Below are 127,500 nucleotides of genomic sequence, written 5' to 3'. Positions count from 1 at the left end.
CCAAACAGTACTGAAAAAAACATATGTACAATTAAAGGAGTGCACCATTTTACTATAATACTATAATATTTTATATGGGTAGGGCTACTTAAGCCAGTGAAGATATCACTGAAGATATCAATATTGCTTGCATTTTTTTTATTCAACTTCTCTCTGCAGATGATGTTCACTCTTGTATGGAAATATACATATAAAGGCCATGAAAGACAGAGGTTTATGACATTTTGAATGCTCTGTGTCATTTTGCTGGAAATTTGTTGCATTTTGTATGTGCAATTTTGTGAGTAGACGTTTGAAATATAGACACAGCGTTGTGTTGAAAATGTGTGTAGCCGGTTGTAAAAAAAAATAATTTTGAGTCAGTCACGTTATCGTGTTGGTACATGAGGATGAATCCAATCCTTTGAATGCACAAACTATGATGAAAGAGTGATTTATCCAGCGCCTAGCAATCAACTAAAGAAAACTTGATTTTAACTGTATAGCAGAAATCATATTGAACTACATTCTTCCTGTAGGTCATGCTTACGGATGAGTAATTGATGGGTTAATAATGTCTGTGAACGTGTAAACATTTTACTGTAAATATGAAGTACTTACTATATAGCCAGACCACTGCAGTGTGCAGTACAGTTTGTGACAATAATTTGTGACTAAAAATAAACTTGAGTAGACTCCAATCTGGTCTAATTGTGATATGAATAAATCCAGGTGGACATCGATAACTTTGTGCTAAGATCATTAGTGGATGATTTGTTTCATCCGGGTTTATCTTTACCATCATATACAGGCCTCCGTAGTATAACAACTGCTTGTGAACTCTGACCTCTGTCATAAAAGAAGACTTGGTTCAGTTCCCATGGAGGGGTGTGAACCTGGCTACTGTCCTAGTGTAAATTTGAACACTCAGCCACAGTCAGAAAATCAACACCCACATTCGGGAAAAAAGAACAAAAAAATAATGCGGTACATCATACTCATTGCCATCATTGTCAAATCTGGAGCTGAAATTAGTTTAAATGAATTCCAAATAATAACAATAATGAAATGACAATTGCCTTAAATGACAGGCAAAGTGTAAACTCAGGCAAAATGCAAAATGACTCCTGCATCAACTAATGCTATCATAAGGCATGTAAGTAAGTAAGTAAGTAAGAAGTAAGTACATTTATTTATTTCTAAAAAATCGAACAAAAACAAGATGCTGGTTGGAGCGGCGTTACTCGCCTGCATACCCGTAACCTAGCGACCTAGGCATGTGGGATACCCCATAAAGGAGGGGTCATCACAGCATCTGCACTCCAGAAAAAAAGGCCAGTGATGTGGTCTTTTCTGTGGCAAAAATAAAAACACTATTGTCCAGCATGCTGTTACTGAGGCATTATGACTGATCTTGTAACTTAAATGTTGACTGTGTAATGCTGTGTAATGCTGCCAATTGTACGCATATTGCACCTCTATGAGGGCTATTGAACATGCTGCTTTTACATTCTACCACTTCAACAAGTGGGCTGCAGAACTGTACATAGCTCTGATGGGCTATAGGTTATACCACACTCTAGTGGACAATAGCTGCATAGCATCCTTTGATCGCATTGTGTGTGTGTGTGTGTGTGTGTGTGTGTGTGTGTGTGTGTGTGTGTGTGTGTGTGTGTGTGTGTGTGTGTGTGTGTGTGTGTGTGTGTGTGTGCGTTTGCGTGCGTGTGCGTGTGCGTGTGCGTGTGCGTGTGCGTGTGTGTGCGTGGTGACATGGTGACATTTTGGATAAAGCATCAGCCACCAGCTGGGAATTTCTCTGTTCAAGTGCTACCTGGGTCCCAAGTCCCAACCTCATAACTAGGATAATTTCAAAAATATTCCTGCATAGGCTACTGTTAGTTTCCAAACATGTTACAATGATATTATACTGTAGGTTATAATGACCTTAGACATGTTTTATTCTATGATCAAGGTGTTTCTGTCCACCTGAATCTGCATGTACTGTGAAAAGACAAATAGGCCCACGTAAACAATCTTGGGGATTGGTCATACAGAGTAAACAGAGAGAAATTGTTATTTTTATAGATTTATTTGTTTTATCCCAAGATGGACAATTTACTCATAATCTAAATATCTTAACATATAAATAGTGATATACTTTGAAAAAGTGTTACAAAAATAAAGGTGTTGATAAGCATTAGTTAAATTAGTTATATTTACAATGTTTACAGCGAAATAAATTACAAAATATATTAGGATCCATCTTAAATTCCATTCATAAATATCTAGTTCATTTCTTTCTCGTCTTCCTCGTCACTGTCCTCCTCGTCGCTGGAGTCTGCGTAAAGACAGACGGTCGCCTGGACGGGATAGTTCCGGAGCAGCGCCTCGGCGTCCTGATACAGATAATCATAGCAGCGCGATCGAGGCCAGAATAATCTACAAAGGAAACAAGGTTTGTGTTAGAAACCATAGAAATCCAAAACAATATGATACGTTACGTATGATGAAAACAGAAACTCTGCCAAAGTGATATGATTGAGAGATGAGACTCACTTTACAGGATGTACAAAGCTGTTGGGCTTCTTCGAATCTGATAATTCAACCAGGGATTTGCCGGAAAACTGAAAAAGAAAGGCAAGAAAAAGAAAATAAGTGGGATGAAGGAGAACATGAGAAACAGTTCGCTTTTTATAACATTACAGTTTTTGTTCCGTCATTCTGTCCAGTTTAAGTGATTCAATAGTCTTTATTAATAATGTAGGCTATCTGTCGTATAGTCCATGTTTTAGGCTATGGTTCCTGTAAACTCACCCCATGAGAGTAGGTTCTTTGTTCCAACTCTGGTGTCCACGGTCTCCAAAACAGAGCACGTTCGTGTGTTGGTTCCTGAGTTGTGCTTTCATTATTATATCCGGTGTGTCCAAGGCGAGAATTCATGGTTATCTCCATTGGCCGAGTCTGACAGGTAGCACTCCACACGATTATTCCTGAGTGTTCGATGCAAGTCCTCAGTCTTTCGAGTACGGTAAGTATGTCTTCAAGTCTGAGCGAGGTATCCGTTTATAAAGGAGACGCAACTCGTGCCAAATTGTGGTTTGACACCTTCATGCTGGCAGGCGACGCGTGCTACCGAGGTGCGTAAAGATGCGCCAGAAGCTGGAATGTGTTGAGGCGACAACACTGCGCAAATGGTCGTAAACAATGCTTGCAACAAGGAGAAAAACATTCTAAATGAATGTGGAAATGTTGATAGCGCCACAACCAGTAATAATCACCAATCAAATCATATCATGCAATCCACCGCTGCACCACCAGACAATAGCAGGAACTATAATGGTAGTCTTAAACATTTGAGTGCTTCAGAACTTTTCCATGTGGTGTAAAAAGACCGAATTGTACCTTCAACTGTGTTAAAATAGTCTCTGATAATAACTCATAATGCCAGTCTGACAGCAACTAATTCTGTCCTCAGATGTTAGTGTGTCTGTTCACTTCAGTGTACTAGTGATTCTTTAATACAGTTGTATTACTGTTTATGTTCATACATTTACATTATGAATTCCTTTTGCTGGATCATGTGAGCTATATTACAGGCTATTCAAGGACTCGCAGATGGAGTCAAATCATATCAGACAATTGCAAGAACTATAATGACAGTCTTAAACATGGGTGCTGTGCTAGATTCTTCAATACAATACAATTGTTTACTTATGTTCATGTATTTTCATTACGTATGTTCACAAACTCACCACAGACATAATTCCTTTTGCTGGATCATGTGAGCTATATTACAGGCTATTCAAGGACTCGCAGATGGAACTCTGAGAGCGGTCAGAGTTCAAGACACAGGTCACTAGTGTGTGAACATGAGAACCAGCAGCCACACACCTCAGCCTGGCCAGCCAAGCACCATTAATCGTGTCAAAATCCCCACCATCTATTAGCACGTCTCTCTGTTAGGCTTGGGAAAACATACACAAACACAGAATAGGGACTGACAACTACAGTAAGAAGAAGATTCCACCAAGACTTTTCAGTTCCATTTATATTTGATGAGAGATATTATATTGCAAATGAGGCAAAGTAACTAATAACACACCTGAGAGTAGAATGTTTCTTTGCCATGTATCATCTCCCTACTCCAATGACATTTCCAGTGGGGGCGAAAACTTACATACAAGGCATGCATAAAGCGTGAGGCTGAAATATTAATTAATTAATCAATTCATTCATTCTTTCATTCATTCATTCATTCATTCATTCATTCATTTATGCTGGTTGTAAGTCAGGGTTTAAGTGCCTTGCTCAGAGGTACACTGACATGAAGGAATTGAATCCAAGCCTTTCTAGCTTCTACTTCAATGCCCAGTTCCTCATCCACAATAAATCATCACCTCTCATCTTATCGAGCCCAGCCCCTACCAAATCAACATATCAAAACAAACACACACTCCAGATTGTAAGAACCTAACCTCTCCGACTCTCAGAAAGGTTAGAGTTCAGGACAAGGGTCACAAGTGTGTGAACATGAGAACCAAGAGCCACACACACCTCTGTGTCTCGCTGCTCACTTCTTTCAGTGTGCCAAAATCCTCACTCTCTATTAGCATGTCTCACACATACACACACACACACACACACACAGTGTCTGTCTTTCTGTCTGTTTGTTTGTTTGCTTACAAGATACAGTAACTCAAAAAGTTATGGATGGATTTCGATTTTGGCAGAGGTTTGCGCTCTCTAAGTGCTTAATTTTATTGATGAATTAATTCATTAATTTTCTACTAGCTTCCACTTCAAAGCCCAGTTCCCCAACCACAAAAAGGCATTGCCAGCTTATGAAGACATCACCAGCCCTATCATATCAACATATTAAAACAAAAAGTCAATCAAAAAGTCTGCACTCTCAGAAAGGTTAGAGTTCAGGACAAGGGTCACAAGTGTGTGAACATGAGAACCAAGAGCCACACACACCTCTGTGTCTCGCTGCTCACTTCTTTCAGTGTGTCAAAATCCTCACTCTCTGTTAGCATGTCTCACACACACACACACACACACACACACACACACACACACACACACACACACACACACACACACACACACACACACACACACACACAGTGGACACAAGGATGAATGATCCCATGCCAAATAATGGATCCAGCTGACATTACTGTATCACAGATGCTGTATATCAACTGGCCCTCATTTTGTAAGCCCACTCTTCTGTGGATGAAGTGGTGTGGTATTACCTGCGCACATGGTCGTAAACATCGCTTGCAACATGGAGAAAATAATTCTAAATGAATGTCGAAATGTTGATGACTTGAACCACAACCAGTCAAATCATATCAAACAATTGCAAGAACTATAATGACAGTCTTAAACATGGGTGCTGTGCTAGATTCTTCAATACAGTTGTTTTACTGTTTATGTTCATGTATTTTCATTACGTATGTTCACAAACTCACCACAGACATAATTCCTTTTGCTGGATCATGTGAGCTATATTACAGGCTATTCAAGGACTCGCAGATGGAACTCAGAGAGCGGTCAGAGTTCAAGACACAGGTCACTAGTGTGTGAACATGAGAACCAGCAGCCACACGCCTCAGCCTGGCCAGCCAACCACCATTAATTGTGTCAAAATCCCCACTATCTATTAACACGCCTCTATCTCTCTCTCTCTCTCTCTCTCTCTCTCTCTCTCTCTCTCTCTCTCTCTCTCTCTCTCTCTCTCTCTCACACACACACACACACACACACACACACACACACACACACACACACACACACTGCATGTAGGGATGATGCTTTTACAGTATGTTAACAAAAGCATCCAAAATAGCATTAAAAAAAAAGCATGTAAACCACCTCCGGGTACCTCCACCAAGGAGGTCATGTTTTCATTGGGGTTTGTTGGTTTGTTTGTCTGTCTGTCTTTCTGTCTGTTTGTTTGTTTGCTTACAAGATAACTGAAAAAGTTATGGATGGATTTCGATTTTGGCAGAGGTTTATGCTCTCTGAGTGCTTAATTTTATTGATGAATTAATTAATGAAAGTTCTACTAGCTTCCACTTCAAAGCCCAGTTCCTCAACCACAAAAAGGCATTGCCAGCTTATCAATTAAGACATCGCCAGCCCTATCATATCAACATATTAAAACAAAAAGTCAATCAAAAAGTCTGCACTCTCAGAAAGGTTAGAGTTCAGGACAAGGGTCACAAGTGTGTGAACATGAGAACCAAGAGCCACACACACCTCTGTGTCTCGCCGCTCACTTCTTTCAGTGTGTCTATATCCTCACTCTCTATTAGCATGGCGCACACACACACACACACACACACACACTCTCTTTCTCTCTCTCCTTCTCTCTCTCTCTCTCTCTCTCTCTCTCTCTCTCTCTCTCTCTCACACACACACACACACACACACACACAGACATACAATGTGTTTATCTAGGTTAGGGGCAACCAAGGATGAATTATCCCATGGCAAATAATGGCTTAAGCTGAAACTCACAGATACTGTATTTTACGGTAAATGGCCCTTCCCAGTCATGTCTATTTAAGTCTATTTCTGGTGATTTTCTGATAGTTTGACAGTCTGACAGTTTTCTGGTTTTCCAGTGTTGGCAAATGCTAGATTTATGCTTTTTGAATCTTTGGACTGTTTAAGTTTTGCTAGGTCTCTGAGTTCTGGCTTTTTGCGCTGTACCAACTATACTGTTTCTGCTAATAATAATAATAATAATAATAATAACAATAATAATAATACAATTATTTATAAGTGCCGTTCAAGTCACCCAAAGACACTGCACAATTAAAAGGTTCATGGGTGTTCAACGTCATACGTTTTGACATCAGGCTGGGGTGTTATACATAACATGCTGACAGAAATTACAAACACAGAGGACATGTTGATAGCTAGTAGTTCTACTTCTGTGGAATATTCAGCTCCAGCATATCTGTTTATCTTAGATGTGTATCACAACATCGTCTTATGTGTGGTGACTCATCTTGACCACCCCCCAATTCTTTCTTCAGCCAAAAACTCCATTCTATGATTGTGTGTATGTGTGTAGCCTGGGTGTTCCCATGCTGCCTTGCGCATGATTTGATTCACTCTGCTAAGGCAGCCTGGAAACTACCGCCATCATTTTTGCCTCAGATAGGGGACCAATCACAGAACAGGGGGGAAACAAGACGATGATGAGCTATGCACAGACCTATTTGATAGACATCCATGGCGCCCAATGAACAGATCTGGGCATTTTTTCAAATACGAGAAAATTAACATTTGGTTGACAGACCACGTCTCATTGAGAAGTGGTGGCGCTAGCCAGGCTAGTATGTGTGTGTAATATACACAAAAGTGCTATTGGTCACATACATTTTGTGACCTTTTGGATAAAGCATCAAGCACCAGAGCTGGGAGTTTTGTGTTCAAGTGAAACCTGGGTTCCAAGCCCCAACCTCATAACTAGGATAATTTAAAAAATATTCAGCATACTGCTGTTGCCAAACAATTTACAATGATATTATATGTTAGAATGACCCCCGAATATGTTTGATTCTTTGATCAAGGTGTCTTTGTCCCCCTGAATAACAGCATAGTACTGTGAAAAGACACTTTGGCTAAACAAACTTGGGGATTGGGTAAACAGTAAACAGAGAGAAATGGTTATTTTTAGAGATTTATTTTTTATCCCAAGGTGGACAATTTAGTCATAATTTAAATATCTTAAAATATAAATAGTGATACTTAGAAAGAGTCTTACAAAATAAAGGTGTTGATCAGCATTAATTAAATAAATGATATGTACAATGTTTACACCGAAATAAATTACAAAATATATTAATATCCATCTTTCCAAAATCCAAATTCCATTCATAAATGTCTAGTTCATTTCTTTCTCGACTTCCTCGTCACTGTCCTCCTCGTCGCTGGAGTCTGCGTAAAGACAGACGGTCGCCTGGACGGGATAGTTCCGGAGCAGCGCCTCGGCGTCCTGATACAGATAATCATAGCAGCGTGATCGAGGCCAGAATAACCTACAGAGGAAACAAGAATTGCGTTAGAAACCATAGAAATCCAAAACAATATGATACGTTACATATGATGAAAACAGAACAGAAACTCTGCCAAAGTGATGTGATTGAGAGATGAGACTCACTTTACAGGATGTACAAAGCTGTTGGGCTTCTTTGGATCTGATATTTCAACCAGGGATTTGCCGTACACCTGAAAAACAAAGGAAATAAAAAGAAAATAAGTGTGATGAAGGAAACAGAGAGAGATGATTCGCTTTTTGTAACATTACAGTTATTGTTCAGTCGTTCTGTCCAGTTGACTTGATTCAATAGCTTTTACTAATCCGTTAATTCTGTCATATGGTCCATGTTTTAGGCTATGGTTCCTATAAACTCACCCCATGAGAGTCCGATCTTTGTTCCAATTCTTCTTGTGTCCACGGTCTCCAAAACAGAGCACGTTCCTGTGTTGGTTCGTGAGTTGTGCTTTCATTATTATATCCGGTTTGTCCAAGGAAAGAATTCATGGTTATCTCCATTGACCTAGTCTGATTATTCCTGAGTGTTTGATGCCAGTCTTCCGTTCAGTCCTTCGAGTAAGTATGTCTTCAAATCTGAGCGAGGTATCCGTTTATAAAGGAGAAGCAACTCGTGCCAAATTGTGGTTTGACACCTTCATGTTCATGCTGGCAGGCGACGCGTGCTACCGAGGTGCGTAAACGTGCGCCAGAAGGGGTGTGTTGAGGCGACAACACTGCGCAAATGGTCGTAAACAATGCTTGAAACAAGGAGAAAAACATTCTAAATGAATGTAGAAATGTTGATAGCGCCACAACCAGTAATAATCACCAATCAAATCATATCATGCAATCCACCGCTGCATCACCAGACAATAGCAGGAACTATAGTCAGTCTTAAACATTTGAGTGCTTCAGCTGAACTTTTCCATGTGCATGGTGTAAAAAATAAAGACCTGAACTGTATCTTCAACGGTGTTACAGTAAAATAATCTCTGATAACAACTGATAACGCAAGTCGGACAGAGCAACTAATTCTGTCCTCAGATGATACTGTTTCTGTTCACTTCACTGTACTAGTGATTCTTTAATACAGTCGTTTTACTGTTTATGTTCATTTACATTAAGTGTGTTCATAGACTCACCAGACATAATTCCTTTTGCTGGATCATGTGAGCTACTGTATATTACAGGCTACTCAAGGACTCGATGGAACTCTGAGAGCGGTCAGAGTTCAAGACACAGGTCACTAGTGTGTGAACATGAGAACCAGCAGCCACACACCTCAGCCTGGCCAGCCAAGCACCATTAATCGTGTCAAAATCCCCACTATCTATTAACACGTCTCTCTGTTAGGCTTGGGAAAACATACACAAACACAGAATAGGGACTGACAACTACAGTAAGAAGAAGATTCCGCCAAGACTTTTCATTTCCATTTATTTTCAATGAGAGACATTATATTGCAAATGAGGCAAAGTAACTAATAACACACCTGAGAGTAGAAATGTTTCTTTGCCATGTATCATCTCCCTTCTCCAATGACATTTCCAGTGGGGGGGCGAAAACTTAAGACATACAAGGCATGTATAAAGCGTGAGGCTGAAATATTAATCAATCAATCAATCAATCAATTCATTCATGCATTCATTCATTCATGCATTCATTCATTCATTCATTCATTCATTCATTCATTCATTTATGCTGGTTGTAAGTCAGGGTTTAAGTGCCTTGCTCACTGGTACAACACTGGCATGAAGGAATTGAATCTAAGCCTTTCTACTGTAGCTTCCACTTCAATGCCCAGTTCCTCATCCACAATAAATCACCACCCCTCATCTTATCGAGACATCACCAGCCCCTATCAAATCAACATATCAAAACAAACACACACAGGGTTCTCCAGATTGTAAGAACCTAACCTCTCCGACTCTCAGAAAGGTTAGAGTTCAGGACAAGGGTCACAAGTGTGTGAACATGAGAACCAAGAGCCACACACACCTCTGTGTCTCGCCGCTCACTTCTTTCAGTGTGTCAAAATCCTCACTCTCTGTTAGCATGTCACACACACACACACACACAGGGATGAATGATCCCATGCCAAATAATGGCTCCAACTGACATTATCACAGACACTGTATATCGACTGGCCCTCATTTTGTAAGCCCACTCTTCTGTGGATGAAGTGGTGTGGTATTACCTGTGCAAATGGTCGTAAACATCGCTTGCAACGTGGAGAAAAGAATTCTAAGTGAATGTCGAAATGTCGATAACTTGAACCACAACCAGTCAAATCATATCAGACTATTGCAAGAACTATATGACAGTCTTAAAGAGACCCTATGCAACAAGGGTCACAAGTGTGTGAACATGAGAACCAAAAGCCACACACACTGTGTCTCGCCACTCACTTCTTTCAGTGTGTCAAAATCCTCACTCTCTTTTAGCATGGCGCACACACACACACACACACACACACACTCTCTTTCTCTCTCTCACACACACACACACACACACACACAGACATACAATGTGCTTATCTAGGATAGGGGCAACCAAGGATGAATTATCCCATGGCAAATAATGGCTTAAGCTGAAACTCACAGATACTGTATTTTACGGTAAATGGCCCTTCCAAGTCATGTCTATTTAAGTCTATTTCTGGTGATTTTCTGATAGTTTGACAGTCTGACAGTTTTCTGGTTTTCCAGTGTTGGCAAATGCTAGATTTATGCTTTTTGAATCTGTGGACTGTTTAAGTTTTGTTAGGTCTCTGAGTTCTGGCTTTTTGCGCTGTACCAACTATACTGTTTCTGCTAATAATAATAATAATAATAATAATAACAATAATAATAATACAATTATTTATAAGTGCCGTTCAAGTCACCCAAAGACACTGCACAATTAAAAGGTTCATGGGTGTTCAACGTCATACGTTTTGAGATCAGGCTGGGGTGTTATACATAACATGCTGACAGAAATTACAAACACAGAGGACATGTTGATAGCTAGTAGTTCTACTTCTGTGGAATATTCAGCTCCAGCATATCTGTTTATCTTAGATGTGTATCACAACATCGTCTTATGTGTGGTGACTCATCTTGACCACCCCCCAATTCTTTCTTCAGCCAAAAACTCCATTCTATGATTGTGTGTATGTGTGTAGCCTGGGTGTTCCCATGCTGCCTTGCGCATGATTTGATTCACTCTGCTAAGGCAGCCTGGAAACTACCGCCCTAATTTTTGCCTCAGATAGGGGACCAATCACAGAACAGGGGGGAAACAAGACGATGATGAGCTATGCACAGACCTATTTGATAGACATCCATGGCGCCCAATGAACAGATCTGGGCATTTTTTCAAATACGAGAAAATTAACATTTGGTTGACAGACCACGTCTCATTGAGAAGTGGTGGCGCTAGCCAGGCTAGTATGTGTGTGTAATATACACAAAAGTGCTATTGGTCACATACATTTTGTGACCTTTTGGATAAAGCATCAAGCACCAGAGCTGGGAGTTTTGTGTTCAAGTGAAACCTGGGTTCCAAGCCCCAACCTCATAACTAGGATAATTTAAAAAATATTCAGCATACTGCTGTTGCCAAACAATTTACAATGATATTATATGTTAGAATGACCCCCGAATATGTTTGATTCTTTGATCAAGGTGTCTTTGTCCCCCTGAATAACAGCATAGTACTGTGAAAAGACACTTTGGCTAAACAAACGTGGGGATTGGGTAAACAGTAAACAGAGAGAAATGGTTATTTTTAGAGATTTATTTTTTATCCCAAGGTGGACAATTTAGTCATAATTTAAATATCTTAAAATATAAATAGTGATACTTAGAAAGAGTCTTACAAAATAAAGGTGTTGATCAGCATTAATTAAATAAATTATATGTACAATGTTTACAAAAACAATAAATTACAAAATATATTAATATCCATCTTTCCAAAATCCAAATTCCATTCATAAATGTCTAGTTCATTTCTTTCTCAACTTCCTCGTCACTGTCCTCCTCGTCGCTGGAGTCTGCGTAAAGACAGACGGTCGCCTGGAAGGGATAGTTCCGGAGCAGCGCCTCGGCGTCCTGATACAGATAATCATAGCAGCGTGATCGAGGCCAGAATAACCTACAGAGGAAACAAGAATTGCGTTAGAAACCATAGAAATCCAAAACAATATGATACGTTACATATGATGAAAACAGAACAGAAACTCTGCCAAAGTGATGTGATTGAGAGATGAGACTCACTTTACAGGATGTACAAAGCTGTTGGGCTTCTTTGGATCTGATAATTCAACCAGGGATTTGCCGTACACCTGAAAAACAAAGGAAATAAAAAGAAAATAAGTGTGATGAAGGAAACAGAGAGAGATGATTCGCTTTTTGTAACATTACAGTTATTGTTCAGTCGTTCTGTCCAGTTGATTCAATAATCCGTTAATTCTGTCATATGGTCCATGTTTTAGGCTATGGTTCCTGTAAACTCACCCCATGAGAGTCCGATCTTTGTTCCAATTCTTTTTGTGTCCACGGTCTCCAAAACAGAGCACGTTCCTGTGTTGGTTCGTGAGTTGTGCTTTCATTATTATATCCGGTTTGTCCAAGGAAAGAATTCATGGTTATCTCCATTGACCTAGTCTGACAGGTAGCACTCCGCACGATTATTCCTGAGTGTTCGATGCAAGTCTTGCGTTCAGTCCTTCGAGTAAGTATGTCTTCAAGTCTGAGCGAGGTATCCGTTTATAAAGGAGAAGCAACTCGTGCCAAATTGTGGTTTGACACCTTCATGCTGGCAGGCGACGCGTGCTACCGAGGTGCGTAAACATGCGCCAGAAGCTGGAATGTGTTGAGGCGACAACACTGCGCAAATGGTCGTAAACAATGCTTGCAACAAGGAGAAAAACATTCTAAATGAATGTGGAAATGTTGATAGCGCCACAACCAGTAATAATCACCAATCAAATCATATCATGCAATCCACCGCTGCACCACCAGACAATAGCAGGAACTATAATGACAGTCTTAAACATTTGAGTGCTTCAGAACTTTTCCGTGTGCATGGTGTAAAAACTAAAGACCTGAACTGTATGGTGTTAAAATAATCTCTGATAACAACTGATAACGCAAGTCTGACAGAGCAACTAATTCTGTCCTCAGATGATACTGTTTCTGTTCACTTCACTGTACTAGTGATTCTTTAATACAGTTGTTTTACTGTTTATGTTCATTTACATTAGCCTACATGTGTTCATAGACTCACCAGACATAATTCATAGATCATGTGAGCTACATTACAGGCTAATCAGGGACTCACAGATGGAACTCTGAGAGCGGTCAGAGTTCAAGACACAGGTCACTAGTGTGTGAACATGAGAACCAGCAGCCACACACCTCAGCCTGGCCAGCCAAGCACCATTAATCGTGTCAAAATCCCCACTATCTATTAACACGTCTCTCTGTTAGGCTTGGGAAAACATACACAAACACAGAATAGGGACTGACAACTACAGTAAGAAGTAAGACTTTTCAGTTCCATTTATTTTTGATGAGAGATATTATATTGCAAATGAGGCAAAATACCTATTACACACCTGAGAGTGGATGTTATCTCACTCACACAGACACACACACACACACACACATATGCACACGCACACACACACACACACACACACTGCAAGTAGACAGATTCTTTCACAACAAAAGCATACACAATTTAAAAAAACAAGACTGTAAGAGAATTAATTAATTCATTACATTTAAGCTGAACAGATGAGTCTTCAGAAATCCAATCAAAATCAGTAGAATCACCAGGTGGGAACGACATGCAAAGTTGAATATTATCGACATAGCATGCCAAAATACAATCTGAACAGTAATCAGCAGGTGGAAAAGACATATTGTCTGTGTAGCATGCCACAATACAATCTGAACACAAACAGTAAATCATCTGGTGAGAGAGACAGGTAAAGTTGAGTATCATCCGCCACAACAGGCAAATCCATGAGAGTGTATGACCTAGAGGTGGTGTGCATAGAGAAGCGAAGGGGCCATAATGCAAGCGGTCAGAGTTCAAGACACAGGTCACTCACTAGTGTGTGAACATGAGAACCAGCAGCCACACACCTCAGCCTGGCCAGCCAAGCACCATTCATCGTGTCAAAATCCCCACTACCTATTAGCGCTCTCTCTCTCTCTTACACACACACACACACACACACACACACACACACACACACACACACACACACTGTAGACAGGGTTTTTTTCATATTAACAAAAGCATACAAAAAACATGCAAACCATGACTGCAAGAGAATTAATGTAAGCTGAACAGATGAGTCTTGAAAGTTACATGTGTCGTCTTTGGCTGATTACAGTAAAGACCAGACGAGCTGCAGCATTCTGAACCATCTGTAATGGTCTCTTTACACAAGCAGGCAGGCCAGCTAAGAATGCTTGTACAAGAAATCGTGTGCCATATTGTGTCAGATCAGGTCTGATCTTCCAAAAGTTCTAAGGGATACTGACATGATTTTGCAGTCGAGGCTACGTGCTCAGAGAAAGTTAGTCCATCATCAGTGGTGATGTCCAGGTTATGTGCTAATTTAGTTGGGGTCAGTGAAGATGTGGAAGGCTGGATACTAATCCGCTGGGGAGAAGCCTTATTAGCTGGAAACAGCAAAACATCACTTATGGATAGATTAAGCTGGAGGTACCAATTTTCATCCAGACCAGACCAGAAATATCCCTGAGGCATGCAGAAAACAGATCAAAAGCAGCAGAATCATCAGGTGAGTTAAATCAGGTGAGAGGTAAAGTTTAGTATCATCCGCAATAATAACAGGTTTGGTCTCGCCTAAGGAAGTGGTGTGCATAGAGAAAAGAAGGGGCCATAATACTGATCCCTCAGGTACACCTGTGGTGAGGCCATGAGAATTATAGTAAATACACATTGAGCAAGATGCTTACATGAACAGCAGTTACAAATATCACTTACTCATAGGCTTGGGAAAACACACACAAACACAGAAAAGGGACTGACAAGAGGAAGATTCCGCCAAGACTTTTCACAACCTTACAGTGTCAGAGTAAACAAGTAAGAAAGGTTCCGTTTATTTTTAATAAGATATATTATATCGCAAATGAGGCAGAGTAACTGGTACAGTAGCACGCCTGAGAATAGAAATGTTTCTTTGCCATTTATCATCTCCCTACTCCAATGACATTTTCAGTGGGGACGGAAACTTACAGTAAGCTTCATAAGACATACAAGACATGTATAAAGTGTGAGGCTGTTAGAGATAATTAAAGATTAATAAACAAAATCATTCATTCATTTATGCTGGTAGTAAGTCAGGGTTTAAGTGCCTTGCTCAGAGGTACAACACTGGTAGGAAGGAATTATCATATCAACATACTGTATCAAAACAAATACACATAGGGTCCTCTAGATTGTAGAACCTAACCTCTCTGACTCTCAGAAAGGTTAGAGTTCAGGACAAGGGTCACAAGTGTGTGAACATGAGAACCAAAAGCCACACACACCTCTGTGTATCGCCACTCTCTTCTTTCAGTGTGTCAAAATCATCACTCTCTATTAGCATGTCACACACAGACACAAACAGTGTGTGAATGTAAATTAGGGTCAACCAAGGATGAATTATCCCATGCCAAATAATACTGTATATCAAGTGACCTTATTTTATAAGCCTAATCTTCTATGGATGAAGTGATGTGGTATTACCTTGTCAGTCATGTCTATTCAAGTCTATCTCCGGTTCTTTTCTGATTTGTTTGTTTTCTAAACTTTGGACAGTTTCTTGTTGTTTTTTTCAGTGTCTGTATGTTTTTTTGAAACTATGGTCTGTCTGAAGGCATTATACATTACATGTGATGCTGTGTATTATATACATTATACATATTAATATTATACATATTATTATACATTACATGTGATACATGTGATTACATGTGATGATGGCAGCCGTGGTGTACTGGTTAGCGCATCGGGCTCGTAACCGGAGGGTTGCCGGTTCGATCCCCGACCAGTCCACCACAGCTGAAGTGCCCTTGAGCAAGGCACCTAACCCCTCACTGCTCCCCGAGCGCCGCTGGTTGGGCAGGCAGCTCACTGCTCTGGGTTGTGTGATTCACCTCACTGTGTGTTCACTGTGTGCTGTGTGTTCACTAATTCGGTTAAATTGGGTCAAATGCAGAGAACTGAATTTCCCTCACGGGATCAAAAAAGTATACATTCTATTCTATTCTATTCTATTCTATTCATAAGCGTTACACATTACAGACAGACAGAAATGACAAACACAGAGAACATTTTGATAGCCAGGTTTTCTATTTCTGTGGAATATTCAGCTCCAGCGTATTTGCTTACACATGGTGAAGAGATATGGGCCAATAATGCTCTCTCTCTCTGTGTGTGTGTGTGTGTGTGTGTGTGTGTGTGTGTGTGTGTGTGTGTGTGTGTGTGTGAGAGAGAGAGAGAGAGAGAGAGACATGCTTATAGAGTGAGGATTTTGACACACTGGAAGAGGTGATCAGTGGGAAACACAGAGGTGTGTTTGGTTCTTGGTTCTCATGTTCACAGGTCCCAGCGTGTCCCCACTTTGCCCTGACCTCAATGTGAACATCTCTTCATGTTATGGCACCACATGCAAATGTTTTTATGTCCAAATTGTTGCAATGGATTGCGTCTCTAGTATATGAATATCACCAGTAACTCTTGAAAACTAAATCTATGTTGTTTCTGAATAAAGAAAAAGAAAAAACAAATACAAAAATAGTTTAACTTGTATTTAGTTCAAAAGAACATAGCCTAAGAAAGTAGATGACTACAGGCTGTGGAAGCATGGATGATTTTTCAGTAGATCCCTTATTTTATGTGGCCGGACACTCATTGAAGGCTTGGGATCAATGCACAACGAGTATATCTTATAACGAGTATAACGTGGCTCAGAGCTAACTCCTGTTAAAAAACGGATTCCAACTATATGAGCAGTGGCAACAATATCCCCAACCGCTAGATCTAGATCAGGCAAATGCGTATACCTTTCCTGAGTGTGTTCAAGATGGAATGCCATGCCATTTGCACAACATACGCAGCTGACACTTCAACACACCTGCTTGATGTCGCACCTTCGGAGCACGCGTCGCCTGCCGCTCTGAGGTGTCAAGACACAATTTGGCACGAGCGGGTTTTCCTGTATAAAATAGCGAGCTGCTCCGGGGCAGCTAGACACACTCCGCAGACTCTGAGGACTTAAACACGCACGAACAGCTCACAGAAACTATGGATAATTTTACCTGCCACTTCGGAACTAAGGAGATAAGCGACTTCCACTCAGGACGTACTGGATATACCGATGAAAACGCCTCTCTGTGGAGACCATGGACACAAGATCATTGTGGTCGAGGGACGGGCTCAGTTACGGTAAGAGACTTCAAAACTTGAAAAGAGAAGAAAAAAGGTTGTCCTGACATTTGCTGACTTTTGCATTGATTTTAGCCTGTCTGTTCGTCAAAAGCTTACATTTTCCGATTATATTTCAGGCTCGCATCAACACCAGCTCTTACGCATTACCAGATGCCACAAAGAAACCCAGAGAGGTCGTCCACCCTGTGAAGTAAGTGTTCTTGAAAATCATGATTTACAGTTAGGCCTATATGATTAAACAATACAGAACATACATGTATGTCTTTAGGCACTCTAAGACGCTATCTCCCATGTGACTGCTTTTGGCTAGCCATGCCCATTAAGGCTAGTAATTGTATTATGGTCCATGCCGATGTGATGTCTTACCCGTGTTTCTTTCTTTCTTCTTTTTTTTGGTAGGTTGTTCTGGCCAAAATCGCAATGCTTTGATTATTTGTACCAGGATGCAGAGATGCTGCTCCAAAACTACCCCGTCCAGGCGACCATCTGCCCTTATGCCGAATCCAGCGGTGACGAAGATGAGGAGGACAGTGACGAGGAGGACGAGAAAGAAATGAACTGAAGCGTACTTGTGATCTAAGAGTTTATAAAACCAGTCTAGTCTAATATATTCTCTAATTTATATGTGTACAAAGTGTAGATATGAATAGAAACATGTTTATTTTCATAATACTTTTTATATTTTATTTATTGTTATTAATTATGTCAATAAATTATTTTTCCAGTCACTTATTTCTGTATTTGCTCTTGTTTCTGTGATCTAAAATTGGCCTATTGGCCTTTCAAACACACATACACACGCACTCGCATGTGCACACACCCACACACACTGTGTATACTATATATACAGTAACTTAGGCTAGCCCAGTGTTTAAAATATAGGGCCTAACTATGGCAAGTTTGGAATTTTATACGATAAGTTGACTGTTAAATAGCGTGCTGTGGTCGCAGCCCAAAAACAATAGGTACAACTTGCCCACCTCCATCACATCTGGAGATGGATATTCTGCACCTTCCACACAAATGGATGTTCTGCACCCTCCACATAAATGGATAATCTGTGCCAATGATCGAAGCCAAGACCACTGGCACCACATCCTTTTTCAGTTTCTTATGACATTGGCCGGGTTTCCCAGATTCGTTAAGAAGCTCTTAAGTGCTAAGAACTTCTTAGAAACGTTCTTAGAACGTTCTTACAGCGCTCCAAAGAAGTTCTTAGCACTTAAGAGCTTCTTAACGAATTTGGGAAACCCGGCCATTTTAATTGAGGAGCCAGTTTAAGTGCTTAATGTTTGCTAATCTTTTCAGATTAGGCTGTCTCCTTTATGATAATTATGTGTGTAGTTTGTAAAAGATCAGATTCCAATTATAACTTTGTCAGTTCCTACACATAAATCTGGTGCACCCATTTTTGCAGAGGTCAGGTAAGGAGGAAATGAAGCTCAATTTGTCAATTTGGCAGGGGAGAGGAGGCACCAAACAGCTACTTAAACAAACAAAGTGGGGGCAGCCGGTCCCCCAAACAAACACAAAACCCTGTGTGGACTTCCTCTCGGAATGCTAAAGGGAGGTGTGTGTGTGTGTGTGTGTGTGTGTGTGTGTGTGTGTGTGTGTGTGCACAGAGCGGAAACCAGACCCACACCTTTGTGCACACACCTTTGTGTGTGCACAGAGCGGAAACCAGACCCAATTGTTTGGAATTAAATATCTTGTATGCATAAATCTAAATGAATCCATAATTGATTCCCAGAGTCACACATAGGCTACTGTTGTTTACCTTACACGTGTGTGTGTGTGTGTGTGTGTGTGTGTGTGTGTGTGTGTGTGTGTGTGTGTGTGTGAGTGAGTGAGTGAGTGTGAGTGTGGCGTGTTAATAGCTAGTGAGGATTTTCACACAATAAAAGGTGCTTGGCTGGCCAAGCTGAGACATGCTGGTTCTCATGTTCACACACTAGTGACCTGTGTCTTGAGCTCTGACCGCTGCATAGACTTCTATCACCCTGAGTCCTTGTATGGCCATATGCAATAACTCTGACCTGAGCCCTTTATGGGACAAATAACCATATGTAGTCACTTCCGCACACACTGAATATTCCCTCCCCCTGCCTCCATTTGGAGTTGTAGAGTCATGTGGTTTTCTCTCAGCCAATTAGGGAAGATCAAGCTATCTTACAAATATTGACATCATAGCATCTGACCAATCAGCAGTGGACTACAGCACCTCAAACACAACCATCTGGCAGAAATCACATATTTTAGGTTTTTGAACCTGGCTCATCCCACAACTATCATAATAGCATCAAAACTAAACATTGTAAGTTGATGTAACTCACACATTATTTGGTTGAATAGTTGTGTTAAAGATTGAGATTGTTGTTATTTGCATAGCATTTTTAAAAATGAGCTTATTGTTTGGCTAAAAAAACGAAATGCACTATATTTGATCATAGGCCCTATTCACATAAGTGGCACAAGTGTCCATTTTTACACATATGCCTGATATGTATCTTTTTAAAATATAATTAAATGGCACACAGGTGCTTATTGTTAGTGTGAGACCTAGTACTGTGTGCATTTATTTTAATGACTCAATACTGGTTAGTGATAAAACACAATTATGAGCAAATATAAGTGGTAATTTAGTGATTATAGTTGTATTTCGGTTTTTATACACTGATAGGAGTATGGCATTCATAGTACTAGGCACCTGTGTATGCCATTCATGCCATTTAATCATGTTAAAAAGATACATGGTACACGAGTCCATGTACCAAGTTTGGTTTTGATACATGCAGGGGTTGCTGAGTTATAAGCTCACTTTCTGTCTGGCGGCTTCGCAAAATTGGCAAAAATGGGCATAATTGGCTGTTACGGGCGAACGGTAAAAGTTCCGAAGAAAAAACTGAAATGGGTTTGGTGAGGCATCAGCTGAGGATGCTCTGTGTCAAGTATGGTGTTGATTGGAGATTTTTTTTTCAAATTCACCCTCTGTTTTTTTTTCCCACCAGACGGGCAAGGACATATAGGCTATATGGTAACTTCATTGACCATGATTTGCTATGCCAAGATGAAAAATAATGATCTTTTTTTTTTTTTTTTTAATGTCCTGAAACATCCCCCATTAACTTTCTGAGGTTAAAATTTAGAATTTCCAAAGATTTCAATGAGTGCCCTATAAAGGGTTAAGTTGAATATATACTGGTTTACTTAATCATTTATAAAAGTAAAACATCTATTATGTGAGGGCATTCTGGACAAAACAAGGCATTTGAGGATAGAAACACTGATTGGAGGCTTTTCTCCATTTCCTGTCATTATACTGATTCAAACAAATAAAGTCAAACAGATCAGTGGAGTATGACATAATCAATGGACTATGGAAATACATGTCGGTTACAAACAAAGCATGCTCAGACCCTGGTAAGCCACACACACACACACACACACACACACACACACACACACACACTTTCTGTGGAAAGAACACACCTCCACGATGCTCTAGAGTTTTTATTTATGCTTTGTAAATCCAGCAGTGCAGGATGGGATAGATAGGGATAGGATGGGATGGAGTGAGATGAGGAAGTGGAGGAAGAGAGGGAGGGGAGAAAGTGGGAGAGGCTATTTCATGCTCTGGCCTGATAGAAAAATGTAAACTTTTGGAAGGTTTTAAAAGTGCTCCATTAAGTAGTTAGGGACATCATCTGGGAACTTAGATTTTTTTACTCATTTTCTTTGTGTTATCCCGGTCCCGCAAAACGTATCTGAAATTATAACATACATGAATGAGCTTGGTGTGGATAGTCAGGAGTATCTTAAATAACTTTAAATACACAGTATATAAACTTTCTGTACTGTCTGTACAGTTACATAGAAAACATCTGTCTAATTCTCTAATTCTGTACTTACACTTGGACCTTGGATAAAGCCTGAGTTCATCCTCAAGATGAAACTGAGTATGCTTGGCTCCTTTCGGTTCAGTTGGATATCTACACAATCGAAAGATCTTCCTAGTTACATACTCCTAGAAAAAGACAAGACACTTCTAAAAAGTATTTACATGACAAATGGATGATTTTAAACTCGTATGATCATCGGCTACCACTGTGTTTCCTTCTTTAGCTAGTCAAAGTAACGTAGACTGACAGTTTATTCTATGTGCACTAGGGTAAGGGTACACATACTCATTCCGAACCGTTGAGGTGAGGTTCAATACAGATGTGAACCGAATGTACCAGATGCAGTCTTTAAACAGAAATCAACAGGATGCTTTTTGCTTGCTGACCATGTTTCAAATGCGAGTTCCCGCACTGACATTAAGTAGCGGACCGTGTCAGGTTAGTCAATTAACATCAAAAAACCTTTTTGAAAATACTATTTCGGTAGTGCATCAAAAATATTGTCAGTGAATTTTAGGTTAGCAGTACCTACAGGCTTTCTGTACCAAAAACAAACCGAACTGGACTTCAAAAGCAAGCTACACAATGAACTGTGATGTTTGTGTACCTTTACACTCCTAATATGCACAGATGTTTATGAAATGTGAGGATTTCCTTTGTGGTGTAAGCAATGCTGATTATGCTGAAAAGTATAAATATGAGCCATTTCTGATTTTTACCTTGCTCGTGGAGAGGTCAATGGCGGAATTTATTGACTGAACAGCGTCCTCAGGTCGTGGCTTATACCATCCTGAATCATTTGCTTTAGTAAACAGGCCCAAAAGGATCTCCCAGCAGAGTTCAAATATATGCTTCACACACAGGACAAAAAAATAGTGTCAATCTTATTTTGTAAAATAAGACACTTGTCTCTTGGCTGTGGCTTACGTCTAGTTTAAGATCAACCAAAGTCTAATTTGTTCCATGAGTATATTTCCATTCCTTTGATACAGTGCATCCCATCACCTAACCTTGCAGTAATTGTTCTTCACAGCCATCTTCATATTAGGTGCACAAGTTAGGTTCCGCAGGAATTCTTCAGAGGGCTGTGGCTTGGCCATTTTAAATACAGCCGTTCTGCTCACACATCCGAGGTCGTACATGTCCCATATCTCCGTAACCACAGTGTGCACCAGCTTTTCCACCTCAACCTGAGGCATCGATACACTCTTCACAGGCTCTTCTTCCTGTTGCTCTTCATTCTGAGGCACCTTTTGTGGCTTTGGCACTGCAGAACACTGCACCTTTTGTGGCTTTGGCACTGTAGAATGAGGCATGTTTGCCAGCATTGGCTCCTTAAGATGAGGCACATTGCGCTGGCTTGGCACTGTAGAATGAGGCATGTTTGCCTGCATTGGCCCCTTAAAATGTGGCACGTTTTGATTGCTTGGCACTGCAAAATGAGGCATGTTTGCCTGCACTGACTCTTTAAGATGAGGCAAGTTTTGATGGCTTGGCACTGCAGGATGTGGCACTATCACAGCCTCTTCATGTCTTCGCTGTTTCTGTCGTTTGTTCTGCTCTGCCAGTGGCTGTCCAGTTTGTCCTTGGACATCCTCATGTGTACCAGTGATCTGAGACGGGTTGTGATCAAAGTCTTAGTTATTCAGATGTACAATGTAGGCAAATGTCTTCATCATAACCAAAGCATTGTAACAAATTAAAATATAAACTGATAATCAAGTCAGCCATTTAGTAACTCTCACCTGAGGTCTATTGGAGTTATCAACCAATTGAGGTTTATTGTGTCTTTCCAAACTCTCATTCTCATTCACCATTTCATAGTATTGTTCATGGACCTGCATGGGGAACAATACAATAATTAAACTACAGCTTAATAGTTTAAAATCAAATTAATGCAAATGACCCTTCATATTTACTATACTGGTCCGTAGTCACATCATGTCACTCTATCCTACCACTTTTGATCCACACCAGTTTACCCAAAGGGCTAATAGATCTACTGAGGATGCCGTGGCCACAGCCCTCCATGCTGCACTGTCCCACATGGAGCAGCATCTTAAAGTAGCTATGCACGGCTGCTCGTCATAGACTTTAGCTCTGTTTTTAACACCATCCTCCCCCACAGATTGGTGTCCAAACTGACCAGCATTGGAATACCACACACTCCACCAGCCTCTGGATAAAGGGCTTTCTGACAGACCACATTGAGAGTGTAATAGTGGGGCCCCATACATCTATGGCCCTCAGCCTCAGCACTCGCTCCCCACAGGGCTGCATGCTGAGTCCTCCATACCTTCTACACCCACGATTGCAACCCTGCTCACCAAAGCAACACCTTCGTCAAATTCACTGAAGACACCACGGCCCAAATTAACTATTTTCATATCTTATGCTCAATGTACTGAGTGTACAGAGACCAGACTTTTAAGCCATTGTGCCTCAATTATGCATTGTGCCATTTTGCCACTGGGACAGCATTCCTACCGGTACAGCTGATGGATGCCAAGAATCAGGTAACAAGCCTTCCTCCATCATGTCACATTTGCTATCAGGTGTAGCAATCTTGAACTCCTTGAGACGATCCTCAAATTCCTGCTGGCTTAAATGCTTTTTTTGATGACACAGTTTGAGGTTCTCTTGGTTATACTGCAGTCCTGAGGCTCTGTGTAGGAATTGGCTGAGATATGCCCATGACAGGATAGGAGTTTTCATCTCTGCATCTGTTTCTCTGCCTGAATGTGTAGCCTGATGAAAAGAGAGTGAACAATAATAATGTACAAACATACTCAAGTAAAGTATTTGACATTTGATATTGTATGTAGACTAGAGGACCTTTTCTTTCACACTAGGGGTGCTTTCACACCAACATCGTTTGGTGCGCACCAAACGGTCCATTCGTACCAAAACCTCTTAGTTTGGTTCGTTTTCGTTGGTGTGAAAGCATTAATCGCACTCGGGTGCGCACCAAAACAAGCGGACCGAGACCTCCAAAAAGAGGAGGTCTCGGTCCGCTTGACTCCGCACCAAAAGTAGACCTCTGGTGCGGTCCCTCTGGTGAGAACGCGAACTGGGGTCCAAACCATAGACTGTAGGTCAAAATAGTGAGTCAAAATTGGCGCCGATTTCTACCGGAAGATAAACATTGAGAAAAAAATCAATCAGACTAATTTTGGTTCGTTTTCTGGTGTGAAAGCGGACCTCACTGGAGTCTATATGCTACATAATAACAATTTCACTGCCCGAAGCGGACCAATTAATCGAATTAGTGGTGTGAAAGCGCCCTAGGTCCCCTGGACCAGACCCGGGTTAGTTTAGACCGATGGTTCAGTTGTTTTTGATAATGTGAACGTAACTGTACCGAACTCGGGTGCCTGAAAGAGGTGGTCTCATAGACATACTGTATATACATAGACACCGCATTGGACTCTAGAACGTACGGCAAGAGCGCCGCCATATTGCTAGGGGCAATATCGGCCGATAGATCAATGGAAGCCTATGGAGAAACAGGTGTCTCTGAGTGGAAATGATCGGAGTACAGACCCTGTGGGCTTTGTACAAATCGTAGCGCCTTCTAAACATATGGGAAAGGCCTTGTACATGTAAAATTGCACGTTTATGTTTCCTGTTGTTGTTGACAGTCCTATAAAGGCTTGTAGAGAACAAGTTTTGAGTTGGCTGATAGTACTGACTATGTGGCAAGGCTAATTTCACGTCAGTTAATTATGGTTTCGTTGTGAATTGAAGGCAAATTAATTCTGAAACGTAACATTACTCATGTAGTCACTTTATTATAATAGTATTCATACAGTCTTAACCTGTCTAATTTTATGAAAGTAAGTTAGCCTACCTGTTAGCTCGTTGCTGCCATAGCATAACGTAACGTAAGCAGCCCGGGCAGGATAACTTCAGAAAAGTGTCTATTTCTTTGCCCAATTGAATTGTTAAACCTTAGATTTTCTGGGGTCATGTAAAGGCAAACGTTTCCACTTGTCAAACGATATCCGTATGAGCTGTATCCTGTTACTGTTGTCAGATGCCGTCATTTGAATGTTGGTTGTCAGACAGCTTACAGTAGTAGTGAAATGGTAACGTTCGAAGTGGCAGAACTGACGGCATCTCAGCCTCTCCTATTTTAAACCATCAAAACGGCCAAAAGTCATAGTTTTTTTATGAAACGATTATATGTCAAATATTTAAATAAATCCGACAATATATTTTAATGAGTTTGGATGTGTTTTGATTTGATCTCATCAAAATGTTTATTTTTTCTCCACGTAAATAGTGTTATTTTTTTGTTTTCTTAACTTAGTTTAGCTACTTGTAACCATGACATATAATTTATGCCCATCGATTGAAATATTTATGAGTTTTGAGGACTTTATAGCCCAAAACTCCTTCAGCTCACCATAGGTCTCCATTCATTTACGGGGGAATGTTGCCCCTACCAATATGGCGGCCGTATTCCACGTTCGTTCTAATAGAACTCAACAGACAATGCGGTATCTACCTATATACAAAGATCCTTAATTATTGACAAGATAGAGCAACGTAATGCATCTCTATGGAAGCAAAATTCAAACAGTTCCGGTCTGCTTAAAGGGGCGTGTTGCACAGACGTCATAGTGGGATATCGATCTGTCAGATCGGCAAGCAGTTCAGTTCGAATGTTAGAAGGTCTGCTTAAAGGGGGATTTAGCCCCCCTCCCCCTTGTAAAGACAGAACGCGGAAATGATCGAACGTTTGCGCCTCTCGCTCCGCTTTAACCCTCTCTGCTATATACAGTATATCTCACACCTTACCTTACCTATCTCACTGTGTCTCAAACCGCGCACTTCTGCACTTAAAATACTTAATTTGAGGGCGTGAGGGCGTTCACACTGAAATTTCGAACGATACGAAGGGCACTGCAAGTCCCCGGATGGTGCACTCATAACGGTCAAAAAGTTGAGTGTGGAACGCTGGACACTTCTCGCCCTCAACGGACGCCATGTTGGCTAACTAACGGAAGGGGAGGGAGTATTTTCAAACTCGTAGAAATCGCGGTAGAGAAATCTGAAGCAGCAGCGGTGGAAAACACACTTTACAGAGGTACAAGCAAGTTACAACATAAACTGTTCATGTTTTGACACAGTACGACCATGTCACGGTGGAATTGAGGACACCAATAAAAACATATTTAAACGTTACGATCGTCATTTCCGTGAAGTGCACGGAGGTTAGCGTTTGATATGAGACGACACTATTCTGTTAAAATGTGCACACTATGCCAGTAAGCACACAGGGCACATAGGGTGCTGCACGAAAGTGTACTCACGGAAGTAGTCGGTTTGAGACAGACTATCTATCTGGGGTCCGGTTCATAGAATGCTGGAGCAGGTTGCTAAGCAAACATTCTAAACAGTCTAAAGAATCTTTACCTTTGTCTTCTGCTGTGTTGCTAAGTGATATTTGCAAACAGAACCCCCATATTCTAAAGGTTCGTGTAGCATGGTGCAAATGAAACTTGTAGATCTAATGTGAACGGAGACCAACTACAGTAGGGGTCAGGGGGAGTAACCACACTCGAATCCGGTCCAGTTAAACGGACCCAGTGTGAAAGCAACCTCAGGCAGACCTGGGTCCGGTCCCGGGTCCGCACCCGAGATCGATACAGTTGCGTTCACATTATCAAAAACAACTGAACCATCGGACTAAACGATCCCGGGTCCGGTCCAGGGGACCTAGTGTGAATGCACCCTCAGTGCCAAGTGGCAGTTGTCATTCTGAATCAGTATTCAATAATGTGTTTATTCCCTATTCTTCCTCCTCACTCACACACACACACACCTGACTGCCCTCCTACACCACCTTAACCTACAGTAACCCACATACTCAGCACACTCACACACACACACACTCTGCCCCTTACCAGCATCTTATTAAGCCACATACATACAACTCTGCCCCCCCTACTCTGAATCATCAGTATGCCACTGCCCCACACACACTGCACACTGCTCCCCCCCAACTCACACTGCCCCCTTACCAGCATCTTTAAGCCACATACATACAACACACCACTCCACCCAAGACATCACACATGCATGCCCTTAGGATTCCCTTGCCCTCACACACTCACACACTCACACACACTTACATGCTCCCTCTACAAGCACGACCCCAGGCAGATGGGTTGGCCCCTTGAGCCGAGGATCTGCCCAAGGTTTCTTCCTGAACAAGGGAGTTTTTGCTTGCCCCTATTGCTCCTGGGTGTCCCTTGGTGCTCCCCAACCCCTCTTTTTGTATAGTATCTATTTATTTATTTTATTTTATTTCTGTAGTTGAATGTACACTTGAGCACAAGGAATTTCATCATTATTTTTTATGAGTACATGACAATAAACTTGGACTTGAACTTGAACTTAAAGAACCAAACAAATATCAGTTGCGTAACTTGTGATTAGGGCTGTTCGATTTTTTTTTCTCAAAATCCGATTTTCGATTACGATTATTTTTGAAATGACAAAAGGCAAGAATTTGTTTGAAATATGCTGTTTTTTATTGAACATTTTGCAAATAATTTCCCCATTGGGATTTAAGTGCAAATCTTGCTCTTATTAAACAATATGAATTATTTATAATTGAATTGATATTAAGAAACTTTTTAAAGAATTTTTGCCCCAAAATTCAACACTTGCAAACATAAGTACCGTTATTGCCCTAGTTAAAGTGAAAAATCGATTTTTACGATTTCACATTAGATTACGATTTAAAATAATAATCTCGATTACGATTAAAAATCGATTAATTGCACAGCCCTACTTGTGATATAGAAATACTATTACTTCATATCTTTTTAGTGCTATGCAATCTGCTTTCATTGTTCTTACCTTTTGGTTCAGGCCCAGGGTAGCCCCATCTCCAACGCTTCCCCATAACGGTGGCTTTAATGGAAGTTTGCCAGGTGGCTCACCTGAGGGCACAATTTGCCTTAAACACAACTTCATAACACATGCAGATATGGAATAATGGGTAACAGCAGCAACATTTTGAGTTTCAATTTCATGTTTAAATTATTATTATTATTATTTAAGTAGTATATATTCAACCTACTTCCAGCCAGTAATGGATCCATCCTGAGTGAAAGACACTCTGAAAGTTGGTATGGTCAATGACAATTGAAAAGTTAAAATTAAAACTACCTCTGAAAATGAAAGGAGTTGGCTGAACGGCAGTTTGCCACAGAAGTAACCTTTCTAACCAAAGATTCTAGTTCTAGAGCGCTGAGAGAGTGATGAAGCAATGGCAAGTATTCTATCACTACCTAGGTAACCATTTAACGATGTCATTTGACTCTAGAGTTCTATGTAGCATATTATGGAGGTAGATTTATTCAATCATAAAAAAGTGTGCTTCAATCAAAAAATATCTTCAATCAAAAAAACAATCTCTTTTGTCAAAGAAAACACATTCATTCAAAGAAAAAAAGTAAAAAAAAATCAAAAAAGTATTTGAATGCAAAAAAAAAATGGAGACTTTTCTTTGATTGAAAATGTTTTTTTGTGATAGAAGTGAAAGTTTTTTTGTTTAAACCAGCTTTTTTGATTGAAGTAATGTTTTTTTTTTGTTTGGGCTATGTGATAATGTGTCCGTGCAGATGTAGAGACTCAGGTCGAGAGATGCCAAGTAGAAGAAAACTTCCTTTTTTTATTAAGCTACCGGTAGGTTTAAGACATGAGACTTAAACAAAAAAAAAACACTGATCAAAACGAAAAACACAAACATGGGACAATGCCCAATAGCTAGGCCCTTACGTACCCATACTCTGACTGAGACAATGTGCCCTCTCACGGCAGAGGCCCATCTCTCGAATGAAGCGCCCAATACTGCTTTATCCTATTGGCGCGAACCAAACACAGCACACAATCAATTAGCGCAACTACATATCCTCTAGGCTAGATACTATAGGAGCGCAACACATTACTTGACCACATTCCTGTGCAATTAGAACTACTTCGCTACAGTCCCCCAAAATAACAAATAAAACAAAACTACTGAAACACCCCTGTCTCCATGAGTGCGTCCCTTATGGGAGCGCGCCCCGTCCCTTTAACTGGGTCTCACCTCCGACACTCTTGTCGCACCCCGGAAGACAGGTAGACCTCAGGTAAGATGAACAATACACAATACAAAACACACAATACACAGACAAACATTGGCACAGTCGCAACGGTTTCATTCAAGATGTCAATTGTGCGCACACGAAACCCGCCCCAACTGCCCCGACATTATGCCTTGCATCAGCCGCTCATGCCATGTTTAGCGCACGGCCTAACCAATATTCCTTCGCATTGTACCACGACATAATACATAGTTATCCCATATTTTCCTACATATGCATTACATCATTTATTTAATTTCTCCTGTATGTGTATACTAATGTCTGCGTTCAAGTGCAAACTCCGTTCTCATTGTTCTTACTGGCGGGAATGCGGCCGCTTGCGTGACAGACGCAGTGCGCTCTGTCACAGGCTATAATATGGGTAGGACATTTGTGTCTTTATTATTCAATAGAACAAGATGTTGCTTCAAAGGAAAAAAACCCAACTTCAATAGAACTGAAAAAAAAAACTATTTCAGTCATTGAAAAAAGTTTTTGAATGCCAAAACTATTTGAGACCCGAAGAATTGCATTTGAACCCTTTTTTTCTTTGAATGAAAATGTTTTCCTTTTGGAGGTGAAAAAAAGTTTTTAAGTGTTTTTTCTTTTGATTGCATCATTTTGAGACAAACGTACCGCAGAGGGCGGATGCTTTCTTATTGGCAGACATATTTGACTGACATGTGTCCATAACTACTATAACATAGAATACGCTGTGGCTCTACAACAATAGTCAAAAATGATCTAGCTTGCTGGCACTCTGGGACATAGCTTCCAAAAAACAGTGCGGCATTCAAAGAGTTAATGGGCTTACTCTTGTCAACTTGTTGTTTAACAGCTTCTGTAGGCATGTTGGTGGACAGGTTTTTGTTCATGGGTAGGGTTGCTCACATTTATTGAAACCGTCAACAACCGTGAACAAATGCAATCGTAGGCTAGGCGGGATGAAAGCGTCACACACACACACACACACACACACACACACACACACACACACACACACACACACACTCACACACAAGCACCATCAGCAGAGATTGCAACAAGTGCATGTGACAAGTTACTGGCTATCTGAAGGTCTGTGAAGTCTAACCATCGAGGGTGCAGGTGAGGGATTGGGAGATGAGCGGTCCTCAATCGCCTCCAGTCGGTCTGGTAGATAGGCCTACGTCTCGAGCTCACTTGGCATGACTTTGACTTGACAACTCGATCTGTATAATTTATAGCCTATCTCTACAACTGGCCAGAGGCGCCACCCGTACATCCCTAGGCGCGTTTGGTTCAGTCCAACCACAGTGCAGAAATGGAAAATTGGAAAATGGACTCAATTTCAAATTCATTATTTACCGTTTCAAAAATCACAGTCGAAAGTTAAAAATAGCATCAATTGCCCATTTGCTGAGAAGTCTGACAAATGGATAATGACAGTTTTGAACCCATTTTCCATTTTTTCATGTGAAATCTGCAAAATAGAACAAAGCACTGCAAAGCATTACACGGACCTCTACTGTACTGCTGAAGAGATTTGTCTTTTTGTCCTTCCCCCTTTAGTATGAGTGTGATGTTCTGTTTCCATGATGGCACTGGCACTGGATCCAAACAAATGACCAAAATGGCTGAAAAAGTAGACATGTGCCGTCGTTTCTAATTAATAAATTGTTATGGGGGTGACAGTTTCCTTACGGAAACTAAAGTTTGTAGGCTGATAATCATCCAGAGGCCCAGACAATGGCAGAGGTGCTATTTGTCATGTTATGAGGTGATGTGCCATCAAAATGATTTGGAATTGTTAAGGTCAAAACACTGTTTAGGGTTCCTGTTAAGAATGTAGCCTCAGTTGCAAAATCATGTCGGTTTGTCCTGACAAGATTCCACACAAGACCTCCCAACTGGACAATTGCTAATTTACCTACTGCACCTGCTACAAGATTGTTACAACTGAATGCTACAGCACACCTGGCCTTCAGTCAGCCAAAGAGGACACATATACTCTAACTCTTCTCCTAGCTACTCTCCACTGCCTCCCTATAGTGGCCAGAATTATATTTCAATCTCTCACTTTGGCCTACTGGATCTACTCCCTGCTATCATAATTCTATGATCAAGCTGTACATCCCCAACCACCCACAACAGTCTTCTGGTGAGCATCTGTTGTGTCGACCATCCTTAAACGCTATGGGTCAAATTCAAGACTCCTTTCCTCAGTAGTTCTGTGTTGGTGGAATGAGTTGCCCACAGTGTTCTACGTTTCTGTGATGGCTTTGGGTCTTTCAAGAGGGGTCTAAAGGCATAACTGTTCAGCATGCCTTAATAAAGCATGTCGAGTTATGATACAGTACATACACATAAACACACACATGCATGCACACCCAAACACTCACTCAAAATGACATTTTTGGTAGAATTCTTTCCTGATTAAAAATATGGATTTTTGGGTGAATCTTATGGACCCCCTATCTGATCAGAGATTTAGAATTAAGTATAAGTGAGAATCCACAAGACTGTAAGGAGATAGATACAGCAACAAATCTAATAGGCCTACAACTAATGCAGTGAGAATAGAAGGAACCTGTTAATAGCAAGAATGTAACATAATGTGAAGAATCAGGCTACAAGACAAAAGTGAGCCTTGATTTCTTTGATGTGAGTCTTGACTTGAGATAGCCCTTACAAAAAAGAGCTATAGTAATCATATAGTATTTTGGGACAAAATATTTCATAGGAATACTACAGTACAATAGGAATCTTATAGTGCTTTCCTTTACCCTTTCACCACTAGATGTCACTACTATACTCTCATTCTAACCTCAATACCTGAATTAAGGAAAGCAAATATTGATGATAAACATTTCATTTCCTACTAAATTTGACCTCATCAGAAACATGCAACCAACTTGACCTTCAACTTTATCCTGCAGTGCTGAATATTCTGACTTTATGTAACAGGATATTTGATGTGTTCATTATGATCTGTCATACAGTGCCGAGTGCCATCCACCTCATATTGCCACCCCTGGTAAAGTTGACTGCGCAGGGTAGGGAAGATCTTTAATGAAATCAAAAACAATGAGGAAAAACGGTCCGGACCAAAAACCTTAAAGGTACACACATTTGTTCTGAAAAAAAAAAAAAAAACACCATAAAGAAGAACATGTCCAAATTATTGCCACCCATAAAATATTACAGGAACAAAATGTAACTAAATGTTTTCCATATTCAACTTTTTTAAGTTAGCAAGTTTCCCTGAACTGCCTTTATTGCATGCTATATGAAGTAATGGATTTTAAAAAAAGTTGCAAGACACATTTCAGTATATTACTTTAGGGCAACATGCAACAGCAGATTTTATGCCATTTTTTCCCCAGTTAGCCTATTAGCCTGTTTGATGCTCATTGCAAATCAAACAGGCTAATAGGCTAACTGGAAAAAGCGCCATGCCAATCTCTAGGTATGGTGAAGGGTATGTGATGATGTGGGGCTATTTTAATTCCAAAGGCCAAGGGAACTTTATCAGGATGCATAGTATCCTGGATCCATGAAATAGCTGGCCTTTAAAAAAAAACACACACACACACACACACACACACACACACATATATATATATATATATATACATACATACATACATACATACATACATACATACATACATACATACATACATACACACACACACACACACACACACACACACACACACACACACACACACACACACACACACACACACACACACACACACACACACACATATATATATATATACAGTGCCTATAGAAAGTCATCATACCCTTTTGAAATAGTTACTTTTTTTGGCTTACAGCCTGAAATCAAAACCCATTTTTAAAAAAATCTTTTCCAGTTTTATTAACAAATTTAGCTGTACAACATCAAAATAATGAAAAAAAAGTAAACAGTTCTGAAAATTAATAAAAAATGAAAAACTAGAATAACAGGGTTGGAAAAGTCATCATACCCCTGACTTAATACTTTGTAAAGCTTCCTTTTGCTTTCATTACAGCCATCAATCTGTTTGGATATGTCTCTATTATAGCTTTGCACACCTAGATAGGGGAATATTTGCCCAATTTTCCGTACAGAAATGTTAAAATTTAGTCAAATTCTGTAGGGAATGGCGATGGACTGCTCTCTTCAAGTCAATCCACATATTTTCTATAGTATTTAAGTCAGGGCTCTGACTTTGCCACTCAAGGATATTCACCATCCTATCCTTAAGCCACTGCTTTGTTCTTTTGGCAGTATGTTTAGGATTATTGTCGTGTTGGAAGGCGAATGACCTCCCCATCCTCAGCTGTCTAGGAGAGGGACGCAGGTTTTCCTTAAGAATGTGGGTGTATTTGGCAGCATCCATTTTCCCTTCTATCCTGACCAATTGCCCAGTTCCCGCTGAAAAGAAACATCCCCACAACATAATGTTGCCCCAACCATGCTTCACACTAGGTATGGTGTGTTTTGGGTGGTGTACTGTGTTGGTTTTCGCCAAACATTGCGCTTGGAGTTCAGTGCAAAAACACATCTGGAATATTCTGCTACCATGTGGAAAAAGCTTATATGGTCAGATGAGACTAAGATCGAACTTTTTGGAGACTAAGATTGAAGTTTTTGGACTGAGCTCCAGGCGCTAACCAAACACAGTATACACACCCAAACACACCCAAAACACACCATACCTACTTTGAAGCATGGTGGGGGCAACATTATGTTTTGGGGATGTTTCTCTTCAGCGGGGACTGGGCAATTGGTCAGGATAGAAGGGAAAATGGATGCTGTCAAGTACACCAAAATTCTTGAGGAAAACCTGCGTCCCTCTCCTAAACAGCTGAGGATGGGGAGGTCATTCGCCTTCCAACACGACAAAAATCCTAAACATACTGCCAAAAGAACAAAGCAGTGGCTTAAGGATAGGATGGTGAATATCCTTGAGTGGCAAAGTCAGAGCCCTGACTTAAATCCTATAGAAAATATGTGGATTGACTTGAAGAGAGCAGTCCATCGCCATTCCCTACAGAATTTGACTAAATTTTAACATTTCTGCACGGAAAATTGGGCAAATATTCCCCTATCTAGGTGTGCAAAGCTATAATAGAGACATATCCAAACAGATTGATGGCTGTAATGAAAGCAAAAGGAAGTTTTACAAAGTATTAAGTCAGGGGTATGATGACTTTTCCAACCCTGTTATTCTAGTTTTTAATTTTTTATTAATTTTCAGAACTGTTGACTTTTTTTTCATTATTTTGATGTTGTACAGCTACGTTTGTAAATAAAACTGGAAAAGATTTTTTTTAAAATGGGTTTTGATTTCAGGCTGTAAGACAAAAAAAGTAACTATTTCAAAAGGGTATGATAACTTTCTATAGGCACTGTATATACACATGATATAGATATACTGTATATATTAAAAAAATACTCCTGCTCCTATGGGAATTCAACATAGAATTTACTTTTGCCCCCTGTATTTAAGGAGGAACATTTATTTATTTACGATACATTCTTCAATCACATAGAAAATTGGTGTCCTTAGCGGTTGGATTTTTACTTTTTTAAAAAAAAAAATAATAAAGGCATTAAGATCAATTGTCAAAAGACGATTTTATATTCCTCTTTTGAGTAAATTTTAGCATGGGTTCAAATACTTATTCTCCCCACTGTATGGATTATGTAAGTAACTTTGGTACGGTGTAAGCGTCTTCTAAATTAATACGTAAATGCATTACAAACAAACCAGGCACACTTCGCTCTCTCTCTTCTCCTTCCCTTGATTTAACTTTGCTTTAACTTTTATCCTATTCTATGCAAAAAGTACTTATTGCTGCATTAACATGTCCTAGTCACAATGTACCTTGACTTTTCATAGTCCCTTTGCAGTTTTTTTTTTTGCAATGGACACCTTAGTAAAACTTGTCCTTCCTGTATGGTAGTAAAATGACCAGTTTGACTGCTCCAACAGGGCCTGTGAGGAGCCGATTTGGGCCCAAACATGTGTACACACACACACATAGACACACACACACACACACACAGGAGCGTGCGCGCGCACACACATTAACAAAGTTAAATCAATTATAATATAATAAAATATTGCTATTTTTGAGTTTATTCTCAAAATAAGGTATATTGTGAAAATTAGAATAATATTTGGCGATTCCCTGACATGTTTAGCCTACAGTACAACCAAGCATGAAACATAGAATCCAGTCCACTGTTGCAGGTTGTTGTTTTGAGGCAAAATGGCAAAATAAATATTAGAGGGAAACATTAAAAAAAGATAATAATGAGTGCATTACTCATCCAAGAGTGAAATAAATATTTAGGATAGTCCCATTTTAGAATGAATGAAAACTAATTTGGAAATTAAGTCATGTGGTCAAATACTGTATAAGCTTGCTGTTGATTTCCTTTACTTCTTACTATAACTACTATCACTATACATCAATTAAATTCACAGCCTGTAAAGTTGTGGGTTCAATTCCCTTCTTCCACCATTATGCCCTTGAGCAAGGCACTTAACCTCGAGTTGCTCAATGGACAGTGGCCCTTGTAATATACGTGTATGTTGTGTATATGCATGTATTATGTAAGTCACTTTGTAGATGTGTTGTGTATACTGTATATGCATTATGTAAGTCACTTTGGATATAAGCGTCTGCTAAATTAGAGAATAAAATTGGATGCTTTTATCATTTTTTGTGCTTAAGAGCCCCACTATAGTCATTCTTCAACAAGGCAAAGAAGCGAGACAACACAATTAAATTGGATAGTATAGCAACCTCTGTAAGTCAGGGACCAGCACTTGAAATGCCCATAAGTACAGTTAGAATAATAACCAGGAAGTTTCAATCAACTGGAACAGTGATAAACATGTGTCCTTATCCTGGCAAGCTTATCTTGCCCCATGCACAGTGAAGAGGATGGTACTGTATACGATATGAGAATCCATTAGATACATAACTGTAGCATCTTGGGGTCACCAAAAAAGACAAACCTCAATGTTAATATTATCGTGTCATTTAATTACAGATGTAAATATAAATAATTTGCCAAAAATCAAATCACCATATACTGACAGTATTTTCAGAAAGAAGGCCCTCACCATCCTCGATACATTTCAGTTATGTCTCTTTCGTTTAACTCCTTGATTGTGTGATAAACATGTGTCCTTATCCTGGCAAGCTTATCTTGCCCCCATAAACAGTGAAGAGGATGGTACTGTATATGATATGAGAATCCATTAGATACATAACTGTAGCATCTTGGGGTCACCAAAACAGACAAACCACAGAAGTGACCTCGATGTTAATATTATCGTGTCATTTAATTACAGATGTAAATATGAATAATTTGCCAAAAATCAAATCACCATAGATTGACAATATTTTCAGAAAGAAGGCCCTCACCATCCTCGATACATTTCAATTATGTCTCTTTCGTTTAACTCCTTGATTGTGTTATACTCAAAACCGCCCCCATGATGGCCAGTTTTAAAACGTTTCGATGTTCTTTCAAAGTAGTGATCCCAGCGCCCATTCCTGTCTGCTCCAAAACCAAACACTCTGACCTGAAAAGAGAGGATCTTTCATTTATATGTATACATCTGACTCTATCGAAAATAAACTCCACATGATATGACTTTACATTCATTTATTAGGTCTACCATTTTCATTGTGGCTGTGGCTGAGAAACAAGTAGTTTGTAACACATGCTGATCAACCATCTGCTTTCACTACGGAATAAAGTTCCATTGCAAGAAGTGACCAGACTACTTGGGGATGGATATGAAAAACCCCATTTTCCTTGACAGCGGTCTGTTAGCAACGGTCTGTTATCGAGAAATATTAGACCTCCGAGTGTTGGGAAGACCCGTGAAATAAAAGGTTATAACGTTTCTATTTCCACCCATAATACAATATATATCAATACATTTAGATCACAACCAACTACTGGTTGCTTATTAAGGATTTACCCAAAATTAATCAGCTAGAATAAGAATCGGTGGTTAATGGTTAATTAATGGTTCTATAAAATAGAACCGTTACCACTGGGGACAATCTCAGTACCGTACACAGATGCATTTGCCTTTTTAGGTGCAATTCTGTAGTAGTAATGAGCTTATGATAATCATAAGTGGATAATGAGGGGCAATACATAGATTTCTTCTATGCAACGTCACGACAACGTGCGCCAACCAAGAGGCAGCATAAAGCATAAACAGCATAAAGTAGCTGCTCTCCGTGAAAAGATTCAAATGAATTTTGGTGCCGAAAACAGCACCATTTGAAAAGACGATGGTTAGAGAATGTTCAGGAATGTAAAGGAATGCATTTCTTTGCCAAAAAAACACCACAACAACGATGTTATATTAATAATAAAAACAAACAACAAACTCTGAAATAAACTCTGAAATGAGATGTTATTATCATTTAGACAACAGTGGCATACAAGAAATGCCGATTGTAGCTTACAGCAGCTGGTTATTAGGTTAACTTTATAACGTTGTGACCGGCGCATCTAGTTTTGTTGGTAAACTGTGTACAGGCTCAGACTCCTCAGCTTGTATGGCAGCATAGGCATATACAATGATCAAATGTCTCACCTGGTCACAGACATGCAGAGCCAGAACAACAGTCATAAATCCGGTGGATGGATACTTGCCATGTTTTTTCAGCCAAACATGGTGGACATATTTCATAAAAGTGGGATTAACAACCATCGCCTGAGGAAAGGCAAAAGAAACAATTTGAGGCAAAAAGGGATTGAGGAGCACACACTAGATAGCTTGCCTTTGCATACTGACTCCAGCCTTCAGTCCATGATGTGCATAACTATTCAAAAGTGTTTTTCAAAGATTTTTTTTTCGTTGATTTTTTAAAAAAATACAATACATAAAAAGTGATTTGTTTAGTAAATACAATTTCCTGTGCATTAGCCACATTGCATTTATATTTCTCTTTCAGTCCCTTCCATCATTGTATCATGTACGCTAATATATCAAATACTGTATATGGCTATGGCTATGGCTATGGCTATGGCTATGGCTATGGTTATTTAGCAGACGCCTTTGTCCAAAGCGACATACAAATAAATAGCAATACAAATTAAATAACAGTGAACAATTACAAAAAAGGGAGAATAGCAATATTATCAATACAACAATCATTTAAGCACTAATCTAATGAGAAATAAAACAATGAAATGACAAAAGCAATCAAATAAGTCACTCAGTTAATTATCTAATAACAATAACTATAGCAAGGTATGGCTAAATTTAAGGACAATAGCAGAATAAATGTAAAATTTTAACAATGGACAAATTATAACAAAACAAAACTATTATACAAACCATAACACATAACAAACACTCAAAAGACTAAGTGCATATTAAACAAATATGCCTTAAGACCCCTCTTAAAAGATCCAAAACTGTTGCTTGAACGGAGAGCACTGGGCAACTCATTCCACCAACACGGAACCACTGAAGAATAGGATCTACAGATTGACCTAGCATGTATGGTTTGTCGACATAACAGACGCTCCTCAGAAGATCGCAATGGGCGGTTGGGAATGTACATCTTCATCAAAGAACTGAAGTAGCTAGGAGCAGATCCAGTCAGTGTCCTATAGGCCAGAGTGAGAGATTTAAATTTAATTCTGGCTACTATAGGGAGCCAGTGGAGAGTAACTAGGAGAGGGGTTACATGTGTCCTCTTTGGCTGATTGAAGACCAGTCGTGCTGCAGCATTCTGAATCAACTGTAGTGGTCTTAATACGCAAGCAGGTAGGCCAGCTAACAGGGAATTACAGTAGTCCAGCTTGGAGATAACCATTGCCTGTACAAGAAGCTGAGTGGAATCTTGTGTCAGATAAGGTCTGATCTTCCTAATGTTGTACAGGGTATACCGACATGACTTTGCAATTGAGGCAACATGTTCAGAGAAAGTAAGTTGGTCATCAATTATGACACCCAAGTTACGTGCCGATCTAGTTGGAGTCAATGAGGATGAATCAAGCTGGATGTTCATCTGTTGGGGAATGGCTGTTTTTGCTGGAAACACCAAGAGCTCAGTTTTGGAAAGATTAAGCTGAAGGTGCTGATCCTTCATCCAGATTGAAATATCCTTCAGGCATGCAGAGATCCGATGGGAAACACTAGAGTCCTCAGGTGGGAAGGATAGGAAAAGTTGAGTGTCGTCCGCATAGCAATGATATTCAAATCCATGAGAGCGAATAATCCCACCTAAAGAAGTGGTGTAAATAGAGAAGAGGAGGGGCCCTAATACTGATCCTTGAGGGACTCCTGTAGTGAGGTCATGAGACTTTGATATCTGTCCCTGCCAAGACACGCTAAAAGAACGCCCTTTAAGGTAAGATTTGAACCAGTCAAGAGCTTTCCCAGAAATTCCCAGTTCATATAGTGTAGAAAGGAGAATGTCATGGTTAACCGTATCAAAGGCTGCAGATAAATCTAACAGAATTAACACTGATGACTGAGCAGAGGACTTAGCTACTCTCAATGCTTCAGTCACAGATAGAAGAGCAGTTTCAGTAGAATGACCACTCTTGAAACCAGACTGCATAGGGTCTAGTAGGTTATTCTGATAGAGGAAGTCACACATTTGCTTGAAGACCACTTTCTCCAAAACCTTTGACAAGAAAGGAAGAAGGGAGACAGGTCTGTAGTTCTTCACATCAGTTGAATTAAGTGTACTTTTCTTCAGCAAAGGTGTAATTCTTGCCTGTTTAAAAGAAGAAGGAACTATTCCAGAACTGAGTGAAGTATTAAATACATGTGTGACTGCCGGTATAATAGCGGGTGCTATAGACTGCAGGAGAGTAGACGGGACAGGATCCAAAGGGCATGTGGTTGGACGGCTTCGCTGAAGCAGTTGAGAGACCGCTTCCTCATCAAGAGGAGAGAAAAAGTCCAATGATGGCATCATGCTAACACCAGGCAGAGTCCTTCTTACAGGGTCATCAAACTGAGCACTTATCTTAGCAACTTTCTCAGTGAAAAATGTTGCAAAGTCATCTGCTGACAGTGAAGAAGCTGCTGGCGGTGGTGGAGGATTGAGAAGAGACTTGAATGTAGAAAAAAGTTTTCTGCTGTCAGTGGCGTTCTCAATCTTACTCTGATAGTATGTTCTTTTTGCAAGTGTGACAGTGGATGAAAAAGATGAAAGCATAGACTGGTATTTACTAAGATCATTTCTATCTCCAGATTTATGCCATTTCCTTTCAACAGCTCTAAGTTCCTTGCGAACTGAGCGTATACTGTTTGTCAGCCATGGATGGCGAGGTTTAGAACGAGTGGGTCTTGTGGAAAGAGGACATGCTACATTCAGACAGGATGCCAGTGTAGAGCAAAGAGTCTCTGTAGCGTCATTAACCTCAAGTGATGAGAATGAACTCGGAATAGGTAGAGCAGAAGTTACTAATGTTGCAAAATGTTCACTTGAGAGGCTTCTGAGGTTCCGTATATCAAAAGCCATCTTAACGTGACTCACCAAATTTACATCTGCTTTTAATGTTGACATCACACGCATGCGCGTCCTAGGGAACAGGACAGGATGAAATTATCAGTCATGTACTCTGATCAATTATTGACAAATCAGTCAAGCAGATGTATACCCTTCATTTCTCTATACATTCAATAACCCCCACTGTTAGCCTAGCTTAGAAAAAATCTCTGGAAGTGGGGTACACCAGCAGTTAGCCTGTAGTTTTTAAAGTGATGAAATAGGCATTCTAACTCCAAAATGCTCTTGTTTACATGTTGTGATTTTACAATGTGTTGAAATGACAATGTAAAATGAGACACAGGAATTGCCTATGCACAGATAAAACTCATGCTATCTGGGGCCAGTTCACTACGACTTGTCATCATTTTGCATCAGGGTTGTATAGCTACAGTTGCTGCACTGCAGTGAGGACAACACACTCTCAATTTGTTCACTTCTTTATCCTGCCTGTGTTCTGCCGTCGACAGTTTTTCTCCTGTGTGTTTCTTGTTCTATTTTTGAAGTCGCTCAGGACTGTGGAGGCTCTATTTTGGACTGATAACAAAATCTCCTCTTTTGAGCCAATTCTGGGTGTGTCTTATCTAAACCGGAGTCCTTCCTGTGTAGGGTTGGGCATCGAAAACCGGTTCCTATCTTGGAACCGGTTTCAATTCCATCGACATCGTATGTCATTTTTGTTATCGATTCCCTTAAAGATTCCCTCAGCCTGCATGACGTCGGACATTTTCCGGTTTTCCTGAAATTTTGTGTCGCGGTACATTTACGTCACGCCCTCTGCGAAGACTCATACCAGAGAGGGTGAAAGCCATAGACCTAAAAGAAATGGACAAACAGACTCCTTTGTTCTCAATGGAAGGGGGCTGAAACAAAATTCCGTTTACTTTCCGTCGTACTGCGCAGACTCGTACTCACTTCGTGATGTTAGCCATCCTGCACATTGCTGTAACTCGTCTGATAGATCGAAAACCTCTGAAATTGTTAACGTTCGTTTTTAATATTATTATTATGTTTACTTGCCTCTAGGTAATGCTTTACCCTATCAAACAGTAGGCTACCGTAGGCTACACGCATTTTCACTGATCTTGCAATGACTTTCCGTCATGGTTTTTTTCGTGCAGGCTCACACAGCTTCTTATCCAAACATTACGTGAAATCTCCCCTCGAACGTTAGCTTCCCTACAACCGACATGCTAACTATACTTCTTTAAGAGAAACCAACGTTATATATGAGGAAGAAGTGAATTAGTTTTGCCTTCGATACCCTATATAGAATTCACAGAAGCTATAAGGGCGACACAGGGCACATGTTACATGAAGTTATGGGATCGCAAAAAAATCTGCAATCTATGGCCGTCCATGGGAGTTAGCAGAGCGTTGATCACCAGCTCATTTCGTGTTTCTACTTCCGGGAATATGCCTGCCCACTTGGTTAAAGCGGAGCGAGAGGGCCCAACGCTCGACCATTTCCGCGTTCTGTTATTACAAGGGGGCTGGGAGGGATATCCGATAGTAAGTGATATTGAAACCACCTCCGTATGTGGTGCGAATCAGCATTGGAAAAATCGCATTTCATGTGGTTTTGTGCCGTTCAGACTACCCAAAATTCAAGCTAGATACAATCCAGATAAGCAAAAAATCGGATTTCGACTGCCAGTGTTAACTAAGCCTATAGTTTCCTGATGTGTCTGGATGGGTCAACAGGTGAGAGACTGCAGTGTTTGAAGCAAATGCCTGTTTGACTAAGGCTGCGTTCAGACTGCCAGCCAAAATCCGATTTTTAGCCCATTCAGATTTGTATCGGATGTCACTTTTGAAGTCTGAACAGTGACCGGTCACATGAAATCCGATTTTTGCGAAACGGTTGCAAACCACATATAGGAGGTGGTTTCATATCGCATTTGTATCGGATATGGACAGATGCGTCTCAGTCTGAACAACTCCCAACACTCAGGGGTGCGTTTCTAGAAAGCGTCGTTTGCTAACTTGCGTCGCAATCTTGAGAGTTCGCTCCGTCGTTCTTGAATTTGGTGTTTCTAGAAAAGGTAGTTCAAACTCTCAATCGCAAACAAGGACGCAAAGTTTGGTCGTTTGAACTACTGCCCCTGGGCAGTCGCACCTGTGTCGTACCTTGGGAGTTCCAGTTGGTGATGTCGTCAGTGCAAGATCGCCTGACCAAAAATCACAAGCGCCCAACCAAAAATCACTAAGTTGTTGTTTTCTCGTGACTCAACGATTGCGCTATACTGTAGGCTAATATAAATTAAAATACCGTTGGGCTCATTCTTGCTACGTGTGTTACCTTGCGTTCATTTGCGTGTTGGTTTGCGTTTTGGTAGGCTGTTATGTTAGGTTACAAACCCTCGGGTCAAGCACACCGTTCACTAGTATAGTGGTTAAGGCAGGTGGCTTATCATCACAACATCGTAGGTTCTTTTCCCGTATGCATCACACGTGCTTTTGTTTCTGACTAGTGAAACGTGGAAATAACCCTAATAAGTAATGTCGTGGAACTATTAAACTGATGTCGTGTTCCTGGCCACTCGATGTAAAGCAATTAAAAATATTTAGGGTCTAACCTATTGTTGTGTGTGGTATGCCTGCTCTTACTCAAAAGTGACATGGAGAGGTAAGATGCGAACTTGGGCCGCGCGCGTACTGACATGCATGCAACAGCTGAACCACCAGACACCGATATAGTATTGTGATAATTTGTAATAAGTCTAGGCCATATATATTTTGTACAGATATTTTTTAGACATTTCACACAAATAAGTACATATATTGGACAGCTTAAGCAAACTGTTTCATGTGCTTGCATAGGTTTACGTTTTTTCCTGATAGCAATGATAATGCCAGCATGAATCACTTTGGGTTTAAATTAGACACGTCGACACATAGTGGGTGCCTCTCAACATCCCTCCTCGATCCTCGGTCCTCTATCCCATTGTTGCCGCCCCATCATTCAGTGAGGACGAGGATCGAGGAAGGAAAGGAGGATCTATAAAAGACAAGTGATAGGCATCCAGTGACAGAGAATTTCTAGTGGCTGGGGTATTATACGTTGACACTTTTTCCACCAATGAAATATGCCGCTGCGTCCTCAACAACGTTGTTGGAACAACGGTGTTCGAACACCGGAGGTAGCGAATTGCGACACAAGTACGATGCTTTCTGGAAACAGGTGTAACACTGTCGTTGTTTGATCGTAAGTTGCGTCGCACCACGGTGGTTTAACAACGCCGTTGCTAACTCTTCTAGAAACGCACCCCAGATCGGATTTGACTGTCCGTGACGTGACTTTACGTGCGTGACCGCCCACCTATTTCGAGTTGTAGAGCAACGTTACGGCTACGTTATGTCTTTTGACCATGTTATATTAAACGTGACTTAACAATACTCAATGCTAAATAGAGCATTATACAGTCTCTGCTCTGTTTCTATTGAAGTTGCAAGAATCCACATTGTTCTAAATGGCGTTAAATAATTAAATAGCCTTCCAACAGTTTGAAGCGGAGCTTGCCACTGATTAGTTTCGGTTTCTGTCGCGCAAATGCGCACACGTATGCATGTTTAATCACACCAAATTAGCAAGTATTTCCTCCTGATGGCAGAAATGTTTGTTTTCGTTGCTACAGCAACCTGTCAGAACTGTTACTAATGTGACCCAGTCTGAACAGAGCCATATCCGATTTGGACACTTGCTAAAGGCAGTGTGAACAGTCAGCCCTAAAAATCGGATATGAGAAGGAATCAGATTTGAATCAGATTCGTCTGCAGTCTGAACGCGGCGCGGCCTTAGGCTTAGTTCACACTGGCAGTCGAAATCCGATTTTTTGCTTATCTGGATTGTATCTAGCTTGAATTTTGGGTAGTCTGAACGGCACAAAACCGCATGAAATGCGATTTTTCCAATGCTGATTCGCACCACATACGGAGGTGGTTTCAATATCACTTACTATCGGATATGACTCAATCTGAACAGTCGAACCACTTAAATAGGATTTCAACATACCCCTTTTGTCATTTGCACTGCGACAAACAATTGCAATGTAATTCTGAGTGACGGAAGTGATTGATTGATTGATTCAGCGCGTGTGCCAGGGCTACCAGCAAAACAAAAACCAACGTCAGACTCAATTCATCATTTTATGATGAAACATGGAAAACTGTAACGTTAAGAGTGATGAGGTATTTGCGCCGCGGCTACGCATAATAAGTTGGAAAATATAAAAAATAAATCCACTTTCATCCATGACGACTTGGTTGTGTACAACTCTACCTAATGAATCCAGGTGTGTGTAATTTATATCGGATCTGAGCATTGCACGCCAAGATCGGATGTGATCACTTGCAATATGCAATGAGAACAGTCAGTCAGAAAGATCAGGTTCTGATCGGATATGCAAGACATCCGATTTCGACTGCCAGTGTGAACTAAGCATTATAGACTGACTGGAGTGTGACTAATGTAGAAGGCAGGGAGGTTGTGATGTGATCTTTGAGCTATTACACATACAGAAAAGAGAATGGTATGTTTCTGTTGATCTAACTCTGGGATAGATAGCACATAGGCTAACTTCCCAAAAGGCTGGTGTTAATCAGGAGCACACACATACTAGGATCAAACACTCACACTGGGAGCAATGGGCAACCAATCCAGCACCCAATTAATAGCTGGGTTCTTGCACGAGGGCAACTCATTGGTGGATGTGGGAGAGTTCCGTTCAATCACTCCTCCAACCCTTATTTTTTCCTACCAGTCAGGGATAGAACTGGTCACGCTTCCAAGTTTCATTAACCAGTAGAATACAGATGACAGGTGTTCCTTTCAGAGATCCTGTGTCTAATGAAAGCACCATCTATTCAAAAACTAAAAAACTGCACGGAAAGAATATGTTCAGGTTTAGGTTTACTTGTGATATACGGTGTGCCAATACCTAGCTTACTAAGCATACATGGCTTACAGTACTAAGCATACTAACAGTCTTTGCTAGCATTTCCTACCTTGTGATGTTGTGTGTGGTGAAGGCACTCATCAACCATTCCAGGTCCAGTGTCTTGAAGGGAAACAGGACCAGATGAGTCGAGTTGGTGACAACAGCATCAACAGCACTTTCAGGGTATATAATGCGATGAGTAGTTTTTGATCCTACATCCTCTTCGAAACCTTCGGTAGGTCCTTTATTCATCCTGCTTGTATAATGGTCATACATGAAGAGATCAAGAGAGAATGAAATCTGCTTGTACAAATAAACACATCTATGATACAAACTCTTGTTGAAAGGCAGTTTATGGTGTGGCAGTGCAATAGAAATATTGCATCATCGCTTTAGTCACGACCCCTAGCCTGGCAAGCCAAACTACACAGAAATGTATAGTCTGGGGTCGGACCATTCACAGAGTTGAAGCCTGTGGGTGGGATGAACAGTTGTCTTTCAAACTGCCTCTGCACGTAATAGGCCAGCATTTGTGACCAATCGTAGCCGGTCGGCAAAACGGCAAATACATCCTTCTTTAAAACGAATGACTTAAGTGCTTCTTTCTGCTCAAACTTCAGAGAAAAGCCCAAGTCTAACTCTTCCAAAGCCGATTCAAACGAGCGCGCTTCGTTAGCCTCATCCATCTTTTGTTTTTGGCGACATTTTTTTTGACTGTCACACTCAAAGTGTGAACTTATCAAGAAAGAGGCAAATAAATGTTACACAGCTCTGCAACAGGTATAGGACAATGATAGACTTAGCAGCCTTAACGTTAACTTGGAAAATCAAGGAGAAACAGCAAATCAACAGTGAACAAAAACTAGCAGGTAGAACGTTTAAAATCTAATTGTCGGAGTCGGCGCTGTTGTGTTTGAAAGACAAGTTAGAGCCGCCAAGACCCGCCTTACGTTGCTTCTGATTTGTTTATATTGCGTGATGCCTTCTATGGTTGGTGAGATTTAGGCACAAAGGACTGATGGATTGGTTATTGCTGTAAGCTGGTAATTTTCCATCTCTAAAGTTCAGAACGGGGAGACAACCTCATAGCTAGACTCCTTTGTGTCCAGGTGATCTATTTGCATTTGAACTGTCCCCATTGTGTGTGTGACCGGCCATTTGTTAAGAGGCCCTCGGACACACCTCCAGTTTTCCCCTGGAAAACTCATGCTGAAAACTAAAATGTATCTGTTTCATGACAAATGATAATACATCCATGTTTGGTCTTGAATTAATACTTGTAATGTGGGCAACAGCCTGATCACGCTTTCATTGCAATCTAATGTATGTATACATAATTGTAGAGTAAGAACTGCACGGGAGAACTTCAGGTGGTGGACCCACCCACAGGGTTGGGGGGTGACCTGCATGATCATTTAAGGTTGAGAATTTCTCACCTCTGGTCTCTTCTCTCTATCTCAGCTCTGGGCAAGGAGGTCACTCTGATCTCTGGTCCCCCTCTCTCGCCCTCTCTCTGCCTTCTCCTCTCTCTCTCTCTCTATCTTTTGATTTCTTTATGGGGTTTGTTATTTTCATTATTTGATATATTGTTTTATCTGGTGTATGTAGCATTGTAACTTGGTAACTTGTTAAGGTTTAAGTCCAAGTTTATTGTTTGTTTTGAGGTTAAGTTCATTTTCTCCTTTGTTCCTTTGTTCAAGGACAATTACTGATACTTTTACTCTTACCTACGGCTCAAGGCCTAATAAATGGTTAATTCTCCTCGCTCAGTTTGCATATCTCTAAAAGTTTAGTGTGCCATTCCATTCTCTGTCATAGTTAAACAAACTAGTTATTTGGTAATTTATTAGAGGTACAATATGTCTTATGGAGTCAGATTAACTTGGTAAATTCCTAATACAATTGCCATCTAACTTCTCAGATATTTTTACAGTCCAATTCAACCTCATCGAAGCGCCGGACGTAGACAGAATACGTATCAAGTGGGAAAATATATTGTCGTATATTTGGCCTACTTACATTGCTGTCAGTCAATCAGAGCTCGAACTACGGCAAGGCAATGACCAAAGTTGATCATCATGAAAAAAAATATATAGTGCACTGAATGGGGAAATATTTTGCATGAGAAATGACTTGGCAGCCCTGGTTGTGCGATACGGTCTCAAACCCAACTCGTCGAACGAGGACGCATGGTCCAGCCAGTGTTGGGAAAGTTCACTTTCTACATGAACTAGTTCAGTTCATCGTTCACAAATTTTAAAATGAACTAGTTCAGTTCATAGTTCATCATTCCAAATTATGAACGAAGTTCACAGCTCCAAAAAATGAACTAGTTCAGTTTATTTTTTCAATATGTTGCGAACCATAGCCTACTCTTTCAAAATTGTTGCCACATGAAATAGCCATTTTCAGACCTGGTTTTACGCACATTCTGCTATAATTGCTTCCCATTTCTGACGGGAGCGGAAATTCAGACATAAACCATGCGAAATGTATACGGCCTCCGTTTGTTCACATCTAATGTAGAATTTCCATGAATTGGCCTTTGGTTCGCTGGGCAGAAATGCGGCCGCACTGTCATAGGAGTGTAGTTTTTACACCGGGAGAGGAGGATACTTGCTGTATTAGCTGCAGCCGCAGCGTGAGAGATGGAACTGTCCACTGACATAGGGCTCTTTAAAAGGCTACACGTAATACTTCACTTGATCATCAAGTGCGATTTTCTTCCGCGATTGCATGCATGGGCCGTAGCAGCAACATTATGGAAACATAGGTCGGCAGCAGGAAAAAATCCGGTAGTAGCCTATACGGAAATATGAATTCAGATATAGAATCTGACATAGGCTAGACAAAGGAGCACACGCAACAGTTGGGCAACACTTTTACGGTGTGTTTTTTGCCTGAACCTAACGAAATTAAAAAAGAGTGAACGTGACGTTCACAGACACCAGAATGAACGCGTTCACGGTATCGTTCATCAGGCAGAAATACAGTTCGTTCACGTTCACCAAAATTATGAACGAGTTCATGAACTTTCGTTCAATGAACGCGTTCAGGCACAACACTGGGTCCAGCCCCCTGGCGTCTTATCGGAAGCCGAAGGTGAGGGCTCAAGGACTCCGTACACAGATAGAGCGTTCTGATTGGCTCGGCTGAACTCGATCCTGGCGCAGGCTTGTCCTCAACGGTGCGACCCTAGACCATCCCGCCAGGCAAAAATATTTTTGGCCGCTAGGGTGCGTCTAGATTTCTAGGCTACACGACCCCAGCATTCGCACCAAACCTGGTCAAGCAACTGCCCTTGTGACCCTTTCATCATTTGATGATGAGTGCTTTCCTCTTGAGACAATCAAGAGAGGGCAACACCTAAAGGCTGGCTTACATTGTACGATTTTGGTCTGTTTTAACAGTCGGCGACTACATTTCCAAAATCGGACGGAAATCATGTAATGGGAGTTGTAATGGAATCGCGGTGCACTCCCGTCAACGAAATCGTTTAGTGTAAGGTGCCAATCTGAGCGGTTTTAAGTCCGTCGGAGTCTTTTTCTAGTTTTGCCGTTACGACAATATCAAACATGTTTGATATTATCGGAAGTCTTTTCAGTCGCGGCTCATGCAAATAGTGACGTGAACATTAAAAACCAATAATGACCTCGCTCCAACACGAAACAGGAAGGGGCAAAATAGGCAACAGCTGTAGCTTATATGATTATTTGTTATTTCATTTCTTATAAATTATTAGTCTAATTGTTCTAGGTGACAGAACAGCTCTATATCTGTTAGGGATGTCACACATGAAACAATGCGAAAATAAAGACTTTGATATGAGTAGGCTATCATATGAGTTCCTGTAGATGATGACGACGTGTAGCCTAGTGCACGATGGAAATAATTTGAAGGAATCTAGTAGCAGTCTTGTCTCTAGCGGACAGCCTGTGACTAGACTGTGACTAGAAACTCAATGAATTGTCTTTAGATGTGAGAGGGTCTGAGACTGTAGTCTTTCAAAAATCTTTTTCAAATCTTTGCAAAGTCTGTCAATGTAAGGTAGGCTTTAAATGCAGAGAGAAGACGCAGCATGGGAGACTTGGCAGAGTTGGCCATTGCTCTAAGCGGTGAGCTATGCTAGGTCTCCTATGTGGGAAGAAGGCTCCAAGCTGGCACTGTGCAGGATGGTTGGCTTTTAGGTAAGTGTGATTTCTGTCGCAAAAATGCTTTTAATGGTTTGCAGTTAGAGAGAGGATTGACATCCCCTTACAAAACAACACATAGACATGTACATTGGGGTAAACCAAATGGGACAGACATTGACATACAGTATGACTTGGATAACCACAAACACATACAGTACACACAATACATATACTGTATGTCGTTGGATCGTATTAAAAGCTGATGAGAAATCAACAAAAATAATTTGGGCATGGGAGCCACTTTCCTCAAGATGTTTGAGAAGTATATGAAGTATGGTAAGAGTGGCATCTTCTACTCCCCTGTCTGGCCTATAGGCAATCTGCATGGGATCCAATACATGTTCAGTATTCCTTAGAATTTGACACCTTATCAGCTTTTCAAAATGTTTAATTAAAGTCGAGGTTAAAGCAATGGGTCTGAAATCATTTAGAGTTTTAGCTTTGCTACATTTAGGGACAGGAACCACTGCATATTTCCAAACTTTGGGTACGTTTTGTGTCTGTAGAGATTTATTGAAAATAAATTGAAATATTGGACTCAGTTCTCTTGTGCATGACTTAATTAAACGCCCACAGATGTTATCTGGTCCGCAGCTTTTATTCATTTTTGTCTTACGGAAGACATTTTCAACATCACTACATGTTGTGCTGACCGTCTTTAAGTTTGTGTTGGAGTTCTTGAACCTCCTGTGTGAAATCAAGCTTATCAAAACGGGTATAAAAACAGTTCAAATCATTGGCAAGGTCATTGTCAGATTTAAAACCCTCTAGGGAGAGACATGGCTACTATTACTTTGATTCTGGATACCCGTCATAGTTTTCATACAGGACCAGGCAGAGTCAAGGTTATTTTCAGACATATGGCAATCTCGTTTTACAACATACTCTTATCTACAGGTGATAGTGGCTATCAGCTGACAACCTGGCGTCTCACACCCTTTGCCAGCGCACAGAATGTGGCTCAACAGCACTACAATAACGTGCACGGGCGCGCCCGTGATGACCTCTCTTTGTGACTGCAGCACAGCATCAGTGAGGACGCGGGTGTTCGCACGTGTATCACGGCTTGGGCCTGGCACACTCCCTTCATTGGCTGCAGACGCACACAGCCCGCTGGTGCCCGCCGTCGGAGAGTGGCCCGCTGGTGCCGGCCGTCGAGGACAGCCCGCTGGTGCAATGAGAACAGTCAGTCAGAAAGATCAGGTTCTGATCGGATATGCAAGACATCCGATTTCGACTGCCAATGTGATCTAAGCCTTAGAGTGCCAGTTTGAAGTGACCCAAATCCGCTTTTTTGCTCTCATGTGGTACGTATCCGATCTGTGCCACGATAGTGTGAACAGTAAAAAAACACATGAATTCCGATCTCCTCAGATCGGATACAGGCCCTTTTGTGGTTTTAAATCAGATATGGATCGGATATTTGTTCAGGTGTCTACAGTACAGTCTTAACAAACAAATCCGATATTCCAGTGCAATGCATCCCACACGTCATTAATCTGTGACAATTTTGCGCCTGTTAATGACGTTAGGTTACAATTCAGAGTGGGTGGCAACCAAGGGGGCAGGCATATTCCCGGAAGTAGAAACACGAAATGAGCTGGTGATCAACGCTCTGCTAACTCCCTTGGACGGCCATAGATTTCAGATTTGTTTGCGATCCCATAACTTCATGTAACATGTGCCCTTTGTCTCCCTTATAGTTTCTGTGTATTCTATATAGGGTATCGAAGGCAAAATTAATTCACTTCTTCCCCCTATATTACGTCGGTTTCCCGTAAAGAAGTATTTTAGCATGTCGGTTGTAGGGAAGCTATAACGTTTGAGGGGAGATTCCCCGTAATGTTTGGATAAGAAGCTGAGTGAGCCTGCACGAAAACCATGACGGAGAGTTATTCGCAAGATCAGTGAAAATGCGTGTAGCCTATGGTAGCCTACTGTTTGATATGGTAAAGCATTACCTAGAGGCAAGTACACATAATAATAATATTAAAAACGAACGTTAACAATTTCAGAGGTTTTCGATCTATCAGACGAGTTACAGCAGGCTAACGTCACGAACTGAGTACGAGTCTGCGCAGTACGACGGAAAGTAAACGGAATTTTGTTTCAGCCCCCTTCCATCGAGAACAACGAAGTCTGTTTGTCCATTTCTTTTAGGTCTATGGTGGCAACTCGCTCCCACCAGTCTTGCGTCCTTTCGCGGACGTAAATCTCCTTTTCAATTGATGTGGCAGCGTAAGCATACTGATATGACTGCCTGTTTCTTTCTTATCTGTTTTAGAATTTCGGTAGCCTAATATCAAGAGGACTTCGCAAGGTTTTGAATGCGAAGAGCAGACTTAATTCTGTCGCGTACATTCTGGAACAATAAGTGTTTGTTTTCAGCAGCCATTTCGTTAATTAGTCGACGTAGACATGCATTATAGGTCTTGCGTGACTGAAATTCTTAACCAGTGTTGAAATAAAATGTGTGAATGTGTTTGCTGTGTTAACTGGTGCAGTGCCCGTAAGGTACAAATAATGTTTTCCAAGAAACTTTTAGCCCATGCGCATGCGGGCCATTTCAAGTGTCAAATGTAAAACACACATGATCGGATTTGGGTCACTCGCGAAAGTAGATGTAAATATGCAATCAAAAAATCAGATATGAGCACAAAATCGGAATTGAGCATATCCGATCTGCAGTCTGAACGCAGCCTGTGCACCTCACATTTCACTCTCAGTTGATTCGTGGCGTAAACAGGTGCATGGCTGGATAGAAGTCAGGTTGTATAGCCTACTTTAGGTAGCGGTTCAATACCCATGTGGAGTTAAAATTACTTTATTTAGGTAGGTTTTTTGGTGGCATATTCATGATCCAGTGCATATAGCCTACTACAGCACATTTTGGCATTTATAGATGTCATGCATATTTGTATTCGTTCGTCTCCAGTTTATAGGCTATCAGAAAGTTGGCAAGTCAAACTGTCGAAGACACGTCATGAATCGTGGAACATCATCAACGAAGCCAGTTGACACGTAACACCGGCTTCACGTACTGGAGATCTCAGTATGCACAAGAAGGCAAAGGACAAAAGTGTGTTTAGGAAAACGTCTGCATTTAAGACTTTATCGTCCCCGCGAGCCTATAAGCCTATAACAGGTGCGATATTTCAAAATCCCCATGTTATTTTCCCATAGGAAAAATCACCAGATACCGAATCTCAAAGATGGCAGCTTTTTTGCGAACTTCGGAGGTCTATATTGCACCACAAAATATCCGACGAGCATCAGGTGGCTCCGCAGACCATTATTCAACTCATCGTGGAGTGATGCCGGTCCACTGCCCGTAGTTTGAAAAGCACCATCTCAGAGCCATCAAAAATATCAACATCTAGATAGATGATCAAATGGATAACATTCTCGTCTTCATGTCTGAATTGATGGCTGTAGTGGAGGGGTTTAGCTAAAATGGGCTAAATCAATGGATCATTTTATGATAAAAGGATCACACCAAATTTGACAAAGTAAATGTTTGTGCTTAACTCCCCCACTATTACTACATTCCTATAGTTTTACACAATTGCTCAAAATGTCTCAAATATACTGCCTCCACCCCCCCACACACACACACACACACACACATCCCTCTTTACCTGAAGACAAAATCACTGGCATCAATCATTGGTCCATAGTGAGAGTTCTTCAGGTTCCCAGAGTTGCCCACCACTGCACACACCCTGCAACGGTCTGGACTTCTATCCAGATAGTGATCCTGGTTAGGAATGACTTTGAACAACTTTTCCACAACCTCGCTATAGTTGCTTCTTTTATCGTCGCGCTGCAAACCCTGTCAATAAAACATAAAGTACAAATACAGAATCCTTGTCTCATGTAACAAAGTATAGCCATTTGAGTATACAAAACTGCCTTCATTCATCGTCAACATCCTATTCATAGTGATGTTTGCAACCAACCAAATACCTCTAAATGAAACTAATCTGGGAAAGATTCATTTCATTTCTCCTATATCTCATAGGCAGCCGAACCCATCATTCATAAATCAATAAAACATATTTTTCAAATGTGTTACTTAAACTAATTATTTCCAGATTCCTCTTGACCTCACAAGACCTTGGATACAACACATTTAACACATCTCATAAAAAAATGTGAATAGCCGGGTTCCTCACCTTCCACCATTTCTCTGTACTTTTGCTTAGGACACTACTATTGGCTGACATTAGCGGATGGTACGAGGAGTTGAAGTGATCAGAAAACCAGGAATCGTTCTTCCCGTGAAGGCAATGTCCGCAGGCACAGGGTGATGGTGTTTCTAAGTACAGATAGTTGTTCTCCAAGTAGAGAAGTGGAAGTGTGCAAGAAATTATGATTAACAGAAGAAATTCTCCTTTTCTCTGCACAATTTTCCTCCAGGAATTTATGATGAACTGCATCTGGAAATGAAGTAGGGTAAGTGTTTAAAATAAACTTCTTAATTATTAAATCTGAGCCTAACATAAAAAAAAAAAAAAAACATAAAACAATTACGTTTCAGGTGTGTGAGTGAAATGAATGGCCATTCAGTCGCTCAGCTTGAAGAATGCTAAACGGTACAGTGCATCTAGTCCATTGCACAGGGCAGTCTACTGAGGTGTAGACTTGAGTCACATGACATGACTTGATATTGGGGGCTGGGGGCACCTGTGCATGTTGTCCATAGGACAGGCTACTGTACGTTACTGCAAGTAACGTCCAAGGTTATCTCTCTAATGCCAGCCCCAGATCTCACAATTAACCATGTATGACAACAGTGGTTTACATCATAGCAGTTTATTTCGTCAGTCATCATGCTCATTTTAATGAGTAAGAATGATTTCTCCCGCGAGTCACGTCAGGCAAAATGCAGCAGGACTCCGGGACCAGCTGCGTCTAAACTTTCGTCCCTCCCGTTAAAGATCTCAAGCTCACGTTGACGTATGAAGCCAGCTTATAGGGACACTTCACCGATTAGCATTAAGCTTTGCATCTTTAGAAAACCAGTCATGTTGTTGAATGGTCGTGCATCATTCCCTCAGTTTGCCTTGAGATGGGAGAAATACGGATTTCGATGTTGGACTTCCTGCTTTCAATGATGTAAAAATCATCATTTTACATCATTGAAAGCAGGAAGTCCTGGGTTTCATTGAAATCCGTATTTCTCCCATCTCAAGGCAAACTGAGGGAATGATAGCCTAGAAATCTAGACGCCCCTAGCGGCAGCAAATGTAATTTGGCTGGCGGGGCAGTCTAGGCACGATCCATAGAGCTTAGAAGCTGAGAGCTGGAAAATCAAGCAATCCAATCACAGTGTGTATAAAGTCGGAGGGCGGGCTATGGTGACTAACATGTGACGGTAACGCATCCTGCTATTTGAAAACAAGAAGATGATAAGTTTAGCGTTATCCTATTGCGTGGAGAAGGAAGGTTACGCAGCCAGCTACTTGAAAACAACAAGATGATTCGTTTAGCATTATCCTATTGCAGAGATGTAATGTGAAAGACAACTGTTTATCCCACCCCTCCGATTGAGCCCTGCGGTGAGTTCCCAGACTCTACATCTTGATGAGGGTCTGGCTCGTCAGGCTAAGGGAATGATGCACGATCATTCAAAAACATGACTGGTTTTCTAAAGATACAAAACTTAATGCTAATAGGTGAATCTGAATGAGCCTATTTTATTTTAATTGATACTTAAAGACACAAATAAACAAAACAACATTCAATGTCATAATACTGTATGACAATACAATGTATACAGAACTAGAAAAGCACTCAGAGAGCGCAGCTACCTCCGCCTGCCTTCTTCTTCTAGGTTGTCATACATTTGAACCTAAACTATTCAGATCGCCACCACGTGGCCATACCACGCCATTACACCACTAAGCTAAATACATAAACGGCTCCGGAATCCCGACGGAATTACGGATCACTCCCAACATTTAATCGTTTCTTCCTTGGGTCATGCCTGACATTTTACAATTTGCAATTTCTAGGGTTTTATTCATTGAATTTTGCAATGAACGGTTAGTTTACTAAAAATGGGTGTCTCAACTGTATAGGGTTGGGCATCGATAACCGGTTCCGTCTTGGAACCGGGTTTAACTTATCAATTCCATCGACATCGTACGTCTTTTTTGTTATCGATTCCCTTAACGATTCCCTCAGCCTGCATGACGTCAGACTTTTTCCGGTTTTCCTGAAATTTTGTGTTACTACACGCCCTCTGCGACGACTCATACTACAAGTCAAATCGTGTAAGGGTAGTAATACCAGCAATATGTTAAAACATTTGTCCGTGAAGCATGGGATTAAGCTCCAAGAGTGTCATGTGTTTGACAGACTACGGAGAGGTGCTAACGTTGCCCGGTCCAAGGCTCCAGAGTGCATATGCGCCCAAAATGTTTAAGAGTGTGCCTGAAAATAATTCTAGGTGCACCTGACGCTGCTCGGGTGAAAGCATGGGTGAGATAAGGTAAATTGGGACACTTTTTGGTAGATCACAAATAAAACTATTTAAAATGCCAAACAGGGTGAAAGTGAAGACTTTTATCACTTCATATGAGTCTTAGCAACATTTCTGTGCAGAAAATATGCTTCCAAATATAATATTTTTAAAGATATTAACCTTCAAAGACCACAAGACACCATACCTCAGACCAAGAAAGTGTTCAGGTAAAATGGGACACTCGGTCAGGTAAAATGGGACAGTCAGTTTAGAATTGAAAAATGTGCAACAAATTGTAGAATAATGACAATGTTTATTTGTATTTTTTAATCATTTAATGATAGTGTTCAGATGTGTGTGTTTGTGGGTGCGTGTGTGCACAAGCACAAGCGTGCAAGTGTGTGTAAGTGTGTGTGAGTGTATGGGCCTACTTTGAGTGTGAAAAGGCTAATATGCGGCTAATATGCTAACACCTTAACGCTAATGGCAAATGTAATGTAAAAGTGTCCCATTTTAGCTGATTTTTTTGTCCCAATTTGCCTGATGCACACCAAAGTCACTAAAATTCATTTTCCTTAAAAAGTAAAGGACATAGCCCAAAAGTTTTGATATTAATTTAAACCTCTCATGAAATAGCATACATTTCATGAGAGTTTTGTTTAATATTGTTTTTGTTTCAACTACAATATCCTTATGATCATTAAGACAGAATCGGCTTGCCATGGGGCTTTCCTTGCAATTATTGGGTCCACTGATGTTTTTAATCTTGGCACCTCCCATTTGTGATACTTTAGACCAATCAAAATGATTTTATTTGGTAAAGGACATATGTAGTGACAATATAATGACATGTTTTCTGATTGGCAGCTAATATTTAAAGAGATAAAGGTCTAAAACCAACTTTGTCCCATTTTACCTGATGTCCCAATTTACCTTATCTCACCCTACGTTTCCTTCACAAGTTTTAATTGTAGACTATGCGTGCAACTTTGCCAAACTGTATAACCCCTTGGCCCGCTCTCTCTCCCTCTCCCTCTCTCGTGCGCGACACCCGCCCCTCGACATGCACATTCACAATCGTGAAAGCAATGACGCATAGAAGACAACTAGCGACATTATAATTAATTTCGGTTAGCATCATAGCGTAGGCTACTGCACAAATTTGATTCAAACTCTTGCATTCAAGTTGACTGATCATCTCAATGTTTTCCAACTCTAAGACTCAAAAGGGCCTGTCCCAAGGAGACAAAGTATTAGCCTACCTTGCAACTTAAACACACGTGGGGAAACTGAACAGTCCAACCAGTAGACTATAATAAGCTAGCCAACTATGCTACTTTGTTTACAATTTGAGGCTTCAAGCCGACAGCTGAATTAAAGAGGCAGAGTTGTAATATGAATAGTCATGAATGTCATGAATATCAGAAATGTCAGTAGTAGGCTATAGATTAGAATATATAAAGAATTATATTTTATTATATATATACACTGTAGGCTATATATACATATTTATAATTCTTTAGAAAGAATATGTATATTCCTTATTGTGTTTTAAATAAAGACAAGCTTTTTCTACGCCTTATTGTTAAAAAATCATTCACATTATATGAAAGGAGAGAGATAAAAGGTGACCTTTTGGCGTTAAAGGCGATGCAACGAAAAATGTGGGTGCACCTACATTTTTTGGGAATCGATAAGAGAATTGATAAGGAATTGGATTGATAGGCAGAATCGATAATGCCATCGATATTGATAAAAACTTATCAATACCCATCCCTACAACTGTACCATGGTAGGCTACTGTCTCAACTGCAGGCTACCACATATGGTGAAGAAGCAGTCGACAAAAATGCACCTTATGTTTATGAGCTAATTGTGGAAAATATAAACTACTTATGGGTATTATTGATTGATAATATTTAAGTCTACAAGCTCATAAAACGTCATGTGATGTCATGTGGAAATTCACTTCTTTTCACTATCTATTTTTGTATGTAAAATCAAAACGCAAAAAGTGTCTCAACTGTACACGGTCTACCGTTAACGTCTGGTTTTAAACAGTTGTAATGCTAGTCTAACGTCTGACAAGCACACAACTTGTCTACCTTGTTATTGTCCATCTTGTCCATCTAGAATAACACCTCTAGCTTTGCTGCCTCCATCTCCCATTCTTTCTCTGTTCGTTGTTTAAAAAAACTTGCGATATCCATGATGACTAATTGAGTTAGTGATTTAGCTTCACATTGTGTGCTGATAACCATATAGCCTAGCTAGCCGAGTAAAAAAACAAGTAGCCTAGTTGCACGCCTGCGTGCGTAATCTCTCCTGCTCAAACAAAATATGTGCGTTAATTTTGATAACGTGTTGACTAACTTCATATAGAACATTGTAAATGGCCTGATTCTGAGCAATCGATATCAACTAATTCAGCACCTTCATGATGGACAGCGCCTTGCACGTCGGACGTAAGGAGCTTTTCGTAAGAAGTATTTAATGACTATGAAGATAAACAACTTCGGTAAGCTATGGAGTCTTCGTAACTAACGTTATCGGGAAACCAGCCCCTGAACTGCACATACTAGCCTTTTTTTATTTGACTATCAGCCACTGCCTGAAAAATATGGTGATCCGAACAGAGCCATAGCCTACTTTCTCAAGGAAAACATGCATCTTGGAGAGGGCAGCGTACTATCCAGTTTACCTGGCCGACCGCTCGTTAGGCTGGCCGATGCACAATCTTATAGGCTATTGAGAATTCGCCAGTTGTTCAACCAAGTAAAATACCTTTCGCTTAACCAATGCTTAACCCTGTCCATCAACGTCAGATTAGTCGATAACAGCCGCACGCAGACCTCATTCCCGCGGCGTCCATGTAGGTCCAAACCAAAAGGGTGAGAAGAACATAATACAAAATGTGCTTAGAAAATTGCGTAGGCCTATTTGTAGCTGAAGCCTCAGGAAAATCGGCTGGGGCACACACTGAACGAAATCTGTAAACGCTTAAATTGGTCAGAAGAAGTGTAGGCCTAATTGGGAAGAACAAGAAGCATAGGGGTCCGTGGATCTTCTGGCCAATCGATTTTCGTTTCAGAAATCAGAATGGGTAAACAAAAAATAAAGAATATTTCATTTTTTCAATTGACAATAGAAAAACGGAAAACGCAGATCTGGTCGTTTTCTGTTTTCACCAGTATTTTTCACACATGGAATCACAGACAATAAAAATAAACCCCAAAATCCTGAAATTCATCTTGTAAATTCGGAAATCCATCTGTCAACTGGCTTCCTTGATGACGTTCCACGATTGATGACGTTTCTACGACAGATGTGGCACCTTGATTTGTCAACTTTCTGATATAAACTGGAGACGAACGAATACAAATATGCATGACATCTTTAAATGTCAGAATTGATTGTAGTAGGCTACGTGCACTGGATTATGAATATGCCACCAAAACATATTACTTAAATAAAATAATTATGATTCCACATGGGTATCTATCGAACCGCACCTGCTTACGCCACGAACCAACAAAGACCGGAACGTGAAGTGCACTTTACTTATACCATTAAAACATGTCAACTCATGTTATTATGATTGTAGCAAGTTAACATGACTGATCATGTTACAGTATCTGGCTACCGAGTTATCTTTGCCGTTGCCCAAGCCATTTAGTTGACCTTCTAAGTTGGTTATCATGGTTAAGTTTTACAAACGTTAGTCAGTGGCCGTAACAGAAACATGAACGTCTAATTGTGCATCCTTTTCTCCTAGACTAGACTATCCTTTTAAGAATTCAGTTCATGAAACACTGCCATTGAAACGCATGGGCAGGAAAAGTGTCCATATTTTGCGCATTTACGCACAAGGATAGTAGGCTAAAAACTAAATAATACACGTAGGCTTGTAGGATATTAACGATTGGCCGGGTTTCCCAAAATCGTTAAGAAGCTCTTAAGTCCTAAGAACTTCTTAGGAGCGTTCTTAGAACATTCTTATAACGCTCCTAAGAAGTTCTTAGCACTTAAGAGCTTCTTAGCAATTTTGGGAAACCCGGCCAATGTTGCTGACATGTAAACATGGCGTTGATAGATGTTTTAGAATAGGCTATAGTACGCCTATGTCTCATTCTGTGCATTGGATTGTGTTGTGGCGTAACAGGTTATTGCTTCGAGCCTTACTTTATGCTATAGGCTAATCTGTGGGTTCAATCCTCGCCTCTATCCGTTGCTTTTATATTTATATCTTTTTAGATCAGCAATGCTTCCACAATGTGAGCTACAGACAGACTAGGTGGCCACAGACAGCCTGACGAGCAGGCAGTGAACATGATCGGTCATAACTTGCTACAATCATGATAACATACAGTTTAACTTCCTGTGTTGCGCCACCTAGGCTACCCAGTCCATCACACCCAATGAAAAAAAAAATGAAAAAACAATAATGCTTAACAACAAAATCATGGACCTTTTTTGTTGTCTGTAATTCCATGTATGGAAAATACTGATGAAAACAGAAAACGACTAGATCTGCGTTTTCCGTTTTTCTATTTTCTAATTAAAAAGTGAAATATTCTTTATTTTTTGTTTATCCATTCTCATTCATGAAACGAAAATCGATTGGCCAGAAGATCCACGGACCCATAGGCGCGGGAAGTGGGGGTGGAGGTGAAGCTTTAAAACTGTGAAAATAAAGGAAGGCGTAACGGTCCGTGTAACGCTTATCAGTTCAATTTTCTTTCCAAAACTTAAAAATCAGAAATTGGAAAATGTATTTCAATTTCCTAATATTGTGTTTTTTTTCGCCAGGTAAAAACGTCAGTAAGATTTTGGAGTCGTGTTTTGTATTTTGCATATGTGTTGAGCTTGGTAGAAAATTGGAAAATTGAAAACATAGAAAATCGGGAAGGTTTGTTGTTTGCGCCTCTAGGCTGCTGGGGAAGCATAACACTAATCCAGCGCGAACTTTATGGGCGCTGCCATCTTGAATATCGCCATTCCTGCGTGCCTGCGAGTATGACGAGTGACACTTGCCTGTGCTTTTCAATGAAAGCATCCTGTCAGAGAATGTCTAACAAGGGGTCCCGCTCATGAATGAAAAGGTCAGGTGAAAGGGAACATTGGATCAATGATGTCAGACTGTACCAAAACTTACCAGTGAAGGTAATTTATTAACACCATAAAGTATTAAGACGTGTATTAATAACAGCTAACCTCTGCAACAGCCGCCTATGGAACCAACGGGCTAATTTCTTAGCAGCCAGGCACGCAGTAATGGCGGTTTTGTGTTACTTCCGTGTTTCGCTGGATTAGTGTAATACACTGATCAATGGCTGCGCGTAGAAAGCGCAGGCGACTTGTTGCGTTTCCTATGGCTTTACACGGGCGAATGTTTAGTATATCAGCTCATGTATATACATTTTGGCTGGTAGTTGTAAAATGTAGTATGTGTGTGTGTGGGGGGAGGGGTCCCCCACTTCTAAGTGACGTAGCTGGTCCCTTTGCGTCAAAAGAAATGCGTGATGCTGAACCTTGGGGGCTGTTTAAGCCCTCCGAGCTCAATATGCTCCAGTATATGTGTGAGTCAAGCAGTAGTAAGTTAATTCATGTCTCTCACTTAGGCCGTTCATCCTGTATGCTACACTGGCTGCTGATGTTGTCACTCTGCTCTGCTTGTGAAGCTCAAGCTGACCCCAGGGGGATTCAATAGCATGGACTCGGCAACAGTTGCAACATTAATTCTGCATTGCAATTGTCTTTACAACAGGCAGAGGGGCATGACCACTGTAATTGCAGAATTAATGTTACTATTGATGTTGAGAAATGTCCACACTTTGTATTGTTACACTCAAGTGAACCCTCCCTGTCTTCTGGCCCAGTTTATGATCAAGCAGTTTTGTGTAGGCCCTACATGACAATCAATGTGATATTTGCACCAACACGGGACCTATTAGAGGTTGATGTTAGAGATTATTTACAAGAATATACAAATAATATCTTCCATAATAATGTGTGTTAGAGTACATACAACAATAAGTCATCGCAAATGTAAATAAATACCAACAGACAATAGGGACAGGTCGAACTAGGTGTTTTTAATGGGCCAAACATCATGTGTAATGTTTGTGCATAGACAGTTTGATAAGAATCTCACTCACGCCTCTTAACAAAACTAATAAGGTGCCAAACATTGTTGACTCGCACAAAAGACAATCATCATTTGTTTTTATGTACGTCTGCTTTGGCATTTGGTGACAGTGGCTTCGGCAGCCACATTTTGAATCAAATATTGCATGCTTTGCAGTCACCTGTGTGACTTTTGCATGATTTATTACTGATGATCCAAATCTGTCATTACCTGATGTCCTGTTTGCTAACAACCTGCAAACATCCAGAGTACCTCTGGAGCTATCTCCTCCTGCTGAAGTTGTGGCAGCACATTACATCCCTGAAGGCAGGTACCTGACCCAACCCACAGGCATGACCCTCTGTATGGGAGTGCAGACTTACAGGAGCTGTGGGACATTTGCTTTTCAACAGTTTATCCCAGCTTTATAGACATCTTTTACAGCACAGTCATGTGGGACAATGTTTTTTTCACACCAGCCCTGCTTTCATACATTACTGTAACATTACAAACAGACTCAGTAGGAATGACCTTTAAACTTTCCATGAAATATGTCACATCTGTTGCAAGAGAATTAGCTGGCGGTGGATGCTGTGGGGGACTGTGGTCAAGCTTTTGAGCTATGGTCATCACAATGGAAAAACGGAGGCAGGAGCTGCCTTTACATTTTATTTATTTTATTATTGAGCTTAAATATACATCATTACATTATATCATGTACCATCTGCATCAATCAGATCAGTATAAAGGTCGGTAGTCAATAGTTGTAATGGAAAATAAGGGGAAAGACAGCAAAAACTTCCAAGGCTTAGCAATAGGGTGCATGCTTACCACCCAACTATCCGCCGGCCTAAATGAAGAACTAAGGAAAAGGTTAAGGCAGCTCATGGTTATGTCAGGTAGCTGGGTGATATTACTCAGTTAAAGGGTTGGCACCCAAACTCCAACTCCAACACCAAAGGCCCACAGGCTCAGAGGCCCACAGGCTGTCACACCAACATTGAAGTTTCACCCCCCCCCCCCCCCCCCCTCTCCCCTCCTCAACACACACACTAGATCAGGCCACATCAATACCACCAGCTAATTCAACAGATGTGACATAGTTCATGGAAAGATTAAAAGTAATTCCCACTGAGTCTGTTTGTAATGTTAATGTATGAAAGCAGGGCTGGTGTTAAAAAAACATTGTCCCACATGACTGTGCTGTAAAAGATGTCTTCAAAGCTGGGATAAACTGTTGAAAAGCGAATGTCCCACAGCTCCTGTAGGTCTGCACTCCCATACAGGGGGTCAGGCCCAATGTCCATGGGTTGGGTCAGGTACCTGCCTTCAGGGATGTCATGTGCTGCCACAACTTCTGCAGGTGGAAGTAGGTCCAGAGGTACTCTGGGTGTTCGCAGGTTGTTCGCAAACAGAGCATCAAGTAATGTTGCACACAATGTTGTATACAGTCCCTTTAATTTTCCACAGCTTTGTTTCCTTGCTCTAACACACATTATTATGGAAGATATTATTTGCATAGTCTTGTAAGTAATTTCAAACATCAACCTCTAATTCACTAGGTCCTGGGTTGGTGCAAATTTCACATTGATTGTCATGTACATAAAACTGCTTGATCATCAACAGTTTAATGATGAAGTTAAACTGGGCACAAGGCCATGAAGACAGGGAGGGTTCACTTGAGAGTAACAATACAAAATGTGGATATTTCTCAACATCAATAGTAACATTAATTCTGCAATTACAGTGGGCATGCCCCTCTGCCTGTTGTAAAGACAATTGTAATGCAGAACTAATGATGTTGCTGAGGGGAATCCTCCTGGGGTTAGCTTCACAAGCAGAGCAGAGTGACAAGTGAGAGACAATCATGAATTGACTTAATATTGCTTGACTCACACATATACTGGAGCATATTGAGCAGGGAGGGCTTAAATAGCCCCCAAGTTTCAGCATCACGCATTTCTTTTGACGCAAAGTAGGGACCAGCTACGTCACTTAGAATTGGGGACTTTTATGTTTAATGCAGCGGTAGGCCTACACCGCCCCCCCCCCCCCCCTCACACACATACTACATTTTACAACTACCAGCCAAAATGTACATACATGAGCTGATATACTAAACATTCGTCCGTGTAAAGCCCACGGAAACGCAACGAGTCGCCTGCGCTTTCTACGCGCAGCCACTGATCAGGGAATAGCGCGAGGTGGCTTCCCCAGCAGCCTAGAGGGTCCCTAGAGGATCAAACAACAAACCTTTCCGATTTTCTACGTTTTCAATTATCCAATCTTCTATCAAGCTCAACACATATGCAAAATAAAAAAAACACGACTCCAAAATCTTACTGACGTTTTTACCTGGCGAAAAAAAACACAATATTAGGAAGTTGAAATACATTTTCCAATTTCCGATTTTTAAGTTTTGGATAGAAAATTGAACTGATAAGCGTTACACGGACCCGTAACTTTTGTTGTTTCCCGTTCTTCAAATTTTGTATGTGATGTTTGCGATGAGGGATGAAGAAAGCGATAATTTTAGTCATTTTTTTTTTTTTTAATATTACATTTAACTTATATTTGTAGGCTATTGCCCAATCAGAATGGATTTGACGTGGTTGCGAGATTCCGCATTCACGCGCACTCTTACACACAGCAACGAATATAGGCAGCGAACAGTGTTGGCTATAACTTACCTGGTTACTTTGTGGCACGGAAGTCTCTTTATGTCTTGAAAATGGTTACATTGCGTGTTTTTTTATTTTATGTTAGCTGGTTGATGTCGAAAATTATGAGGCATTGCATTGCAATTATCGCACGAAGTGTTGGACTTTATCACGTTTAAACGTTGGCAAAATTAGATTTTGCTCATTCTTTAGCATACTTGACTTTGCACTCACAAATAGCCATAAATGGGAACCTTTACAATCAGCTGTGATTCGCCTTTGTTCAAATAAAAGGTAGGATTAAGTTATATAATGATTAGGCTACTAATCTACTCAAAAAAAGAAGATGGAATTCAGGTGTTGTTGAACTGAGTAGCCTACATTTGTTGGCAACAGTCAGATGACATGGTATGGAAAATGAACATTCCAAGTGTGCTGCATTTCCGTTAACGGTAAATGAAATAATAATAATTTACCTTGTTAAACTTCTTCTGACAGAGACTTCTTCATGCACAGCGTTACACACACGGACTGACATAACTGATCAGAGATAATTTCTGGCTACGCCCCTGATGTAGCCAACTATGATTCAGGTGTGACTGTGAGATTTTAGGATATAGGAGACAATAGCCTACCACACGTTGAGTCACATGGCAAGTCCATTTTAAAACTATAAACCTAAAATCACCCTACCACAAATTACAACTAGTAAGGCTAAACTGTTCTCTAACTATTTTAATCATTTCTCGTGAATATACTAAATTATATTTAAAAAAAAAAATATTTCTGTCATGTATAACTTGACTGAGGTAACTTAGGTAACTCAGTAACTTAACACTACTGAGGTAGAAATGTCCATACTCCATAATGACTACAATTATTACTACAATTAGCTATGCCAATTGAGGGCAGTAAGGACAGTGAAATAAGCAATGATGAGGACAACATAGTTGTAAGAGTGGGACACAGCATCAGGTATCACCAAAAGTGAGAACAATGGTGAGGATTGGATGAGAATGAAAAGTCAGGCAGTGAGGAGAGTATTCAACCAGGGATAGGGCCACTGATCTATAAAGAATTCTTTATAGATCAGTGGATAGGGCGTCGGTTGTCGCTGAAGTCAAGGATCCATGGCCATTACTCAGTCCCTGTCTGGAGATGGTCTAGCCAACGTATGAAGGGAAGGGTGCATTTGCCAGCCTATTACTGAGGCAGGTGTTCTCCTGCAAGTCTTACACATTGTACTGTAGACAAACCTTTACTCTGTGCAGAATGATGTAAATGTATTCCTCTGAACTGTATAGGCAATGGAATGGAGGCTTTCATTGGCAGCAAAAAAAGGAAGAGGCGTCACTTCAAATTATGTAGAGATCAGGAAGGACAGCACTGCCCACTGGCCTTAGTACACTGAAAAACAAGGCTGATGCAAAAATTACAACTGCCCTGACCAAACATGAGTGAAGTGCAGAAAGTGTGATGTTCACCTGGGCTTCACCACTAAATAAATGTCCGGTTGAGTTTCACCAGCGCTATGAATAGCAACAAGGGACATATCTAACACACAGTGAAGAGACATTTTATGACTTGAATCAACATGGGATATATTCAAAATTCATCATTCACAGACATATTGCATTTTTGTTTAGTCCGAAAGATCCTGAAATGAAATGAATCAAGTGAATTTAAATTAAATATGTCCATGAATAAATAATCCATTTATCATTCATTAATTGGTTTTTACATTGAGAAATTGTCAAAAACTATATACCTAAATGGGACATAGTCATTTTGTGAACAGCAAAAAGGGCATTTTCGATGCATTCGGGCATTACCTCTGACCCAGCTGCATGTATATGCATTTGCATGACATCAGTGAATATTCAAAGTCCCTCCCTACTTGTTAACAGCGTTCTGCTCTGCCTCCGCCCCTCGAGTGCTAGAGATTCAAATTTTCACAAAGCCCAGTGAGCGACAGAATCACAAAATTCTCTAGAAACAGCAATTGTCCAAGTAAAACAACAACAAAGGTTTAGTTGGGTTTCGAACATGTGACTCGCGTAGTAGGCAAAATGTTCCTTGCGTCAAGCATCATTGGCACTTCACTACAGTAAACATATAAAGCTTCTTTGGTTGTAAGCCTAGCTATAGCCTACTGAATAGAAGAATAGAATAGAATATATACTTTTTTGATCCCGTGAGGGAAATTCAGTTCTCTGCATTTAACCCAATTTAACCGAATTAGTGAACACACAGCACACAGTGAGGTGAATCACACAACCCAGAGCAGTGAGCTGCCTGCCCAACCAGCGGTGCTCGGGGAGCTGTGAGGGGTTAGGGGAGCTTGCTCAAGGGCACTTCAGCCGCGGTGGACTGGTCGGGGATCGAACCAGAAACCCTTGGGTTTTGAGGCCGAAGCTCTAACCAGTGGGCTACAGCTCTCCTGATATGATATTCATGTTAAGTGTGATGGCCCATGACATGAGCAAACACAGCGAATGCAAGCCTTAAAGAAAGCAGATTTATTTTGCCTCATACAGTTACAACAAACTAGCATGACCTCACTTTAGACGTTGTTCATTTTGGGGGACAGAAACACGTTATAATGCGCAAAAAAGTATCACTTGTGGGCCTCAAACTGCTCACTAAAATGTCAAACCCATTGCAGCAATATCCCCTTTATCAACTGTGCCACTACTCTATTTAGTTTTATTTAGGTTTTGTGTAGTCTATACGGTCTTCCCATTAAATGAATGTAGCCTACAGTATGTTATCTTGTGACAGTTTTTGTCAGCCGATCAAGACCTACATTCAAGCAATTGCCTACATCTGAAGTGAATGTTTTGCAACAGACTAAACGAGCAATAGCCATTTTAAAATCTAATTTAGGCTATGTGTGCTGTAGCAAAAGCTCTACAGAGTATTTGATCCCTTTGTAGCGAACATCAGGTGAGTTCTGTCTAGGAACAGTTCTGGAGGGAAGTGCTCTGTACCAGAGGAACGTCCAGTTTAAGGAGGTGTCTCTAACCTTACAGCTCAGAGTCACTGAGTCTCCTTCAGCTGGCCAGCTGTGTGAGGAAACTCTGAGAACTAGACTGTTGTGTCGACCAGCCTTAAACGCTGGGTCAGATTCAAGACTCCTTTCCTCAATGGTTCATTGTTGGTGGAATGAGTTGCCCACAGTGTTCTCCATTTCTGTGATAGCTTTGGGTCTTTCAAGAGGGTTCTACAGGCATTGTAGGAGCAATTGTTAGCCATATCATTTCTATAATTAATTAATTAGAATAATGTATGCCCTGTTGTCCTATTAGGAGCATCTGTGCCCTCTACAGGTCAAAAGGCCATTAAATAGGAAGGTGACCTGGTGGAGATGTAGCTGACTGGGAGCACACAGCTTTTTGACCTTGCTTGCTTGCCGCTGGATCAACTTTTTGTGCTTTTAAGATTAAGATGTAACAATATTCAGTCTGCCTTATAATGTATCTATCAGTTAAACTATGTACTAATCATTTTGGTTACAATAAAAGACCATCTGTTACGTCCTTAAATGTATATATTTATTTTTATGTTTAATTACATAAATTGTTAAATGTTACATCCATATCTGTTTTGTCTGTGTTGCATGCTGTGCTGTGTTCTCGTGTCTCTCTCTCTCTGCTCTTCCAATCTTCCAATTAAGGTCACATGTTGAAGGTGATTGGGATCGATTTTGGAAGTGTGCTCCCATTGGCTGAAGAGACAACCAGGCAGTGGATAAGAACCTGTCTGCCCTCTTCCCTGCAGATTTTCCCCTCTCCTGTTTCAGACAGTTGTTGGATTGCGGTTGCTGTGTTGCTGTGTTGCTGTGTTGCTGTGTTGCTGTGTTGCTGTGTTGCTGTGTTGCTGTGTTGCTGTGTTGCTTGGTTGCTTGGCTGCATGGCTGCATGGCGTCTCCGTTTTATCTGTGAAGCTTTGTAGGGAGGCTGGGTGCCATTTACTTTGAACCGTGTTATTTTTCTCCTGTTTCTGGCTAGTTAGGGAGTGAGGTTAGGTTTGTTGTTAATTTTATCTTTTGGTTTTGAGGCAAGTTAAATTCCATTCCCAATACTAGAAGTTTGGTTTATTATTTTGGCCTTTCCCCTTCCTGAAGTTTGTGGTAATGCTTCTTGTGTTTATCATTTTGTAAACTAGAAAATGTAATTCCATGGAAGGAATTACCATTGCATGTAAATGCAAAAAGGTTGCTGACTGTGTAAAACATTCCTATTAGGTCTATAGTTAAAAAGACAACTAGGCTACACAGAAGAATAGATAAATAACAATAACCCAATTACATTTCCACTGAAATTACTTGGAAAGTCACATTTAAAAAGTGATTTATGAAAATGCATCAAAATTGTGGATATAGGCTATTATGGAAAATAACTCTTCATTTATTAGAATTTAAGACTGAAATGAAGTTGGCAACTTCAAACGAGTTGCAAGAGCTGACACTTTAGTAGCCTACAGTGAAACGACTGGTAGGATAGCTTATATAGCCTTCATATCTTCACTAATGCAGGTTAAAAGTAGGCCATAGACTTAGACACCATTGGAATACGGAATACAATTTCAAACAACGCCAATCAACTATGATGCACCAACAGGTAGGATATCTCAGAGCCATATATCTAGCAAATGTAACGTTAGCTTACAGTAGGCTAGGATATTTGTACAGGATGAGCTAGTATGTTCTTCGAAGTCTCTCCAGGTGTGTGATTGTCCTAATAGGAATGTAGGCTACAAGCTGTTAACAAAGGTTTTTGATTTGTGAATGATACCGAAAAACCTAGCCTGGAGCAAGTTTGGTTGTCGTTAGCTAAATAAAGTGTTAGATTTACGTTGACGTTAGGTTAGATTGTCTTTAGCTGTTGATAACGTTACCGAGAGCAAACCGGTTACTGTAACGATATAAACAAATCAAGTTAGGAGTAGCCTAACAGGAGACAAGACAATAACGTCCTGGTTTACAGCAGCTATGGCATGGTAGAATGTTTTCATAGCTGTTAGTACTCAGCACGCAGCTACAGTTTAATGAGTAGACAAAACATTCAGGTTGCAGCGGCTTTAGTTTGGATCAAAGATCCTTGATTACTGACAGCTGAGCACTGACGTAACAATTAGTCTTTGCCGCCAAAGGATCTCAGTGTAAACTCTATGGGAATTTTAAACTCTTTTATCGTAAATATCTCAAAAAGTATGAAGTTCACAAATTTCAAAAATACAATCGTCAAATCTCTGTTACAAGATCTTTGTAGGAGTGCTTGAATGACGTCAAACGGTTAAGTGGTTTTAGCGTTATAAATCGTTGATTTTGGTCGGAGGAAGAATAATTATCCCGATAATAAAAAGAACAGGGATAACAGTACATTGCATTTACATGCAATGTAATAAATTCAATCTTATTGCATAAAGCTCTTGTTGTGTTGTGAAGTGCTGAAACCAGGAGACGGTAACTTCTACTTTTTACAGTGCATGAAAATGCACTGTACTGTTCTTCCTAGGCTTCTTCTTCTTCTTCTTCTTCTTCTTCTAACGCATTTAATGCAGCTTCAACCGTTTAACGTAGAAACTTCATTCAAACTTTGTAACGTAGGTCTTGCTTAGGACACCCGTGCTATTTATTTTTCAACTTTGTAACTTTTATACTTTTTAAACTATAAATTAAAAACTATTAAAATTTCCCCATAGACTTAACATTGTGATTATGACATCATAATAGGGCAATTAGAATCTTCTGCCAGGTGGCCAGGCCAGCTGCAGCAGCTCTCTCTCTCTCTCAGGCTTTAAGCATACATTCTCTGTGAAGACTACATATACCTGTTAAACTGTTTCCTCTGTCCACAACTGTTTCAAAATAAAAGTCCTCACTGCAATAATACACTATTAAATCATTTAACCATTGAAACTACTAATCTATTTAACTGTTCAACCATTCCCACTGTCAGTTATCATCAACTATGCCTCCAGTCAACTACATGAGACCTCCATGTACCTAGCAACCAACATAGCAACCATTAAAATTAAGCGTTTATGACCGTTTCCATAGCAACCAACATGATTTTACTACAGTAACTTCTTTATTCCTGATAGTGGCAGCCATGGATACCCTATTAACAAATGTTTCAAAATAAAAGTCCTCAGTAGCAAGTTAGCTAGTTAGCATAGTTAGCATTGTTAGCATAGTTAACATTTTTAGCATAACTGCTAAAAATGATTGGCTAAGTTAGCTAATCAACCTGGTTAGCATTGTTAGCATAGTTAGCATTGTTAACATAGTTAACATTTTGAACATTTCTGTTAGAAATCATTAGTTAAGTTAGCTGATCAATCTGGTTAGCATTGTTAACATAGTTAGCATTGTAAGCATTTTTACCATAACTGTTAGAAATCATTAGCTAAGTAAACCAATCAACCTGGTTATCATTGTTAACATAGTTAACATTTTAACATACCTTTTAGAAATCATTAGTTAAGTTACAACTGGAATGTTTAAGCTTTAAACTGTCTACCTTCACACATCAACTCTCTTTAAACTATGCAATCACCATCTTTACCCTAGTTACACCTTAGTAGCCATATCTACATCATCTATCTATAATTTTTTTCATTTTCATGCACTGGTAATTCCTTGGAATTGCATTTCTAGTTTAGTTATGTCGCCCTAAACCCTAGCGCCAAAAGGGGGTGACGTAACACCATCTATTTTTCTACTACTCCTTTGGATAATACAACTAATGCAGTGGGAATAGGAGGAACCTCTTAACTCATTCACTGCCATTGACGTCTTTAAACGTCAATTTAGACACATACCTTGACTGCCATTGACGTCTATAGACAATTGCGTTTTTCAATGGGGAGGGCTCCTGGGTGGGCTTGGGAACAATCTGGCATGGTTTCAGGCTTGTAAACAGACTGTACTAGCGATCCGAGCCGCTAGATGGCAGCAGTGCCATTCGGATGATTAGTATCTGCCTGTAGAGCCAACATGCAGAGATGCAACATGCAAGATGCAAGCTAACAAACTGAAGATCGACCACAGTGGATCTAGTTTGCACGTGGTCCAGCGAATAAATATGCTTACTTCTTACATCAAGGATGGAAAACATGTGAACGGTATGATGCATTTACATTGGATATTGTTATATAGACTAACAACAACTTTGCTAGTGCTAGCTTGCTAAGTCTACCGTCCTGTTCGAAGTCTATAGCGACCATCAGAGTCCCTAGCAACCTTGACGAGACTGACGAGATAACAGTGCAATTGTGGTTGACATACTACTGAAACGCTAACGTTAAAAAGTTGATTTTCACAAAAAGATCGTTTTCTCCATTTTTTGGTCAAAAACAGGTGGTCGATCTTCAGTGTGTTAGCTTGTTGTATGTCTCTACATGTGCACTCTACAGGCAGATACTAATCATCCAAATGGCACTGCTCCCATCTAGCGGTTCGGATCGCTAGTACAGTTTGGTTACAAGCCTGAAACTCTGCCAGATCGTTCCCAAGCCCACCCATGAGCCCTCCCCATTGAAAAATGCAATTGACGTCAATGGCAGTCAACGCAGGCTATGTGTCTAAATTGACTTTTAAAGACGTCAATGGCAGTGAATGAGTTAAGGAAAGAACATATTGACCTCTATTGCCCTTGGTAAAGTTGAATACACAGAGAAGGGAAGATCTTTAATGAAAACAATGAGGAAAAACCTTGAAGGGAAACAAATATTCTGAAAAAACCCATCATAAAGAAAAATATGTCCAAATTATTGCCACCCATAAAATGTCAGAGAAACAAAATGCATGACTGAAACATTTTCCATATTCAGCTTCTTTAAGTTAACGAGTATCCCTGAACTAACCCCAACCCCCATCACCCCCCCCCCCCCCCTTAGTTTTCTAATTTTATCATTATCACATTTTATGAACATACATTAAATAATAATACTATACTGAATAATTTGAACTGGCAAACAAGCCAGACACTGTCAGCAGTCATTTTTTGAACAACAAAGCAAACTAAGTTTTACTACATTCATTTTCAGTTTCAGAGATTTTATGCTATAAATTCACACAATAGCTCTAAAAGAGATTGTCATCATTCAAATTACTGCTATAAAGTACTGCCATAAGTACACAGAGGTGCTTGCTCTGCCCCCTGACTTTCAGAGGATGAGTGCAATACAAAGTGCTCGGGAGCAGAAAGGACCCACCCTGTGCCGCAACAACATACATCACCACACTATCTGGTGCTGGGCCTGTAGGCCTTTGCCAATGGTTTTTCCAGAGTCTTTTTGACTACCACAGCAGGGAAATAAAAGGAGGCGTGCAAAGGCGAGGATATTGAGGTCAAGTAGGCTACTTTAAGCCCTGCTAAACTCTGGGCACTGTCCCTCACCCCATTTCACTTCAGCCACCTCACTCTCTTACACTCTCTCACTCGTTCATAATCCCTTTGCAGTTTTTTTGGACACCTTAGTAAAACTTGTCCTTCCTGTAAGGTAGTAAAATGACCAGTTTGACTGCTCCAACAGGGCCTGTGGGGAGCACTGGTGCGGCATGTTAAGGGACCCCGCTATCCACTATGCGATCAGCAGTAGGGACGACCGATTTGGGCCCACACATGTGTACACACACACACACAGGTGCGTGCGCGCGCACACACATCCATTGAAAATTAACAAAGTTAAATCAATTATAATATTATAAAATATTGCTATTTTTAAGTTTATTCTCAAAATAAGGTATATTCATATTGTGAAAATTAGAATATTATTTGGCGATTCCCTGACATGTTTAGCCTACAACCAAGCATAAAACATAGAATCCAGTCCACTGTTGCAGGTTGTTGTTTTGAGGCAAAATGGCAAAATAAATATTAGAGGAAAACATTAAAAAAGGATAATAATGAGTGCATTACTCATCCAAGAGTGAAATAAATATTTAGGATAGTCCCATTTTAGAATGAATGAAAACTAATTTGGAAATTAAGTCATGTGGTCAAATACTGTATAAGCTTGCTGTTGATTTCCTTTACTTCTTACTATCACTATAAATCAATTAAATTCACAGCCTGTAAAGTTGTGGGTTCAATTCCCTTCTTCCACCATTATGCCCTTGAGCAAGGCACTTAACCTCGAGTTGCTCCATGGACAGTGGCCCTTGTAATATACGTGTATGTTGTGTATATGCATGTATTATGTAAGTCACTTTGTAGATGTGTTGTGTATACTGTATATTTATTATGTAAGTCACTTTGGATATAAGCGTCTGCTAAATTAGAGAATAAAATTGGATGCATTTATCATTTCTTGTGCTTAAGAGCCCCACTATAGTCATTCTTCAACAAGGCAAAGAAGCAAGACAACACAATTAAATGGGATAGTATAGCAACCTCTGTAAGTCAGGGACCAGCACTTGAAATGCCCATAAGTACAGTTAGAATAATAACCAGGAAGTTTCAATCAACTGGAACAGTGATAAACATGTGTCCTTATCCTGGCAAGCTTATCTTGCCCCCATGCACAGTGAAGAGGATGGTACTGTATACGATATGAGAATCCATTAGATACATAACTGTAGCATCTTGGGGTCACCAAAAAAGACAAATCTCGATGTTAATATTATCGTGTCATTTAATTACAGATGTAAATATGAATAATTTGCCAAAAATCAAATCACCATAGATTGCCAATATTTTCAGAAAGAAGGCCCTCACCATCCTCGATACATTTCAATTATGTCTCTTTCGTTTAACTCCTTGATTGTGTTATACTCAAAACCGCCCCCATGTTTGCCAGTTTTCAAACGTTTTGGTGTTCTTTCAAAGTAGTGATCCCAGTTCCCATTCCTGTCTGCTCCAAAACCAAATACTCTGACCTGAAAAGAGAGGATCTTTCATTTATATGTATACATCTGACTTTATCGAAAATAAACTCCACATGATATGACTTTACATTCATTTATTAGGTCTACCATTTTCATTGTGGCTGTGGCTGAGAAACAAGTAGTTTGTAACACATGCTGAACTCCAGTCAAACATTCTTTAGAACACAGCTGATCAACCATCTGCTTTCACTACGGAATAAAGTTCCATTGCAAGAAGTGACCAGACTACTTGGGGATGGATATGAAAAACCCCATTTTCCTTGACAGCGGTCTGTTAGCAACGGTCTGTTATCGAGAAATATTAGACCTCCGAGTGTTGGGAAGACCCGTGTAATAAAAGGTTATAACGTTTCTATTTCCACCCATAATACAATATATATATCAATACATTTAGATCACAACCAACTACTAGTTGCTTATTAAGGATTTACCCAAAATAAATCAGCTAGAATAAGAATCGGTGGTTAATGGTTAACTAATGGTTCTATAAAATAAAGTGTTACCACTGGGGACAATCTCAGTACCGTACACAGATGCATTTGCCTTTTTAGGTGCAATTCTGTAGTAGTAATGAGCTTATGATAATCATAAGTGGATAATGAGGGGCAATACATAGATTTCTTCTATGCAACATCACGACAACGTGCGCGCAACCAAGAGGCAGCATAAAGCATAAACAGCATAAAGCAGCGCTGCTCTCCGTGAAAAGATTCAAATTAATTTTGGTGCCGAAAACAGCACCATTTGAAAAGACAATGGTTAGAGAATGTTCAGGAATGCATTTCTTTGCCAAAAACCACCACAACAACGATGTTATATTAATATTAAAAACAAACAACAAACTCTGAAATAAACTCTGAAATGAGATGTTATCATCATTTAGACAACAGTGGCATACAATAAGAATAAATGCCGATTGTAGCTTACAGCAGCTGGTTATTAGGTTAACTTTATAACGTTTTATCTCCCTCAACAATGGAATTCTCTTCTCTGATTGGCTAATGGGGTGGCCATTAACTTCGTATAACCTGCTACCTTCGAAGTAGTTCCCGTATCACACTTGCATATTAATTCGCCAAACTCGTTGCGAAGTTTAAATGAACTGTCACGTTGCATCCAAGCTGAAATACAGACGTGCAGAACCGTAGTAACATTGTAGCATATGACGGAGGTGGATTGTAGCTAGTTGGATGCCATGTAGGCTATAAAAGTAGCGATCTTTCAAAGTTAAAGTTAATCAGAATCCTGGGAAATGCCCGCTTGGCAACGGCAGAGATAGAACTAACGACTGGCTTTTGGCCGTAGCAACCAGCCATTTAGAACTAACGACTGGCTTTTGGCCATAGCAACTATCCATTTAGAACTAGTAACGGCAGTTTTGTCCTGCAAGTAGAAAGTTGATATGTGGCGGAAAGTAGTCCCACAGTCAAGACAGTTTTAGCGATGTTAACGGACGCAACGGTGGAATAAAACTATGTTCTAAATATACAGGTTATGAATACAAACGGGAGATAAGCGGGATAACGGCCTTCGAGGTCGACCGGTTCGATGGAAATAATGGCACGGCGGAGGTAACTCCGTCTCCGTGCTTCGCACGTCGCCGGAGTTCTAGACCTCCACCTAGCCATTATTTCCATCGAACCGGTCACCTCGTCGGCCGTTATCCCTTACTTATCTCCCTCAACAATGGAATTCTCTTCTCTGATTGGCTAATGGGGTGGCCATTAACTTCGTATAACCTGCTACCTTCGAAGTAGTTCCCGTATCACACTTGCATATTAATTCGCCAAACTCGTTGCGAAGTTTAAATGAACTGTCACGTTGCATCCAAGCTGAAATACAGACGTGCAGAACCGTAGTAACATTGTAGCATATGACGGAGGTGGATTGTAGCTAGTTGGATGCCATGTAGGCTATAAAAGTAGCGATCTTTCAAAGTTAAAGTTAATCAGAATCCTGGGAAATGCCCGCTTGGCAACGGCAGAGATAGAACTAACGACTGGCTTTTGGCCGTAGCAACCAGCCATTTAGAACTAACGACTGGCTTTTGGCCATAGCAACTATCCATTTAGAACTAGTAACGGCAGTTTTGTCCTGCAAGTAGAAAGTTGATATGTGGCGGAAAGTAGTCCCACAGTCAAGACAGTTTTAGCGATGTTAACGGACGCAACGGTGGAATAAAACTATGTTCTAAATATACAGGTTATGAATACAAACGGGAGATAAGCGGGATAACGGCCTTCGAGGTCGACCGGTTCGATGGAAATAATGGCACGGCGGAGGTAACTCCGTCTCCGTGCTTCGCACGTCGCCGGAGTTCTAGACCTCCACCTAGCCATTATTTCCATCGAACCGGTCACCTCGTCGGCCGTTATCCCTTACGTGACCGGCGCATCTAGTTTTGTTGGTAAACGGGAAATCTGTGTACAGGCTCAGACTCTTCAGCTTGTATGGCAGCATAGGCAATATAAAATGATCAAATGTCTCACCTGGTCACAGACATGCAGAGCCAGAACAACAGTCATAAATCCGGTGGATGGATACTCGCCATGTTTTTTCAGCCAAACATGGTGGACATATTTCATAAAAGTGGGATTAACAACCATCGCCTGAGGAAAGGCAAAAGAAACAATTTGAGGCAAAAGCACACAGTAGATAGCTTGCCTTTGACATACTGACTCCAGCCTTCAGTCCATGATGTGCATAACTATTCAAAAGTGTTTTACAAAGATTTTTTTTTTCGTTGATTTTTAAAAGAAATACAATACATAAAGTGATTTGTTTAGAAAATACAATTTCCTGTGCATTAGCCACATTGCATTTATATTTCTCTTTCAGTCCCTTCCATCATTGTATCATAAGCTAATATATCAAATACTGTATATCAAAAGCCATCTTAACGTGACTCACCAAGTTTACATCTGCTTTTAATGTCGACATCACACGCATGCGCGTCCTAGGGGACAGGACAGGATGAAATTATTAGTCATGTACTCTGATCAATTATTGACAAATCAGTCAAGCAGACGTATACCCTTCATTTCTCTACATACAATAACCCCCACTGTTAGCCTAGCTTAGCAAAATTCTCTGAAAGTGGGGTAGGCTACACCAGCAGTTAACCTGTAGTTTTTAAAGTGATGAAATAGGCATTCTAACTCCAAAATGCTCTTGTTTACATGCTGTGATTTTACAATGTGTTGAAATGACAATGTAAAATGAGACACAGGAATTGCCTATGCACAGATAAAACTCATGGTATCTGGGGCCAGTTCACCAGGTAATGTGAGCGCAGACCTCTTGAGAATGTAGCTCTAAGTATGTATCTGATTAGACAATTGCTGACTACCAGTGAATTATACAAAGCCAGGCTGGGGGTATCAGACTGAATTTAAGCACTATTACGCTTTTGTCATGTACTCATAAATATAAATGTATCAGTAATGAAAATTATTGTGCTCAAGAGCCAGATTAACTTTTTAAAAAGAACAATTAAATAGCAGAATTTAGAGAAGATATTTCCATTTCTAATAAACAAGACTCAAGAGTGGATGAGTATTAGAAATATAAGATTCAAAAAATAAAAATAAATGGAAAAAAGTGGCAAAAATTCAATATTGAGGAGGTGTCAGTTTATTACCTTATAGTCAAATTAATTATTATATTTGATATCTTTGCGCACCCTCTTTGGCAGCTCTTCTAAGCCCATAGATTGCCACTGCTGGAGACGGGCTGAAGGTCCAAAAACATGGACCTTCATCCTGTAGTCTATGACTTCATTTGCCACATCATTGTAATTCACACATAAGAATCTCAAATAGTTCCTGTGCTTTTCTTCTACGAGGAAGCCATTTCAGACAGTGAAACTCTCAGAATTAGTAAATAAGATTTTTATTAGTTTATTATTATAAGTACAAGGTAGTATGCTTGGTCATGGCGCCCTAGATCTGCTCAAGATGCTGCTGCAAAGTGAAAGCTGCAAAGCTGCAAAACTGAAGCTGCATAAAATACAAGTAACACTGTAAATTGCTGCCACAATAAATAAGACAAGCAAAAATTAACAAAAATCCCCCTATTTACATGAGAAGGTTGCTACACATTATAGAGATGGCAGAGACACACCCAAATCCTTGTGCCGTGTTTTCTCTTGACGCAGAGAAAGCCTTTGATAGGATAGAGTGGAAATATATGTGGGCAGTATTGCAACGCTTTGGTTTCAGACATAACTTTATAGCAATGATCAAGGCACTATACCACTCACCTTTAGCAAGTGTTCTGACAGGTGACATAATCTCCCCCCCTTTTACTTTGCAGTGTGGAACAAGACAGGGGTGTCCACTCTCGCCACTTTTATTTTGTCTCTCTCTGGAACCTCTAGCACAAGCCATTAGGCAATCTACAGCTTCCCCTATGAAAATTGGTCACCATAATCATATTATATCTCTGTATGCGGATGATATAATTTTGTTCTTAGATAACTTTACCACTTCAATTCACCCAGTCATTAAGGAATTTGATAATTTTAGCAGCCTTTCAGGCTACAAGATTAACTGGACAAAATCTGCACTTATGCCTCTAAATAATACACACACAAATATTCCGATTCCCATCCATATTCAGACTAAAAGCTCTTTTACATATCTGGGCATTACAATCTACAAAAACATACACAAAATTAACAGAGACAACTTCAACACCAGGCTAAGCAAAATTAAATCAGACATTCATAGCAATCTAAGGACGTCTCTCCAAGGTAGAATTAATACAGTTAAAATGAACGTATTGCCCCGTCTGAATTTTCTTTTTTTTATGCTTCCACTCTGCCCCCCTCCGAATTACTTTAAAGACATTCACTCCATGATCTCTAATTTTATTTGGGATGGGAGGCGGCCTAGGATTCGTTTGAACACACTGCAACGACCCAAACTGCTGGGTGGTTTGGCAGTACCAAACTTTGAACTTTATTATTGGTCATTTCAGATCAGAGCACTCAGCACATGGGTTGACCCACAGTCTACTACTGCATGGAGATTGATTGAGTCTGCTAAGATATTACCACACAGGCTGCAAGACATCCTATTCTCTAATGTAACAAACAAAACAATTAAAAATAATTTTGGGCCCATCATTGCAAACTCTATACAAGTGTGGAAGAAAGCAGAACGTTGGATGGGTAACCCGTCTAAATTCTGTCAGAGCACGCCACTATGGCATAACCTGAGGTTATTATGCGGTAACAAACCATTTCATCAACCATCTTGGTCATCTCTTGGAGTGAATACATTAGGTGATATATATGATACTCAAGGTCTTTGCTCCATACAAGACCTAAGAACACGCTTCTCTCTTCCTGCGTCCTCTTATTTTGTTTACTTTCAGCTAAGATCAGCCTTAAAAACTTATGGAGTTCCCTGGAACTGTCCCCTCCCCCCACATCCCATGTTACAATGGATTGCACCAATACTGGGCAGATCTTCTGTATCTTTGATATATAGTGCACTAATTCAGCACAGTGCCAAGGCTTTACCAATTGAATCCACATGGAACAGGGAATTGGGGAATTTAAATGTAAACCTAGATTGGGAGAGAATATGGTGCAATCTAAGTATGACTTCTAAAAACCTAGCTCATCAACTAATTCACTTTAAAACCATACATAGAGCCTACATCACACCGCATAAGAGATTCCAGATGAAATTACAAGCTACAAACCACTGTCATATATGTAACACTGCTTTACCTGGAACATTTTTGCACATGTTTTGGGATTGTCCAGTCATTTCTCAATCCTGGTTTCTGTCTCCTTAATGATAATTCTGATATAAACCTAAAGCAAATGCAGTTCAAAATGATATTTGCTGGATTTACCTCTGCAAAGAAAACGATTTTGAAAAACTGGTTTACTCCTGATATGTGTATGAAATCATTCTGGATCCATAGCCTTGTCAACATTGTCAACCTGGAGCATACAACTGCGCGACTCAATAAGGCACGACCAAAGACTGTACGAGCTTGGAACTCTTTCTCATGTAGGATAATCTCTTGGACCAGGGACAACAGCTAGGCAATCATTATTGTGATCTCTACCTGCCGAACATTTTTTTTTTGCTTTAAGTATTGTCTTACCAATGTGATGTATATCTCTTTCTGTTATTATTGTATATATTTTTTTTTTTCTCTCTCAATTCAACATAGTCACATATGACTTTGGATGTGTCTGTAACCCCCCCCCCCACCCCACCCCACCCCACCCCACCCCACCCCATCTGAAAAACAATAAAAATGTTGATCACAAAAAAAAAAATCCCCCTATTTACTATAAGCAGACAGGTGGAGCTGGGGAGGAGGAGGGAGCAAATAAGCGGCGTTATAGCGCAAGAGTTGGGTGAATCTGGCAGCGGAGACCGCCAAGAACTTCAACTAGCGCAGGCGTATAGGAGCAAAGGTGACTGGTTAGGTTGCGTTGTCACTAATTAAGGGCGTCACTCCGATTTCCCTGTATGAACTTGGTCATAAAACATCTGCTGTATGTCTGCCATAACAGCAAACTTTTCCTTTCGAAACCGCATGAGCACTCCCAGAAGGGAGTTGTTATTTAAGGAGATTCCAGAGTGTTGGGCACTTGAATCAAACACCACCCTGAATTGACCTGTTTTTTTTTTTGTGGCAGAATAATAATCATAGAAACACAATAGGTGCCTTCGTAGCTTCGCTGCTTGGCCCCTAATAAGAAAACTAAGAAACACAATGGGGTTCTGCAACTACGCTTCCCTCTGTTGTCCTCACTGCAGTGTAGTGTAGCACACTGCAGTGTAGAAATAGCTCGCTACGACTTGTCATCATTTTGCATCATGGTTGTATAGCTACAGTTGCTACACTGCAGTGAGGACAACACACTCTCAATTTGTTCACTTCTTTTTCCTGCCTGTGTTCTGCCGTCGACAGTTTTTCTCCTGTGTGTTTCTTGTTCTATTTTTGAAGTCGCTCAGGACTGTGGAAGCTCTAATTTGGACTGATAACAAAATCTCCTCTTTTGAGCCAATTCTGGGTGTGTCTTATCTGAACCGGAGTCCTTCCTGTGTAGGGTTGGGCATCGAAAACCGGTTCCTATCTTGGAACCGGTTTCAATTCCATCGACATCGTACGTCATTTTTGTTATCGATTCCCTTAACGATTCCCTCAGCCTGCATGACGTCGGACATTTTCCGGTTTTCCTGAAATTTTGGGTCGCGGTACATTTACGTCACGCTCTCTGCAACGACTCATACTACACAAGTCAACCACGAAGCAGCCACCATCATGGAGAGGAGGAGGAGATCCAAAGCCTGGCTCCATTTCACTAAATGTGATGAAAATTCTGCCATCTGCAACCAGTGTAGTAGGCCTATTGTTATCGTGTAAGGGTAGTAATACCAGCAATATGTTAAAACATTTGTCCGTGAAGCGGATTAAGCTCCAAGAGTGTCATGTGTTCGACAGCCTACGGAGGGGTGTTAACGTTGCCGGTCCAGGGCAAAAAAATTCTAGGTGCACCTGACGCTGCTCGTGTGAAAGCATACGTTTTCTTCACAAGTTTTAATTGTAGACTATGCGTGCAACTCTCCTTGGCCCGCTCTCTCTCCCTCTCTCGTGCGCGCTCAATGGACACCCACACCTCGACATGCACATTCACAATCGTGAAAGCAATGACGCATAGAAGACGACTAGCTAAATTATAATTAAATTCGGTTAGCATCATAGCATACTGCACAAATTTGATTGAAACTCTTGCATTCAAGTTGACTGATCATCTCAATGTTTTCCAACTCTAAGACTCAAAAGGGCCTGTCACAAGGAGAAAAAGTATTAGCCTACCTTGAAACTTAAACACACGTGGGGAAACTGAACAGTCCAACCAGTAGACTATAATAAGCTAGCCAACTATGCTACTTTGTTTACAATTTGAGGCTTCAAGCTGACAGCTGAATTAAAGAGGCGGAGTTGTAAAATGAATAGTCATGAATGTCATGAATATCAGATATGTCAGTATAGAATATATAAAGAATTATATTATTACATATATACTGTATATATAAATCTTTATAATTTTTTATAAAGAATATGTATATTCCTTATTGTGTTTCAAATAAAGACAAGCTTTTTCTACGCCTTATTGTTAAAAAATCATTCACATTATTTGAAAGGAGATCGATAAAAGGTGACCTTTTGGCGTTAAAGGCGATGCAATGAAAAATGTGGGTGCACCTACATTTTTTGGGAATCGATAAGAGAATTGATAAGGAATTGGATTGATAGGCAGAATTGATAATGCCATCGATATTGATAAGAACGTATCAATACCCATCCCTATTCCTGTGTAAACGTGGCACCAGCTCCATTCTCGCCAGTTTCAGTCCGTTTTAGGATAGGCTGTTTCTGGGGCCTGTGGCCTTAAATGCAAATACGCTGCTGTTCACACCAAACTCCGGAACTGATTCCATGTTTACAAGAACGAGCGACGTGGTCGAAATCCAGCTCATGTTTATAAGCCAGCGTCATTATACTGTTTACAGAATGGATATGTTAATTCAATTGTTTGTGTGGTAGGTAATGGCATCGTCAATATTATAATATGAAGCTAATATTATAATATGAAGCTATCGGCAAAGTAGAAAAGTTGATTTGCATTATAGCCTGAGGCAAGACACTTTCACCAGAAAAGTAAATAAACAAACATTTTATTTTGTTTGTCTAATCGTGTTTTAGGCCTACTCGCAAGAATGTAGGCTAGCCCCTACCAAACTTGTACACACCGTTTAGAAGGCTTAGGCTACGACTGTTTTTTTGTCCTAAAAGGGGCTTCGTCATAAATCGCTACTTCAACATCAGGCTGTACAAAGTTTACACTTGTACCATAACACTTTCGGTTTCGTTGCTGCTTCGGCCATCAACATCTTTTTCTGTCTATGCAACATACATGCTAGTTTGGGATTTCACTGAATTTGAGGAAGTGGTGGGGGAAGTGAGGTATGCTGTAAAGCAGTCAGATGTATGTGCTCGGGTTCCCACCCGAAACCCAAAGTTCCGTAGTGCCAGTAAAAGCGATACAGACACCAGGCTATGGCAGACCTGTCATTCAACCTATTGTAAATCGATTTACCATCACAAGGTCTTGGAAATGTTTATAATGGTTGAAAAACTACATGGTGTTGCTTTAATAGCAAAGTACAATAGGGGTGACGTCTGAATGGCTTACAGAAGTGCATCTCTCAACTAACCCACAAAAACTCAGTATACGGTTTTGTTCCACACTTGGAGTGTTTAGAAGCATCACTGACCAAAATGGAAGTACAAAAGCACAGAAAACGTGAGTTTTACATAAAATGGCCCCTCTAAGACTCTTTGTGAATACAGCCCCTGATCGCAAAACCACTCTGTGGACTGGTCTAAATGTCTTTAAGCACAACACCTTGTGTCTCAGATCACCAAGATAGGGCCCTCTAAGTTTCCTGATGTGTCTGGATGGGTAAACAGGTGAGAGACTGCAGTGTTCGAAGCAAATGCCTGTTTGACCTATAGGCTGACTGGAGTGTGTCTAATGTAGAAGGCAGGGAGGTTGTGATGTGATCTTTGAGCTATTACACATACTGAAAAGAGAATGGTATGTTTCTGTTGATCTAACTCTGGGATAGATAGCACATAGGCTAACTTCCCAAAAGGCTGGTGTTAATCAGGAGCACACACATACTAGGATCAAACACTCACACTGGGAGCAATGGGCAACCAATCCAGCACCCAATTAATAGCTGGGTTCTTGCACGAGGGCAACTCATTGGTGGATGTGGGAGAGTTCCGTTCAATCACTCCTCCAACCCTTATTTTTTCCTACCAGTCAGGGATAGAACTGGTCACGCTTCCAAGTTTCATTAACCAGTAGAATACAGATGACAGGTGTTCCTTTCAGAGATCCTGTGTCTAATGACAGCACCATCTATTCAAAAACTAAAAAATGGCACGGAAAGAATATGTTCAGGTTTAGGTTTACTTGTGATATACGGTGTGCCAATACCTAGCTTAAGCATACATGGCTTACAGTACTAAGCATACTAACAGTCTTAGCTAGCATTTCCTACCTTGTGATGTTGTGTGTGGTGAAGGCACTCATCAACCATTCCAGGTCCAGTGTCTTGAAGGGAAACAGGACGAGATGAGTGGAGTTGGTGACAACAGCATCAACAGCACTTTCAGGGTATATAATGCGATGAGTAGTTTTTGATCCTACATCCTCTTCGAAACCTTCGGTAGGTCCTTTATTCATCCTGCTTGTATAATGGTCATTCATGAAGAGATCAAGAGAGAATGAAATCTGCTTGTACAAATAAACACATCTATGATACAAACTCTTGTTGAAAGGCAGTTTATGGTGTGACAGTGCAATAGAAATATTGCATCATCGCTTTAGTCACGACCCCAGCATTTGATCACACTAAACCTGGTCAAGCAACTGCCCTTGTGACCCTTTGATCATTTGATGATGAGTGCTTTCCTCTTGAGACAATCAAGAGAGGGCAACACCTTAAATGCAGAGAGAAGACACAGCGTGGGAGACTTGGCAGAGTTGGCCATTGCTCTAGGCAGTGAGCTATGCTGGGTCTCCTATGTGGGAAGAAGGCTCCAAGCTGGCGCTGTGCAGGATGGTTGGCTTTTGGGTAAGTGTGATTTCTGTCACAAAAATGTGACACTTTAGTGATCACAGGTTCAGGTTCAGGTTACTTAATTGGTACCCGTGGGTAAACTAGGTTTGCAGTTAGAGAGAGGATTGACATCCTTACAAAACAACACATAGACATGTACAGTGGGGTAAACCAAATGGGACAGACATTGACATACAGTATGACTTGGATAACTACATATATACTGTATGTGGTTGGATCGTATTAAAAGCTGATGAGAAATCAACAAAAAGAATTTGGGCATGGGAGCCAGTTTCCTCAAGATGTTTGAGAAGTATATGAAGTATGGTAAGAGTGGCATCTTCTACACCCCTGTTTGGCCTATAGGCAAACTGCATGGGATCCAATACATGTTCAGTATTCATTAGAATTTGACACCTTATCAGCTTTTCAAAATGTTTCATTAAAGTCGAGGTTAAAGCAATGGGTCTGAAATCATTTAGAGTTTTAGCTTTGCTACGTTTAGGGACAGGAACCACTACAGCATCTTTCCAAACTTTGGGTACGTGTTGTGTCTGTAGAGATTTATTAAAAATAAATTTAAATATTGGACTCAGTTCCCTTGTGCATGACTTAATTAAACGCCCACAGATGTTATCTGGTCTGCAGCTTTTATTCATTTTTGTCTTACGGAAGACATTTTCAACATCACTACATGTGTGGCTGACCGTCTTTAAGTTTGAGTTGGAGTCCTTGAACCTCCTGTGTGAAATCGAACTCATCAAAACGGGTATAAAAACAGTTCAAATAACTGGCAAGGTCAATGTCAGATTTAAAACCCTCTAGGGAGACATGGCTACTATTACTTTGATTCTGGATACCCACCATAGTTTTCATACAGGACCAAAACAGTGACGGTTATTTTCAGACATGGCAATCTCGTTTTACAACATACTTTTATCTACAGGTGATAGTAGCTTCTCACACTCTTTGCCAACGCACAGAATGCGGCTCAACTCGCAAACGTAGGCGCAGTGATATCGTACGCAGCATCTGAAAATAGTCCCCATAGACAACAAGCAGTAGTAGTGCCAGTAGTTTGCAAGTGGCGTTGATTATTACGCCAGATGAGAGTGTAGTTCCATGTCAAATCAGCCTAGAAAAACGCCAGGTTTCATTTTCAGTTGGTCTTATTGCACTTTCTAACTTGAGAGGAGACACGTTTTAAATGGGAACATTTCCATTGACAGATGTTTGGAAAATCCCATCTATCAGACGAGTTACAGCAATGTACAGGATGGCTAATGTCACAAAATGAGTACGAGTCTGCGCAGTACGATGGAATGTAAACAGATTTTTGTTTCAGCCCACTCCCATTGAGAACAACGGAGTCTGTTTGTCCATTTCTTTTAGGTCTATGACTCGGACCCGTAAATGGTACGAACGCTGTAGCCTGCTGTGCCACAGCGCCCCCCAAATCCGATCTGTGCCACGACAGTGTAAACAGTGCTTGAAGTGGGAAAAAATAAGTGCAGGAACTCTAATTTTCCGACATTTGTGCGGTGAAAAAAAAGTATTTAGGATGTGTTGGTTCAAAAACTATTTTAATTGAATCATTCTTTCAAGCAATAACCTATAGGCCTAGGCTACTTTTTTCTAATTCACAAATGGAATACTGAAAAACCATTAAAACAACATGAACCAGTGTGATAGCCTACTTAGGCTTAACAGACTGGGCTTAAGGCCCTAGAACCTTAAAGAAACCTTTGGGCTAAAGACCAAGTTAAAGAAAACTGTGAAATAGGCTGCAGCCTACTTGTTACATTGATTTAATTAACAATATTAACAACTGGCCAAGAACAGAGATTCAAGATCAAAAGTCAGAACAAGAGAGTAGAGTGACTGTAAGTGCTCTTTCTATTGCTATTTTGGGTCCTGAAATGGCATAGCATCTGCCATGGCTATACAGTATGACAAACACGGGGTCTGAATATATACAACTTCTGATATGAAAAATAAATTATTTTGAAGTGGGGGAAATGGGGAGGTATGAAAAAATGCAGAAATTTGATGTGATTAAAAAAAAAAGAATTTCTCGTGATTAGGCCTACCGCTAATTATACAGAGACATTCTGTACGCCATTGGAATCAGTAGGATGTCCTGTTTATTTTGATATGTAGTTTGCCATAGGGCAATTACGAAATCGTAAAATATTTCACAGAGAAGAATGGGTATGACGCAAAACTGAATGTGACATTCATTTTTGTATGTAACTGTAATTTTCAACGCTAATTATCTCGCGAACCGTTCATCATAGATGTAGTAATGTAGTCTTTCATCGGTCTTGTGATATTGTCTATTCTCGGGCCACTGTTGCTGCGTCAGATCAGTTTCAGTAAGTAGCCTACCGGAACGCAGAAAAAAGTGGCGGAACCCAAAAGACGAAAATACAGGAGTTCCGGAACTGCGTTCCGGTGTTCCAGTTTAACTGGTTTGTATGTTAACTGGTGATATTTGCATAAAATCAGTGAATATTCAACAAGGCCCTGCCTACTTCTGCTCTGCCTCCGCCCCTTAGAGTTCGCATTTTCACAAAATACTTGCAAGTGAGAGAAAATAATGGATAGCCCATCGCTGAAAGCATCACCAGTGTATGTCTAATACATGTTCATCTAAGCATTAATCACACAAATACGACACATGCTGTGCGAATAGCAAAAAATTATATGAAACAATGTAGCCTAGCCTAGATGGCTGGATTCGAACCTTGGATGTCCTGGACAAAAACATCAGACCGCTAGCTGTTTATACCCCTACACCACAAGCTGCTGTAGGAATGGGGTGATTTTCATTAATTTATTTGGCTTTTAGTCAAAGTTAAACGTACACTATGTAGTTTTTGCTCCCATCTAGTGGTTAAATTTGATTTTGCATGCACGCTCTAACGCCACGCGTTTTCAAATGTGCGTTGCAAGATGGCTAGAACTACGGGAAGTTGAATGGGTCGAGATTCATTCAAGATGTCTTCTACCACTTCATCAAGTTTTCTTTCCAGTGATGATGTAAGCTATTCTAAAGTTCTTTGAATAATTTGTATGATCATGTATGAGTAATTACTCCTCGAGCAACATAGTGAATTACGTTGTCATGCTTATATTGTTTTTACATTAGCTTACTATCGTAATATTAGCATAGCAGCAGCTAACAACTTGACATGACACTATAGGCTAATGCTTGTATTGCTCTAAAGGCATGAACTATGTCACTAAGTGCAGTGCTTGTCTGTAGGTTAAGTATGACCGTCTTCACGCTGCTTCTCTGTGTAACGCGAAATGCAAAAACGCGTTTTCCCTAGCGGTAGTGTTTAGCGGTAGCGGTAGTGTTTTATGTCCCACTCGGCAGTTCATATTTTTCTATACACCGGAAAGACATGGAAGACTTCCTGTGAACGTCCCTTTCAATGTAAATGCCGGGAAGTGATTCTTCGGCCAGTAGGACAAGTCAGATCATTGGCATATGTTATTTTACACCAAAGAGGATCTATTTATGAATGAAGACGTTGACTTGAGGTACTAAAACACTTAAAATCCTACATAATGTACCTTTAACACCGGTTAACATATGTGAGAAATATACGCCTATGTTAACTGGTGATATCACAATTTAACATGGGCATGCAAGTCTCGAAACAGTAGCCTAAAGTAGGTTCATCTTTGCTTCAACTTGAAGCCTACTATCAAACAGGCATGATCCCTACCACTTTATTCCGTTTTTGGGGTAAAAAGTAAGGCAAAAATGTGATCATCTATCATTGTTAAATTGTGGGTCATATCTCACAGAATGTCACATGCTTATCTCAGCGAATAGATTTTTTAAAAAGCTACTGCTCGTAGCCTATAGCCTGTTGCAAAACATTCTTCAGATGTAGGCTATTGCTAATGTAGAATGTAGTAGCCTAATATTGATCGGCTGACAAACATTGTCACAACATAACATAGCTACATTAATTTATTGGGAAGACCATAGGTTATTTAAGACAAACCCTAATGTGATTTCAGAAGAGTTGTGGTGCAGTTGAGTAAGGGTGTGCAGTTACAATTAATATTGACGTTTTAATGAGCAGTTCGAGGTCCACAGTGATCTTCATATTTTTTGCGTATTAGATAACGTGTTTCTGTCCCTCAAAATGAACAACGTCTGAAATGAGGTCATGGCCGTTTGTTGTTACTGTATGACATAAATCTGTATTATTTAAGGCTTGCATTCCTGTGTTTGCTCATGTCATGAGCCATCACACTTAACATGGACGTCATGATTGCAGTATAATAAGCTACGCTAGCTCGTTGTCATGCAATGTTTACCTTAGTGCAGTGGTAAAGATGCAGCTCGGAGAACATTTTGCCCACGCGAGACTCATGTTCGAAACCCAACAAAACCTTGTTGTTTTACTTGAACAATTCCTTTTTCTAGAGCATCTTGTGTGGATAATGCTTAAGCACACCTGCATGAATCGGTTATGTCCGCATGTTTTTGGCAAGATCTTTATTCCCAATTATCTCGCTCACTTCGCTTCCTGAAAATGTGAATCTCCAGCACTCGAGGGGCGGAGGCAGAGCAGAGCGCTGTTAACAAGTAGGGAGGGACTTGTTGATTATTCACTAATTTTATGCAAATATCACAATCTGAACTGATCACCAGATACCATGGCACACCGGCCCACTTCAAGCACTGAGTGTAAACAGTAAAAAAAACACATGAAGTCCGATCTCCTCAGATCGGATACAGGCCCTTTTCCTATGTGGTTTTAAATCAGATATGGATCGGATATTTGTTCATGTGTCTACAGTCTAAACAAACAAATCGGATATTCCAGTGCAATGCGTCCCACATGTCATTAATCTGTGACAATTTTGCGCCTGTTAATGACGTTAGGTTACAATTCAGAGTGGGCGGCAACTCAAAATCCCCATGTTATTTTCCCATAGGAAAAATCGCCAGATACCGAATCTCAAAGATGGCAGCTTTTTTGTAGGCGAACTTCAGAGGTCTATATTGCACCACAAAATATCCGACAAGCATCAGGTGGCTCTGCAGACCATTAGTCACCTCATCGTGGAGTGATGCCGGTCCACTGCCCGTAGTTTGAAAAGCACCATCTCAGAGCCATCAAAAATATCAACATCTAGATAGATGATCAAATGGATAACATTCTCGTCTTCATGTCGGAATTGATGGTTGTAGTGGAGGGGTTCAGCTAAAATGGGCTAAATCAATGGATCATTTCATGATAAAAGTAGCCTATCACACCAAATTTGACAAAGTAAATGTTTGCGCTCAACTCCCCCACTATTACTACAATCCTAGTTTTACACTATTGCTCAAAATGTCTCAAATATATTGCCTCCACCCCCACCCCACCCCACCCCTCCACCCACACACACACACACACACACACACACACACACACACACGCCCCTCTTTACCTGAAGACAAAATCACTGGCATCAATCATTGGTCCATAGTGAGAGTTCTTCAGGTTCCCAGAGTTGCCCACCACAGCACACAACCTGCAACGGTCTGGACTTCTATCCAGATAGTGATCCTGGTTAGGAATGACTTTGAACAACTTTTCCACAACCTCGCTATAGTTGCGTCTTTTATTGTCGCGCTGCAAACCCTGTCAATAAAACATAAAGTACAAATACAGAATCCTTGTCTCATGTAACAAAGTATAGCCATTTGAGTATACAAAACTGCCTATTCATAGTGATGTTTGCAACCAACCAAACACCTCTAAATGAAACTAATCTGGGAAAGATTAATTTAATTTCGCCTATAGCCCATAGGCAGCCGAACCCATCATTCATAAATCAATATAGCGTATTTTTCAAATTCGTTACTTAAACTAATTATTTCCAGATTCCTCTTGACCTCACAAGTCCTTGGATACAACACATTTAACACATCTCATAAAAAAATGTGAATAGCCTGGTTCCTCACCTTCCACCATTTCTCTGTACTTTTGCTTAGGACACTACTATTGGCTGACATTAGCGGATGGTACGAGGAGTTGTAGTGATCAGAAAACCAGGAATCGTTCTTCCCGTGAAGGCAATGTCCGCAGGCACAGGGTGATGGTGTTTCTAAGTACAGATAGTTGTTCTCCAAGTAGAGAAGTGGAAGTGTGCAAGAAATTATGATTAACAGAAGAAATTCTCCTTTTCTCTGCACAATTTTCCTCCAGGAATTTATGATGAACTGCATCTGGAAATGAAGTAGGGTAAGTGTTTAAAATAAACTTCTTAATTATTAAATCTGAGCCTAACATAAAAAAAAAAAACATAAAACAATTACGTTTCAGGTGTGTGAGTGAAATGGCCATTCAGTCGCTCAGCTTGAAGAATGCTAAACAGTACAGTGCATCTAGTCCATTGCACAGGGCAGTCTACTGAGGTGTAGACTTGAGTCACATGACATGACTTGATGACATGAATGGGGGCTGGGGGCACCTGTGCGTGTTGTCCATAGGACAGGCTACTGTACGTTACTGCAAGTAACGTCCAAGGTTATCTCTCTAATGCCAGCCCCAGATCTCACAATTAACCATGTATGACAACAGTGGTTTACATCATAGCAGTTTATTTAGAGTTTATGTAGAGTGGCATGGCTTTGTCTACCCTCACGTCTAACTCTTATATTATTACTATGTTAAGTTTATTTTAATTGTCCATATATTTATACTAGTACTGTTAGTATTATTACTATGCTTACATTTTGTACTGTACATATTTATTGCTGGTCACTAGAATTTAATCTTGCACTGCTGCACTGTTGGACTTACTTGCACTACCAACTTGACACACACCTCAGACTGGATCACAGTATCACAGTATCACAGTACCAATCCACAGTACATTCATGCATACCTTATCTAGTATTTTACTGCTCCCTTAGTCATGTTGATTTGTTGATTTGCTTTTTATTTTTCCTGTTTACATTGTTTACATTGTACTGTATGTTGTGTGTGGTGTCTTAAGCTACTGGGACCTTGAATTTCCCCTTGGGGATCAATAAAGTATCTATCTATCTATCTATCTATCTATCTATCTATCTATCATTTCGTCAGTCATCATGCTCATTTTAATGAGTAAGAATGATTTCTCCCACGAGTCACGTCAGGCAAAATGCAGCAGGACTCCAGGACCAGCTGCGTCTAAACTTTCGTCCCTCCCGTTAAAGATCTCAAGCTCACGTTGACGTATGAAGCCAGCTTCACCGATTAGCATTAAGCTTTGCATCTTTAGAAAACCAGTCATGTTTTTGAATGGTCGTGCATCATTCCCTCAGTTTGCCTTGAGATGGGAGAAATACGGATTTCGATGTTGGACTTCCTGCTTTCAATGATGTAAAAATCATCATTTTACATCATTGAAAGCAGGAAGTCCTATTCATGGGTTTCATTGAAATCCGTATTTCTCCCATCTCAAGGCAAACTGAGGGAATGATAGCCTAGAAATCTAGACGCCCCTAGCGGCAGCAAATGTAATTTGGCTGGCGGGGCAGTCTAGGCACGATCCATAGAGCTTAGAAGCTGAGAGCTGGAAAATCAAGCGATCCAATCACAGTGTGTATAAAGTCGGTGGGCGGGCTTAACATAATGGTGACTAACATGCGACGGTAACGCATCCTGCTATTTGAAAACAAGAAGATGATTCGTTTAGCATTATCCTATTGCGGAGATGTAATGTGAAAGACAACTGTTTATCCCACCCCTCCGATTGAGCCCTGACTACGGTGAGTTCCCAGACTCTACATCTTGATGAGCGTCTGGCTCGTCAGGCTAAGGGAATGATGCACGACCATTCAAAAACATGACTGGTTTTCTAAAGATACAAAACGTAATGCTAATAGGTGAAGTGTCCCTTTAAGTCAGCCGCAGCTCAATCCGAATGAGCCTATTTTATTTTAATTGATACTTAAAGACACAAATAAACAAAACAACATTCAATGTCATAATACCGTATGACAATACAATGTTACATACAGAACTAGAAAAGCACTCAGAGAGCGCAGCTACCTCCGCCTGCTTTCTTCTTCCTAGGTTGTCATACATTTGAACCTAAACTATTCAGATCGCCACCACGTGGCCATACCATGCCATTACACCACTAAGCTAAATACATAAACGGCTCCGGAATCCCGACGGAATTACGGATCACTCCCAACATTTAATCGTTTCTTCCTTGGGTCATGCCTGACATTCGCTGAAAATTTCAGTGAAATTCATTCATTACTTTTTGAGTTATCTTGCTAACAAACAAACAAACAGACAAACAAACAAACAAACAAACAAACAAACAAACAAACAAACAAACAGACAGACAGACGCCGGTCCCTGATGAAAACATATACCTCCTTGGCGGAGGTAAATTAATAAATATACATTAAAGTAAAGTTGCTCCACTACTCGAAACAGGTGGGCGATCACGCGCGTAAAGCACGTAAATCATGTCACGGACTGTCAAAGCCGATCTGAGTGTTGTTGGGAGCTGTTCGAAACACTCAAGTTTTGAGTTCAAACACAAGAAACCACTTTCACAGCCAGTTTGAGTAAATTAAAATGAACATTGTTAGGTGAAAAAGGGATTGAAAGCAACTAATACAGCTACACATCTGACCAGGGGCACCTGCAGGAATTAAAGCTATGGTATAGAGATCGCTAAGACATGTGACCAAAGTCATCAAAACACAAAGAATTATGGGTAGGTTTGGCTCGCCTGATGCCAGCCCATGTAAACTAGTGTTCTGGGTCTATGATCTGGCATGATAATAATGAAAACTAAGCGTGAAAAAATTGTGTGAAAAACAGAACATAATCTCGCGCTTCCTTAGTGCTGCTATCCAAGCCATTCCTCGCCTTTTTGTCACCTCTGAAACATGACGTATACTATTATTTTCCCACGCTGGAAAACTATAAAAGATAAGCTTCATGTTACTCTATTGAATTTTATAACACAGCAGGTAAACGCCATTTCGACAACTGCACTTCGTTGTTCCCGCACGTCAGTAAAACAACTTAATTTTGGGCCACCTATTCCCAAAATGCGTTGCGTTTTACGTCACGTTCTCAATCTCTATACGCACACAAATCAAGCGTAGTTGAGACACCTTAAATATCTTGCATGCGCAGTAAGTCCAGGTTGTGATTTTTGCTATGCACATGCGTATTAGTGTCCTCTTCGACCATGGAAAATTTTAATGACAAAAATATCTCCAATCCAAAGTTATCGGCAAAAGATGTTTTCTCATAAGAAAATGTTGACGTCACCGTGTGCCTTCCACAATGAATAGCTCATACCCTTATGAAACTGTTATACATAATTGGTATCATTACAAACGTTATCATATGCCCAAAAAACTGACATATTTTATGACATTATGTCATGTAAGGTCGTTGCAAAATCTAGGGAAATGTGCGAGGTGCTCTGCGGGGACAGTTGAGACACACATTGTATTGTTAGCGTCATTACTCCAACATTCCATTTGTACGGTGGCCATATCTGTTCCTGCGTCACATGTTTTGTACATGGTCATGGTTATGGTTATGGTTATGGTTATGCTTATTTAGCAGACGCCTTTGTCCAAAGCGACATACTGTACAGACAAATAACAATACAAATTAATTTAACAGTGAACAATTACAAAATAGGGAGAATAGCAATATTATCAATAAAACAATCATTTAAGCACTAACCTAATGAGAAATAAAACAATGAAATGAGAATAGCAATCAAATAAGTCACTCAGTTAATTATATAATAACAATACCTATAGAATGGTATGGCTAATTTAAGGACAATAGCAGAATAAATATCAAATTCTAACAATGGACAAATTATAACAAAACAATACTATTATACAAACCATAACACATAACAAACGCTCAAAAAACTAAGTGCATATTAAACAAATATGCCTTAAGACCCCTCTTAAAAGATCCAAAACTGTTGCTGGAACGGAGAGCACTGGGCAACTCATTCCACCAACATGGAACCACTGAAGAGTAGGATCTACAAATTGACCTAGCATGTATGGTTTGTCGACATAACAGACGCTCCTCAGAAGATCGCAATGGGCGGTTGGGAATGTACATCTTGATCAAAGAACTGAAGTAGCTAGGAGCAGATCCAGACAGTGTCCTATAGGCCAGAGTGAGAGATTTAAATTTAATTCTGGCTACTATAGGGTAGACCCCGAAGCCATTTGTTTTGAGAATAACGGCTGGCTGATGAAGTTATTGGCTGGCTAGCCGGCTCAGCCAAAACCTAAATGGCTGCTGCAGCCGCCAAATTTTTAATGGCTGATAATGGCTTAAGTTGCCTCTTCATGCCTACAGATGCCTATGTTGTACTAGATCTCAATACACAATGTTATTATATCATTTTTAACAAAGCTCTGCACATTTCACTTCAATGTAGAAGCATGCATTGTGAACTAGCGCAGCAATTTCTGGAGATGGTGAAATGCTGCAGTCGCAGTAATATCGCATGCTGTAACTCTGTCCGCTCCAAAATACGTTTCATATCATCAATCTTTGGTTTTGATGTTTGTGCAACCGGGCCCTGAAGATTTTCAAGTCCGAGTAGAACTTCGTAGGAATTAGGAAAGTATATGAAAAGCGAGATCAAAATAAGGCTACCGTTGGCTTCTTTCCCCCATTTCATCTCAGCGCGAGAAAGCAAAAACATTGCAGAGAACGTGGACTTTTAATTGGCCGTCAACTCACTGAGTCCTGTGTATCGTAGCAACGAGCACAAGACTGATGTGGTGAATACAGTGGGAAAACCTTGTGTATCGTTTATTTTTCGTACCCTCTATGTGATATAATTGTTTTTAGATGCAACAAGTCCAAGTCTAAGTTTGGCTCAGCCAAAGTTTATCAGATGGCGGCTCAATTTGGCTTACAAAAATTATTGGCTGGCGGCGGCTGAAATTCTAAATGGCGCAAATGGCGGCGCGTGGCGGCGGCTTCGGGGTCTACTATAGGGAGCCAGTGGAGAGTAACTAGGAGAGGGGTTACATGTGTCCTCTTTGGCTGATTGAAGACCAGTCGTGCTGCAGCATTCTGAATCAACTGTAGTGGTCTTAATACACAAGCAGGTAGGCCAGCTAACAGGGAATTACAGTAGTCCAGCTTGGAGATAACCATTGCCTGTACAAGAAGCTGAGTGGAATCTTGTGTCAGATAAGGTCTAATCTTCCTAATGTTGTACAGGGTATACCGACATGACTTTGCAATTGAAGCAACATGCTCAGAGAAAGTAAGTTGGTCATCAATTATGACACCCAAGTTACGTGCCGATCTAGTTGGAGTCAATGAGGATGAATCAAGCTGGATGTTGATCTGTTGGGGAATGGCTGTTTTTGCTGGAAACACCAAGAGCTCAGTTTTTGAAAGATTAAGCTGAAGGTGCTGATCCTTCATCCAGATTGAAATATACTTCAGGCATGCAGAGATCCGATGGGAAACACTAGAGTCCTCAGGTGGGAAGGATAGGAAAAGTTGAGTGTCGTCCGCATAACAATGATATTCAAATCCATGAGAGCGAATAATCCCACCTAAAGAAGTGGTGTAAATAGAGAAAAGGAGGGGCCCTAATACTGATCCTTGAGGGACTCCTGTAGTGAGGTCATGGGACTTTGATACCTGTCCCTGCCAAGACACGCTAAAAGAACGCCCTTTAAGGTAAGATTTGAACCAGTCAAGAGCTTTCCCAGAAATTCTCAGTTCATATAGTGTAGAAAGGAGAATGTCATGGTTAACTGTATCAAAGGCTGCAGATAAATCTAACAGAATTAACACTGATGACTGAGCAGAGGACTTAGCTACTCTCAATGCTTCAGTCACAGATAGAAGAGCAGTTTCAGTAGAATGACCACTCTTGAAACCAGACTGCATAGGGTATAGTAGGTTATTCTGATAGAGGAAGTCACACATTTGTTTGAAGACCACTTTCTCCAAAACCTTTGACAAGAAAGGAAGAAGGGAGACAGGTCTGTAGTTCTTCACATCAGTTGAATTAAGTGTACTTTTCTTCAGCAAAGGTGTAATTCTTGCCTGTTTAAAAGAAGAAGGAACTATTTCAGAACTGAGTGAAGTATTAAATACATGTGTGACTGCTGGTATAATAGCAGGTGCTATAGACTGCAGGAGAGTAGACGGGACAGGATCCAAAGGGCATGTTGTTGGACGGCTTCGCTGAATGTTTCGAACCCCTTTAACACATGCTAATGTAAATTAAATTAATGAAGTTAAATTAAAAACACTTTGCAATTTCTAGGGTTTTATTCATTGAATTTTGCAATGAACGGTTAGTTTACTATACTTAATTAAAAATGGGTGTCTCAACTGTACCATGGTACTGTCTCAACTGTAGGCTACCACATATGGTGAAGTTGAGAAGCAGTCGAGACAAAAATGCACCTTATGTTTATGAGCTAATTGTGGAAAATATAAACTAATTATGGGTATTATTGATTGATAATATTTAAGTCTACAAGCTCATAAAACGTCATGTGAAATGTCATGTGGAAATTCACTTCTTTTCACTATCTATTTTTATGTAAAATCAAAACGCAAAAAGTGTCTCAACTGTACACGGTCTACCGTTAACGTCTGGTTTTAAACAGTTGTAATGCTAGTCTAACGTCTGACAAGCACACAACTTGTCTACCTTGTTATTGTCCATCTAGAATAACACCTCTAGCTTTGCTGCCTCCATCTTCCATTCTTTCTCTGTTCGTTGTTTAAAAAACTTGCGATATCCATGATGACTAATTGAGTTAGTGATTTAGCTTCACATTGTGTGCTGATAACCATAGATAGCCTAGCCGAGTAAAATAACAAGTAGCCTAGTTGCGCGCCTGCGTGCGTAATCTCTCCTGCTCAAACAAAATATGTGCGTTAATTTTGATAACGTGTTGACTAACCATAGAACATTGTAAATGGCCTGATTCTGAGCAATCGATATCAACTAATTCAGCACCTTCATGATGGACAGCGCCTTGCACGTCGGACGTATAAGGAGCTTTTCGTAAGAAGTATTTAACGACTATGAAGATAAACAACTTTGATAAGCTATGGAGTCTTCGTAACTAACGTTATCGGGAAACCAGCCCCTGAACTGCACATAGCCTACCTTTTTTTATTTGACTAATCAGCCACTGCCTGAAAAATATGGTGATCCGACGAGGTACTTTCTCAAGGAAAACATGCATCTTGGAGAGGGCAGCGTACTATGCAGTTTACCTGGCCGACCGCTCGTTAGGCTGGCCGATGCACAATCTTATAGGCTAGGCTATTGAGAATTCGCCAGTTGTTCAACCAAGTAAAATACCTTTCGCTTAACCATAGACCTCTGAAGTTCGCCTACAAAGAGGATCCAAAGCTGCCATCTTTGCCCATATAAGGAGATCCGGGAGTTAATTGAAGCTAACTGCCTATGGCAAGTTGCATTGTAAGTTAGCTTTGGGGTAGCAAATATCAAAGTGTGCCGTCTTCACCTGCCGACGATCACAGTAGCCTATCCACTAGACGGCAGTGGACAAAACTGTGTCGTGAAAAACGTCTGCATTTCCAATGTCATCATCCCCGCGAGAGTTTAACAGGTGCGATAATTGAAAATCCCCATGTTATTTTCCCATAGAAAAAATCTCAAGATACCGGATTTCCTTATTTGGGCAAAGATGGTGGCTTTTTTGTAGGCGAACTTCAGAGGTCTATTGCTTAACCCTGTCCATCAACGTCAGATTAGTCGATAACAGCCGCACGCAGCCCTCACTCCCGCGGCGTCCATAGGTCCAAAAACCAAAAGGGTGAGAAGAACATAATACAAAATGTGCTTATGTAGCAGGATGAAATGGCCTGGTTCACGCCTTTTCATCTGAGTGTAGATTGCCATGCTGTGAGTGGCTCTTGGCAGCCGGACGAGAGCCAACCACACTAAGCCAAGCCGCTAGAGCTCCACAGTCCCGCCCACAGCCTTGTCCGGAAGAAAAAATCCAATACAATTTCTCCATTGACAATTGGAGAATAAGCCATAACATCGTAACCGTCCATGGTAGACTTAAAACCAGCTACGATGTGACTAAGCGATTATACCTGCTCATATAGATGTCAAAAGTTAATGGGGGCATCAACCTTGTTTTGAGAAAACAATGCTTTATTCACGATTTAAGGAGAGAGTACTACACTACCCGACACCCTAACGTGTAAAACTGGTGAAAGCAGAACCTTTGATTGGTAGAGATCGCCGTTGCCATGGCAATCCCAAACAAACTGTACTCAACTTTTCCCGCGCCTATCGTCCAGCTATCGTCTTGCTGGAACTACAAAACACCAAAAAATGGTGCAGGTTCGGTGATGCTTTGATGCCACCTATGTATAGATAGCATTTGTCCACGGTTGTTGACGGTTTGGATAAATGTGAGCAACCCATGAACAAAAACCTGTGAAAAGGGTGCAACTTGGTGTTTTATTCAAAAGAATAAAAGCAGAAATGTCTGTATTTTGTTTTCAAAATGTGTAATCATCTTCAAATAATAGTATTAGAAAAATAGACGACATTTCCGATCATTTTTTAATTTATGATATTCATTCCTTTATTTTAGCCTATTCCATTGACTGATCCTATCTTTTCCCTGGAAGTAGGCTAGGCTACACCATTTCGCGCGCCGCGCACTCAACCATCTCCACGACCACAATATTCCTCCCGTGGGGTATAGCCTACTATGGACCTCGATTAGTGAGTTAGCGAGGTACAGTATGTTGCGCTCAAAGCTAGTATGCTGTCATACGAAAGTGAATCTTTTCTAGTGTCACTGTATCACCATGGTATCTTAAGCTGCCAACCAAACCTGTTCGGGAGCAGTGGCTTTCAGGAGGAAAGAATTAAGGTTGCCACTCTCCTTGAAACAAAAGGATTGAAAGCCAAGGATACTGTTAAAAATCTCGGTGTATTAATCGACAGTGATCTAAATTTCAACAGTCACATGAAAATGATAACTAAATCAGCTTTTTATCACCTCAAAAATATTGCCAAACTGAGAGGGCTAATGTCAAAACATGACTTAGAAAAACTCATTCATGCATTTATCTCTAGCAGGGTTAATTACTGCAATGGGCTTTTCACAGGCCTTCCTAAAAAGACTATCAAACAGCTTCAGATGATTCAAAATGCAGCAGCTAGGGTTCTCACAAAAACAAAAAGAACTGAGCACGTTACTCCAATTCTTAAATCTCTGCACTGGCTTCCAGTATGTCACAGAGTTGACTTTAAAGCACTACTAATTGTTTATAAATCAGTAAATGGAGCAGGACCTAAATACCTATCAGACATGTTTCAGCAGTACACACCTTCTCGTCCTCTGAGGTCTCAGGAGAAAAACCTCTTAGTAAAACCTGCTGTTAGAACTAAACATGGCGAAGCAGCTTTTAGCTGCTATGCGGCTCAGCTTTGGAACCAACTTTCTGATGACATTAAAAAGGCCCCAACTGCAGCCTGTTTTAAATCTAGACTTAAGACCAAATTGTTCTCAGATGCTTTCTGCTAACTGTCTCTTAATTATTCCATCTGGAGTCTTTTATGTTAATTATTGATTTGATCTTGATTTATGCTTTGTTTTTATTTTCTATTATGATCTTTTTATTATTATTATTATTATTACTCTTTGCCCATCTATGCTTTTATCTGCTATAATTACTGTTTGGTTTTTGTTTATGTAAAGCACATTGAATGACCTCTGTGTATGAAATGTGCTATATAGATAAACTTGACTTGACTTGACTTGACTTTCACGAAACTCCCTCAGGGGTGAATTTATCAAGGCAGATGCCAACCAAACCTGTTTGGGAGCAGTGGCTTTCACGAAACTCACTGAGGGGTGAATTTATCAAACTAGGCGGTAGCCTACTGGGGTTAGCTGTAACCATTTTTGATGCCGTTTAAATGCACCAAATCAACAGGCCACCTGTTCACAATTCACCATTCAAATCAACAGGCCAACAGCCTCCGAAAATGGTTACAGTTTACTCCAAAGTACCAACTAGGCTTTCAGCTCAGAGCGCGTTCTCTGGGTTTGGGTGAATTTGGCCAATCGTGAAACGTGGAGATGCACAAGACCGCCTATATTAAAACAAGATTACTACGCTAAAACAGAGCCACTTTCGTGTCACAGCATACCCTGGCTTTGAGAGCAACATACCTCGCTAACGCACTAATCGATGTTCGTAGTATACCCCACTGGTCACCCAAAACCTGGGTCCAAAATAGACCCAAATGCAATCCAGAATGACCTTTTTTAAAATTCGGTTTTTGTTTTTTCCAAAAGTTCAGTGTTTCATTTTCAATACGTAAAATATATCAAAACGTGGCACTGGATTCAATTTCACAAGTCATACATCAGCGTAAAAAATCATATACAACTCCTTTTTCATTTCCCATGCAACTTCCAAAATAGAATAATGAAGGAACGAAAAAGTACACAGACCCCAAGTGTGCTGCATTTCCGTTAACGGTAAATGAAATAATAATTTACCTTGTTAAACTTCTTCTGACAGAGACTTCTTCATGCACAGCGTTACACACACGGACTGACATAACTGATCAGAGATAGTTGGCTACATCAGGGGCGTAGCCAGAAATTATGATTCAGGTGTGACTGTGAGATTTTAGGTTAAAGGAGACAATAGCCTACCACACGTTGAGTCACACCCATGATGGCAAGTCCACTTTAAAACTATAAACCATATAAAATCACCCTACCACAAATTACAACTAGTAAGGCTAAACTGCTCTCTAACTATTTTAATCATTTCTCATGAATATACTAAAAATATTTCTGTCATGTATAACTGACAAAGTCCTACTGAGGTATAGAAATGTCCATAATGACTACAATTATTACTACAATTAGCTATGCCAATTGAGGGCAGTAAGGACAGTGAAATAAGCAATGATGAGGACAACATAGTTGTAAGAGTGGGACACAGCATCAGGTATCACCAAAAGTGAGAACAATGGTGAGGATTGGTAGGATGAGAATGAAAAGTCAGGCAGTGAGGAGAGTATTCAACCAGGGATAGGGCCACTGATCTATAAAGAATTCTTTATAGATCAGTGGATAGGGCGTCGGTTGTCGCTGAAGTCAGGGATCCATGGCCATTACTCAGTCCCTGTTTGGAGATGGTCTAGCCAACGTATGAAGGGAAGGGTGCATTTGCCAGCCTATTACTGAGGCAGGTGTTCTCCTGCAAGTCTTACACATTGTACTGTAGACAAACCTTTACTCTGTGCAGAATGATGTAAATGTATTCCTCTGAACTGTATAGGCAATGGAATGGAGGCTTTCATTGGCAGCAAAAAAAGGAAGAGGCGTCACTTCCATTATGTAGAGATCAGGAAGGACAGCACTGCCCACTGGCCTTAGTACACTGAAAAACAAGGCTGATGCAAAAATTACAACTGCCCTGACCAAACATGAGTGAAGTGCAGAAAGTGTGATATTCACTGGGCTTCACCACTAAATAAATGTCCGGTTGAGTTTCACCAGCGCTTTGAATAGCAACAAGGGACATATCTAACACACAGTGAAGAGACATTTTATGACTTGAATCAACATGGGATATATTCAAAATTCATCATTCACAGACATACAGTATTGCATTTTTGTTCAGTCCGAAAAATCCTGAAATGAAATGAATCAAGTGAATTTAGATTAAATAAGTCCATGAATAAATAATCCATTTATCATTAATTAATTGGTTTTTACATTGAGAAATTGTCAAAAACGATATACCTAAATGGGACATAGTCATTTTGTGAACAGCAAAAAGGGCATTTTCGATGACGACATACAGTAGCCCACCCATTATCTCTGACCCAGCTGCATATGTATTTGCATGACATCAGTGAATATTCAAAGGCCCTCTACTTGTTAACAGCGTTCTGCTCTGCCTCCGCCCCTCGAGTGCTAGAGATTCAAATTTTCACAAAGCCCAGTGAGCGACAGAATTACAAAATTCTCTAGAAACAGCAATTGTCCAAGTAAAACAACAAAGGTTTTGTTGGGTTTCGAACATGAGTCTCGCGTAGTCAAAATGTTCCTTGCGTCAAGCATCATTAGCACTTCACTACAGTAAACATATAAAGCTACTTTGGTTGTAAGCCTAGCTATAGCCTACTGATATGATGTCCATGATAAGTGTGATGACCCATGACATGAGCAATGACTGTAAACTGTATGAGGCAAAAAGATTTATTTTGCCTCATACAGTTACAACAAACTGGCATGACCTCACTTTAGACATTGTTCATTTTGGGGAGAGAAACACGTTATAATGCGCAAAAAATTATGAAGATCACTTGTGGGCCTCAAACTGCTCACTAAAATGTCAAACCCATTGCAGCAATATCCCCTTTATCAACCGTGCCACTACTCTACTTATTTAGGTTTTGTGTAGTCTATACGGTCTTCCCATTAAATGAATGTAGCCTACAGTATGTTATCTTGTGACAGTTTTTGTCAGCCGATCAAGATCTACATTCAAGCAATAGTCTACATCTGAAGTGAATGTTTTGCAACAGACTAAACGAGCAATAGCCATTTTAAAATCTAATTTAGGCTATGTGTGCTGTAGCAAAAGCTTTACAGAGTAGGCTATTTGATTCCATTCGTAGATAAGTGTAGAGCGGCGCATCAAACCAAAACACAACATAACAACATCAACATCAGTTGAGGGCTGCAACTTCACTTTTAAATGAAAATATCTTGGCCGGACTACTGTTGTCAGTGATATAAGTATTCGAAATTAACATGATTTCTAAATGTCTAGTGACATATCAGGGCCATTTTATGATTAATTGAAATACATTTCCTACATACGGTTCCTTTAACTAAGCCCTACACTTATCTACGAATCACGAAGTCAGTAGTAGGCCTATTTCGCCATCCGGGTTGCCAGCTATGCTAGTTACCACCATAGACAGCTGCAGCTACGAACGTGTTGGATAAAAAATGTCTAACGTTATGGAACCTAAAAGACCTTGTTATGAATCCGAAATACGTCTAAATAAAACAAGGATTTAGGAGATTGAGACGGCTGAAAAGGGAGAAGAATTTGAAGACAGACGTCAGTGTTGTTCATTTGCTCCTGGACAGGTAAAGATTCATCAGTTTGGCTAACTTAGTAGGCTACTGTAAATGGACATTTTAAATAGCCTATTCATGACAGTTGAACAAATTATGCAAGTTCGTGCAAAGTATGTTGGCCATATGGAGGAGGTGGGTCATTGAATTGAAAAGGTAGGCGAAGGAATTGTTTGGGAAATAAAAGCAGCTAGTAGTCATTGCTAACATTAGCAATGCATTATCAGAGTTCGTTTCTCTGTTTTTATGCTGAGGAAAACAGCACTTGCCATTGAAAGCTAGCAGCCTACGTTCCTGCTGCAGCTAGCTGGCAACCGTGACTCAGAGGGGAGGGGGAGGCGATTCACCGCTCTACAGTATTTTGAAAGTAATTGCAGTAGTCGTTTTGGCCAAAATCCTACATACGGTTCCTTTAAGGTCACATGTTAAAGGTGATTGGGATCGTTTTTGGAAGTGTGATCCCATTGGCTGAAGAGACAACCAGGCAGTGAATAAGAACCTGTCTGCCCCAAAGCCATCGATATCTCAAAGTTGCGACAGCCGTTGACTTCCATGTTAAAGCCAGATTAGAGCGGTCACGTGGTATAGTGGGTAGACTCAGTAGTTCCCTCGGTCCCTGGTTTACTACGGGATTGACAGCAGCGATCGCATTCATATTTACGGTAAATACTCAATGAAAATTACTATAAACTGCATTTCCACATACATATATCACTCAATGAAAATGCATTATTATGCACACGACTATATAAGTCATGTAGAAAAGTCTGAGATATTCATTCATTCTCAATGGAATAGTTCCCGGATGTGCCGCCATTGTTTGTACACGGGAGTCAATGGTAGTGTCGCAACTTTAAGATATCGATGGCTTTGGTCTGCCCTCTTCCCTGCAGATTTCCCCCTCTCCTGTTTCAGTTGTTGGATTGCGGTTGCTTTGTTGTCTTTGTTGCTTTGTTGCATGGTTGTATGGTTGTACGTTTGTATGGTGGCATGGTTGTATGGTTGCATGGTTGCATGGTTGTATGGTTGCATGGTTGCATGGTGTCTCCGTTTTATCTGTGAAGCTTTGTAGGGAGGCTGGGTGCCATTTACTTTGAACCGTGTTATTTTTCTCCTGTTTCTGGCTAGTTAGGGAGTGAGGTTAGTTTTTGTTGTTAATTTTATCTTTTGGTTTTGAGGCAAGTTAAATTCCATTCCCAATACTAGAATCTGTTTGGTTTATTATTTTGGCCTTTCCCCCTCCTGAAGTTTGTGGTAATGCTTCTTGTGTTTATTATTTTGTAAATAAATTCAACCTTATTGCATAAAGCTCTTGTTGTGTTGTGAAGTGCTGAAACCAGGAGACGGTAGCTTCTACTTTTTGAGTTATATCGCCCTAAACCCTAGCGCCAAAAGGGGGCGACGTAACACCATTTATTTTTCAACTACTCCTTTGGATAATACAACTAATGCAGTGGGAATAGGAGGAACCTCTTAATAGCAGCAGTAGAATGTAACAGAATGTGAAGGAAATGGGCTACATATAGTATTTTGGGACAACATATTTTATAGGTATACTATTATAATATGAATCAAACTGCTTTTCTTTACCATTTCACCACTAGATGTCACTACTATGCTTTCATTCTAACCTCTTTTAACTCATTGGCTGCCAGCCATTTTCAGTGCAGAGCGCTCCATACTTCCAGACGTTTTACAGCATTTTGACTGTTTTTTCCAAGATCCACTGAACGGTGAGCTTTATGACTAGCTGCTTTAAACACTGAAGGTACCAAATGAAAGAGTAGACTCTTCTTTCACCAGGAAAAAACAGTTTGTTTCTATCGTTTTCCGTTCTTTAGTAATCGTCAGTAGAACATGGGTTAGTTTTACTAAAAACACCTGTTTTTGACCAAAAAATTGAGAAAACGATCTTTTTGTGAAAATCAACTTATTAACATTAGCGTTTCAGTATTATGTCAACCACGATTGCACTGCTATCTCGTCAGTCTCGTCAAGGTTGCTAGGGACTCTGATGGTCGCTATAGACTCTGAATAGGGCGGTAGACTTTATCAAGCTAGCACTAGCAAAGTTGTTGTTAGTCTATATACCAATATCCAATGTAAATGGAAGTTACCGTCTCCTGGTTTCAGCACTTCACATGTTTTCCATCCTTGATGTAAGAAGTAAGCATATTTATTCCCTGCACTGGGTGCAAACTAGATCCACTGTGGTCGATCTTCAGTGTGTTTGCTTGTTGTATGTCTCTACATGTGCACTCTACAGGCAGATACTAATCATCCAAATGGCACTGCTCCCATCTAGCGGTTCGCTAGTACAGTCTGTTTACAAGCCTGAAACTCTGCCAGATCGTTCCCAAGCCCACCCATGAGCCCTCCCCATTGAAAAATGCAATTGTCAATGGCAGTCAACATAGGCTATGTGTCTAAATTGACTTAAAGACGTCAATGGCAGTGAATGAGTTAAGGAAAGAACATATTGACCTCTATTGCCCTTGGTAAAGTTGAATACACAGAGAAGGGAAAATCTTTAGTGAAAACAATGAGGAAAAACCTTGAAATAACAGTACTACCCATTAAATAACAGTAGAATAATTTGAACTGGCAAACAAGGCAGACACTGTCAGCAGTCATTTTTTGAACAACAAAGCAAACTAAGTTTTACTACATTCATTTTCAGTTGAGATTTTATGCTATAAATTCACACAATAGCTCTAAAAGAGATTGTCATCATTCAAATTACTGCTATAAAGTACTGCCATAAGTACACAGAGGTGCTTGCTCAGCCCCCTGACTTTCAGAGGGTAAGATGAGTGCAATACAAAGGTGCTTGGGAGCAGAAAGGACCCACCCTGTGCTGCAACAACATACATCACCACACTATCTGGTGCTGGGCCTGTAGGCCTTTGCCAATGGTTTTTCCAGAGTCTTTTTGACTACCTCAGCAGGGAAATAAAAGGAGGCGCGCAAAGGCAAGGATATTGAGGTCAAGTAGGCTACTTTAAGCCCCGCTAAACCCTGGGCACTGTCCCTCACCCCATTTCACTTCAGCCACCTCACTCTCTCTTACACTCTCTCACTTGTTCATAATCCCTTTGCAGGTTTTTTTGGACACCTTAGTAAAACTTGCCCTTCCTGTATGGTAGTAAATTGACAAGTTTGACTGGTGCGGCATATCATGGGACCTCGCTATCCACTATGTGATCAGCAGTACGCACCACGAATAATGAAAGGCACCCCGCGTGGTGTCCCGTACTGAGTAATGTTTGGCTGTAGGATAGGATAGGGTTCCCGCCAATCCAAAATGTGCCCAACACAGATTTTCATGCACGGAGCTGGTTCTAACTGTTCCATGCGGCGCCATTCTTGAAAATGGCGTATATGCTGACATGCTGAAGCTAATCTATACAGTCTTGACCCCTTGAACTGAATAGACAGATCGGTCATAGTCTGAAACACTGAGGGCCAGATGTACTAAGACAGCGCTAATAGCGAGTTTTTGTATGCGCAGAGTGCGAACGCTGTGCCTCGCTATATTGCGTGGAATTTACTAAGCCATCACTTCATTACGTTAACTGCGTTCAGTACCGCCCGTTCCCGCCCCCTTTACCACGCCAATTGCGCGCATGCAGAGCTGAACAACGAGCGCAGTTGAATATTGCAACATTAAAAAGAATCAAAGTTTAGCGATCATACATGATACAAAGAGATGTCAACGAGCATCGACAGACAGAGTAGGCCTAGTAGTTATTCAAATCCACTTAAAAAATACTTGAACTATTTACTGCACGTAGACTTAGTCTAACAGATTGGGAAGTGTAGGCTATGTCATGAAAGAGAAAATACGATTTTAGAGAGGCAAACAAAAGTTAAGGTTGCTTTTGACATAGTACAATGAAGAAAACGGATGCTCTGAATATTGATTCAGCTGTCTCTAAAAGTTTTTCTAATAGACGCATTTAACCGCAATCTCGATTACACCTGCTTTCAGAAGGCGGACGTTTTTCAACGCAAAATAGACGTGCGCTGTTTTCATACATCTGGCGGAATACTTAATCAATCGCTATTAGCACCTCTCCTCCCCTGTACTTGCGCGTTACACCCATTTTCACCTGATCCGCCCAGGAATTAATATGCATGACACGGAAAAGCGCAAATAGCCATTTTCAGCTCCCACGGCAGGCAGTCTGCGCGTTTCCCTCATTGCGGCTTGTTTGTACATATCCTCCCCATGTTTATACGCGCACGTTACGCCTGAAATGGGCGCAAAACGTTAGTACATCTGGCCCTGAGTGTTAACCATTTTGGGTGTTAGTACTCCATGAGGGGGGCTATTGAGCCCTGTGGTCGGCATTTTGGCCTGAAAGAAAATATATGTGCACGCACAGTTCTGCTACTGTTCACTGGGTGCTTGACTAGAAAAAAAGGTATATATACTTATAGTATAATGATTTATAATTGTTTTTTATGTGTTTAATTATTACTTTTGAAACACTTAAACTATTGCCCTTTTATGCGTTTATGTACTGTTACGTCTGTGTTTTGTTTTCTTTTTTTTATTCTTTAACTTTTAAACTATTCTTTGACTATTGCCCTTCTATGCTTTTATAAGCTATTCCTGTTTCCTGTGTTTATGTAAAGCACATTGAATGACCTCTGTGTATGAAATGCGCTACATAAATAAAGTTGACTTTACTTGACCACCAGCAGAGGGTGATATACCCATACACTACACATATACAACAGTGGAAAGGGAAAGAAAAAACAGATATGTGTATCAACACTGGCAAACTGACGATACAAACAAACAAGATAAGAGCACAGGTCTTTGTACATGTTAAAAAAAGATGGGCAACAAGATGGTAGCAATCTCATCAGCAGATTGTGTTTTTTCTCATTGCTGATTTGTTTCCCACACATGCAGTACACGAATAGAGGTGATCTCAGCTGCATTGAACTTGGAATAATTACTTTGATCTTCACTGAGGATTGTGTCTCCTGTGTGTGTCTCTCGCTTTAATCTGATAACCGACAGCTTTAAACCCTTTGATTGTATTTCCTCAATTATTAGGGATGAGTTTGACTGAATAAGGCATCACTTGTGTATTGCAAGCATCCATACATGTATGGCCATTTCCTCATCATGCTCTGATAATAAGGCATTGGTATTGCGTAGAACAAAAGCAAAAATCCTGAGTTTTGAGTACAGAGAAACTCCCTGACAAGTCTTAATTGAACTATTTGTTATAGCCTACCATTAAAATAACAACAATTTAACTGTATGATGCAGAAGAATATGGACTATGCTTTCTGCTTTTGTTTGTCAAAAATGCTCCATATTTATTAGTCTTACAGGTACCCTATTATATAACCTTTACAAAGCCAATTTGACTGTAAACAAACTTGTAATAGGGTAATTGTTCACCTAGCATAGCCATAGACATAGCGGGTCACTAACAAAAGAACCAGTCATGTAACTTCTAGAACAGCAGCCCAAAGACTGAAGAATGGTGAAACATTACCTTGTCAATAGATAGTTCTTTAGAGATCCTTTAATCCTTCACCTCCAATAAAAGCATTTTCATTGTGTACAGGGGAGCAAGCCACAAGAATTTTTTGAATGTTTTTGACAAATGTTTTTATTGACTTTTTTCAATTACAATACAAAGATACAAAACAAAACAAAACAAAACAAAACAAAACAAGGCAAATCAATAAGTACAAATAGGCACTTTGAGACATTCCAAAGATATAAGAGGTATGTTTTAATTCTCAAATTAGTGGGAAAAAGGGGAAAAAAGAATTATGCCATCAACTGCAGAGTTAACTATATACACATATACACACCACATGTAAGTACATCGTTGGACTACAAAATGTCACGGAACTGTATGTACTTGGGCCCATCATCACTGCTTATCTACTTATTCCTTTGTGTGTGTTTGAGAGAGAGAGAGAGAGAGAGAGAGAGAGAACAAGCCATCAATCAATCAATGTTGACTTAAGGTGTGAAGATTTGCTTATTTTAAGCATGTTTGTAGACTGACATTGAAAGGAAAAAAAACAGTGGAAAGATTAATGCTTTTTTGTTTTTATAGCCAACATTTACTCAGCAACAAGCCTCGGAACAGCTGCAATACTCTCGGTTCTTACCACAGCTGGACTTGCAGATAACAGATAACATACAGTATAGGATGCACAAACAGTAAACAGCCAAAGATTCCCTTCCATAGTAAATCATATGGTTCTTGACTGTTGTCTACATGCATCATGTTGAATAGCTTTGGTTTAAATGCATTTGGCTCCTGGGTCGGTCAGGTCCCCAGGCGCTCGTAGAATGTTGGGAACAAGCATAAGGTCAAATTCTGGCTTGTCTGGCTGCAACATCATTCAGTCAAAAACGTTAATCAAGATTTTCCCGTCCCGCAGCTTAACATATGAGTAGGCCAGGCCTATAGGCTGAGCCCATGTCAGTACAAGAAGGAGAACACGGTTAAACTTGGATAATGAGCCTGTAGAATATGATGTGTTGGTTTCAGAGCAAGGACGAGTTGGCCTACTGAGCAAATATTTAAATACATTTAACGGTCTACACGCTACCTCAATTTCCATCAGTGAAAACATCCAACACAAATACAGTATTTGACTTCTATTTGTAGTATTTAATAGCCACCACTAGATGGAAACCACGATGTATCTACGTGTGAGCCTGCAACAACTCATTTTGTCGACATGCATAGGCCTATGTATGACAGTACGGAAGGAAGGACGGTGTGTTTCTTGTATGCTATTAGAAAAGACAGACGAAGACAGGATAGTTTTACGGGCACATATACTTGGAAATGTACAATTCGTGACCTAGCATCCCTCATCATTTGCAATAGCTAAATATATGGCCAATCTTCTCATTTAGAACAGAACAGAATGAGGTAGGTCTACGTTAAAAATTGTATTTCATTATGTGAAAAGAAATTTCACAGAATCTGTAGTGATCAGGGCCATAGACAAATTATTTCATTTTGCGAATACATTGATATGTACATTGAATGTCAGGTTTCTTCATGTGTAGTCTAATGAAAACTTCTCTAAACCGAAGAAGATTAAAAAAAACTGGAGAGTGACAGAAAATGGCGAACTTAATAAAAGAGAAGTAATGAAACAATAAGGCTTATCCTAAATGCCAAGTGAACATTTTAATAATTTCAGCTATAGTTTGTTATGTCTGTTTGAGCCGTCTAGTTTTAGGTTACAGAGATTAATTGTAGCTATGTGCAGTCAAACATTGGCCACATATTCGAGGTAAATTGCAAATCCTTAATTTAACATGTGTTTTGGGCTCACACGCTTTCTTGTCGGTCCCTGGTGAAATAAAAGTTACTTAAGTGAGTTAGGACTAGACTACTTAAGTTCTGGGTACTTAATACATTCTGGAGCATAGCTGGAGATTGTTTGGTGTAGATTGTTTGATTCTTGCGTTTCTTATTGACAGATAAATTGACAGATAATTGATACACACACACACACACACACACACACACACACACACACATGCACAGGCCTACAGATGAGCTAGAAGGGAAGTAGACAAAAAGTTGAACATATCCATCATTACATCTGGTTAGTAAGGCACCTGCTGTGTCGCTGTTGCCCGTTGTATTCCGGTGTTAAATTTTACCACCTGCTAATTTGGGCTTTGCGTCCTGTTATTATGGCAATTAATTGCTGTTGTAGTCCAGCCCTTGGGACATCGCTAGACAGCTGTATAATGTTCCAGCAATGGCAGGCTCTGGGCTGCCTCAACAGCGATGGGTTGCTGTAAACAAGTGCACAACTGATCACTACAGGGACGTCGAAGGCCTAATCGGGAAAAGCTTTTTTTGCACGCCGCGGAGCGGGTCTGTCACAAGAGTACCATTACAGAGAGTGCGCAGTTAAACAGCATTAACGGGACGCCTGCCAAGATACTGGGAGAAGAAACAGTAATGGTTTGTTATGATGACCTTTTTGCGTTTCCATTACTCTTTTTCGTATTTAACATGGCGACCAGGGGCACTCCATGAATTTGATTTAACCCTGTGTACATTGACCTTGAGTAATTAGAGGACCTTTCTTCCATGACACTAAAGAGCACGAAGAGCAGCTTTAATCTGTGCTGAGGCTGTTTTTATGTAAACAAAGTGCCTGTTAATGTACAGACATGGGACACCATCATATTTAAAAGCTTCCATTAAAGAGCCCCTCAGACTGTTTAAAAGAAAGGGTAGGCTAAGGCGAATGTCATTAGGCTTTCTCTCTTATGTTCATCTCATGTTCTTATAATAGTTTGTTAATATCCCCCTTGAAGATGAATCAGGAACGTTTAGCCTCTCCATGCAAGCCAAGGATAGTGTGTGTGTGTGTGTGTGTGTGAGAGAGAGAGAGAGAGAGAGAGAGAGAAAGAGAGATTTGTATATATATGTGTGAGAGAAATAATTTGGAGAAAAATGTTGACTTCAAGTGGCAAATGCACATTTTCTTAAAAAGAGTAATGCACATATTTGTAAACTGACATTAGCAGATAAAATGAGCTGAAAACACAGACCATTTGGAGCCAGATACAGTAGTGAGGAATTTGCTTTTACCTATATCTGTACCTTTTTACAAGTTCAAAGTAGGTCTACATAACTATGGGGAATAACAACAAATTATATTTGGTTTATATTAAGTTCCGTTTATAGGCCTGGTCAATATTATTCTCCATTGGTGACAGCATGTACTGTACATTAGTTCAGGCCAGTCATGCTATGCTTTAGTCCATAGTAATTTTCTCCAGTTGCTTTTTCATCAACTGCATGTTAAATAATGTAATTATTTATATTTGATATAACACAATTTATATTTGTGTTCCAGTGACTGTCATAAAGTCCTGATCTCAGTTGCTTAAGCCTGTCCCAGATGCCTGTGTGGAGTAATCCTCGGGGAAGCAATTTCTTGGATATGGAAAAAAAATATTCCATGAGGTTACCATATTTTCCCATGATCGGTAGTCAAGCATTATGATATTTCATTTTTTATGATTCCTGCATGATGGACCTAATCTCTTATGAATGGCAGCTGGAGCTTCCAGTGCACAAATCCAAGAGCTCCACTTAGCAACAGGTCACCATGGATGACTCCAAATATCTAGAAACAATAACAAACATTTAAATCTCCCTGGGCCATACTGCAGGAGATGATTTTACCATTGCAAATTAAACTTGATCTGCTCTTTTCCTTTATAAGCTCTTGTGCATGATTTTAGATCGCAATTAATAATCAATGCTTTCTTTTGCACCACTAGAGATATCATATTAGCTAAAGTAGTCAAACAAATGTACATTTCTGTCTAAAAAAACATTAAACATTCTTGAATTAAAGTGATGCTGTTGAGAAATGTCCTTTATTACAGATAAACTATATTTATGTTTTCATATGGTCCAGTCGGAATTATTTTATCGGTGCCATTTTCAATGGATTACGGTTATATTATCTCCATATTATTTCAGCCAAAATGTTTATTGTATTTAAATGGTAGGAAGGCAGTCATGGAAAAAGAACCTTCTGTTGATGGACATGAGATGAAGCCTTTACCTCATTTCAACCTAGGTAACATGAGGTGACATTTCAAAGATCCTGCTCATTTGTTTTTTTTATATTTCTCTGTGCCTAATCTCTCTTTGCTTAATCTCTTACTGCATTGTGCCCACACTTATTGGCCAGCATCCTATAAATCTTAAATTGCACCTTTTTGTTAATCAGACAATATAACACAATGTATTTTCACTTGATTGACAGTATCATGTATTTTCAATCTCTTCTCCCTCTCTCTCTCTCTCTCTCTCTCTCTCTCTCTCTCTCTCTTTCTCTCTCTCTCTCTCTCTCTTTGGTGTTAAGGGAGGTCACCAAAAACCATGGATTGTTTTTCAGGCTTGAGATATTGTCTGAGATGAAGGTAAACACCAGAAGCCTTCAGTAGTTAATTCTGTCTCAGTGGAAATGATGGCACTCTGCCATAGAGAACGTGGGTCACAATGCCTCAGGCCCATTAAATCTGCAAAAGTTCCTTCCGCAGGCAAACATTACCAGAAATAGTCATCTTGGCGGGAGGTGCGGGTCCACTGTAGGGAATAATAATTCTGGGTGTTTAATAATGGAAATGATTTAATTGTGTCCAAGTCTTGATTCGGAGTCATTGGCCATAGGGTTGATTGAATTTTCCTGTGCTGTTAGAAGTTTCCTGAGGATAAAATAACAGAGCAAATTTCGAGCAACAACAATCTGTGTGTGTATGACGTGTGTGTGTGTGTGTGTGTGTGTGTGTGTGTGTGTGTGTGTGTGTGTGTGTGTGTGTGTGTGTGTGTGTGTGTGCCTGCGTATGTGCACGTATGTTTCTGTGTTTGTGGCAGCTGCTAGCTCAACCCCTGTTGTATATCTATGATGTGTGACTCATTTATGGATCATTGTATCCAGGTTTTGACCCTCCACCCTCATAGAATTAAGAACAATGACTTAACAATTCATGGAGAGTTGAGAGTCTTATGGCTATGCTAAAAATATGGCAATCAATGAGCCTTTGATCAGGCAGAGGAGTCAACTTTAATGCATGTGACTTTAGACATTGGAACTCTACTTCAACAGGGCAGTTATTAAAACGGGACTACTCTGCATTCTGACCTCATTTCAGAGCACAAGCAACATGAGAAACAATCGAGAGCACCAAGCTGTTATTATGACATGTAATGGAGTGGCTGATACACTAAATATGAAGCAATTTGCTTTCTCAAGATGTTGGTGTTATCTGCGCAGATCGTCCCTATTTACTTGAGTCATCCTAGCGCTGGAGGGAAACAGGGGATGGTGTGTGTGTGTGTGTGTGTGTGTGTGTGTTGGGGGGGGGGGGGGGGGGGGGGGGTAATCCAAGTACTTGGTTTAGTTAACTTGACCACGTTTGTCACTGATGTGATTGGTTCTAGTAGTCTATTTGGTAGGGCTTCGGCCAGTCACACTAAATTGACGTGAACAAGCGCGAACAAGCTACACAGAAGGGCTCATGGCTTTCTCCAGAAGGCCTTGGCCTTGGTATTTTTCATTATAATAAAGAAAGCACTCATGTGCACTGAACTGCAAGTCACTGAGTATTTCTATCGGGTTATCAACATAGCGTGTATAAATCGACATGTGTTAATGTTAGGATTTTCTTTAGCTTCTCGCACTATATAGGCACCTGGAATAATTGGTGAGAGTTTAGCCTACCCCCCCTGGCGTAAGCCGACATCCTTTTCCTCTGCTTTTTTTTCTCCGTCGAGAGCAAACGTTACATTTCATCTCTAAATTTAACCCGGAAAAGTGTCACTCGAAAACACCGTGATAGGAGGCAGTCAGGGTCATAGACTCATCCGGCTATGAATCAGCCGGTCAAAGCAGCGGTTGGAGAAAACCAACCTACTGATATTTATAGCGCCTTTAGAATTATTTGCGGGTCAACTAATAGTCTCGATGGAACAATAGCTGGCATTGTAGAGGTGCTTAATATAATGATTAATTTTACGCCCCCAAAATTGTACTGGTGTATTGTCTGTGTCTGAGCACCAATATTTTTCTTTTCCAAAATAAAATACTATTGTCACATAAAAAAAAAACGTAATATTATGGGTGTCAAGGGTGTTATTATTAGGCTATTATTATTATTATTATTATTATTATTATTATTATTATTATTATTATTATTATCATCATCATCATCATCATCATCATCATCACCATCATCATCATCATCATTGTTATCATCATTATTATTATTGCTGTTGTCATAATTATTATTATGCTATTGTTGTTGATGTTGCGAGAATAGCTACTATTATTAGCCTATATTAAGGCATAAAAGACGTTTCGTCAAAATTATGATTAAAATAATCAACATAACAGTTTGATTTCCATAATCAGCTTCTCTAGGACCGTTGTCTTGTGCAAGTGCAAGGTCTCCAAATGAAAGAAGTATCGCCTCTGAAGTTAATTGTGTTTTCTTTGTAGAAGGGAATAGATTTCCTCTGTTTATTATGAGCGAGGGGGCGGATTTGCGTCACTGTACAACTTGCAGGTCGAGATAAAGTTGCACAAATATTGAAAAAAGGAAGTTCTAACAGTCATTATAAAAATTCCCCCCCTTGACCGGAAGAAATAAGGATTTCTGCTGTATCCTAAAATACTAAAACAAGTGCTATTTTTGGACAGATCTAGCAGGCGTATCCGCTCATTTAGCGCAAATCAGGGCCCATCAAAAACAGGATGACCTGCATCTAATAAACCCGAGTTTCCTGCACTCAGAAGCTCCTGTTGTGAGGAACCTATCACGATTCTTAGGAAGGCTATTCTTCTTAAGCAACGTTGCATTCAGTTATGTCGTTTGGTTCTATTTTAATTGCCGTACAGCATTGAATGAGCAATGGAAGAGCATCTCCCGAAAGGAGTTGAAACCACTTGACACTGGCAGTAATTGCACATGCATATGATATCCTGACTATTGCACAAATCGAAGCTTTGCTCGAATACATCTTAAGTCACATTAAACCCATAGGCTAGGCTACTGTTGTTGTTGCTATGCTGTTTTCGAATAGGCTACTATTTGACATGTGAGCATACCTCCTTGTTGTTTGAAACACATAGACATGAATACACGAATACACACACACACACACACACACACACACACACACACACACACACACACACACAGTGCGAGTGTGTGAGAGAGAGCGAGAGACAGACAGGGAGAGAGAGCGATGAGCGACGCTAAACACAGAGACCCTATTGAACATACCAGTATACAACAATTAGATCTTAAGGTTGTTAATAATCAAAAATATACCTGGCGGTCACATACTTACAATACAACACAACAGAGCACCAGTTAAATGTTTTTTTTTTTATATGGTGTAGCATGGAATACATGCGCATCCTTGCGCGCTGCTCTCATTGGTCCATTGCGTAGCCAATCAGTGCACATGTACAAACTTTCTCGTAGAACTACTTGGATCGGAGTAAAGTTTCATATTAGTTTGAGAAATCTCCAACATATGTAGGACTGGCTCATACGGTTACTGTATTTGCCATTACATGCGGACGCTTTCTAACATCACTGATCCAGATAACCAAAACGAGTGTTAAGTGGTCAGGATGTACACCGCCGGACTAAATCCGTTTTATGCGTCCAATTTCAGCCTTTGGTCGGCATATTGTTCCGGTGGTTTCGCAATGGATACCATGAAAAAACCGTCATTTTGCATAGCAGATATTTTACATGTCGGCGACGCGGACGGTCTTCCCGGATCATCAGCGCTGATGGCTCATGTAGGACCCCGTACTCAGATCCACTCCTCTGGATCCCCTTTGCGTCCTTCTCCGGTAGCGCCGGAGGCGGCTATCTTCGGGGCAAGAGGCAGCCCTGCATCCCCTTATCACAGGCATGGAATACACTTAACCGCGGTCTCCAGAACGACGCTCAACTCCCAGCAAGCACCGCCACCATCAAGCAAGGATCTCAAATTCGGAATTGATCGAATTTTGTCCACAGACTTTGATCCAAAAGTAAAAGAAATGTCGTCATTACGAGGTAAGGCCGTATTCGTTTATTTTTATGTGTGAATTAATTTGGCTGTGACATGCCTTCCATGACATTCGTTTTCTTGCATTTGAAATGGTAGTTCTGTCTATTACCGAAAGTTACAGATTTACATTCTGAAATATTCCATTTAATTAAAAATGTAATATTGATATGCAGAGTGTCAGAGATGGCAAAACATAAGGTCAGGCTAGACACAACTGAGATTTCACCTTCATAATTGGCTTGCAGTCCTGTGTGGTTTTATGAAAATTTGCAGGACTGGTTAACCCACACACGAAATTCATTTGACCTTTCTCTCGTTTTATACCAGATCTCACGTCTATTGTTAGCTCTAACCGACAGTCAGCACTCCATGTGTCCGTGCAACCTCCGGCGAGCCAGTACTTCGCATCCCTAGATCCGGTGATGAACGACGCGTCGGCCAGGATGAGTTCATTAGGCAACGCAGCGAGGCATTCAGGGCAACATCAGTTTCAAGACTCCTTCCCAGGTAGTGTAGCCTACTACACACACTCGAATACCACCCAGGCCAAATAGACACCTAGCTTAGATTTGCGTCTTATCACGTGTTTGTATTTTATTAAAGTAGGCCTATTTGTGCGTATTGAACAACTGAACATGGGCCTAGACATTTCAAAGCGTATATGACTCATGTTGTTGACCATGCATTTTCCCTTACCCACACAGGGCCATATGCTGTTCTTACGAAAGACACCATGCCACAGACGTACAAGAGAAAAAGATCTTGGTCCAGAGCTGTGTTTTCCAACCTACAACGAAAAGGTCTTGAAAAACGTTTTGAAATACAGAAGTATGTCACCAAACCCGACCGAAAACAGCTTGCTGCGATGCTAGGCCTCACTGACGCTCAGGTATGTCATATTGAAAACAGACAAACAAATATCCCTGATCCTTTCATTTTACAGTGGCTTGTATTTTAAGGTCTGTGAAAGACCTTCATCGGCCTAAGATAAAAATGCAACTGGGCTATCGATAGGGGAAGTGGCGGCACACACCCAGCAATGTCAGAATGTCAGCCCGTTAACTTTAACAAAAAAGTTGCGAAATGATGAGATCTGGGGAAATGAAAGTCGATTATACTAAATTATACCAAACGGAATAGGGGTCATAGGGAAATCCTATTTTATAAGGTTGTCCGTCAGTCTACTCGAGAGGTAAACGACCTTTTAAAAAACCTGGGAAAATATAGGCCATCTGACATGTAGCCTATTCAGACCAAGAAATAATGGCACAGTCGACAGATACGCTATAGTAACCTGTGACACATTAAAGTGGTACATTTGTGAGTTTTGAGCCTACACAATGACACGCGTGCACACACTCACAAATACACACACTGAAAGAGGGAGGGAGAGAGAGAAAGGGAAAGAGAGAGAGAGATGACACTCGTAGCCACAACAGCCTATATCCAATTGTATTGTGCATGCGCGGAAGCCAGACAGACCTTCAACACACTGCTATGTCTCCTCAGGTCAAAGTTTGGTTTCAGAACCGAAGAATGAAATGGAGACACTCAAAAGAGGCACAGGCACAGAAGGACAAAGAGAAGGAGCAGCCAGACAAGGCGCAGACAGAGAGTGATCAGAAGGAGCACGAGGAATCCGACTGCGAAAGCGAACACAGCGAGTCCGACTTTGAGGAAGGACCAGAGGACAAAAGTGACGTCGACATCACGGAACACAACAAGACCAGTGTGATCATCAGCGGGCCTCCGTCCGGGATGAGTGAAGACACGACACCAAGCAATGCGCTCACAGAAACACCGGGGTCGGCGCAAATCTTACTATGAACACCAGGCTCTTTTAATACAAGGGCACAAGAACAAGACTGCTAATTTAACACAAGTGCTGTCGTCTCAAAGTCGAGATTACACGTGAATTGTGTCTTACAGTAGCGCCTCCACTGTGTAGGTATTAAATAATAAGAAATGTCCAATTTCCCCTCCTTCGACCCCACAAGTAGGACTATGAAGTACGATGTCTTTGACTTTTTTTCCTTTAAAAGGAAAAAGATATTGCTCTTGTGAATTATCCTCTGAACCACTTACTGAACTTTGAAAATAGTCTATTTACACAATGTAAATGTATTGCCTTATACTATTTGTTCATTTGATTTGTATGATATTTTGCCTATAATTTGCACTGAAAATAATGTAAATTAAATGTTTCTTACATGTAATTGTTGAAATCGAAGTCATTAAATGTTTCAATGCAAATATCCGGCTTTTGCCTCATAGTCTATTTGTTTCCTAGTTTGGCATGACGTTTATTCAATAGCTTTTGGGGAATTAGCTTTTGCATTGAATGGTAACGACCATATCAACACCTTATCATATTTAATTGTTCGAAGGGGTTTCATAGGCTAGGCCTATATTATGGTCGCAGGATTCAGGCCTTTAACTAAGAAGAAATACTCATTCAGAGGTTATTTTTAGAGCTTTCTGACGAACCAACGTATTTGGTTGTTTAAATGGTGCCAAATTGCTCGTCTTTACGCCAGGTATGTAAATTAATGAATTAAGTCAAATTCTCTTTCGCCAGTTTCTTTCACAAACCCATTGGTTAATATGCCTCTGGTCTTTTGATTGTTTTCAGATTACTATAGCACACACACACATCTAGAACACACGCATGCATACTGAAATTTAGTCTAATTGTTTTATCATTATTATTATTATTATTATTATCATTATTATTGTTTTATTATGCTTTTTAGGATTATTATTATTATTATTATTACTATTATTATTATTTGAATGTGCTTTTCTTCTATAACGGAGAAGTCAAAGGCTGAATTTTCTGGCTAAAATGAAAGGCTGGCCTGGATGTACCAGGATATTCCACTCGAACTAGAAAGTGATGCAACATCTTCAGTTGGTTCTTCACAGAGGTCCTTTGTTGCCTCCGAATCATAAGTTCTTGATGAACGACAATTCTGACATCTTTTGGCTTCTAAACTCTCTTTTAAGCACTTTAATGTAATGCCGTTGATCCTTTTCACCCTCAAAAGAATGTTAGTCAGGAGAAATCTGGCGGCTTACAATGAGCAGAGGGCGGATTTATAGTTTGTATACATTTGCGTGGCTCCAGATATCAGCAAAGAAACGGATGAGTATATTTCTTGAATCCAGCCTCAGATCTAGTATCAGACCGCAACCCATTTATGGACCTCCACCGTCTCTCTCAATCCGGGGGAAAGGCAATAAAGTTGGTTGCTAAATGTCCTGTTGTGATAAAAACAGTTTATTGATAAAAATGTTTTATATAATAAACTATGGAGAAATATAAACAAGCATAAAACAGATGTATTTTGGTTGACAAAAATATAACAAGGATCACTTCTTCTTTTTGGTTATTTTCAAAATGATGTGTTATGGATTAGGCCTATATATACTGTAAGCCTATATATATTTGTTTTTCAGTTCAGACTGAATAATAATAATAATAATAATAATAATAATAATAATAATAATCAAGATCAATAAAATAATTTGAAGTTGCAATTGAATCTAATCAAACTTGAACCAAGCTTACATATCAATCAAATCCATTCATGTTATGTGAACATATTCAGAGACACATGTGCACATTGAATGCTCTTGCATGCACACGCATACACATACACATGCAAGCACGCACGCACGCACGCACGCACACGTGCACGCACGCTGGCATGCACACACACACACACACACACACACACACACACACACACACACACACACCCACACACACACCTTATACATGCACCAAAGAGTCTGCTATATGGATGAAAATCTGGGAGAGTAATTAGAATTTTAAAGTCACTCATAAATCTGAAGCCTCTCATGATGTTCCCTCGATGATGCACACTGTGAGATGATCACTGACTCTTTTCAAGTGAATGGAGTTTGGACTGAGGCATTTTACATAAGTAGGCCTATGCCCTGAAATATCAATTTCCATATATTCCAAATCAATGGATGATTGGCGGTAATACCGTCCATTGTAAACCTAAGTAACCTTTTTTGCTTCCTCTTATTTCACTTAGGAACTCTTATGCCCACTACTTCTCAGTCAGGGTATGTGAAAAAGTGTTTCTCATATTACTCATTTGTTGGAGAACTATAAATACATTGCGCTAAAGACAAATGTATTTTGAAAAGCTATTTGGCCCATGATTTTGGCACAGTTTTTTTTTTCTTTTTTCTTTCTATAATCCAAGTATTACAGTCTTGTGTTTAATGTGGCTAATTAGTCTGACGGTTCATAGAGGAGCGTTTTGTTTGAGTCTGACTCCTCCAAGGACCACCAGAAGCCTCCTGTACCATGCATGGGGTCCTCTTTCTTCTCCTCCGGAAAGAGGGAAGACCTCTTGAGATCTACCGTTTTTCCGCTTAAGGTCGCATCTTGAATTCCACTTTACCTTTTTTACACCCCCCCAACACACACCTCCCACCCCCGGTCCCTTACCTGCCTGCGGTCTTTGTTTTCCATGCAGAGGAAGTTTTGACACCGAAACGTCGGACTGTTCTCTCACCTTCAGCGCTTGGCTCAGAGCCCGCTGCTTATAAACTGGTGCTGAGATCAGCTCAGGTCCTTAAGTCGGACAGTTGAAGAAAACAGAAACGCAGAAACGAGTTCAAGTGTTGTCTGGTTGCCATGGAGTTCCTGCATCAGGCCATTTTTATCAGTTGATTATGAATGGCCGAGCACAAACATATAAAACATTTAGTGTCTGGACTCTCAGTGTGAATCTCAAATTATTCTCACAAAGTTATAAATCTCATTTGTATGCGCAAACATAAACTAACAATAACAGTCCAAATGCTTAAAATAATACTGCAGGTCTTGATTTGTGAACTGTCTTATAGGCTTTTATGACTGGGCTCGGAGAAAGTCCATCTGGCCCATATTTAATGTCAGCCATTCACCACCATTTGAGAAGCACCATATATGCAGGCCCTTGGTCACGGAGGACAATGAAGGGGAAGATCTGCCTCCGAGGTCTCCCCCAACCAAAACATTTTGAGAAAGTGGGTGTTCAGAATGAATTACTGGGTCGGTGTATTTTGCCTAAAAACATTTAAGATCGTGGATTATGGTGCCTTGAAAGCTGTAAACGACCTGCTACTTTGAGGTATTACCTGTGACGATGCTTGATGTGTTGTTGGAGATGGTCTGTCTGCTTTGGAGAATTGGGGTGAAAAAAGTTAAAGAAAACATATACATCTCATTCCCTACTGAATAGAGAGCAATGGAAATAAATGTTTCAATGACCTTGTGACCTTGAAATACTTGTGCTAAATATGTTGCACTGCAAGACACCGATGGTTGTTTATGCGCCGAGACTTTTCCTTGAACAATAAATGCAGCTTTTTTCTTCTTAAAACTTGGTCTGTGAGGTTATACAGAAACAAGGAGTGGTTAATGTCATATACTCCCATTTATGTCAGCCATGTTAAGCCATTGATTATTTTCTGTGCTTTAAAGTCATAATGTAAAATACAGAATTTTACAAAAAATCTCTTCAATCCTAACTTTTTAAACATAACAATGAAAAAAACATTTTCACATCAGAAATAGAAAATAGAAAAAATGAAATAAAATACAAAATAAGAAAATAGCAACAAGAATCAAACGTCAGTACCAGAATTCCCTGCACCTCATTGTGTTGCTCTGTAGTCACCACTCTTGGAATAAGCTCTGATTCTGGCTTAGCTACACTGCCAGAGCCTGGAACTAGGAGTCAGTGATAGCCTACTGGCTTTCTCACATTGTTAGTGGTGCTAAGCACCAACTCCTGAATGAATGGTTTATATGACGACTTCCACCTGTGCCAGAGTGGAGAGAAAAATAGGGCAGAAGAACAAAGCAAAACACAGTTATAAGCACTGTTATATGTCTGTTATAAAATTGTCATGTGCAACTTAAACCTTTTTTTTTTTCAAACAGCGTGTCTTTTGTTGACAGCAGGTTTGCAAGTATCACTGAATATTGCACTGCTGTGTGAAAAAAAGATATCGCCTATTTTTTGTTTGTTTGTTTGTTTGAAGATGAAACATAACCTGTAATTGGAGATGCTTTCAGGACTATGCAGCAGTTGTTGGTTTTGGTTGGGTTTTATTTTCATATGTTTATGTGTCGTGATTTGCATGTGTGAATAATTCCGTTGCACTGTCTCTGCCCACCCCCCCCCCCCCCCCCCCCCCCGCCCCTCATTCCAGCTATTCAACTTTATCTTGGGAAAGTTTCACCAAAATGGCCGTAAATCTGTTCATCTAAATGGTGCGTTTTATTTAGTTACACAAAACTGAAGACACGCTGTTTCCACCTCAGCTGTGTGTTTGTTCAATCAGAGACTGATTTACGAGATAAGGTGAGGTGCTCTCTGTGTGTCTCTCTCTCTGTGTCTCTCTCTCTCTCTCTCTCTCTCTCTCTCTTAAACGGCGTCCCCCTCAATGACTTCAGCATACTGCACAAATATTATTACGCTCTACCTTTAATTTGACCTGTAGCCAAAAACAGCCTCTGTCTCTATTTTAATCCAATTTTAAGGAATAACATCAAAAGTATTTCTACTAACTGGTCTGCATAAATCTTATGTTCACTCACACACAAGCAAGTTAATGTTTTTCTGTGCAAACTATTAGCTGTAAATAACAAAGCAAGCCTGATTCAGTAATAAACAGCTATTACATTCTTATGTAAATAAGAGGAGAGCTTGCTTTTTTCTATGCCAGATTTTCTCTCCATTGCATTGAAAGGCCAACTTTGCATTTTCTCCTGCTTTCTTGATTTCCCAGTCAATTTACCATGCTGTAGATAGATTTTCTTCATAATGCTGCTATCCTTGAATATTCAGAGTCCTTAATGTTTTTGAAATATCAAGTTTTCATGAATGACCTGGACTCAAGCTCGAACCACACATGTTCACCCAAGCTGAAAAATAAGCTCTTTCTACAGAGGCTGTCGCCACATTATTGAGTGCCTCTCTAACATGGTCGCTGTTTCCAAGCAACTTGGCCTTGCTTTTCAAAACCCGAGGCCCTGCCAACAGTTGGGAGAGGGTGAGGAGAAAGAAGAAAAAAAGGGAGAGAGAAAAAAAAAACCAAGAGGCATCTAAAGTTAAATTTAAAGATGTGTTTCTTTTGGACGCATGTCGGCGCTGCCATAAACCAAGGGAGACATTTTCATACTCGACATTTTTCATGGTTTCTTTCGGAGTTCCCTCCCTTCCTCTCCTCTCCACCTTGGCTCCAGTGTTACCTACTGCTGTACTGCCCAGGCCGACCACAGCCGTCGGGGCATCAGCTCCTGCTGAAAACCCTGTTGTGAGACACCCTCCAACCCCTCCACCCCACCCCACCCCACCCCACCCTTCCGCCCTCCGCCCCTACAACCCCCTCTCTCCCTCCCAGGCTCCGAACAGAAGCTCCCCCCGTGGACCCTCGCCCGGTTGTGTTTGGACGGCACGGGCCCTCAGAGTGGATGCCACCTGGATGGGACTACTTAGGGCTCCTTTCATCACCTCTTCCTCTTAAAGTAGTACCGTGTGTGCGTACATTAGCCCAGGGCCGCTAGCTGTAATTAGCTATAACCTTTCCCTGGCTTCCAACAGCGCTTTCCCCTCCTCTTTTAATGTGGCAATAAACAGACTGTTTAAAAGTCATTTCACCAACCGGGGCATGAGTGAAAACCGGGACAGCCCTTTCCAGCTCTGTGGAACGTCAACTGCACAGAGTCGATTCGCAGTTTTGTAATTAATTAGTTCTCCGTGTTCCTTTAAAAGTTGTGGTATCAGAGGATCCCGTCTGTTTCCACGGAGACTGCATTTGCCCGGATTACATGGTGGTGATTGGGATTGTGTGCAGATTCGCCGCAGCAGTCGAACACAGACAGATGAAATTCCTGTCATCAGAAGGAGAACAAAGATGACATTCATGTCTGTTTCTATAATTGAGGTTAGTTGGGCTTTTGAATTTATGGCCTGTCTCCATTCGCGGGCCATGACTGCCAGCCACGAATGGTGTGCCCATGAATGCCAAATAAACACATGGGTGACTTGTGAAAGTCACTCACACAGAATGACCTTAACAGTCAGTGCACCAGTCATAGCCTTGGTTTCATCCATAACGTGTATGTAAGATGATTCATGTATTTTTAGTCTGTGCACTCCACTTTAATTACCATCGACTTCAAATTGACTGCAATTATTCCAAATCCATATGTGACCAATAAAATACACAAATTATAAAGCTTACTGTGAATATATTATGCCTCAGCATAGAGAGGATAGCCCCATCTTATTTGAAGTAGTTTTCGGAACGCTATACTTTCCAGAAATAATTAATATGTACGACACAGTCCTTTTGTAAGTACACATTGTTACTTTAGAAACCATATAGGGTGAGATTTTGGGTTAGCCCACATTGCCATGGAAAGCACATTGCCCTAAAACCTTAAATGATTATGCATAAATGTGCATTATGCATTAAAGTGCATTGCACCCAAACCCCCCTTAAAATAAAATGGGCTTGAGAGAAACCTACTTTTCATAATGAACCATTCCTTATATTTATCTGAAATGACTAATCAACCAAATCACCTCTAAAAGATCCGCCAGGCTTCTTGAAAATGT

General features: G+C 40.4%; 7 protein-coding genes across 9 annotated transcripts; 2 read left to right on the top strand and 5 right to left on the bottom strand.

The window, feature by feature from the left end:
- Window positions 1–2,098: 2,098 nt before the first annotated feature.
- On the bottom strand, window positions 2,099–3,376 carry LOC134098514 (protein ripply2-like). The gene is made up of 4 exons (XM_062551578.1): window positions 3,258–3,376; window positions 2,794–2,969; window positions 2,536–2,603; window positions 2,099–2,418 (listed from the first exon to the last, which is right to left on the bottom strand). The coding sequence occupies exons 2-4, from the start codon at window positions 2,929–2,931 to the stop codon at window positions 2,265–2,267; spliced, it is 360 nt and encodes a 119-aa protein (XP_062407562.1). The 5' UTR covers window positions 2,932–2,969; window positions 3,258–3,376; the 3' UTR covers window positions 2,099–2,264.
- A 4,482-nt stretch (window positions 3,377–7,858) lies between these two features.
- LOC134097291 (protein ripply2-like) lies at window positions 7,859–8,594 on the bottom strand. Its single transcript, XM_062550151.1, has 3 exons — window positions 8,417–8,594; window positions 8,162–8,229; window positions 7,859–8,039 (listed from the first exon to the last, which is right to left on the bottom strand). The coding sequence occupies exons 1-3, from the start codon at window positions 8,555–8,557 to the stop codon at window positions 7,886–7,888; spliced, it is 363 nt and encodes a 120-aa protein (XP_062406135.1). The 5' UTR covers window positions 8,558–8,594; the 3' UTR covers window positions 7,859–7,885.
- A 3,317-nt stretch (window positions 8,595–11,911) lies between these two features.
- On the bottom strand, window positions 11,912–12,746 carry LOC134097289 (protein ripply2-like). Its single transcript, XM_062550150.1, has 3 exons — window positions 12,535–12,746; window positions 12,295–12,362; window positions 11,912–12,172 (listed from the first exon to the last, which is right to left on the bottom strand). The coding sequence occupies exons 1-3, from the start codon at window positions 12,673–12,675 to the stop codon at window positions 12,019–12,021; spliced, it is 363 nt and encodes a 120-aa protein (XP_062406134.1). The 5' UTR covers window positions 12,676–12,746; the 3' UTR covers window positions 11,912–12,018.
- Window positions 12,747–17,353: 4,607 nt separating this feature from the next.
- Window positions 17,354–18,059, top strand: LOC134097369 (protein ripply2-like). Its single transcript, XM_062550255.1, has 3 exons — window positions 17,354–17,494; window positions 17,614–17,687; window positions 17,897–18,059. The coding sequence occupies exons 1-3, from the start codon at window positions 17,354–17,356 to the stop codon at window positions 18,057–18,059; spliced, it is 378 nt and encodes a 125-aa protein (XP_062406239.1).
- An 18,548-nt stretch (window positions 18,060–36,607) lies between these two features.
- On the bottom strand, window positions 36,608–65,996 carry LOC134098203 (CMP-N-acetylneuraminate-beta-galactosamide-alpha-2,3-sialyltransferase 1-like). The gene is made up of 8 exons (XM_062551196.1): window positions 65,941–65,996; window positions 54,384–54,647; window positions 53,847–54,040; window positions 46,083–46,268; window positions 41,064–41,109; window positions 38,156–38,275; window positions 36,960–37,120; window positions 36,608–36,771 (listed from the first exon to the last, which is right to left on the bottom strand). The coding sequence occupies exons 2-8, from the start codon at window positions 54,645–54,647 to the stop codon at window positions 36,723–36,725; spliced, it is 1,020 nt and encodes a 339-aa protein (XP_062407180.1). The 5' UTR covers window positions 65,941–65,996; the 3' UTR covers window positions 36,608–36,722.
- Window positions 65,997–74,960: 8,964 nt separating this feature from the next.
- Window positions 74,961–102,667, bottom strand: LOC134097818 (CMP-N-acetylneuraminate-beta-galactosamide-alpha-2,3-sialyltransferase 1-like). Of its 2 annotated transcripts, none has more exons than XM_062550764.1 (7): window positions 102,612–102,667; window positions 92,016–92,279; window positions 91,499–91,692; window positions 85,475–85,663; window positions 78,273–78,318; window positions 77,852–77,971; window positions 74,961–75,353 (listed from the first exon to the last, which is right to left on the bottom strand). In XM_062550764.1, the coding sequence occupies exons 2-7, from the start codon at window positions 92,277–92,279 to the stop codon at window positions 75,189–75,191; spliced, it is 978 nt and encodes a 325-aa protein (XP_062406748.1). In that variant the 5' UTR covers window positions 102,612–102,667; the 3' UTR covers window positions 74,961–75,188. The 2 variants fall into 2 exon arrangements, with proteins under 2 accessions (XP_062406748.1, XP_062406749.1); XM_062550765.1 differs by having other exon boundaries at window positions 85,475–85,660.
- Window positions 102,668–118,304: 15,637 nt separating this feature from the next.
- On the top strand, window positions 118,305–121,090 carry hlx1 (H2.0-like homeo box 1 (Drosophila)). 2 transcript variants are annotated; one of them, XM_062551435.1, is made up of 4 exons: window positions 118,305–118,848; window positions 119,171–119,350; window positions 119,548–119,732; window positions 120,353–121,090. In XM_062551435.1, exons 1-4 carry the CDS (start codon window positions 118,413–118,415, stop codon window positions 120,668–120,670), a joined length of 1,119 nt encoding a protein of 372 aa, XP_062407419.1. In that variant the 5' UTR covers window positions 118,305–118,412; the 3' UTR covers window positions 120,671–121,090. The 2 variants fall into 2 exon arrangements, with proteins under 2 accessions (XP_062407419.1, XP_062407420.1); XM_062551436.1 differs by lacking the exon at window positions 119,171–119,350.
- Window positions 121,091–127,500: the final 6,410 nt, after the last annotated feature.

This window comes from Sardina pilchardus, chromosome 12 (assembly GCF_963854185.1).
Source record: "Sardina pilchardus chromosome 12, fSarPil1.1, whole genome shotgun sequence".
NCBI lineage: Eukaryota > Metazoa > Chordata > Actinopteri > Clupeiformes > Clupeidae > Sardina > Sardina pilchardus.
This window is presented reverse-complemented; position numbering and strand designations above follow the sequence as displayed.

Bases quoted from the DNA above. Each gene is read 5' to 3' on its own strand.
- LOC134098514 (XM_062551578.1), bottom strand. From the start codon at position 2,931: ATGGAGATAACCATGAATTCTCGCCTTGGACACACCGGATATAATAAT. The intron at 2,604-2,793 runs GTGAGTTTACAG...TTTCTTTTTCAG, and splicing joins AAAGAACCTACTCTCATGGG to TTTTCCGGCAAATCCCTGGT. The intron at 2,419-2,535 runs GTGAGTCTCATC...TTTCCTTTGTAG, and splicing joins AGCTTTGTACATCCTGTAAA to ATTATTCTGGCCTCGATCGC.
- LOC134097291 (XM_062550151.1), bottom strand. From the start codon at position 8,557: ATGGAGATAACCATGAATTCTTTCCTTGGACAAACCGGATATAATAAT. The intron at 8,230-8,416 runs GTGAGTTTATAG...TTTGTTTTTCAG, and splicing joins AAAGATCGGACTCTCATGGG to GTGTACGGCAAATCCCTGGT. The intron at 8,040-8,161 runs GTGAGTCTCATC...TTTCCTCTGTAG, and splicing joins AGCTTTGTACATCCTGTAAA to GTTATTCTGGCCTCGATCAC.
- LOC134097289 (XM_062550150.1), bottom strand. From the start codon at position 12,675: ATGGAGATAACCATGAATTCTTTCCTTGGACAAACCGGATATAATAAT. The intron at 12,363-12,534 runs GTGAGTTTACAG...TTTGTTTTTCAG, and splicing joins AAAGATCGGACTCTCATGGG to GTGTACGGCAAATCCCTGGT. The intron at 12,173-12,294 runs GTGAGTCTCATC...TTTCCTCTGTAG, and splicing joins AGCTTTGTACATCCTGTAAA to GTTATTCTGGCCTCGATCAC.
- LOC134097369 (XM_062550255.1), top strand. From the start codon at position 17,354: ATGGATAATTTTACCTGCCACTTCGGAACTAAGGAGATAAGCGACTTC. The intron at 17,495-17,613 runs GTAAGAGACTTC...ATTATATTTCAG, and splicing joins GAGGGACGGGCTCAGTTACG to GCTCGCATCAACACCAGCTC. The intron at 17,688-17,896 runs GTAAGTGTTCTT...TTTTTTTGGTAG, and splicing joins GAGGTCGTCCACCCTGTGAA to GTTGTTCTGGCCAAAATCGC.
- LOC134098203 (XM_062551196.1), bottom strand. From the start codon at position 54,647: ATGCAGTTCATCATAAATTCCTGGAGGAAAATTGTGCAGAGAAAAGGA. The intron at 41,110-46,082 runs GTAGGAAATGCT...CCTGTTCCCTAG, and splicing joins ACCACACACAACATCACAAG to GACGCGCATGCGTGTGATGT. The intron at 36,772-36,959 runs GTGAGGGCCTTC...TATCATATACAG, and splicing joins ATTGAAATGTATCGAGGATG to TACCATCCTCTTCACTGTTT.
- LOC134097818 (XM_062550764.1), bottom strand. From the start codon at position 92,279: ATGCAGTTCATCATAAATTCCTGGAGGAAAATTGTGCAGAGAAAAGGA. The intron at 91,693-92,015 runs GTGAGGAACCAG...TTTTATTGACAG, and splicing joins GTACAGAGAAATGGTGGAAG to GGTTTGCAGCGCGACAATAA. The intron at 75,354-77,851 runs GTGAGACATTTG...CTCTCTTTTCAG, and splicing joins CTCTGCATGTCTGTGACCAG to GTCAGAGTATTTGGTTTTGG.
- hlx1 (XM_062551435.1), top strand. From the start codon at position 118,413: ATGTACACCGCCGGACTAAATCCGTTTTATGCGTCCAATTTCAGCCTT. The intron at 118,849-119,170 runs GTAAGGCCGTAT...GTTTTATACCAG, and splicing joins AGAAATGTCGTCATTACGAG to ATCTCACGTCTATTGTTAGC. The intron at 119,351-119,547 runs GTAGTGTAGCCT...TTACCCACACAG, and splicing joins GTTTCAAGACTCCTTCCCAG to GGCCATATGCTGTTCTTACG.